A 144,179-nucleotide genomic window follows, 5' to 3' on the forward strand; every position below is an offset into this window, starting at 1 on the left:
TATGCATTTCCTCTACCGTGGGAGCAACGTGTACCTGTCTTTGGTTTCACATTTTTGTTCTGTGTGTCCCTGTGTTTTTCTTTCCGTGCCCTGTGCTGAAGAGAGCCTAATAATACAACAGCAACAACAAAAATAGCATTGTGGCTATTATTGTCCCGGTGCAGGTTTCTCACTGGGAACAGATCCATCTGTCAAATGTCCGTGCGCTGCAGGGCAGGCACCGCTCCTGCCTCCTTGGGCTCCTCTGGTGGGAGGCACAGGTTGGAGAAACACAATGAACTTTGGCTAATTTGGGAAAAGACAGCAGCTATTGGTGTGTTGACAAGCTTGTTTAAGCAGTAGATCTCAGGGAGAGAGGGGGGGAAAGGAAAATGTTTCCATAACGACTGGCACATGAATGCTGTGATGTTCCCGTGAGGTGCCGGTGTGTGCTCACTCCGGAAAAGGTGTGTGCGCTCTGCAGATGTTCTCTTGGAGCGGGAGATGTCCTAATAAGCAGGTACATTGTTCCCCATGTTTAATCATGAACGGCAGTGAATGGCTGCTTCAATTCTCCTGACCCTTTTTTTCTTCCCTCTTGACCTTTTCCTTTCCTAGCTTGTCACAAATGAGGAATGATTATTAACCGAAATAAAAATTTTTAAAAATTAAAAAAAAAAAAAGAAAAAGTGAGAACATTAGGCGTGGGGGAGAAGGGGGACTTGGGAATGTAAAGGAGAGTGGAAGTGTGTTATGTTGTATTTGTTTTCTCTGCTGCCATTTTATTGCTTTTCTGGGAGCGCTGCCAGAAAAATGGCGAGTAGCACTTTAATTAAAGAAGGCTCTGTGTGCACTCCAGCTGTTCCTCATGTGACTGGCCTGTCTATGGGTAAAGCAAAGGATGCTCCCGCCAGCCTGCCCCAATCAATGCTAACCTAGTTCCTGACCACACGCTGCCAAGTGTTGGTGTAAACCTGCGGCCTTTGGGGCTCTGTCTGCACGCCAGACGCTCGGCGCCCCGTCCTGCTCCTGGTATCCTCACGGATCTGAAGGCAGAGTCTGGCAGCGGCATTGCTGGGGGTGCAGGAGTGCGTGGAGGGAGGTGGAGCTACACTAAAACCATTTTCTCTGCCTGCAGCAATATGGCTTACCCATAAACAGGCTGTGCTGCCTGGAAGGAAGGGCAGTTTGGGGTTGGTGGCAGAAGACTGGGCTCCCACTGAAGTTTCTGGGAAAGCAGAAATTGGCTGTGAATGAATATGACTAATTTTTCAGCAGTAACCTAGATCTGAGATGCCCTCAGCTCCGGGAAAACGACTGCATTTCTTTATATAGATGCATATATATTTTATTTCTCTGAATTTGGAGAAAAACAAGTTCAGCTGGAAAAGTCCACCTATGATAATACCCCTAAACTGAAAAACCAAGCAGCACATCTGGAAGGTACTCTATGAATTCATCAGCAATGTTAAAAAAATGCTAACAAAGCAAAGCTGCATAATGGGATGGAAATTTTTGTGATGACCCGATGAGAAAACTGAAATAACATCTTATAGCTTATACATACTAAAGTTTTGTTTCTTGTGAAACCATCCTCTGAACCTAGTTTTTGATGGAAGAAATATGTACTGTGGTGATTTAGGCTATATAATTCCTTAAGACAATAGGTTGGACTGAGGTGTTATTTTTACTACAGGGCCCCTTTGCAGCCCTCTGCCAGTGTGGAGGGCACGAAGATGAATGTGATGTTGTTTGTGCCCACTGTAAGGCCATTCTCCAGTGCCAGACAGGCGTAAAGGGGCCTCTCTGTGAGCGAGAGCTTCATAAAACCCTGTGTAATAAAATCCTGTGCTTTTGTTGCAGCAGCTCAGTGGCATTACTGCCATTGCAAATGTCACTTCTGACGTGTGCTACTTTAGGTGCGACGTGAAATGTCCAAGTGTAACCTGAAGTGTCCCACAACTGAAGCATTTCATTGCTCTTTCACACGCCTCACCTACCAGTAACATGAAGCCACTTCCTCCCACAATGGTGCAGAGCTGAGCCTCCTGTACTGACCTGCATGAGACCTTTTTTTGGGAGCTTTCCAACCCTTTTCCTTTCATAGCCTGAGAATTGCTCCCCTTCTGTATTCGTCTGTCTCCCACACACCGAGGTCTATTCACATGGTTTACGGCAGTGGAGGTGAATTGGTATAATACATCGAGGAGATTCGAGACAAAACTATTGTATTTCTGAAAGTCAGCTTCAGAGCAATGGGGGCAGGCTGGACTTCCTCCCCTTTCCAGCAAAAAGAGGGAAACACTGTCAAAACCTGGTAAAAGAGAGATGTTATCTGGATGTGGCAGAAAGCATTAGATGGAGTATTGGTGTATGGGTGAGAGGTTGGAGATCTACCATGCATGCTTTGTCCAGCCTTAATGTGTTTGCAGAAGGCCTCAGGGAATCTGAACAACTGCTGATGCATGTTGACAATATTTTATAAAAGGGTCATCTCAGTCTGTCCTGGCAGAGAAGCCGTGATGCCAGCTGTGGGTGGTTTCCGAGCAGTAGTTGGATGAAGGCTCTTGTGCAATGCTTTCTTTGTGTGTTTACTGTGAAACCTGAAGGATACTCTTTGCACACCCACCAGGTTGTCATTGTCAGATTTTGGGTCCCTTTGATTACAGCAGTGAGTTTTCCTCAGATATGGGAATGGATGTGTGCCCTGCTCTTAGTGACCCTGAGTCTGGTCATGGTCATCTCCTCTGCTTGTGAGCTGCCTGCACACCCTGCTCTTCTCTGGAAGTCTGAGGAGTGCAGGGCCTTTTTCTTTCACACTCAAATGCTGTTCTTCTTTCAGTGACCCTGGCTGTTTGTTTGCACCCCAGCTCATTTCTCTGAGGTGATTTATCAGTCTTCTGTAGCCCAGTTTCTCTTCGGGTGATGTCTTTATGAGACACTTTCATTTATCTGGTGCTGCCTTTCAGCTAAATACCAGATTGTTTCCTCCATCCATGCAAGTTTCTTTTTACAAGAAAACTCATAAAATATTTTCCTTTGCCTGGACTTTATTTTTTGGCTTCCTAGGCAGTTTACCTTCTCTTCATGTACATTTGAGTGAACCTTGTTTTTCCTGGCTGCTTTGAAATACAGGCTCAGAAGCAGCAACAACTTTGTGATCTAAAAATGGTCTGGGCAGAGTTGTTGCTTATACAGGAGGCCTTTTGCTGTTCTGTCCATCAGGTGCTGGGGAACAATATGACAGAGACTCTCATCTTGTACAATGACACGGGTTCCTTATTAACAGAATTATTCCCAAAATTTGTCTGGGGAAGGCATTTTTTCTGCCTTGTTCTACTTCTAATGCTTCTCACAAGTTTTTTCCATTCTGCAACTCTCCCAATTAGAAGCAGGTTAATGTGTCTTTTGGCAGCATTTATTTATTTATTTTTGGTACAAGTCTGTGTTGATTTGCTGGAGGTGGTGGTTGCTGGCCACTCTGAGGGCACAGCTTTTACCGTCATTCTGTTGTGGTCTAGAAGGCGCCCCTGTTAGAGCTAAGGCAAGCTACCCTGCACAGGAAATAAACTTGGTTTTTGGACTTGTAAATCAATTTTCCACATCTGGATGGCTTTTTCTGGTGGAAACATGGGTGTTGCAGGAAGTTGAATAAATAAGTTTCATTCCAACATAAGGTCAGGATGCAGCCAAGGTACGTACCCAGCTTGGTAGCTCCAGCACTCCCTGTCCTGCTAAAATAACAAGGAGGAAGAGTCCTTGAGACTGAGAGAGGGAGAGAAGAAGGGCATTTGGGATGGGAAAAAAAACCTGTAGGCAGAGGTGACCCAAATTCATATTTTCTTGTCTGACTGATAGCATTGAAAGTGCTTCCAGGCAGGATCATGGCTGAGAGCACGTTGGCATCAGACAAACAGAAGTCACCAGGTGCCTTTGAGCAGGATGACAGGGCTGTTTGGCACAGGGCTGCACAGCAACATTAGCCTGGTCCTGGAAGTGGGATAGATGGGTCATGCTCAGGTCTGGGACCTGCTCAGTGGGAAAAATGCTCTGCTTGCTGCAGTTCTGCACTGCAGTGCTTGCTGCTTTGGTCCTGTGAGGAGCAGGGATCCACAGTGTAGCCCTTACAACCATCCCCAGTGATCCTCCAGACCAATTCCTGCCACTGCGGGTCCCACAGAAACCAAACTGACAATGTCTGATGGTGGGTGCATGGAGCAGGAAGCAGCTGCGTTGGCCATGAAAAACAGAACAAACAGCTACCTCTGGCCTTCCTGGCCCCAAAATGAGAGACAGTCGCTGGCCAATCCTGAGCTTGGACAGCTTGGCAAGATCAAAATCAGATCTAGTGCCTACCCTAAAAAAATCTGTTTAGAGCTTGGTCTCTGCTCAATTCTGTGTGCACTGAAGAATGCCTGATGTTGTGGTACTAATACACTGTGCATCATAAATATGAGCACCAGTGTTTTGGACACAGCCTAAAGCAGTGTCCAAACGAGTTCCTGCCCAGGAATGACAGCCCTGCAAGTGTGGTGACTCATGGAACTCCATGCCCAGCACACCATCAAAGCCCATAAAACATTACTTTAGCTGTAAGACAATAACATCTTTCTCAAGCAGGACAAGGCAGCTGGCTGGATTCCCATGTAGGAGCTTTCTGGATACTTGGGAACTGCTAACAGGATACAGAATCTTTGCCTCTCCATGCTTTGAGTGCAGTGCAGATGGGTATGGCCACAGTTTCTACTGTGACACCACTGCTAGTGGGCTCCAGGAAGCTGCACTGGGACCAGAGCAATGGGCAACAGTAGTGTGCTCAGGATGAAGTGCTTTAGGGAGTGAATGGAACTGATAAAATACAAGATGCCTTAAAGCTTTTTCAAAAATGGAACTAAGTCCAGTAGTCAGGATAGGTGTATGATGTTATTATTATCAGTCATTTTTCATAACTCAGGAGTTGGTGGTGTCAGGTGCAGCTCAGAGTTTGCAGTCTAAATACAGGGTTAGCAGAAGCAGGTGGAGACAGACAGATGAGGCAGCAGAAAGACTCACTGCCATGATGCCAGCCAGCAGAGTAGGCTGTGGTGGCACCTTAGCAGAAGCTTACGAAGCATCCAGATTCTTGGAGGTGTTGTAGCAAAGGGGAACTTGAAGGATCAGCTCAGATGTGTAAAGCATCAGGGTACCTGTCTGAAAGTGTGGCTATGGAAGAGTGTATCTCAGGCTGAGCTCTCAGGAGGTGGTCTCTTGGCCCAAGGATAAAAGGTAGTGGGGAGAATGGGTGGAAAAGAAAAAAAAGTGGACTGTGTTGGGGTTGGTGCTCTGAGGGCACAGAGATGCAAATTGTGGGTCTCTGTGGCAGCATTCAAAGTGGCTATGAAGGGGAAAGGATTGCATTTATGAGTGACAGAAGAGATGATGCTGCAGTAACTGAGAAAATAAGAATTTGGCCAGGTTCTTGGCTGTTCAGAATGGCAGTAAAGGCCATGCCTGAGTAGCAGTATTAGGACTGAACCTGGAAGGTTCAGCTTGGCAGTGCTGATCCTGGGTAAATCTATCGTTGGAAATGCCCCTGGAAGTGTGACCTTGCTGGCTCTGCTGTGGAAAGAAGAGGGAGGCTTGAGTCTGTCTCAGTGACGTGGTCTAAGCTCACAGCTGAAGGACAGTGCATGGCTTTGTTTGAGCAGTCTGGAGTCAGGGTTGAGCCAGGAGCCACCTGCATGTATGGGTTGGCTGAACTTGTGTCTGGGATGGGAGTGGTCTTGGAAGAGATGGGAGGAGGCAACATCGAGAGCAGGGTGCTCTCCTCAGGAGACAAGGGAGGTGAGGAGGATCTTCAGAGAGATTGTGAGAGAGGTATGAGTGGAAACAGGTCAGAAGAGTAGCATGGAAGCCAAAGGAAAATTAATCCTCATGAAGGTGAGATGTCTGAGTGAGGATGTAGGGAATGCAAGGAGACTGGAGGCAGAGAGTTGGATCTGAGATTGTGAAGACAGTTGTCTGCAAACTAGGCTGTCTCTTTGGCCAGAAATGTTGGTTTCTGTATGTCTGCTTTTGATCTCACTATGAACATTAGTAAATATTTCCATTTTTCTGGCAAAGAGGATGTCCCTAGACCATGCAGCTGCTCAGTGAAAGCAGCTTTGTTATCAGGATGGTGGCCAACATTGCAATGACATTATACAGCTGTTTGGGGCCCTGCACTTTTGCCTGCATTCATCACCTGCTTTTGAACTGGTCCCAGTTCTCATTGCTGACCTACGGGAAACCTCTGCCTTGCACCAAGCTGTTTATCAGACTGGAGAGGCTTTGAATAAAACAATTCCCTGTTCCAGGGAGCTCAAATATTTTGACAAAACTTTAGTCTCATCCCAAAATCTCCAAGCAGCTCCAGCCATCGATGACTTTGACATCTGTGCTCTTAGCTGAGCACAAGAAGAAGATGCTGTATTTCTTTAGTTGGTGCCAGGCTATTGTGATGGCTGATGCAATGTTTTGGCAGCTAAACTGTAGCAATGAAGGTTTGTGCTGTAGGACTCAGTTCTATCAGAAGTTTTAAGGCCTTAATATTAAAAAAAGAGCCTCACTGAATTGGCAAACGGCCAAGTCATAGTACATAACCTCTGAGCACTCCAGGAGTATTTTCGTAGCAGCTGGATGAGGAATGAGTTGATAGAGACAGAGCAGGGGGAGTTCAAAGCACAGGCCCTCAGATCATTTTTCAATATGCTGGATTGTCCCTACACTGCCTTGGCAGGAAACCCAAACCCTGCTGCACTGTCTCCTTGGCCACCTCCATGGTGGAGCTGCCGGTCTCCCTGTGCCGGGGCTCGGGTGTGAGGGAGAGGTGTTTACACTTCTCATCCAGTGGGAGAGCTGGGAGTGGAGCACAGGCACTTCAGGCTGTAATGTGATAACAGGTTTGCCCCAACACTCACTCCTACTGCTACTAATAGAGCAAGAGAGTGGAAATTCCTCATGCAAGAGGGATCTCTCAGCTGTGGAAAAACCACCGTCCTGGTCTTCCCCACTTCTTCCAAGTCAGCAGCTGAACTGCTACTCCTAATACAGACTAATGCCAGGCACCTAACATAGAAAACAGAGTGGGTACACTGAGTATATCAGATCCAGGTTTCCCAAAGAGGGCTGCAAAGTCTCACCCCTCCATTACCACTGCCTGGTGTGGCTGTGTGGCCTGAGACAGGAGGGTGACAGGGAGAAAATCCCCGTCCTCAGCAGAGCCACATCTCCCCAGGAGCAAGGAAATGACCTCCCAAATGCAAAGTGCACTGGCCATAGTGCATGACTTTACCGGCCTCCTGCTTCTGTGGCAGTCAACAAAAATTTTTCCATGGTTTTTAGATTTGGGTTTGGTAGGACAGGTGGTGCTGCAGTGGCCTGGCAAAGGGGTTTGGATGACCTGGGTGTGTGATAGCTTCTTCTTCAGTAAACCCACTGGCAGATGAGTTTCCTGAACCAGTAAATTCATGTGAGCACCTGCCCCAGCTGAAGTCACTCCCAGCTTCCAGCAATACACCGTGCACACATTGCCCTGCCACAGAGAGCTGGGATGGAGGAGCCTGGGAACAGGAGTGGCTGTGTGGTACAGCAGTGCTGGAGCTGTGGCAGAAAGCATTTGTCCCCAAGTGCTTCCATGTCCTCTGTGCACCCACACTGCCTCCTGTGCTCAACTTAGATGCAGATGTTCCAGTTATGCTCCAGTTTGTCATCCAAAAGCTTTGAGATTTTCTCACTCCTTTGAGAACAGCAGACATGGGTAACTCTTGAAGGCTGTTCTTTGACTGGCCATTTTGGCCATGTGAAATTACTTGCAAGGGTGTTTCCTTGCTGTAAAAACAACTTAATGAGTTCCCCTTGTCCTACTCTAGGTTTTTGGTCTCATTGACACACTCAAAGGACCACTTTGGTGGGCTGGGAGGGGTTGCTGTGCTGAGGAGAGGAAGGTAGAATTATGGTCTGACACAGAGAGAGAGTGCTCATTTTGGTGAGCCCTACTTTCCTGTGTGCTTGGGGACCTGTGAAGCTCCCCAGACCAGCCCATCTGGGTGTGGGGGCCATGCTGGGAGGGAGAGACACCCCTCTGTGGGACTTGTGGCTGCAGTGCCCCAAGGAGCAGTGCTGAATAAATGTGCATGTCTGCATGTGCATCCACTTTAATCACTCTTTAAATGTGCAGCTGTTCTCCACGGCAAAGTATTGTATGAGAGTAACAGGGTGACCCCAATTCCCCTTTTCCTCCTGCAAAACCTGTTCATATTCTCTCTCGTGTCTGAGAAACTACTGCAGAAGGGGCTTTCCCTCTTTCACTCTCTTTTTCACTTTGTAACAAGAAGAACAGTCTTTCATTGTTAGATTTCAAAATAATCCTCTTCTGTCAGAGTCTGACTCCTACATCCAGCAGTAGGGCTGGACCCTGCACCAGAAAACTGTGCGAAGGAGGTGATGCGTGTCTGGCCACCCATTGCTTTTCCTCTCAGTTTCCCAGGAGTTGCTGTAAAGCCATTCCCTACTGCTGTGGCCAGTAGAGTAATGCAAAGGAGGGTCTGGCTCCAAGGCCATTGAATGGTGTGCAGTCCCTAAACTGCAGAGGATTTTGGACAAAGTGTTAAAGGAAAAGGCTTGGTAGGGATTTTCAGGGAAGAGACTGCTGCCAAGGAGAGCGGCACCAGCCCGAAGCTGGGGCTGTCCCCCAGCCCTTTGTTCCTCGGGGTGGTCGGCTTCCTCCGCCCGGCACGGCACAAAGAGCCTTTGGGAACTGGCCCAAAACTGAGGAGTGGCAAAATGCAGTTAGTTCCCCTGCTTTTGTAAAAGGCATGTCTGGCTGCCAAGGGAAGTTTCCGTATCCTGCTGCCTTGTGTTCGCTGGGGCTCGTCTGGGACCTGCTGTGCCTTCGAGTCCTCAGGCTGCGACCAGAGTCTGGGAGCTTTGCTCCTTCCTTTATACATGGGTGGAGAAGACAACAGTCAAGTGTTTTCAGCTTTTCTGACTGATTTGTGCTCATTATAAAGCTGGCTGCCTGGGCCACTTTTCTGATGTGGGTTGGGTGTCCTGGGGACATTTGCTTTGCTTCTGCTGAGGCTGAGCTTGTTCTGGAGACAGAGGCCCTGGTCAGAAACTTGGGAAGATGCTGAAAAGATGGCTCTGAGCTTGAGGGTGCCCTCCAAGAAAGACCCAGTCTAGTGGAGAGGGGTGAGTGAGCTGCCTTGCTTAGGAAGAAAACGTAGTGTGGGGAGAGCACTAAATCCTAAAGACACTAGAGACAATTGTCTCCCTCAGCGTGTTTTGGCTTGAATAAATTGTGAAGGTTGTCAGTAAATAACCTTTTATCAGGCAGGATGGGTTTTCTGGTCCAGGTCCTTTCCTTGTGGTTAATCTCATAGTGAGGGCCTTTTGCCAACACTAAGGGCACAGTATTGGGACAAACCATAGCACAGGCTTTGTAAAAGGGAACTAAAGAAAAAGACCAGAGATACAGGTGATCAAATAACAGTGTTTGTTGGGAATTACTGTGATGTGGAAACACTTTTCACGGGTTGGTGCAAGTACCTGATATCAAGATGGTGTTTAAGCTGTAAAAGCCATCCATAGTGCTACGATGGGCAGTGGATTATGAGGATGAAAGCAGGCTGTCATTAAAATGAAGTTGCAGTTACAGGAGGTGTTTTAATTTGAGTTTATGTAGCGTAACAATTTGTATATAAAAGGTTCCTACTTTGGGAAAATTTAGGGGTATGGCTTTTGTTAATTTTCTCTTAAGACTGCAGTTTTGGTGTGAGTTCATGTACTGGAGCACTAAGGCTGTCTTCTACAAACACATCTTTCAGGCCACCCAGGTAGGGCTTGGGTCCATTAGACTGGAGCAGCTGCAGGCAGCTATCATACTGGATCAGCCAAAGATAGCATGAGCATACTTAATCTTGCATGTGTGCCTAATATGCAAATAGAAATAAATGAAAATCTGCCATTTGTTTGACAGGAGCATCCCCCAGTCTGGGGAGCACTCCCCTTGACAGCCACGTTTCATGCAGAAGAGAAGCCATAGCATGCAGAGAAACTCTGAAATGTGTTGTGTTTGATATGGAAAGCATGCGAGGCTTTTTTCCTGTTTTCTGGAGGGAATTAATATAATAGAGCTGCCACCTTTCATCAGTCAGATTTGGTGGCAGTTGAGCTCAGGGACAGTAGTAGAGAGGAGGGTGTGTGAAAGGTGTGGAGAGAACTGGAATCTGCATCACAGAGAGGAAGAGATTTTTCTGTGCATCTCCAGGAGAAGTGAAGGGCTGTTCTTTGGTGTTTGCTTCTGTCAGAGACCCTGACAGATTTTGGGCTGGGCTGAGCCCGCTGCGGTGGGCACAGAAAGCATCTGGGTGTGCAGCAGACATTGCTGCCAAAGAAAACCAAATCCTTTTTTTCAGAAAGACTGTCAGGGTTATTTAGAGGTAGGTTTAAAATGCGCTGCTCTTTTCCCTGCAGTGAGGAATACCTCTCTCTGAACTCTTCCCGGAGGATAGGCTGCACTGCCAAGTAGGAGGGAAACATCCCAGCCTGAGCTCACATCTGAGTGTCTGAAACACAGTGGAGCTGACACAGTTCAGCAATCTAAGGGGAACTCTAGTGCAGAATTTGGTATTCTAGGTATTTAATGTCCTATATACAGTTTTACAACCTATATATTCAGAATTTTTTATTGAAGATGTTTATGTACAGTGTCTAGCACACTAACATTGGCTCTTACTCGCTACAGCCATAATTTTGCTAGATACTGTGTGGCCCTACTCCTGCTAGCCCTAGTCTTGACCTTACCAGTATACAAGCACCTCCTGGGCTGGGATGAATATCAGGAGGTCTCACAAGGGGCCATGCAGGCAGAAGACTCTCAGCAACTCACCAGAGATTACACATCCTCAGGACCTGTCCCAGCAGGACATTTGGATGGGTGGTGCAGGGGATTTTGGACTTGGTTGCTGCTCTACTTGTCCCTGTGGAGCTCACAGCACCGGAGCTGCTGCTCTGAGATACATTTCTCTTGAGCAGATTTTTGTATTGGCTCAGTCTTGGCATCTCTGAGGCTCCTGGGATGGAGCTGCCACAGCTTGCTGTAGGCATAAACCTGCTGTCCTCCCAATAGCTGCCCCCAAGGTTTTTGGCTGTGCTTGGCAGTGTGGAAACTACCTGCAGTTCTCAGGACACATCAAGCCTCTTTCTGTCCCTTTGCTACAGTTTCTCTTACCCACAGAGCAGCAGAGCTGAGCCGCCTCAGAAAAGCAAGTGACTGATTTGAATTAACAAGAAAGCGGAGAAAGCAAGTGTCTTGTTTTCTTCCTAAAGTTTCTGGGGAGATGTCTGAAACCTTGGGACATTCCACCAGTGAGTGATCTAATTAACAGGAGTTGAGCTCAGCTCTTGTCAGCGTACGCCTTGAGAAGGAGCTTGAACAATTCTATTAAAACTGCACCACTGCAGATAGAGCTAAAGACAGAGAATTGGGTCTGCCCACTTATATATGTCACAAGTTTCTGTCATCCCTAGGACATACCCTGAGGTCCTTGGCTTTTTTAAGGAAGCATTTACCTATGCCAAATCCCAAGATTTTTTTCCCAGAGGAGCTTGTACAGGGAGAATCAGAATGAAAATTGAGTCCAGACCTGGGGATCTGTTTTCTCTCTCCCAATCACTTTGAGTGATCTGATATGATGGGGAAAGGGTCTCTTTGTCTGCCTTAAACAGGCTAACTGGTTTCACCTGGCACATGGAGCTGAAGAAGGGACAGAGGTGGGAGATAAAGGTTTTGGTGTGAGGGTGGCTGGGTGGGGCTGTCTCACTGCAGGCAGCAAACCCAGGATACTGACCTTTGTCTTCCCCCCCTCTTGCTACTTAATTACTTAATGGCAGTATCTTAGGCACAAGTATTTTGGCATATGGGTTGGTTTTGTGTATGCTATAAGCTGCACATGCCTGGTACAGGAGGGCTCAGTTCCAGACAAATCCTGGGGCCCCCAGGGTGGACGTCCAAGGTTTCCTCCTTAGGTGTGGGGATTGTCACAGTGGCAGGAACCCCTCGCGTCAGACAGAAAGTTCTACCTGTTTTTTCACTGCTGAATCCCTTGTCCCTGCATTTTTGACAGTTCATTTGCCTGGATGGTATAAAAATGAGAAGAGACTCTGTTCCCTCCTCCCAGTGTAAGGCCTTATTCTCAAGCTCCCATTCCCTCCTCCCACTGCAAGGCATCATCCACAAAGAGGTGAGCACCGCAATAATCCAATTTCCCACCTCTAAAACAACCAGTTTTGACTGAGTATTGGCTTGGCATTTATACACTGAACAAGAAAATACCATGGTCTGTAAGCCTCTTGTTTGAGTGAATCACCTTGTGAGCAAGGGGCAGTCGCTGGGTCTCAGACTGCAGCTGGGAATTCTCCTGATAGAAAATCTTATTTTAGTGAAACACCTCAGACATAAGGATCTTTTTATTTGAAGCCTATCACCATCCCATCCTTCCACCCCCTGCAATTTTCAGCTGAGATAAGCCAAGTCTCTGGAGTATATTTTGTTCAGAGTGACCTTCAGTAAACTGGTGCCACGACATCAGTGCCGTGCCCAAAGCAGATCTCTCTGCACCTGCCAATATAACCAGGAGTCTGCTATGTGGAGCAGAAGGTGTTGCTTCTTGGTGGACTTGGCAATTGGTTTGAAACCTCCTGTTCAGTCTGAATTTCAATCTGGCATTGAATGTGTTTTTTGCCTGGTTTCTAAGTGGATAAAATCCTTCAGTTTATTTTGTCTGGTAGGCATTTTTGTACTGTGTACATTTGTGAAGACTGGCTTTCTTATAGATTGGCCTTATCCTGCTATCTCATCACTCTGGTTACTGCAGGCCTAGTCAGTATTTTTGATTCATGGTTGCATAAAAAATATATGTTATTCAGGACAGGACACTAGCAGAACTTGTGACATGATTTAGGAGCATTTGATGATCTCTTAGTTATTTAACCTGAAGAAAGTGTTAAGCCTGTCCTCCCACCACTGTACATGACATAAATGAAAAACTGAGGGGAAAAAGCAGCTAGAGATCCACTCTTCTGCAGATGGCTAACATATATGAAAAGGATTTTGTATTATGTACTTGCTTAATTTAAGTAAAGATAGAATTACTAGTAGGTAGTACCTGGCTGGCATTTACATCTGTCAAGCCTAAATGAGAGTAGGGTGTTTGTGAAGTTGAATGATTTAACATGCCAGTCTTTTCTCAGCTGTCATCTATTTCAGGAATTTCAAATCTTTCTAAATGAAACTTTTCCCCTCCTTATCTGGCTTCAGAGTGGGGGAAAAATTTACTGGAATAAACAAATAAATAATTTTAGTAAAATCATACTGGCAGTGGGGAAAAGGTGAAGGAGAATAGAGTAACTACTTTAACTCAATGAAATATTGACATAGATAAGCGAAAGAGGGAATAAAAGAGAGAGAGAGAATATGTGATTATCCAGCATCCCAAATGTGCAATGTTAACAAAACTTTCGTGAGGAAGGATGGTTAGCAATTGGCTTGGTATGTCAGGATTAAGAGCAATTGCTCAGCCTGCTGGGAAGCCTCATTGCTCAGGTGATGGAGCGAGAATTCCCTATTTATTCAGCAGCCTTCCTGTGAGCCAGGGAATCAGGGCCTAGTGTCAGGCTTGGGCGGGGAGACTGGCAAGTTCTCTCTCCCAAGTCTGAAAGAGAATTTCTCCTAAAAGCTGATTCTGCATGGTGGAAGCCAGGGTGAGTGCTGCCCTTACACACATTATCCTTTATCATGGGTCCCTTAGGAGGGAATGACAACTCCCAGCCCATTTGGAAGAATTTTCTCATGACTGTTCCAGATGCTTCCTTCTCACATTGAGCTCTTACCAGTTTCCACTACTGTCCACTTTTTTTCTCCTTGTCTTTTTTCCTTTTCTGCCTTGTCCTGGATTAGAACTTCTTCCATGTCACAGCTGACTGGTGCTAGCACAGGTTCGTTCTCCAGGGAAGCTGGAGGCACCTGGTAAGATAAATCCTGCTGCTAAAAGCTGTGGACAGTGAGCATTAAGCAGCAATTAGTGTGACCTGAGCTCTTTGCAGTGGCGCAATACCAGGAAACTGGATAGCGTGCAATTCCCACTGGTGGATTTACTGCAGTCGCTTGGTGTGGGCAAGACAAGGATGGGAGCGAGCTGTTGGTGACTAACTGTATTTCCTCAAGGGCCTGGACTTTTCTTGAAGGTCTTTCTCAAGGCTAGAGTCATCTAAGGAACTCCTGATAGCTCCTTGACAGATCACCTGTCTGGCTTCTTATCTGCTGCTGAGCCATGAGTCCCAGGTGGGATTAAGCACCCTACAAGGCAGAGTCACTAAAATTCAAAGACATTGATTCACACTTGTGGATTGCAACGTGCTTTTCAGAGGTACAGGCCTTTGAAGAAGCAGCAACAATGGATTTTGAACTGGTTTCAAGGAATAGGTGAGAGAGGAACCATGCCAGTTTTAATCGGCAGCAGCTACGGTTTTATTGTTGAGTGCCAGACTAGCAGCTGGAGAATGCTGGGGAGCATGTTGAGCTTTGATGTTTCCAAATTGTGATCCTGGGGGATTTCACTGTAACCAAAAATGTTTGAAGTGCTGGCCTCTTGCCACAGTTTAGGATGAGGAATGTTTCTGAAAACCTTCACAGATCTGTATGGAACTGGAGTGCGTTTTTCCCATGCAATCCCAGGCAGGACTGAGACGGATGTACTGTGGAATTACATTACTGTCTTAGGACATCTCTAATTTACAACCCCAGGGCAACAGCAAAATACTAAGGACCAGATTTTCAGTATGTAACTCTAACTCATCATTCTTATGATCTTGGGGCAAAGGAATATCCAGTAGTTCACATTTCTAAAGTGCAATATGATTTCCAATGCCTAGATTTTTATAAAGTGACCTAAGTTCTGTTTGTGTATATACATCTTTGCTTCTGTACATGCAAAAAGTCCTGCAGAAAGCAGTTGTTTGTTTTTTTTTTTTTAAATAAGGCAGTAATGTGTCTCCTGCAAAAGTGGCCATAAAGGTAAAACACAGAATGCAAGCCATTAGATAAGTTGTATTTAACATGTTTCTAATTCTGGCCTGAAAGGAATTGTTGTAATGGCTGAGGGAAAAATAGGGATCCCGTTTTGTTGCTCTTCAGCAATGATTAAAAAGAAATTGCTCACTTATATCCATTAGGAAATTGTGAGTTCTGGAACTCATGAAATATTATCAGAGAAGGAACTTTGTCACTCATTGGTGTTGGTGTGTATTTAATCAGCAAGGTTCAGTGGGACATTGTCCATATACTTTATAAAGAATCCCTGTGAATGGAGAGCTTTTCCCTCTCTCCCTTCACAACCCCTCACCATGCTTTTCCCTTCTCACCTTCATTCCATGTCAGTGCCTGCATTTGGCTTGCAGAGCTCTCACACAGGTCACTGAGAAGCTTTCAGCCAAGAAACGGGTTAAAGGGCCAGTTTTGCAGTAGACAATTAGTCTCTTCTGGCAATACCCTAATTAATCCTGTTATTGGGCTTTGCCACTAATTGCTGTAGGAGAGGTCTGGCCCTAATAAAAGCCACCCCCTTTGGCGTGGTGCCTCCAGTGCAGCCTGGCCCGGGTGATGGAGCAGCAGACGCTCTGGGTGGAATTCTGTGCGCAGGAATTTGCGCCGCTCCGCCGGCCGCTGCCGCAGATGGCAGCCGGCAAGGAGGGATGTGGTGTGGAGCTCCTTCCTGGATGTCTGGGCAATTTGATTCGGGAGCCAGGACCGCGCAGTGTGTGCTCAGTGATGCATCCCAGTCTGCAGGTGCGTGATGTGCCACCGCAGTCTGTGGATAAAAGGCTTTAGATTAAAAGCCTTGATCACCTCCCGTTAATGCTTCACGCCAACGGGGCTTTTAAAAGATTGTCTCGATGATAAAGTGAGTGACCTTCAGATCCAAGGGTTTCAGAAGTGTCAGCTATGCCCTCCCATTAGATTATTATTACCGGTTATAATGTCCTGCTATAAATTGGATAAGACTGGGTGTAGCACTGAGACTGAGTTCATTCGTTCTCCCCGGTCCCCATCTCACTGGGACCGTGTTTTTCTTTGTTCTCACTGAACAGCAGTTCACACCCTCACAGTTTCCTGCACTTCTCCCTGAATTTTGCTCCTCAGCACTTTTTAAGTTGGGTAGAGCGCTCCATCATCCAAGGAGCATGCTTCAGCTTTCATGCTAAAAGCAACTGCCAGCCTCAGGTAAGGGGTGCCGGGTGCTTCTGGCCCATCAGCCAGATGCAGTGTTTTCCCTGATGCGGCAAAAAATGGGAGAGCATTCTCTAGACAAGGGCAGGAGGGAGGGAAGAGGACAAACAAGTGACTGTAACAGTGCTTTTGTATTGCAAATTGCATGCCAAACAGGAACCTCTTGTTTTTCAGGAGCTACGTGTCCTTGAATTGGCTGGTGCTCATCTCTCTTGCTGAGCTCTTGCTGCTGAATCACACAACCTCACCTGGCTGTGCTATGTGTATGGTGCAGCAGGGGGGAACAATGCTGGGTTCAAGAGGGGCTTTGAAACTAATGAAGTTTTTCTGAACTAAGCAGGGCACCAGGCAAGTCTGAAAACCCTGTTTGTTCCTTATGATATGGGAACATTTGGATGAGTGGTTGTTATCTATTACTGTATCCCACAGCCGTAGGGAAGAGAGGACAGGAGATCCAGCAGGCAGGAATTGTGCAGCAAGATTGATTTATTTAATTATTTTACAAACTCTTTTATAGACTTTTTTTTTTCATAGTCTAATAGGACAAAGGGTCAGCCACCCCCTGAGTTGATTGGCTAAAAATCCTAAACATCCATAGTCAAAATATTTTTCTGCTGTACCATAAACATAGTTCTACAAGGTCGCAGGTGTTCATAGTTTACAGAACTTCTGCAAATATCTTCGTGAGAGAGAAATGTATCTCACGGGCTTAGAAAGAAGCAAGAAAAATTCTTGCTAGCAGCAATATTGTATCCACAGTTATCATTAATTTTTCCTTCCCTGGCTGTTCTGTACAGGCTTCTGCTATCCAGTCCTCTGCCAGAGCCTGATTTTGCAGCCCTCCCCTGGGTGGGTACATCTTGATTTGGTGAGTGCTGCAGCAAGCCATGGTGACCACTGGCAACAGCCCGATTCTCAAATGAAGCCCTTCATACTTTTCTGGCTGTGTGTATCAGACTCTGCTTTGCTGTGTGGCTCCAGAGCAACCACAAGCTGTACAGTTTCAGCAGGCTGAGTGTTCTCAGCATCTCTCCAAAAGCTCTGAGCATGGTGCAGTGTTGGGCAGTGTCCATCACTTTTGTCCCCTGGTGTTATATGGAAATCAGTAAGGCTTTCCCCTTATTTTAGTAGCATCCCAAATGGCTGTGGCAAGTATAAAACTCTGTGCTTGGTCCAGCTGGCAGTTTATAGCACAGGATTTGCCTTGGACATGGCATTTCCAGCAGAGGGTTTAACTTGTGGTTCCTATTCCTTGCCAGTTGAACCCATGGGTGTGAGATGCCTACAAAACACCTTCTTTTACCTCTCCAGAAATGTGCTTGTTTAGACCAAGGAAGGTGACTGTGGACAGTAACAGAACTGATACACAGAGGGTGAAAATCCTCACAGAAATGTCTTTTCAGTCCAAGGGAGTGACTCCTCCACTCCTACTCAGTGGTTAACACTGGGTTGGTGAGAGTGCTACAGACCAGGGGAGAGAAACTGCTTGTGAGATGAGGCTGGCAGGGTTTGGTCCAGCTCGCTGTACCCCATCTCTCTGCTGGCCTTTGCAGCTCACCTTTCTGCATTTACTGCTGAGCTTTATGGGTTTGCAGAATGATTTCTGGAGCTCTTTCAGATCAATACACAGTAGAGGTCCCTCTCTGGAGGGCATGTTCTGACATGATATTACCCTGTCATCGGTTCTTTTCTCAGTTTATAGCTTTCCTTAATATTTAAATGGGTTTCTTGCTGCAGTGCTTGTGCCCCGTTTACCCAAATAATCTATAACTCAATGACTTCTAAATCCACTTCACAAGTTGTTATATTCATTATAAATGAGTTGTAGTGCAACCTGCATCTCAAGTAGATATTCTCATCTGGAGGTCTGTGCTGAGATCCAGCAGGAGCAGCGAATATATTAAACCCATAAAACCCCCAAGACATCCCATACCACACAAAATGAGCTCTAACTACAGACTTTATTCCTCCTTATCACTTCTATTCGCCAACCATTCAATGAAAATGTATTACACACACACACACACACACACCAGGCAGCTGTTCCTGCAGCCACAGCACTTCACGCCACTCCTACCAAGGTTTTGCAAGTGTCTGGCACTTTTAGCAGGGCCGTTTGGAGATGGCTGAAACTGCAAGTCCCTACAATTATCTGTATGAGTCTTAAGTGCTTGTGCAGGAGGGACCCAGCCCAGCAGCACTGGTGGGACCAGCATCTCGTGTTAGGCTTCAAGCCCATGCCTGGTCTCCCTGATTTCAGTGGCACCAGGCTCCCTGGCTGCTTTTTCCCAGTTGAAGAGGCAGCTTGGTGTTGACAGGCCAAGGATTCAGACATGCCTCTGTGTCTTTGGGGGCTTTATTATTGTCACAGTCAGCTTTATCTGCCCAAAGGCTTTGTCTGGTAGGGTCTTAGCTACTTTTTAATCTCAAATCCTTGCTGATTGCTGTGCTAAAGCCAGCTTCACTCCCCAAACACTGTTTATCTGAGAATCCTGCATAGACGTTGCTCTCAAGATTTAACTTCCTTTTTAACTCTGGTTTTGTGTTGTTGTGTGGTTTTTGTTTGTTTGTTTTTTTAACACCATGGAATAGTAGATGGAAAAGGGACTTTTAAGAAAGGAAATTTGGAGTTTGGAAGAGACTTTGTACCACATTCTGACATTGAAGGCAGGAGAAATATTAGAACTTGGCAATATTCCTTTGCTTGTAAAATCTGATAGATTTAGATGTGACTGGTGCCTTGGATTGAATAGGAATGTTATTAGTGTATGAAATTCAATGAGCTCTAATGCTATTTAAAAAGTCCTAATGAGAAGGGTGCTTTTGTGTCAAATTCTATTGGTTTTTTATTTCCTGTTCTGCCTTCCGTATTTGAAGAGCACTAAAAATATTTTTAACAGCTAAGGAGGGAAATAGACTTTTGTCTGAAGGACCTGAGGGAGTAGGGGAGTCTGGGGGAAGGCGATGGAATTTATTTGGTTGGTAGCTTTTACTGTATGGATGTGTTCCTGTGAACCATTAAATTGGGGAGTTTGCTTGGCTTACAGCTGGGGCTAATTGGGATCTGAGTTTACTGACTGGCCTCCTTCTCTTTCCAATCAGGAGTCATTGTCTTTCCTGCCTGTTGATTTTGTGTGATTTACAGGGAAGTACCAGCTTAAAGGACAAAGAATTGAGATTATCAGTTTGTATAGTGGTGGGGTTTTTTTAAATCTTTAGGTTAAATGCAGTCTCCTTGTCCATAAGAAATGGTAAGATCTTGTGCATTTTGGTTTTGGTTGGACACAGTTTCTGAAAAAAATAGTATATGGAAACATTTATTTATTTTTAAAAAATCCATGAGGAAAAAACCCCCCTAAAATGGTATTTTTTGGAGCCAAATAAAAGTATTTTGTTTGTTAAACTGAACCTCCTTGTTTTGAACATTATTAGATTGGGTCTGTCTGTGTCCTAAAATCACTGCCCACTGCACAGACTTGCCTCCTTTATTGGTGTTTCTGCTTTGACTGGGTTTTGAGCCTATAGAGGCATCATAGGAGATATATGCTTGGTATGAAGCCCAACCCACAAAAAGGATAAGAGCAATGAACTCACAAACATCCACTTGTAATAGGCATCAAGGACTATAAGCTGATGCAGTTGTGCCAAACAGCCTTGAAGCAAGCTGCTTCTAATGACATTAAAAAAAGATCTTTCATAGTTTAAATAATCTTTGAACTTCAGTTCTGAACAGAACTTTGATATTTTAGCTTTTTCTCCAGCCTGGAGAGGAAAACAAACAGCCAGTGATCAGAATTCACTGTGGAATATTAAATCTGATTTTATTGTTTAGTTTTAATACTATACATACAAGCAAAATTGATCAAGACCTGATGCTTCTGAGTTATATCTCATACAATTTTATGACTTTAAAAAAATATTTTAAAATATTTCTGCTCCAAAAGCTTGACAGGTCCCTGCACAGAAAGCCTTAGGACATAGAACTCCAAATATACTCTTTCATTCATTCTCACTAGCCTCTTAAAACCTAGTACATATTTTATGCCAACAGAGAGAAGAGCCTTTTTCTAACTGCAATAAATCTGATGAAAATTTACTTTTTATGAAGTCTTATGTAATGCACTGTTTATCTCCTGGATAGAATTTCTTTTTGACTTCTGACTTAGTTGGAAGCAGAAACAATTACTCCTGCAGCAGGGAAAGCTGCTCCTTCTGCAAGTGCTCCCACCCATGTTTTTGCCTCTGCTGCTCTGTGTGGATGGGAGATAACACTGATTCTCAAAAGCTTCCACACCAGCCAAAAGCTGGGGTTTAAGGTGGGTTTCGCTGGCTAGGTCTGGTGTGCAGATTTAGCCAAACCACCCAGAAGACTGGAAGTATTCCAGTTTGCACCTTCCCAAAGGCTGCCTGGGCTGGGTCCCAGGGCAAGGAGATGCGCTGCTTCAGCTGCAGCTGGCAACTTCACCTTGAGGCCCTGAAGATGTTTGCTCAGCTAACTCTTTCCTAGAATAAAGCAAAAATGGGTCTGAGTCACGAGGCCTGACTGGTGCAGAACCCAGCCAGGTCACTGGTGAGACTGGTGTGGCCTTACCTGTTATCTCCAGAAGTGAAGGAAGCTCAGCATCTTGCACAATACAGCCATTATAAAATCTCCTGTAACACTGCTCACAGCATCATGCAAAGTGTCAGCCATCAGCAAATAATCATTGCTAATTGTGTCCAACAGTGGTTTCCAATCCATTGCTTATTTTCTCTTTTCAGATGATCTGCTCTGGTTTCCCCAAGCAGAAGTTGTAAAACACCTTGCAAAAGGCAGATATTGCAGTATAATGTCTCTCCCTCTTTGAAAAGGATAAAGTCCCATAAATCCTGCGCAAGAGCCTGGTCTTTGCAATTATCTAGTCCAGGCTACAGACCTAAGAAACAAAAAATAATCAGCTCAGGCTGTGGATGCCTCATCCCCAGAATTAATTCTTCAGGTTTTCGTCATTATCTCTTGGCTCTTTTGCAGATATTTTTTCCAAGTTCATTTAAGAGAAATCCAGAAAAAGAAGCTTTCATTGCAGTATCAAATGTATTTCTGCATACATTACAAAAATACCTCTCCGTATAGTTCAAGGGTCTATCGTTGTTCTATTAACTGTGTGACATCTGCATATTGGCACAAGTTTCATGCCCTGGTTGTTCTCCAGGGACTATACCACTGTTCTATTGCTGGCACAGCCATTATTCCAGGGTAACTGGTGCACAGGGGCAGTGTTATATTAAGTGTAACATATGCTAGAAATCAGAAATGGAAATGCCTCATCATTGCAGTAAGAGCACTAAGCCAAGGCTTAGTTAGCAGCTGGGACTCCATATAAAAATAGTAAACCTGGGTGAGAAGGGCTCATAAGAGAAAAAAAAAGGCAATAAAAGAAGCAGGAACTTCTAATTTTAATTTTCAAAACCCACTGGGGAAAGCATTCTTGCACAGATTTTTCATCAACATAGAAACAATGAACCCCTAAAACAAGAGTGCTGAAATCTTCTATGAAAAATCTCAAGGGTTTTGGCTGAATGCTCTTGTTCTTTTCTGAAGTGGTTGTTCTTTTTTTGGCTAAAAATGGAAAATTTCTGCCTTTCATCAAAACGTCAAGTTCAAGCAGAAAAGGGAAAACTTTGGAGATGAAACTTCTACACCTTTTCAAGTTTTGTTTGTATTTTGTTTTTTGGTTTGTTTTTTTTTTTTTTGCCACAGTTGTTCATAGAGAATATTACTAATACTGTGAGCTTTTCTTTTTTTTTTCTGGGTGAAAAGGGTAAATATATTCCAGAAGAATATCTTATAAATCTGTGTTACATCACAGGAAGACATCTTCATTGGCCCTGAAATAAGTCAGGAAATCTAGAGGTAGGGACCCAACTGCACTGCCCCTAGACTGGATGTGGAGCAGGGCCTGGGGACTCATGCCCCAGAAGGGCTCTGGCATGCTGAGCACAGCAATAGTCTCCTTTGCTCTGTAGGGAGGTATCCAGCTTCATAAGAGTTGGACTTGATGATATTAAAGGTGTTTTTCAGGCTTAATGACTCCACGATTCCCAAATGATTCTATAAGCAGAGTGCTGGGTGCTCTGCTGTTCCACCTATGGTCCCTTTCTGTGGCTGGAATGGATGCTCTGATACTTATGGTCCACGTCAGGAAGAAGCATCTCCGAAAATAGTTGTAGGCTAAACCTGGCCAGGCATGGCTCTTTGTTTTGGAGTAGTCAGTGAGGCAGACTGGATGAACTTCTGACCTTAAATTCTTGAAAGATCAATGATGATCCTTTTGGGACTGTATGGAGAAGGCTGGAAATTGGCAAGGCTGAAGGTATCTAGGAGGGAGCAGCCTGTGGGATGTGGTTTTTGGTAGATACTTTTGTAAAAAATTGTGGGTTTTATTAAACTGTTTGGTCAAGGAACCAGAGTAGGGCAGTGGTTCTTTACTTGGGTTTTAGGTGTTTCTTGAATCTCTATCCTTCTGTGCTTTTCAGATGTGCCCCCTCCTTTTCAACACTTAAATCTTCTCACATATCCTCTGCCAGAGCTTTGATGCTCTAAGGGAAATGCAATACATTTGAGGACCTGGCACTGTAGACAAATGAATAAAAAAAAAGGGAACTAGAGCTCCTATCAGCATCTACATCTTCTACTTTTTGCCAAAATACTTTATTTCTTAAAAGTTTTTAGGGGAAAAGTGTCAGTCACGGTAAAATTCTAATGAGTGGTAGTGTCATTAACAGTTTCCACTTGAAATTTTATCTGTTTCTGCCAGTTTGCTGGTTCTCTGCACATTGATATACAAGGATATGCCATGGCTGGTGAGCAAACTCAGAAACCTGACTCTGGTGCTGGCCCTTTCCACTGGTCTCAGGAGTCCCTGGTATTTTCATGTCAGGATATTCATCTGTCTGTTAATTCTAAAACCTTCAAGTCTGATCAACAGCGCAGCTTTTCTGATAGATTTGGAAGTGATGCTTCACTGCAGCACCAGTTTGTGGCCCCAGACTTTATTGCTATTTTTCTTGTGCAAATTGAATGGGCTGATGATACTGTTTGGTTTCTTTTCTTTCCTTGTGTCTCCAGCATTCACACTCTTTTCACAGCACTACTGCCTCTTCCCAAACATATCTCACAAAAAGAAAAGTCCACAGACTCAGAGCCATGTGGACAGTGTTAATCTGGCCCCTGCCAGCCTGATCAGTGTCACTGTAAGAAACCAGGTGTTCACTGAGGGTGGGTAGGAATATCTTTCCTATGCAAGCTGGAAAAGCTGCCTTGACAAATTGCTGGCCAGAAGTGTGGCTGGGAACACTAATTTACTGATCTAGATGGTACCTGCAGCCCACACACCTCACCTGAAACCTCCTCAGCCAGGTGTCCCAAGTGTCACACAGGGCCTGTAGCCTGAGGAAGGCTGAAAGCACAAGCACACCTGCATGCCTGTAAACCTCCTCCTGGGCTTTGAGAGAGGCACTGGTGCAGCTGATGGTGGGGGGCTTCTGCTGATGGTGGGGCTGTCATGGATGTGCACTGGTCCTGATCTTTTTACTACAGTGCATTGCTGTGGGTATCATATAAAAGTGCTCCTTGAGGGAGCACTTGTAGCAGCAGAGGATAGTAACTTTGGGAATTAGACCAAGGATGCCCTAAAAAATTTCTGTCATCCTGCTGTGTGGTATCAGCACAAAGAGCAGTCAATGATCAGTCTTGCTCCATCCTGAATTTACAGACAACTCTGTTTCCTCAGCCCGGTGCTGGCAGGCCTTTGAAAACGCTGATGGGTGAGGGAGGAAATGAGGTACTCGAAGATGGTGCTATTGTGGTGAAGTCATGACCTGGCTGACCTCTGGCCCCCAGCTCACACAAACAATACTGTGACCAAATAAGACTACAGCCTTCAACAGATGGAGAGTCAATACGACATCACTGAAGGATAATATATTGATTTTGTTTAAACAGCCAAGACAACCCAGAATACACCAGTTATAAAGAACATGTTCTGCCCTCTAAGTTGACCTCTTAGAAAATTTGAACAGAGCTATGTAAAAAGAGAGAGAGAGACAGAGGAGATGCTCATCAAATTAGGAAAAGAAATTGCCTGAAAATGGCATTTGGGAGACCAAGCTAGACAATTTTTAAATAATAGAGTTGGAAACACAATGAAAATAGCCCTATCAAAATAGAATATATGTGACAGAATTTTTATAAAGCTTCACAAAGCTTCTGCAAATATAATATGCAAGCTGGGAATATTGGATTCCAAATAATAAAATGCTCCCAGTCAAGCTCCATCTCATTGCAATGAGCTGTAGTGGCTTTAGGCAGATGTTAAGAGGTTGCAAGAAAGTGCTTAAGCAGTCTTACATAAGAGATAAATGTGATGGATCCACATGTAATAGAAACACTTTTGGGATAAAATGAATCTCCCAAAAATCACAGTAGAGGCAAAGGTGGGAGTTGTGATGGATTCACCTGTGTCCACTGTATGAACTGCAGCATAAGAAAACAATTTATCTCAGACTATACAGTGAGTAGATTATGGGATCAAGGGTGTTTTGCATTTGGAAACCAAATGCAAGGTTAGAACTGAAAAGTTAGAACTGAAAAAAGAAGAGTCTTGGAGAAAATATCCTGTGAGTATTGGATCCAGCTGCTCTCCACAGCTGTACCCATGACTTTTCCATGTGCTGAAGAAGCATTTGCAGGTGCAATCCTACCAAAAGGTGAGATGATGCTGCACAGACCAGGCCTGATTCTCATCCTAGGTATGCAGGTATGAGCTGCATTGCATGGCTGTGCACCCAAAGTGAGGTCTGGATTGCTCCATCAGGCGCAGTTTACCGCAAGGACAGTTTTAGCCAGAGAGAAGCACTAGAGCAGCTCTGTAATGTCCTTCTGGTGTGTGCACACGCAAACAAACCTGTGATGAATTGAGACCTAAACAGGCTGCCTCTCCCTCTGACTGCATAGTTACCCATTCCTAGCCCAACACGTGATGCATCTTACTTTTTCATAGAACACTTCCCAAAAATAAAATGGAAAGTTTAATCCTCCCCCCCAACATGGTTTTTTTTAAACCTTCACAAATGATGTTTCTTTCTGCTGTAATTTAGGATCTGTATAAATATATTCTGCTGCAAAGGGTGATAATTACAACGCCCACACAATTTTATAATACACACATCTAATTGTAGTACAGTTATTTGTGGCAGCCAGACACTGAAAATATACTTTTATTGTATGCCTCTAAGCAATGATAAAGTCTTTTTATTGCTACCTGAACGTATACTTTCAGGGCATTTTTATTTCACCTAACTAATCTGCTTTTAGATTTTTCTCTTTGTGTGGCTTTCAAAATTTCTCTTCTGCAATTAAAAATATAGGTAATTAGTAGGGACGTAAAAATACTCTTTGGGAATGTCTCGTCAGTGTGACAGGGCCTTGTGCAGATGCCCAAGCTGGATCCAAAAAAGCTGAAAGACTTTCCCATTGGTACAGCAGAAGGAAATATAGATATTGTTATTTCTTGTGGGTCAGCCTGGTCAGGGCACGAATTCGACCAAGACAGGGGGGATAGTCAAGGTCTATTTTCATCCTTTTATAGATGTCTTGCCAAAGGAGAAGCCAAGTCCTCCACTCCCTTTCTTTCCTAGGAAGCAACAGCGTTTTCCACAACCAACCCTACTCCCAGAGGTTTTATCTGCACTGTCCAACAAACCAGTGCCATTGTTTGCTCTCACATCCTGATCTCTTGATTGCCAGCACTCCATGAATGTCAAAAAGGCCCTCAGAGGCAATCAGCTATTTCTCTTCGAATGTAAATCCCAGTATTGTTCCGGGAACCGCTTGCTCCAGGGGCTGTTCCCTACAGGCAGTCCCTATAGTTACCTTGTCTCTGAATTCATGTCCTGATCTACCCAGTCTCTCCCTGCCTGTGCCCATGAGGGGCAGCTCATTCCCAAATCGCTTCTCAAAGCCTGGACTTATCAGAACTTGTTCCAGGATTTGGTAGAAAGGGAAGCCTGAGCCTGAAACGCTCACTTCCTCATGTAGTTTTAGCTCCCCAGATTTAGGATGCCTGAAAGGATTATATGCTGTTGCCAGAGGCCTTCACCATCCAAACGGAGTGTGATATCCTTGCTGCTCACCTTTTGCAAGGGGAAAGAGTGCATCCAGTGCAGTCAGAGGCAGCTTTGGGTCAGATCACCAGGCAATCTGGCAATTTTTAAGTCCAGGCAAAAAACTAATCCCCTTGGGCAGAAAACATAATTTAACAAAGTCCTTAGTGAGTCACAGGGAGAGAACTTGCCTCTGCTTGATGGTAGGAGACAGAAGGAAATGGCTGTGACACCTAGAGCGAGACATCTGAGGGATGTGTCCTCCGGAGCAGTGTAAGGGATGCTGTGGGGTGAGTCAGGCTGGGTTTTAGCAGGCACTGTGCAGAGCAGTGCCTCTGTGCTTTTTTGGGACATTTACCCTCTTGAGGTTAAGCTGCGTCAATTTTGACTGCAGAGGGGAAAAATAACTCAGTTCAAAGGCAGAGTTTCAAAGCTGGGCTCATATGTGGGATTATGGCAGAAAGAGTAGGGCTGGGGGCAGAGGCTAGAAGAGGGTATGATGAGAGCTGGCATGGAAATTGTGCGTGGCAGCCTGCTCGGCAGCCGGCGGCAGCAGCACAGGCTCCACATGGTGCCAGGATGTCAGAGCCTGCTCTGAGCCTTATCTGTGGATCCCTGCATCTCAGCTTCATGGGTTAGAGAAGGCCTTTGCCAGTCTTCAGCTCCTTCTGTCCTTGGGGTGTTTCCTTTCACCCTGCAGAAAGAACTCCTTGAAAAGAATGCAAAAGCCCTTAGTTCTTAAAGGTGAAATGATTTGAATGTACCCTTGTACCACCCTGCTCTCTCTGAGTGGACTCATTTAATTAGACCCTGTCACAGTGCAGAAACCCTCTGCCCTGCAGCAGCTGTGGGACCTGCAGGAGCCCTGGAACTTTCCAGTGCAGTGGCATTGTCAGGAACCCACTGTCCTTGTGCCACCATGCTGTTCGCTGAAGGGCACCCTGCACCTCTCCTAAGGATAAAGCAGGGGCAGGACCAGGCTGCCAAGGCTCTAAGGGCACAGCTGCAGCCTCCTGTCACAGCTTGTTGCCAGGAGGCAATTAATCTAATTGTCTAATTTGAGGGACCAGCTGGAGATGCCCGTTGGAACCTGTCTCCATTCTGGACCCTCCGACCCTCTCTAGAGTGGGTTTCACCCTGAATTGTCCATGTCCTCCTGTCCTCATTTCTTCTTTTCCTCATTTCTGCTCCCTCTGGGTGTCCAGAACAGATCCCACTATCAGCCCCTCTGGTCCCTTCACCCCTTCATTCTTCCAGCGCTTCCTAAAACCAGTTTTCGAATCAGCTCTAACTGTGAATCTTTTCTTCGAATCTCTGCTTCCTACCTTATCTATTCCATGACTGTGAGCATTAGGAATTTATGGACATATCACTAAAGCCCATCCCCAAGGACTTTTGTTGCACAGTCACACAGCAAACTCCTAAAACATCATCCTGGCCCAGCATCCCCCACTGTCTCTCCAATACGGTGACAGTAATAACTTTGTAGTCTAATTGTCTTCATTGATTCGTTTGGATCATTTTTGAATAATCTTGCTCAGCACCTTTTTAAAGTCCTAGCTAATATTGATTAGAAAATCTGGAAAACATTAGTTCATTGGAGGTAAACAAATATGATAGAAGTCTTGAAGAGAAATATGTCAGGCATGTCACCAAAAGATAGGTCAAGTATTGATTTTTGTCTGTCTCCATGCCAAGGTGAGCCAGGCCACAATGAATGAACAGTTGGAGGCATGAGGAGACTGCAGAAAGTCACTGCTTTAGGGGCTGTTACACTGGACTCGAGCTAGAAGCAACCTATAGGTCACAGCACCTAGATCAGCAGCAGGGCGTGAAGCCTGGGGTGCTGTGGTTGTTACTCAGTGAGAAAGGTGGCACAACCCTTGGGGAATACAAGCAGGTGTCTCCGAGGGACCTTTCCTACAAAGCTTAGCTGGAATTTTTTTTCTCTTTGAGAAGATGCTGTTCCTCCTCCTTTGGGTCTGACCTGAGAGATGAGCTTGGGGAATGCCAGTTACCCTGGCTAGCAAATTAGGTGGGAAGTACCATTAACCCTCGTGCGGTGCAGGTTCAGAGCTGCTTGGTGCTGGGAGGGTTTAATCTCAGCAGGGATAAATCTGAAGCAAGCTGGAAAACCTTCCCAGGGTAGATACGCAGTACATTCACTCGGAGTTGCATTGCTGTGCTTGTGCTCCAAGACACAGGACCCCAGGTGTCCTGGCTTTCGTGTCTGCTCTGCATTCCTTATAAGTTATTGAGTGATTGGGAATTAAAAATATCCCTGTGAATGTTCTGATTTGACAAGTACGTGCCCAGATAATAACAGAAAGCTTTTATTATGGAAATAGAGATCAAGTTTAAAAAAAAAACCCCAGAACCCTGTTTATTAAAGCTTTGGTTGCACTGTGATGTGTTACACTTGGTGACTCACCCTGGGAGTCATCGGGACATGCATACTAATGCTGCAGTGCAGGAGGCTGGGTCATGAACAGGGAAAGATCATTCCAGTTAGGAAGATGACCGAAAACAGCTCTGCTCATCCACTACCTGCAGCTCTTCCATGAATAATGCGCAGAGCACCTTATCTGTATCCCTAATCTCTTTAAAGGCATGACTCACACATCAGGCCCATGCCAAAGGATGACGACGACAGATCTGAATGCTGAGGCTGAGAAGCCCCCTCTGAGCGATCGCGTCCCTCGGTCCCGGGGCTGAGCCTGGAGGCAGCGATGACGCCCAGCCCCGGTGCTCGGGGCATCCCCGCTGCAGTGGCAGGGCAGCGCTGCGGGTGAGGTCACTGTCTCCTGCTGGTGCCCTGGTCCTGGCTCGTGGTGAATGATGGGGAGCCTTGGAGCCGGGAGGGAGCATTTCAGCTGGCAGCTGAAGCCTGCTTTGAAAATGCAACTGCGTTAAGAGTGTGTAATAGGCAGAGAGATCCCCTTCCTTCTCAAGGCCAAGCTTTGTTAATTGGAAGGAGCCGGTCCAAGCAGCTGGTAGGCACCCAGTAAATGCATTCTGTACCGGTGCCATTTCTGTGTGTACAGCCTGACTGGCTCATGCCTGCCTATTGCAAGGTGTGAGGATTTGTTCCTCATCATCTTCAGGAGTGGGGAATTGCTGGAACTCGCTTTTGACGCCTTTAAAAATAGTTGAAACCTGCCAAATCACTAGGAAGGCCTAGAGCTACTGAGCTCCTGCAAGAAATAAAATGAACACTGGCTCTTGAAATGACAAAGAACCAAAGTTTGTCACTGACAGGGGGTTGCAGGGATCCTTCACTCAGACAGCTGCATGGGGAAGATGGAGTGGAAGAGGTGACAGGAACAAGGGAGACAAGTGGATTCACAGACTGGGACCTGTTATTGAATGGCTGTATAACCACAGGAGTTTATTCAGACATCCTCAGGTGGTGCAGGCTCACTGTGGAATATCTTGGCTTCCTCCCACGCAACTGCTGCTGCTTTTAACACTGAAGCTTGCCTCTCTGAGGGATGTCTGTGTGGATCAGGGCTGGGTGATGCTGATGGAGTGTTGCAATATCTTTTCCATTGAGTGACAAGCAGCATATGAATCATCAACTGGTACTGAAGCGAGGTGGGGAGGGGTGTGTGGGGTGGGCAACCATCTCTTTCAGTCTCATTTCCCCTTTGACAGGTCTCCCCAGGGCTTGTCACATAAGGCTGGTATAGCCAGGGCCTCACTCTTGGTTTTATCCTGGGAACAGTAACAGAGTAATTACCAACATAGGATGAGGAAACAAACATCTTGATGGCTCTTAGGAAAAGATTCAAAGAAGACCCCTAAAAAAAGTATAAAAGAAAGAGCTTCTAAAAGCCAGGTCTTGCAGCATCTAAATAAGAGGAGCCTGGCCTCTGTTGCAATTCAGCATTTGGTGAGAGCAGGCTGTGGGGCCTGAGGCAGGTCAGCCCCTGGGGAGTGCCAAGAGCCTTAGCCAGGAGATGTCTCCCACCTGCTGTCAGAGCCTGCAAGAGAAATACTGAGGGCTTTGGTGCCTAAGTGGTCTTCTGGATCTGCCTCTTGGCAAAACTCCTGCTTATTTTAGAGCACTGGGGAATTCATCTGCACTTTTCATTAGTTTCCATTTTGGGATCCTGCCTTCACCCTGCAATGGGCAGAGGCAGCCAGGTGAAATGGCTGAACTGAATCCATCTGGACAAGGATTTTGTAGGAGTCTCTCATAAACAAGTTGGTTCTCATGTGCTGTTCAGACCTTCCAGCAGTGTTGTCCTAGACCCATCTTCTGACACAGGGGTTCTTACTGGGGTGTTGTGCCACTGGTCTAGAAACTCCCCAGGAGCTGCTGTACCCTCAGCAGCTTCAGCTACCAGGGGTGAGAGCAAAGAGTGTGACTGCCATTGCCTGTGCAGAAATGGTAAATAAACAGCTCTTTCCCACTTCTCTTGAGTGACTGATCCTCTCCCCCGCATTGTCAGCAGGAGGTGGCCAGGGCAGGGTTGGAAGTGCTGCTGCTGCAAGGCTTGTCCCTTGTTTATTCCTCAAATAAACCCTTTCATTTATCAGCTGGCGTTTCAGCCCAGCTGTCTTTCCTTGGAGCTTGGCAGGAACTGAGATAGAAACTTTAGCTTGACAGAGGCGCTCTGCAGTAAGAGAAGTTTGGTGCTGCTGAAGGTGCTGAGGGTTCCCTTTTCAGGCAAAGAAACCCTCACAACACATCAGCCTGCTCTTAACAGTTACCTCCCGATGTTCATCTGCTTAGACTTCTGCCTCCCCAATGGTCAAATGGGAGTAATTTAGTCTTTATTTCCAGCAGCAAATTGACTCCATTAGAGCTCAGCTGACCTATGCTCCAGCTGCTAAAGGGGTGGGAGTGGTGCTGTCAGGCTGCTATGAATTAGACATCATCTGGGGTCCTGGTTTGCCTTTACATCTCTACTTTCCCTCTCTGCATCCCTTCCCAACTCAGCCCTTGGTCTGATGTTTTTTTAACCTTTCCTCAGCCCCTGGTGTTCCTTTCATTCCCACGAGCACTGCCATGCTGGCAGGTTTGTCAGCTTTTTTTGTGTGCCCCTGAGCCCTCTGTCCGTGGGATGCTCTCCTTTCAGGCAGTGTGACATGGGTGCTGCAGACACCTCTTTCACTGGGCCCTGTTTGACTTGTACCCTGCAGCTCCTCTTTCCCACCCTCCATGTTTGGTTCACAGCAAGTGGTGAGCCTGAGGGAGGGGGCAAAACCCCCTCCCCTCTTGGCAAATTCATGCTACCACCAGGGCTTTGTGTCCAGGAGCAGAAACTCTAGCAACCCTATGGTGTTATATTGAACATTTGTTAAATCTTTAAACTCTATCTGTTTCGGCTGAAATCCTTTTGAGGACTGGACATGAACAATTTAATGTTGATGTTTCAGGATAAAACTGGCTCATTTTGAACTTTGGTGCCCATTGTTCCAGCTGGTAAAGTGTGGACACTGGTTTAGTGACATGTACACAGCTTTGCTAGGGATCCTTAAGGGCTGGTAGCCAGCACCATCAGGAGAGTCCAACAGATGTGATTTTCTTATCTCTGGCACCCCAAGGCTCTCCCTCTCCACTTTGCCTCTCCCTGTGCTGGGAGAGAAGCTCTTTGTTTTGCTGATTGTTTCATTAGGAGATTACAATTCTGTTGTTAAACGCTTGTATTTTTCCATTCCCCCCTCCTAATATTCATCCATGTTTACTGTTCAAGTTTTCTCCATCCTTTGTGTCTAAACTGCTGCCCTCTATAGCATATATCGATGCATAAAAGGGTCAGAGCCACAGGAATCTGATCTTTGAGGTGAAATGGTTTAAATCAAATGGCCCTCAAATACCTCCGCTCTGAGTGGGTTCTGAGCAATGTATGGGTTCAGGGGTGAAAAAGAAACCACCCAGGGAGCAAGAAATCACACTAAGTAAAAAACCAAAACAACCAAAAATCCTGCTAGAGCTAAACATTTTTGTGCAGATTTTTTTGGGGAAAAAAGCCCTCCACGTTTCACTCTGTACCTGCAAGGTACAAGTGCCAGCAAACACTAATGTGGCAGAAGGTGACCTGATTTTGATAACAGCTTTTTCTCAACCACTTAATGTTTTCACTAGTTGTGTTGGGGTTTTTTTGGTGGTTGGTTTTGGGTTTTTGGTTGGTTGGTTGGTTGGTTTTTTCTTTTCCCTGTAACTCAGGAGGAAAAAAATGAAGCACAGAAGTTGGAGATCTGGAGTTTATGGCAGATCTGGTACTGATCTGGGACTTAACTGTTTTAGCAGAAGGATTAGGTCTTTGAGATCCTCACTGTATTTATGGCTGAGGCATGGGGCCAAAATAACCTGAAAAATACTAAACAGTGAAAATTGGCAGTTGTCAAGCAAAGGGAGTCATCAAGCCTAAAATGAAATACATAAAAGCACACAGAAATCCAGAACTCTATAGGAAAGGAGACTGAGGAAGAAAAGGGATGTTTAAAGTGACACACTAAGCTGAATGTGCTGCAGGTTCATAACACTGTCCTACTAGAAGATCAGCAAAGTCTGAGATGAGCCCTGTCACATCCACTTCCAATAGTCATATTAGCTCTGACAGTGATCCAGAATTTTGAGGCATAAATTTAAGCAGTTTGCAGTGAGTGCATATTGCCACTAATTTCAATTATCTGTAATTCAGTGGAGTGGAGAGAACCAATGCCAATCCTGTAAATGATTTGCTAAGAAGGGTTACAGGATGAGTTTCTGGCCTGATTGTAGTTTGGTGAAGCACCACTAGTGCAGGACAAGGTGTCACCTGCTGAAAACAGGAATGTTAGACACTGCAAGTCAGTGGCATCGGTGTAAAGTGCCAGGTGTAGCAAGGGTGATAAAGCTCCATATTACACTCAGTGTAGCGTAGTGCCATGCACATGGAGTACCTGGTGAGAATGAGACTTTGAGTGTCTCAGATTGGAAACAACGACTGCAAACAACAGTAGAGCTATGAAACTGTCCCTCTGCCTGGGTGCTATTGTTGTTTAGAAAGGCACACATTCAGAGTAATGGGAAACATCTCCAAATCCCAGAAAGAGTGTTGAAAAAGGGCACTGAGAAAGTGTCAAATCCAACAGCCGTAGCAAGCTGAAGTGGCTGGAGCTCGGCCATGACATGGGCAGAACTGATGGATTTACTGCTGCTGGGAAACACTTGTGCTGATACTTCAGGGTGATCCGTGGGCACGGGAGAGAGGTGCCAGAGAGACTAATTTAATGTTGGCTGAGGGAGGCAGTGTTAGAGGTGTGTTTCTGAGTGTCTCTCTGCCCTCCAGAGCTACTTAGAAACCTGCATGTGCTCAGCCTTTTACTACATAGAGCTGATGAGTCTGTGACGCTGAGGATACCATGGTCAGCAGATGGCACACCTTTCAGTGACTCTTTCACTCTTCTGTGCTGCATCACTTCCCACCAGTGGTACAGACACCACCACTTGAGAAAACACCTCAGAAATAGCACTTTGGGAAAGAGTTTGGACTTCAAGTGATGGCAGATCTCCCGTGTTGCTGATAGGTGTTATTTTTGTAAACCAGCAGCAGCAAGGGACTATTCAGTGCTTATTTTCTGGCAGAGCTTATGTATCACTAGCTCTCCTCATGCTGTAGTCTTCTCAGCTGGATGAAAAGAAATCTTTATATCACATGAAGATATTCAAGTCTTTGAAGGCAGCCTTCAGTTGGGTGTTGCATTCCTCTGTCAAGCATTCTTACTGCAGTGGTGTCCTGGTAATTTGAGATGGGGTGGCTTTTTCCTGAATTCCTTTTAAAGGAAAAACTGAGGGAAAATGTTCCAATAGTTCAGGTATCCCCCTCTGGAAAGATGCATTCAGTCACCATCTCTACTTTGGATGCAGCCTCTGGAGGGAAATGGCAGCCTCTTTATTTCTTCTTTATACTTGACTTTGGCTGTTTAGGGCTTCTGACATGTGAGCAGAGGAGAGGTAATACCCATGGATTTGGAGGCTGTTACGAATTTCAGCAGGCCCTTCTGTTTGAGAAGGATGTGCACAACCCAGGGTGCTTTGTGGTTTTCCCTGGGGAAATCAGCTCTGGGTGGCCCTGAAATCAAACTCCTCCATGAGTCAGAGACCCTTCTCTGTGTCAGAAATTGGTTAAATGCTGACCGGTAGTTTCTGATTTTCTCATCATGGGTTTCATGCCACAAAATAAAGGCCCCCACAGTCTGTTCTGAACTGACCACCCCCTACACCTTTCTGCTGCACCTCCTCAGCTTTCATTAAACTTCTTTAAGGAAATAAAACTTTCAGTGTCTGTATGAATAGGTACCTTTTCATTATTGATTGAGGGTGAAATGCAACCGTTTGCTGCAATTCACACTTCTAGGGATGTGGCATACACAACTTCTCCTGCGCAACCTGTTTCACTGTCTCCCACACCCATAATCAAGAAAATACTTCAGGTATAGGAAGATGCCTGATGAAAAAAGAAATACTGTGAAAGAATATGTCCTTCCTTCCTTCCTTCCTTCCTTCCTTCCTTCCTTCCTTCCTTCCTCCCTTCCTCCCTTCCTCCCTTCCTCCCTTCCTCCCTTCCTCCCTTCCTCCCTCCCTCCTTCCCTCCTTCCCTCCCTCCTTCCCTCCCTCCTTCCCCCATACATTCTCACACCACTTTTGACCCTCTCTGTTTCCTCTGTTCTGTCACATTCATCTCCCTCGACCTGGGGTCCCCTCTTCCCTGCTGCAAGCACCACTCTCATCTTGTATTTGCTACTCCAGAAGGAATGAGTTTATCCCTGAGTTCTCTTTGCTCCTGGCCTTTGGCAGCTCTTCCTCACTTTCAGGATTTACTCTCATGTTTCAAGTGAGAGACCTCTGGTTTTTTAAGTGTGAAGGCACTGGCAAAGTTAGACACATCAATCCTCTGTTTATTTACAGGTCAGGTACAGGACAGGCAATAGCAATCTTGAGATTTCTTGTGCTGCTTTACGCATCCCTGACCTCTGCAGTGACCCAAACTTCTATGAAGGGTAAGAGTTAGTTCAAACTCTGCATCAAATCAGCCCTTAGCCCAAAGAATATCATGTGCAATGGCTCAAATATGCCAAATTTTGTGTTGTGATTAAGTGGAATTGCCCATGATCTATTAAGATCTGAGCAAATTATGGCCACATTAATTAAACATAGGCACTCTGGTTGAGCCTAAGCCACAGATGGCATCCCACAGATGGAATGCCACTCTCGATATTCACAGAGCCACTCAGCCCTTTAACTTCAGCTTGTGCTGATTAGTAGAGCAATTTATTTTAGGTGCAGCTATTGGCCTCTGCTGAGGAGAGTGCTGTTAAATGGATATCACTGACAAGGGCCCAGTATACAGAAAAAAGGTGCAATGGAGAGCAGGGATAATGGAAACTCCAGAAGTTATCATCTGTTCTTCCACCCCAACCTTTCAGAGCAGCAGGAAGGGAATTGGGCACTGAGTTCCAACTGATATTCAGCAGTATTTGGCTGTTTTACTACTTTAGGTGCTGTTTTTTAACTGATTGTAGCAGTGATCTGTTGGAGGATCTTATGATTAGGTCTTCTAATACTCAGTGTGGAGCTCTTTTATAAGATAAACACTCACCATTTGAAGCTGAGTCCCAAAATCACCCTTGTCTCTCCCTCCAGAAGGCTCAAGTTATGGCTCACTAGGTTTTGTGTTGGCTTTCTGGCAGTGCTTGTGGGAAAGGTGCACAGCAGGGTTTATTTAGCAGGAATGGCTATTGGTGATAACCTAGAGTGGGGCCCCATTCTCTTAAGCAGTGTGCATCTTCTGTGCCAAAGAGGGGAAGGATTATACAAAATGAAATTTCTTACATCCGGCCATGTGGAAGCTGGTGCATGGACACGAAATGAGTTTTCCAAGGTCATACAAAAATTCTGTGGCAAAGCTAAGACCTAGCACAAGACAGCCTGAGTTCTAGGCCAGTACAATAATGTCAATTATAGTAATTAATGTCAAAGAAGGAGGAGGGAAGGATAGAGGAAAGATGTTTCTTCAAGGAAGAGGATGGTGGGGAAGTATTTAAGACTTTAGGGCATCCTGACTCTGTGTGTAAAGGTAAGTGTGGGATTCTAAAATCAAAATAGGTTTCTTTTCAAATACACCATCCTGTTTCAAATGTTAATTTTTAGTTAGAGAGGTGGGAGGGAATAAAAAAAAAATTCTTTAAAAGGAGCCTGCCTGTTACATTGGTAATTAACAGTGGTTCTGGAAAGGCTTGTGAGCTTTTACTTTATCTGCTACAGGACCTCTGTTTTTACTCTAAGGGGCCAAGTTTGACTGAAAATACTGTGTTTGTCCTGATAAAGGTTCATCTTCAGAAATTGAAGGTAGTTTGGAGGTTCTGGTGTGGGTTCTGTCAAGCTGGATCAGAGCTGGCTTGTGTCTTTCAGGCCTCTCTTACTAAAGGCAGCACTGACCAACAACCACCACCACGTAATGGCACAGCTCCTGGAAGAGTGGGGGAGCACGTTACTGCAAAGCCCTGGAAAAGCTGGAAGCTCACCTTTTGGAAGAACAAGGAGAAGAGCAACCCAGTGCTTTGGCAGCTGTCATGTGGATGCACTTGTCTCCCTGCAGGCAGCAGTGAGGCAAGAAATAGCCGGGGACAAGTTACCCTCATCCTGTGAGAGAGGCATGAACTGAGTGTTTGGGACAAGGCATGGACTACAAAGAGTGGAGGGCAGAACACTGGAAAGATGATATTTCCCACCTTCTCACCAGTCCCTTCTCTCCACTGACATCTCCAGAGGACCACCTGCACCCAGTAAGAGAAAGTCAAGACCCACCAGTTTAGAGCTGTGACGAAACAAGGGCGATTCACTTTGGCCTCTTGTTCTCTGCAGCTGAAGATTACTTAGGTTCTTTCATGTGGGCTGTGGTTGTCCTGGGAGTGCTTTCTTTGCAGACAGCTGTGGGGAGCACAAGCTTTCTTTAGTGCAGCATCTGCAGTTGTTCCTCGCTTGGCCAGCAATAGAAGGCTGTGGCTGTGTGTCTGTCCGTTGTTGTATGTGCTGGCTCCAAGCCCAGACTTTCGGCCAGGACTGCTCCCACTTTGCTCCTCAGCAGTAAAGTTTGCAATAAACCTCTTGCCCTTTTCATGTTTCAGTGGACTTGACTGAAAAAGAGGTGAAGTTTTCTTGGGCAGGGGCTTCTCGTGCACCTAGAGGGACGTTTCTGCAGATCACTGAGTATCAACAGTACCGGTGTGCAGAGCTGCACTGGGGCCAGAGGCTGCAGACCTGAAGGCTGGGCTGAAGGAAAGACTCTAGTCTCATGGTGGTAGATGTCTTGATAGCAGTGGACAATTTAGTTCTCTCTCAATTTTCTGGCTGTTTGGAGGACTTCTTGGAGTCAGGGCTACGAACTTCTTCAGCTGGTTTGAAGAAAAAAAAGAAGATGGACAAATATGTTTCAGGAAAAAATAATTAAAATATTTTTCTTCCTACAGAAAACTAAGGTGTCAAGTTTTCATTCATACCCTGAATAAAAAATGTTGGCATTTCCAGTAGTAGGGAAATTCTAAGTTATGACCAGTTCTGACTGGAACTATGCTTTTCTTTTACACTTTGGCTTTGTCTTCCTAGTTAATTCTCATTTTCATCCTGAATTTTTTAGGTCAGAATTAGCTGAACTTGACCAGGTGATTTTGCCTGCTTTACTAGGTAACTGCAGCCTTCTGGGGATCCATTAACCTCATGACTTTTGAAAGATCTGTTTTTCTGTCAGTATATAAGATCTATAAGATGTTGGGGTGCTCTGCTGGGCTTAATGTTCTCAGTGAGTCTTTGATCTCAGTCAAACTGAAGCTCTGCCACTGTTAGTTAGCTACCAGAATTTTGCCCCAAGACATACTGAAGCCTTTGGAAGGCTTCTCATGGTTTTATTGTTTATGTAATTAGAACTAAGTTAATTGCTTTCAAACTAGGGAACAACCCTAATTTTTTTTTCTGCTCTCCATCACTACTGAACATACAGTTTTCTATATAGTCATTGGCAGAATTTATTCTAGAATGTAATTACTTTTACAATCAGGAGTATTTTATATAAATTCTCATAATATAGGTTCCAATATAAGGCTTAGCCATCTTTTCCTTTGGAAAGCATTTTTCTATGCTTTCTTCCCCAGCTTGATAATGTTGGGTGATCTCTGCCTTGCCAAAAGTGTGCTGTTGGTTTAGCTGGCTTATTACTGGTAATTACAGACTTCTTTGGGTCGTCTCTACAATCACTGGATAGAGAGTGGTGAAATTGAGGATGCTGAAAATTTTCCTTTAAAAATATTATTGTGTTTGAAAGTTTTCACTATCTGCTTGCCTTGATATGATGAGGAGCAATATAAGGATAATAGGGAAAAATCAGTTTATTCAGAAGGAGATAATGATATGAAAGGGAGAGTTCCAGTGTTTCATCAGAGAGCTCCTGAAAACTGGGGAAAACCAAAGCCGTTTTCATTTTGAAGTAACAGTTTCATAAAAAATTCACCAGTCTGTCCCATCTGTGTTGATAGCAAAGCTTATTGATTATCTCCCTGTATCCATGTTGCCCTTCCTGACCCTATTTAATTTAGATCCTGTGTGGGCACTTATCTTTGTGGTCACTGTGGTTTAATGTTAGTGACTGGAAATTGATACACAAAGCTGGAGTCTTCAGCACTGGCTTGCAGCCTCAGAAGCCATTAGGCCCTGTCACCTTTGGTCACCATCTCTTCTGTTCTATCTCAGGATTGATAAGCTTCCTGTTGATATGATGATATCCAGCAGCATATCATCATGCTGCTGGAAAGAGACTTTCCATCATTTCTTGTCTGGCTGTTTAAATTGTTATGCCCATGGGCACAGAGTGATAGGACAAGTGGGAATGGCTTTAAATGAGAAGAGGTTTAGATTAGATGTTAGGAATAAAGTGTACAAGGCCAAGTTGGATGGGGCTCTGAGCAACTTGATCCAGTGGGTGGCAACTTGATCTAGTGGAGGGTTGGAAATAGGTGCTTTTTAAGGTCATTTCCAACCCAAACCATTCCAGGATTCTGTGTTCCTATGATGTGATGAAACACAGGGGGCCTTCATCACCAGAGCCTCAGAGCTGATGCTTGTGGGGTGTTTTCCTCCTCTTCCAGTGTGCTGCTGCACGGCCACGTTTACTCTGTGGGACTGGAGCAAGTAAACTCAGCTCCACACACAAAAGTCCTCTGCTTGCAGCTCTGGGCCGGGGGAGGATAAAGCCCTGGATTGTGCTATCCGTGCTCAGAAGCACTGAGGCGCAGCTGGGCCAGGCGTCCAGGGGAGCTGTGGATTTGTTTAAGGCAGTGGATTTGGCCAGCGTGTGGCAGGAAGCAATCCTGAGGCGCGGGCTGCCCATGCGGGACAGTGCCGGGAGAACAAGGAGGCTCTTATAAAACAGGCCCTGGCAGGGAAAAGGTAGAGCTGCGAGACTTCAGAGGGGAGGTTGTTTCACTGGGGAAGCTGGCCTGTGGCAATGAGCCCCGGGAGGCTGAATGCACCGTCAGAGGAGAAGGGACGAAGGGAGCTGTGGGTGAAGTGGCTCTGAGGCGGCGAGGTTATTGGCTTGGAAGTGCCCCCTACAATGGAGGTCTCTCGAGGAGTGTGTGCCCATGGGGGCTATAGAGCCCTTAGCGATACCTTGGCTGGATGCTGTTAAATAAGGTTTTAAGAATCAGAAGACAAAGCATTATAGACTGGAGGGGCTGGGACTGCAAGACTGCAGCAAAGGACTCTTTCTTCCCCTGCCTGCAGGCTGCCGAGCGCAGCAGGGCTCTGGTCTGTCATTAGAGCTTACTCAGAGCCACTTCAGCCCAAATCACCAATATGATGGTTGACTGGCAGGGGCTTTGGAGGGGGAAAACAGCAATTACAAACTAAATGGAAAGGAGGAAATAATGGAAAAATGGAAGTTATGGAACAGAACTGACCACAGAGTGGAAAGGGACTTTGTGGAAACTAATAAAGCATCATTACCTTTGCTAGAAGTACACGGAACACTGCAGCGGTAGAATGTGAATCATAAAAAGTTATGCCTGCCCCATGCTAGCCGTAGCCCTTGGATCAGATCATGCTGGCCTTTTCTATCAGCCTTTTCTCTGTTCTTCCACAAATAAAGAGAAGGGAACTCATTGCTGTTCCCATATTCTGTCGGTTCCCCTTCTTCCACTCAATAACATCATAATGCAAATACATCTAATTCAATTTTTCGACGCTTCCTGAAGAAAGGTAGTCTCTATAAACTTTGAATCCCCTGGGCTGTCAGAGAGCTGAGGACAGGGGACAAAGTCAATACATTTTCACTTTTCTCTAGATATTTTATTTCATTTTGCCTTAAGAATATGTATTCAGTGACCCTTCTTGCCTTACCAACAGAGATCTGATTACTGTGTAGCAGTCCAGCATAGTTTTCTATGGGTATTTGCCAAGCCATAAGAACTAGAGATAGAAATAAATATACTTTAAACTACTTCAGCTGTAAGAATGTATAGAAGACCTTATTTACTGTGAAATTAAATAAGGACAGATACCTGTTTACAATCCCTGGCATGAAGCCAGCAAATGTGTTTCATTACTATGGCTAGAAAGAAAAACATCCTCTACAGACATTTTTTTGAACAAAATAAAATAATTCAAAGAAGTGGAGTGACCTGACTTCTTGTATTAGATTAAAAACTGAAATCAGGGAAAATAGGATGACTTCGTTAAAAAAACCTCTTGAATCATGTTCACAAACTTCTCAACAAACACTAACTTGTTCCACGTACCTACATTTTTACTGAATATTTGGGAAGAAAAGCTTTAAATGCCAACAATTATTCCTTTAAAAAAAGGGAAAAGAAAGAAGAAATAAGGAAGCCATTAGCTAACTGCTGTGTGTCAGCTGGTGAGCTTGATCAGCAGTGCGTTTTACAGGGTTGTGCACTGTCATTATGGTAGTTGATTGTCCCTCAGAAATAAAATATTAGCATGCATCTGACTGCAGAAGTTCAATAATAATAGCAGATAGTGGTAATACATTGCAACCAGGGACAGTCAGCAGCAGTAGCAAAGTACTGACTAATTGTCTGAGGCCCATCTTGTCCCTCTTAATTTAGCCAGCTGCCAAGAAGTGCTTTTTTGTTCTATTACAGATATCTGAGTTTGGATGGTGCTCTGACTTCCTCCACTCTGTCCATGTCTTCCTTGGCATAGATAATGGTGACTTTTAATGCCACCCAAGGAAGTCTTGCCCACTATGCAAACTACTTATTCAAAAGCAATTGCTAAGCCGAGGGTCTTGCTTTAGGATGCTGCAAGTGGGATGCCCCTCTGCTGCAGCCCCAAATGTCTGATGCACATCTATACTGTGAACTCAGAGCAGAGATGGTTTTGTGGTTGTGCATTTGTTTTTGTGGGACTTGGATTCCTGTATGGAAAACCCCAGATGAGCAGTGATAGTGCAGGGTGTGCCAGCAAACGATTAGTGTCCTGAAACCATAGAACCATGGAGTGGTTGGCAGGGACCTTAAAGATTTAGTTCCAACCTCACTGCCATGGGGAGGGACACCTTCCATCAGTCCAGGCTGCTCAGGGAAGTGAATTCTGCATTTCAGATCGACATCCTGCTTACGTTTCCTTCTACTTGCCTGTACATTCTTGGTCTCCCTAGCCCCAGTCCCTATAATTTTCTTCTTTGGTCTCTTGCGGGTTGGCAGTGCAGCTGGGCTCAGGGATGCAGGTGAGCTCTGCCACTCTCTCAGCCAGACAAGCATCAGCTGCCTCCTGCTTAAACCCCCTATAACAGGGGGAGCCCTGCTGCAAGAGAGGACTCATTATCACCGGCACAGTGTGTGCTAATGAGTCTAAATAGCTTCTGGAGGAAGCCTCATGCCTTTCCAGCACACGGGGTGGGTGGAGTGCTGTATCTCATGATACCAGCGTCCCGTTTGCTGGATCGGGCTTGCTGAAGTGCACGTTTCAGTGGGAAAGGGAAGACAAATGGATAGATTTCTAATTTCTTGCCTGTTCCTTCCACAAACAACCTTTCCCTCGAGCCTGCAGATTTATCACAGCTGAGAGGGAATTCTGTGGCAGCTTCTTATTAAAATATTGGCAGCCTATTACTGCTCCTTACAAATGATGCAGATGGATCACCGACTGAAACAGTGCTGAAAGGCAGCTCTGTCTGAGGTGAAATGCTCTTTGTCCATCACTGCTACCTGCACTTTTCCTCACTGGAAAGCAGATTTTAAATTTTTTTTTTTATATACTTTGCCTACATCAGCAAATCAAGATCCTGAAAGTTATTCTGGAGGCTCCCTTATCTTTTAACAAATATCTATGGTCTGTGGCTGTCCTGACCTTGAATTGGTTGCCTGTGCATTTCTCACATCAAGATTAGATTATTGCGACTGCCTCCTGACAGCCTGGCCTGATAAGACCCTGTACAATTTCCAGCTGGTGCTGAATGCTGCTGCCAGGCTCCTGTAATAGAGAGATGAGCTCCACATTTCACCTCTGTCCAAAGCACTGTGTTATTTGCCAGTTAAGCAATATATCGACTTGAAGAGCTCCCTGTTAAAGACAAACTGCACTTTTTACCCACACTTACGCCTTTGAGAAGTGAGATGAAAGCACAGGTAGGTGCTGCCTGCCCCGTGTAATAGTGCTAGGAAGGGCACTTGGCACCTGGCCTCACATCCCTGCATTAGCGACAGATTATTTGTGGTTTATCTCTAAACAGGATGGCATGAGTCCAGCCTGTTTTCTTCTATATCTTTTTAATTTCCTCACCTAACAGTAAAGCCTGAATTGGTACCAGTGTTTTCTGTAGGGTCCTGGCTGTCCTGCCCCGCAGAGTGGTCTCTCCTGTGTTTTGCAGAATTGGATGCAGGAGCTGCTGCTGTTGGGGCTGGATGCAGAAGGGGCTCTGTGGCCAAAGGCAGCAGTTCTGAGCCCTGCACTCCGGAGCTCAGCTCACACACAGCCTGCTTGAGCAGACCCTGTGGATCAGGGAGCATCACATGCCATACACCACAAAGTGTTACTACAAACACCGTGAGTTTGCAGGAAACTGCACAGTGCCAGGTGAAAAATGGGTGGTAGAGGGGTTTTACAGGAGCAAGAGGTGCAGGGAATGGTTGAAATGTGTTATTGTGCATAAACTAATAAAAACCAAGGTGAGAGAAGGACTTCTGCACTTCTGAGCATTGAGATGTTCCTTTTTCCCCTGTATTTAAAAATATTTTCATCTTCTATGATTGGTTGGAAAAGGAAACTAGGTTTTGGCATTAAAGCTGTTGATGTTCTTTCTTGATTCTATTTTTTTTTCTTAGAACTATGAAGTTTTACATCCTTGATATCTGGGACACACTGAGAGAAAGAGGAGGAACTGCAAGTTTTCACAAATAATGATCCTCCCTACTTCCCTGGGCTGACCTCTTTGCTTCCTGCTCCAAATAGGCTAAATGAGCCTCTCTCCCCTAAATAGGGATTAAACCCTCTTACAGTTGTCAAGGGGCTGGTGGATTTTCCATCACCAGAAACTTTCAAATCTTTTCTTAAAAGACATGTTGTGAATTAAATAAATATTTGTTTATTTGTTTGTTTTCTGAGTGTGTGTTTTTTTCCCCCAGTGGTCAGATTTACAGGCAAAAGCAGATCCTCCAGGCTGTTAATCTTTGATAACAATAAAATGCCACTGATAGAGACAAGGTGGATGCTTCTCTTCTATCCCTCACCGGATCCTGAGGACACTCAGCCTTCACAACACTGAGCTAGAGGCTACATAAGATTCAGCATTGCTACTCCGTGATTGTACAGATGCAGGTAGAATGAGTTGTCACTGAAAAGGAATTTTGCTGTCCCCTCAAGAGGGGTTTTATATTGTTAACTAACTTTATATTAGCTGGGAACATTTTATCTGCCATTAGTTGCAAAGGCAAAAGTGAAATACCACAGACTTCATGGAGTCACTTCTCCCTCCTCAAGGTCATAATTCTGCAAGGAAAGAACAATTTTGTGTTACTTTTGTTGTTTGAACCTGAACAGTGAAGAGGGGGGTCAGTGAAATACAGATGCATGTCACTGGTGAGAATCTCTTGCGATTGTATCAGTGAGAAACAAGGTAGGGAGAAGTTAGTAAAAATTATGTGGAGGTGCTTTGCCTTAACTTCCTCTGCACATTTTTTGCCAGTTTTTGTAGCTGCCACAATCCAAAGGCTTCTCTTAAATATCAAGAAAGCAAAAAAAAAGGAGAAATGCTTCTAAGCAGATGAGCTCAATCTGTTTCAAGAAATATCGTGTTCACCAAGCATATGCACAGTACTCAAATTAGCTAATTTCTTCTTAGCAATGATAGCTCTAGAATGCCCTTGACCTTCCAAAGAGGAGAAATTTGTACTCCTGCAGCATATAGGATTTTAATATTAAAAGAGGTTAAATAGCAAAAAGTGGAAAGCTCTTTGCTTCCTCTTTGGTAAGAAGTGAGCTAATGCCAGCAATTTCCATGGCAACTGCAAACAGACTGTCCTGTTCACTTCCATGTTATAAATAAAACAAAAATATTCTCTAAATTACATGCTGTGCCTACGTGTATTTGCTATCACCATGTTCAGCAGACACTGGGAAATATTTCTGTACACATTTGTAGGAAAGGATTACAAGATTTATGCAAACTGCATAGCCTTGGTGGGCTGTTTTCCTTTGAGGAAATAATAAAAATAGCCTCAAAACAATGCCACCCTTTTTATTGCTGATACTCTCCAAGTTTCACAAATAATTACAAGTCCCAAACCTATACCTTTCCAGCAGCTAGTGTACACAACAATAAACTTTCAGGAGCACAGTTTTAAACAGGAGCAAAAAATAATTTAAAAGAGGGTAGGTGATGATTGGGACTTTTGCCTTTATATTTCTGGTGGGGTGCACACAACGGAAGGACACTGGCTTTGTGTTCTAATTTTGTACATATTCCAGTAGACCAGACCTACTTTGTGTGCTCTCACTGCACCTTGCATTCTGTTCTGTTCTTTAACACTAAAAAACAGCGATTTGAGTTCACAGGAACTCTTTAGGTATGGGCAAGCCTTCATCCTGCCCTTCTTTATGTCTGGGAAGTGTCTTCCCCATGTGTACAGCTACAGGGCTCTGACAAGGCCTTGGAGCAAGGGATAAAGCACATGAGCTTCTTGTGCAAGAGCAGCTCAAGAACTTTTCTTGAGACTCCTCAGCCCCAGCTGGTATTCAGGGAGAGGGCAGGGCCTGCAGAGCATCCCTGTACTGCTCCGGGAGGGGAGGTCTGTTTTTTGTGGGGTGACCATCCCAAATGCCACTTCCCAGCCGTAAGAGAAGGACTGGGAGATGTGAGACAAGCTCTTTGAGACAGCTGCTGCTGTTAACTCAAGGCTGAGGTGACCTTGGAGGAATAACCAGTGCTGCTAAAAGCAGAAAGGTGCATTAGGCTGAAGCTGTCACTCTCCGTAGGGTTTCTGCTGGCACTGCCCTGTCCATTTGCTGCTTGTTCAGAATTCAGCAGTGGAATTGCTCACTGGCCTCCACTTGCTTCCAGTCTGCTGGCTGAGTGTGGATGAGGAGATCACTTGACATTATGGGTTTTTAACGCACTTTTCAACACTGGCCTTGCCTCTTTTCGCATGTGGTTTCTGGGGCTAAATTACATCATCGAGTATGTGTGCTCACATGTTGAGATACTGCGAGATGTGAATGCTGCAAAGGAGACTAGTTTCCACTAGTGCCATTGAATTATATCTATCTCCTAACTTAAACTAGAAAATTTTGGCCTGTCTTATTGCTTTCAGGGAGAAATATCCAACAACGTATTATTCTTCCCATGCAAACAAATGTTCCTTGGTTTTTCAAACTCTTTATTACAAGATGATGTTAGGTTTGGTTGCTGAGGTTAGTTGCATTTTACTGTGCTTGTATGTGTGTAAAGAAGGACACAAGTAGATAAAGATTTATTTTTGTGTCATGTATTTTCATTCTTATTAAAGCTTCCACAGGTTGAACAGAGGTTGCAATAAACACCTTGGCACAGCAGTGAGGATATAATAGATTCTGTTTATTAGAAATGAAAATTTTTTTTTCAATTAAAATTGCAGGCAAGGTTTTTAATTATGGTACAAATTATATCAAGTGTATTTTGCTTCGTTAAAAATCTGTGTAGGGACAGTGCTACACTTGAATCAGAGCTGGGAATCCAGCCAGGAATGTGACCCCCTTGATCCCTTCACTTGGGGATACTTAAAAGCACAATTGAGGCTGAGGCAGAGGAGGAAATGTCTCCATTTTCTGTTATTCAGTGTTGAATCCTGCCTCATGCCAGGCTTGACTCAGCTGCCTCAGGTTCCACCTTCCCCTTGCTTGCATTGGAGATCCCTGCTATTTACACTAAAGATCCCTGCAATGCTCTTGAAATTATGCTGACAAGTTTAACTGTTTTTGTAGCGTCAGACACACCATATGCTAGTCTGTGAGTTTACACTGATTTTTAACTTTAAAGGAATAGGGAGATGGTGAGGACCTCTGCTAGTGCTGTACCTTCAGTAGGCAAGGAGCTTCCCATGTTGTTACCTGTGCTATATGAAGTGCAGGCTGATGAGGATGCTCATGGTTTGGCCAAACTGGGGTAATTTTGGGGGTCCATTAGGGATTCCAGTCCTGTGACTTGGTGCAGAAGATGCTCTGTGGCACCAGTCTCAGTGATTTGTGTGAGGTGGGCACTCTCCTGATGCTGCAAGCTGCCTGTGAAGGGGCAGAAAAGGGAACAACAATATGATCTGGACAATGCTGCAGGGTGCTGTTGAGCAGAGAGGTGTGCATGGGGGAAAAAATTCAAATATTGTCCATACCCCATTTCACTGCTTCCAAATACATTGTCAGGGCTCTGAGGGAATTAATGAGCCTTGATGGCTCTGTTCAGCCTCACCTGGAACTTACACCTCTATCAGAGGCTCCATTTAAGCTCAAGTTTGTGCCCTCAGTCGCTGCATGAGCTTTGCTGTAGGTGATCCCATCTCCTTGGTGCTGTGCTGTAGGGATCTGCTCTCAGGGCTGGACATCCTGAATGTACCTTGTAGATTGTTTCTAGGCCTGTATTTGGCATCTGTTTCTGGATGGACTTTGGACCCATGTTGTAGCCCTGTTTCCAGCCCTGCCTATGGCTCTAGGGCCATTTATTCCTGATTAGACTCCCTGGTTTTCCCCTGGATGCACCAGCTACCGGGACTTGTCCTGGACTATGGATAGACACCAGGATCCATCTCTGCCCACCATGTCCAGACTCTTTGGGGCTGTGCCTGTTGGTGAGAGAACTGCCAGGGCTGGATCACCCTTGCTCCTGGGTGCTCCTGCCTGAGAGCAGCCATCTCTTGCTGCTTCCTGGCACTGGCTCTGCAGAGCTTTCTGCTCCCATGACCTTCCCAGCTGCCTCCCCATATGCCATAACTACCAGTGCAGCTGTGATGGCTGTATCCAGCTTACTCTGGACCTCAGGAGCAGTGGATGGCAATGTGGTAACCAAGGACTGGCTGGAATGCTGACCAGAGATCTTGCTGTTTTCAAGTACAACTATAAGTCCATAAATAGCTGACAGCCCAGGGCCTCTTGAGCTCTCCTGCACAGAAGTAGGCTGCACACCAGATCTCCCCTTGAGGGGACACATCTCAGGGTTACTCCTTGAGGATGAGAGGTTCCTTGACACAGCACATTCTTGGTAAGTGATTAATAGCATGCTAAACTTTGAAATCTTAGCTGAATGATATAAAGGATTGATTGTGCACACATAGTTCCTTAGACTTAAACCAGTGAGCGCGTCTAGGACTAAGTCTGGATCCAGCTGCACCTGAACTCTCTTTGGAGAAGCTGTTTAGGACACAAGGGGGTCTTTTCTGAACCTCATGACTTACTAGGAGGGTTTCCCTGACAGTTTTGTTTCCTCTATGCAGAATACTCAGGTGTACCTTGCCATCAAATCTTGTTAAATCACTGTCTCATTTGCTATCACACTTCATTAAATTGCTGGTTTGTATCAATGAACATATTGCTGCTCCTTCCCTGTGAGTACAGTGTGGCACTCCATGCATGACACCTGCCCATCACTTCCCAGTGTCCGTGTCCTCACCAAAGTGCTGTTCCTGCCACCCTTGAGTTGTCTCCTGAGGGACATCTACCATAAACCAGGACCTCTGTGTTTTAGTGCCCAGACCATCTCCATCAGAGTTAGAAGGAGTGTGAGTCTCAGATCTCAGCACATGGTTTGTCCCTTCTGTCCTGGCATTGTCACTTCTCATAACAGACCAAGCACCTATGGGTATCTCTTGCCCTGGAGTCTGCCACTGGACAGCAGGATATAGACGCAGTTGTTCCTTCTTTGTTAGGTAATGGTGTTCTGTTAACCCCTCCATGGAGTTCTCTTCTTAGCGTTATGTGGTTGGAATGGGGAGAGTGGTGGGGACATCCAGTCCTTTATCTTCATTTGGGGAGATTTAAGTAATTGACATATCTCAGTGGGTATCAAGGGAAAAGGAAAAAAAAAAGATCCTTCAAGCCTCTCCAGTTGCTAAGAGACGAATGCTTCAACTTTGAAAGCCTCCATCCATGCAGGGGATATTATCCTGGCAAATTGGACTTTCAAATCTGGCAGCAAGGGAAAAAAGATGATGCCCAAAAAATACAGGTCATTTAGGTGATTTGATTTCAGAGACTTCTGTTCTCCTGCTCTAGGAGGGCAGGGGGCTGTTCTGGCTAGTGAACATATGTGACCACATTACGTGTACTTGTGAGCGTTTTGCTCCTGTGCTCACAGCTTGGCCAGGTGACCGCCTTTCTTTCCTTCTTTCCGGCACAGTTAATATTTAACTCATCTTTTGTGTACAAAGCCTGATTATGTAGTCAGGCTGTGTGTAGCCCTTGCTTTGAAGCCCAGAGCAGGTTTGTATGCAGATGGAGTGCATGATTGAGTAGCAGTTTCAAGATGTATACCCACGGGACCTGCAAGCCCCCCTTGCAAGGTCCCTCCCCTGACTGGCACAGAAGGGTGAAGCACAGAGCCGGCTCATCTGTAGCATTTGTGTCTGGAATAGCAGCTCTCTCGCTTCATAACTTCTCTGGCTGTGTAACTCTCTTTAAAAGCACTGCTCTTGATTGCCCATCAAGTGAAGCTCTAGGGAGGATGCTTTAAAGGCTGTGACCTCTTCTCTTTTTGATGTTCAGACTCTGCATCACATGATGGCAGGCAAGTAAATACTAACATTATTGCACTGTTCCTCTCACCAGCCCTGGGATGCTCATGGCATGTTTTGCAGAGGATTGCGGGCAAACCTCTGAGCCACCTGTGCTCTCCCCAGTCTGTAAAATGGGCCGGGAGGTTGACGTGTGCCCAGACTGATGCTGGTCGTGGTGCCCTTGTTGCCATTTCTGTGCTGCAGGATGTCCTGCTTACAACGCTGCTCTGCTGGGCCACAGTCAACCAGATGCAAAGCTTGTGTTTGCAGAGCAGTGTGGAGCAGGATTGGGATCTGGAGCTTCTGCGTCTTGCATCGTCCTGGGGGCAAGGCTTTTGTTGTCCTGGGGCTTTCATGGTCTCTGACAAATGATGTCCTTGCAGAGACAAACACCTAGAGCTGTAGCTTGGACACAAAGTGTTGGCAGTAGCAGCTGGTTATTTGGCAAACAGGGGTTTCAGTCTCAGCCACAGGTCACCAAGAGGTGCACTTGCACATGGTTGATTTGAAAGTATGGAAAGGACCCAGAGTCTCAGAGATGTCAATGTAAATTCTGCCACTTGTGCCACATGAAACGCCTACATCAGATAAGGGTTTGAGTGCAAAGACTTCACCTTGCTGAGTTCTGACTCAAAAAACCATCTTCAGACTTTTTCTTAAAGGCACAGGGAAAGACAAAACCCAATGTATTTGCAATATAAAATATACAGAATACAAATAATCTTAGAATCCTAGGATTGTTAAGGTTGGAAAAGAGCATTAAGATGACCAAGACCAAGTGTCAACCCAGTGCCACAACCATGTTGACCATTAAACCATGTCTTCAAGTGCTATGTCCAGATATTGCCTACATCTCACAAACTCACAGTAGCTTTGGAGAATGACCAGTAGTGGCCATCTAAACGAGATGCTTTTTATTTTATTTGGTAAACAGAACATAAAAGAAAAGCTAGAAAATACATTAAAAGTGAAAAGGAGAAGATGCATGAAAAAAGGGAAGAAAAAGGGGGGTTTTGATCTTTAGTGGGTGTTTGTGAATAAAGTTGAAACAGAGCTAATGTCAGAGACTCTTCCCGAGACAGTTTCCTTTCAAGAACAGGACAAAGGGTCAGCCTTGCCATGGTGGCCTAGAAACTAAAGGAGGAGATGAGTATCATAGGCTGTGTGTTAGTTCATGCTTTTCAGGTCACCTGTCCTCCTGGGACTTGTGTTGGATAAGGTATCCTGCGAAGTGGTGACAGACCCATCCTGTTACTATTTTGCTCGCTGGTTTCCAGCATACCCAGTTTAAGCTTGTCACACTGGTTCCTGCCCTTCCTGTTTACCAGGTGTGATCCAAACTCAGCCGTCTCTGAGCAGAGTCCCTGACCTTCCTGTTTAGGTGAACTAAATCAGTCAATAAGTTTCATTGACTTTTCTGCGCAAAGTCACGCAAGAGGCTGATTTTCATTTCTCTTGGACAGTAGTGCACAGCCACATGTCCAGCCTCATTCTTGATGCTGTTCTTACTGTGCAGAGAGCTCTGCATTTTCACCTGGAGAAGAACCAGCCCACAGCATTCTAGTTTTCCAGGAAATTAAGACTCAAAGCCAAACTTTTGCAGTCTTTTTTCCAGCTTTTTCCCCCCTTTCCTCTGCTGCTTAATTGGAATCTCCTGTCAGTGTGCATTCCTAATAGACTTTTGTGAACAGAGGTCCTGAACCCTACATGGTAACGTAAAACCATTGCTCTGTGCTGTCTGTAACAGATGGGAAATGTAATCTTCTGGGTCCTGTGACAGCGTCTGCTCATTATTATATGAACAATGAGAGAAGAAACATAAAAGGTGCAATGTACATTTATTTCCTGACGCCTTGTTTAAAAGGCAATGGGCCCAATTCTTACTCCCTGCAAGAGCTGCTGGGAACACTTTGGTGTGAGAGACCTCCACCTCAAAAGGAGGATTACTTAATATGACTGAGATTTACTTTTTTTGGTAGTCTAAATTTCTCTCACCTTCTACCTTTTAATATAATTTGTCATTCAGGCAGCTTTGAGTAATGTCGTGCATTTATCAAAGAGTGGGTGGCAAGGCATTTCCTACAATTAAGTGAATCTTGGGACATCTTTTTAGCCTGAAGTTTTTTCTTCTGTCTCAGACCTGAAGATGAGCTGCAGGGCTTTTTCCAGCTGCATCTCTGTGTGTGACTTATTTAATTTTGTTTTTCAAAGACATCTCTTCCTGAAAACCTCCCTCAGTCTCTCACCTCTGAGGCTGTAACAGGAGAAGACCTATAAAGGATAGTTTTACTGAGGAAAATGTCTTCAGAGTCCATCTTTTGACTTAGAATATGGAATCTGCTGGGATGAAAGCAATCTTCTGGTGCAAGTGGATGGTGTATTGCGTCTTTGACACAGTTTGTGTGCAGTTATCACAGAATCATCAAGGCTGAAAGAGACCTTCAAGATCATCTAGTCCAACCATAACAGGTCTGTGATGTTAAATGCACTGGGGATTCAGACCAGACTTACTAAATATCAAGCAAAGAAGCCTTAACTATACCTAGACCAACCAGACAACTAAAACACCGGTGTCACCTTTTCTTTTGCATTCTGCAGGTACTGAAGTAGCTTGAATGACAGCCTCCAGAGACCAGAAAGGACCCAAGTAATGCATTTTCCTGTTGGACAATGCCTTCCCTCTTCTCCTTTACTGTGTCCTTTTCTGCCTCTGACCTGTCTGCTGGCAGCAGGCCAGCTACAAAGTCCCTGGTATCCGATCTTCTGCTATCCTCTTACCTTCCCTGCCGCAGCCTGCAGATCCCTGTGCTATCTGACCCTGTTTGAAGTCTCAGTGTGATGGACTCCATTTCCCTATCAGCCCTGCCAGTGTAGCTGGTTTCAGCATTTCAGCAATCTCCTATGTGGGTTGTTGCATTACCCATAAGGAGTGGAGTTTCATGCTGGAATTATTATGCCCACTTATTTTTAATCCCTCTCCACCATCGGCATCTTTGCCAAAAAGTGGAGTCGAATTTTGCGAGCATTGCTTTGATCTGGCTTGTACCTTAGGTAATATCTGTATCAGCATTTGCATATTGATTCCTGGTGGAAGCGTTCACAAGCCAGATTGCCTTCAAAAAGCAAGAGCTGTTTTCCAATAATAATTTCTTAGTCTACTAATAAACACAAAGAAACAGACACAGGCACACCTGGGTTTTGGACATGCTTGCAGCAATTTCTTCCAATCCTGCCATGTCTCTTTTAAGGGAAAATGAATGACACTGGATTCTGATCAGGAGAAAGCAATTCATCCCAGTTTTATTTGAAGATCTTTCTAAAACAAACATGGCTAATTTGAAAGCCTAAGTGCTTCAGCTATCAAAAGTGTTTAGCTCATCATATTTCTTAAGTCCCTGCTAAATTCCACATAATAAAGGTGCTGTGTAGGTATTACCCTTTCCCTTTGCTATTTCACCCAGGATGAAGCCAAAACCATTGTTCCTTTGCATCCTGTTTCCAGAGGGAGGTAACATCTATTGTGAAAACTGCTCTATTAGGGTGGTGCTGGCTGGAGACAGATGTATATTACAGTGCCACCACAGCTGTGCTGTGACACGTCACATCACATACTGGTAATTAAGGAGTAGCATGTCAGGTCACCTTGGTAGAGTAAATCCACTTAGCAAGTTTTCTCTGAGAGGGTTTGCTACTGCCCTCCCCAGCCCTTCCATGCAGAAATCAGTAGCTCATTTTTAAAGCCTTCCCTTCCCATATTTTCTCATGTTGCTGTGTATTTATTTCTAGTTACTGGTGTAGGAGTGTTGGGGAGGAAGGGAGGAAGAACACCATAAAACCCGGGCTGTTTGTATTTCATAGATCTAATTACTGCATCTTGACATGGACATATATACAGGCACGTGGATGTATATTAGAATTAGGCAAATACAGCACAAATATATCCCTGTATGTCCTCCCAAATGAGCTAAACCAACTGAAATGTCAGTGATTGATTTTCTAGTGGCTGCAATTGCAGCCTTGCTTATTGGTTTGTTTGTGTACAGATGAGAAAGTGAGATTTTATCCCTCCATAATTTCTGCAGAAAGGAGAAATTGTAGCAAATATACAGTAAATAATTATCCATGAGAGTGTTTGTACAACAGATGATACTATGGTCTTTCTGAAATTTACTTGTAACTTGGGGAGTTCATAAGGAAAGAGTGAGAGCACGGATCTACCCATGGGCAGTGACAAAGTTGGGATCATGCAGTGTCCCTCACCTTTGACAGTGTGTTATTTCTACTGCTCTGGTAAAGAAACAACAACTTTTTCTATTCAAGAGTCTGAAATAGTTCCTAAGATTTTTTTAAAGGCCTTGTCTGTTCACAACCTCTTTGGGTGGTGGGTGTAGCAAAAGTCAGTGTCTTCTCCTGTAATGTGATGTGAAACTGAGGAAATCCCTGCTGCAGGATGTTCTGGTTGCTGGGAGTTCATATGAGCTTATGGGGAGGCTGGGCAAGTTAATGGGGAAGAAATGCATGCAGATTTAGTAAACACCAGCGAAGCACCTCAAGCCCCTCTGCTGCTGGATGTCTGAGCCTCAGGCTGCTGGTGATCAGGGAAGTGTTCTTGAAGTGTGCCGATGCCCTGTTTTAGAACTCTCCCCTATATATCTGCTGTAGTCCATTGATGGAGACAGGTTACCACTCTTCCCTGTACAACTTTTCCATTCTTGGATCCTGTGAGGGAAATGTGAGGTCTGTTAGGGAAGCTGGGGTGCGTGAGTTGTTGTGTCCAGCCAGCACACATGGGTCACAATGCAAGGAAATATTTTAAATCTTATGTAACCCCTTCTGGGGACAGGTTTAAGTTCTCTCTTGGATCAAGGCAGACATGAACAGGCTATTTGTGAGCTAGTTACAAAATGCAGCTTGCATTCCTAAACTGATCCATTGCACATTTAGGAAAAATAGAATAAAAGTGATGAAAATCACTGCCTTGGCTGGTAATTTGTGATCAGACAAAAAGTTAGGATCCTGGAATGATGACTAGTTCATCCAGCTGCAGTGCATATGCAGACACACATAAAAAATGTCAATGAATATTTTATTCCTATTAAATTATCAACAAACTCCATGTGTTGCACAGATAACAGGAGGGACCAATGTGCTGAACAGAGGTGCCTTGTCGTCACTATCTAGATTTGATTCTACCCCAATCAAATCAGTAAGAATTTTGCTACTGACTTTGGCAAAACCAGGACTTTCATCCTGAAGTATCAAACTACAGGAATTTAAGCACCTATCTTTACGTGGTCTGGACTGGAAACAGAATGTTTCTTTCAGTGAAATAAAGAGGTAACACATTCCTACTGGCTCATCAGCTTAAATTTCCTCTCACGTATTCTAACAGCAAGGAAAGGAAAAAAAAAAGAACAATGAAGCAAAAGTAGTATGTTGAATTAATAATACAATTTATACACTTAAAGGAATTTAAAAAATATATTTCCATAGAAATTGCTTCAGAAATACATCAGAGGCACAAATTAGACCCTCTGAGGTATGAGTAAATGCAAGGATGTAACACATGGTAATCGAATCATGTCATTTCATGGACACGGAGGTGATCAAAGCATTAATAAAAACTGCAAGGTCACCTTGAATAGAGGATTCAGTTTTGAGTGTCAAATGTTTCTTTCAAAGATTTAGTTTTGCTTGTGAGACTTGCAATGACTTGGGAAAATTTTGTCCCTGCGCGTGAGTCACCATTAGTTCAGCGAAATACAAGGCTGAGGATGTATCTGCACATCCTACTTGGTGGAGCTGACCTGGCCTACACGAGGCTGTGAGCAGCCCCAGTCAAAAGCATAATAAGGCACAGCAAAAGGATGGGTCAGGCTGATCCTGCAGGATTCTCAGCCCAATCCTTTTCCTTCATCAGACACAGACTGTGCCAAATATAGACAGCTAAACCCCCAGGGTTTCCAGGTGGCAGAAAACTGTGGTGGGTTTTTTTCCTCTCAGTCTAAAACAAGCCTTCCTCTTTACTTCACATGAACTAGAAAACCTAAGAAAAGACTATTTTAGACACATCAACACACAGCATTTCCGAAATGAAATCTGCTCCCCAGATGCTGCAGCTTCTCAGAGAAATCGATGATCTTGTCAGTTTTGCTGCGGGTAGCAGCTGCTCTGTGTCTCAGGAATTGTGGCTGGACTGGTGCCAGTGCCAGTCAGGCTTTCACAGTCCCAGCTCTCCATCAGAGACCAATCCACTTGGGCTGCTGGTCTGCTGTCCCAGGACCACCAACTTTGGGGCAACCTGCAGAAGGGATCTAGCCCAGGGCTGGGCCAGCAGCCAGTGAGGTCATTTGGAACTTCTGACTCCGAAGGTCCCAAGTCCCATCCCACGGCCATGACTTGGAGACAAGGCTCTTCTGCCCTGGAGTGATGTGCTGGATGCCATGCCCCAGATCCAGGACCTCAGGAAACCCCCATCCTCAACCCTGCCACCACCCACGTCATGAGTCATTCCCAAACCTGGAACTCCACACTGATTGCAGTTCCCCAAACTCAGGTGTATTTCCTCAGTTCTTGGGCCACGGGATTTCCATTGCATCAGATTCCTTGGTTTCCGCAGGGGATGCTTTTGACGCACTGTGAAGGGTTCCATCAGATATAGATACAGCCTCTTGGCTATGGTGTGGTTCCTAATTTATGTGGGCAGGAGTGAGACAAACCAGGACCTGAAAATGCTTGAGTAGAACTGATTAGGAAATGCCTTGTTTTCATGTTGCAAGAGTTGAGGAAAATAGTAAATACTTGTAATTTCTATAGGCAGAATTTAGTGAAGAACTTTTCCTGGGAAGTTGCAAGGACTTTTTTGGTTCTGAAGCTTTAGGTTTTTTGATGAGAACCCCTTGAAAATATTGAATCAAAATCTGCTCTGGGAAAACTGATTTAGAATCAGAAGACTTTCTGAAGCAATCTAGTTTCCTTGAAGAGATTTTAAGCTTAGTAGAAAATCCAATTTTCTGTTGAGAAGAAAATATTGTCAATTGTTCTGGATTTTGGTGCAGCTCTTCAGTTCCCCTGAGGTGGAATAGTATGAAGTAATCTTAATGGCTATCTGAAAAATGAATTGAGTCTTTCCCAAGGACCAGGAGGTCGTCTGGCCAAGAAATGAAGGAGAGAAGGCTGGAGTAGAATACTGCTGAATCCTGGCTGGAAAGATGGTGTCTCAGTGACTGTTTCTGTAGCTCGTGTTACATTCTGTGTGGTAAAACTCCAGGCTGATGAATTGCAACTTAAATATGCCCCCAGTGGACCATTACTAAGTGTGGAAACATTATTTATATTTTCCAAATAATTTCAAACAAAACAACCCCTGGCTAATGAAAAAGAAAAATTTGTCACCAAATCCCCTCAGTCCTATTAAGTGTTCCTGCTCAAGGAATATCATGATCTGCACAGGAACATGGTCGTTGTAAGAAACAGAATAAAGTGCCTTCATGCTGCTAGTGACCTCAGTTGGAATTCCTGGTTGCTGGAGAAATATTGGTCTGTGCCTACAGGGGAGGCTGTTATGTGCCCAGCCTGCTCTCCTGACACAGGACTAATGGCTGTTTGTAAATACTTCCAGCCTTAGTGGCACAGAGGATGCAGAACCATGTCAGATATTAATTACCTTGTGAATAAATACAGAGGTAGAAACTCTGGTTTTATCACTAGCTAGGTAGTGGATATTTACTCTGCTTTCCTCAGTACTGCTTTTCATCTTGGTTTCACTGCATCAATAAGTGCATTCAATAAGTGATTTTGCAGTCTCCTTGCAGGCTGGACTCTCTTCTAAGATTCAACCACTCATTATAAACAAAGCAATTAAAGTAGATATTATCAATAAAAGAACATTTGTGGCATTCCTTCATTTCCAAAGACTTTCCAGAATTCATCTTTGCCTTCACATGGATTATGTGTGTGGATGAAATGAAACAGGATGCTATACTGCTGTGCATATAGAATGCATATTCACACCTACTTTATACCATAGATTTTTATAGCTGTTAAATTTCCTTTTCATTATATTTGATTTGCTAAGATGAAGGCTTGTTTTATCAAAACTAATTACATGGTATGTATTTAATGTTCTGTCCCTAAGGTTTTCATAGTAATAAAATTGATTGTTACTGATTAAAATGGTTCTATTACATCAGCTTAATGTCACTTGAGGTGAATGCGGTATTAGAAAAAAGGCCATTAAAAATGTTGAATAGGGAGCACAGAGGCAAGGATTAAAGAAAGAGAAAAGATTTTTTGAATGGGCACTCTTTAATAAAAAAATTAGTGATCAAGAATTTTAAAACATTTGACATGGCAGGGAGAGATATTTGAGATGTGTACAAAACCTTAGTGTTGTTATTAGTTTCATGCAATTCATTGGGTTACCACTCTCCAACTCCTAGGTAAATGTTCCATATATAACCTTAAAAACATAGTTTATATTAATTTCTTGTGTAATTACAGGCCTGCCAAATACAGATAAAACTGTCAATAGGGTGAAGCCTATCTTTGCAAGAAAATCACTTCTGGGACTATGCTTGCTAACCCACGACAAGCCAATATTTGGAAAAAAATCTACCTAATGATGAGCATCCCTTATTTCTCTGTCAAAGTAGATTCAGAAGGTCATTAAGGTTTATTGCGGGGAGAGGGAGGTTAAGGGTTAAGGTTAAGAGCAACTCCTGCTGCCATCACCAGACCTTCCCAACAACTCTACCAGAGTTGTTGGGAAGGTCTGGTGATGGCAGCAGGAGTTGCTCTTGGCTCCCTGGGATGGGACCTTGGGCAGCAGGGAAAGCATCGCTTTTGAACTTGGAGTGCAATGACTGAAAAGGAGAAAGAAACAAAGAAATTAAGAAAGGAGTCGAAAGAGGGGAGATATAAGACTGAGAAAGAGAAGAGACCTTAAAGAACAAGTCATTTTTAAGGGGAGAAACTCTTGGGCTCCCTCCACTCCTTTTCAGGTTAGAAAATATGAAGAGTAGAACAATTTCCTTTGCTTCATTGCTGTTATAATGTAGCTCTTTCAGAGCTCTGCATGGCTGCACTTCCAGGGAACCATAGAATCACAGAATCTTAGAACAGTCTGGGACAGGGATCACATAGTTCCAAGCTCCCCCCACCACGGTCAGGGACATCACCCACTAGATCAGGTTGCTCAGGGCACCATTCAACCTGTATTTGAGTCAGTACCCACATGATTTGTCAAAAGATCTAATATTTTTTCTTGAATCCCAACTCCCTGGAGTCATGTGACCATCCAAGAGTCTGAGTTCCTTCTCTCTCTCAAAACCTGGAAATAGAATCTATATTTAGCTACTCAAAAGACAAGTAAGAGGAACTAGAGTTATAAGGACAAGTAAGAGGAACTAGAATTACAAAATTTGCACGATTTTTAAGCTGCTCCTGTAGGTCAGTATCTCACTTCAGAGCAGCTGCCCAGAACTTTCCTTATCCTCTCCTGTGATTTTTAACAAACTGAGAAGTCTCTCATATCGTCAATACCTCCTCTCTCCCTGGTCTCTGACAATTTTATTCATAATTCCATATTCTTTATTTTTTAGACGCAGCTGCTGAATGACAGTTCTTGATGTCAATTGCAGCTCACTGTCTTGCAAGAAGGCCAAAATGTCCCACTTCCATTTAACTTAAACTAAAGACCTTCAGAAGAGCTAAATTCAGTTGTACGGCTAAAATTATAATTACTTTAGTTTGAGGCTTAGAAACACAGCAGAGTAGGAATGTGTTATGCAAACCATGACTGGAAAGTGGCATGATGCAAAACTAAAGGAAAAATCAGTGAGCTCTGTGGGAGGAGGAGGAGGGAAGGAGGGAAGGTACTGAAAACTGGAAGCTTACTGGGTAAATAAATAAATACAAACAATGAAACGATAACAACCAAAGTTGGCAGCATGTCTGATATTTCAGTGACATTTTCCTAGAAAAGTAGATTCATCCACCCATCAACTACCTAGGAAACACTCCAGACAAAAGTAATTCTTGACATAAAAAGGCATTTTTTTGGCTCTGTAGGAAATGATGACCAAAAACTGGGGAGTGAGTCGTAAACCCCAGTATTGTGAGATGAGAACTGCTGTACAAATACATAAAAGAAGGAACAAGCTTCATCTAAGGGAACACGAACCTTTTCATGTAGAACTGTGCTTTTCAAAACTTCTAAGTAGTGTGTGCACTTTTATTTCCTTCCACAGTCAGTTTTAATCCATCCTTCACATTCCATTAAATTGAAAATACTGGTTAATTACCAGAAAGGAGAGCTTTGTATCCATGGAGAGAATGATTCTTGTTATTTTCCAGGAAAGGATGGCTGGGTATTAGGCCCTTGAGGGCAGGAAGATAGAAGAGGAGAGAAGGAAACAGGAGAATCTGGGGCATTGTAGCTTGTAAAGCGTGTGTGCAAGGAGAAATTATTGCACCTTTCCTGTAGCCAAGTCACAGCCTGTCCCAGTAAAGGAGGTATTTTTGTACCAGAGCTTACATGTGACTTTGTTCTGTACTTAGATCAGTCAAGAATATAAAAAAACTATGAAAAGGTGACAGATTATGAATTTTGCCATTCTCTGTGTTAAATCAGCTCTTCTTCTGAGGGGCATTTGGCTGGGTCATAGAGAAACTTCGTTATTCAAAGTAGGCCTTAGAGGACCAGTAGTTGGTAGGAAATCATCATCATGTTTGTGCACAGATTAAGGATAAGATTTTGGGACCTTTATGTGTGTATTTTTCACTGATACACGAATTAGAGTGGCATGTTTTTCATTTAAACATCCTGTTTATTTACTGAAAAATGAATTTTTGAGGAAATTAGATGTTTGTCAGTCAGAGCTGGATTTGGCCTTTTACACTTTCAGATTAAAAATGAATCATAAGAGAACTCTTTTAAAGTTAAAATACTACATTTTTGTGTTAAACCTTAGAATATTGTGGTAAGTTGTAACAAAACAAATTTAAAACAACATTGGAAAGAAATCCTTTGCTTCAGGCTCAAAAAAGTATTTTAAATAGCCAGTTTCACTGAGACATTTAAATTTTCATTTTAGATCAGTCTGAAACCACTGCAATTTGACTGGGAAATGTGAAGTCCATGATTTATGCAATTCCACGCAAAACACACTTTTGGTACTGGGCAGCAGGACCTGATGCTGAACAGCTGTGCAAATCTCAAGGTCTTAATATTTTAAGAGAACCCTGGACTAAGCAAAGTTCCTCACTTTGTCTGATTCATGTTGTCAGGCGATAAAAAGAGTTCAGGGGGGAAATGGACCTTACAGGTATTTTGAGAATATTTACACCATCTTAAGGCTTTCTAATAAAGGTACCTAATTTATGAGCTTAGGCATGTTATATATTCCATGGGGAGAGATAAACTCCTGGTTTAGCTCTTGAATTGTCTCTGAAGTCTCCACTGGCTGTAAAGCAGCCTAAGCACACCACTGAGATTGGGTACCTAGTAGTAGGAATTATGGATGCCTTCCCCAGATTCCTCAAAAGGCCATATTTGTGTGTTTCAGATAATATTTTCAGTGTTTAACAAGCAGTGGCTCATCTAGAATCTGGGAGGAACCAGCATGTTGTTTTCCATCCACATCTGGCAATGCAACCTGTGGGAGGACCACGGTGTCTTGTTGCATATTTCACAGTTTATTGGATTTAAGTATCTTGTAGAATTCAAACCTGGGATACGCGTGTAGTATCCAGCAAAATGATAGTCATTCCTGTGTTTACAGATTTAGGGAAAACAGGCAGGAAGAGGGAGCTGGGAAGTGGGAAGGCTGGCTGCTAGCAATAATTGCCAGCTGTGCATGCACAGGAAAGGGCAAGAACCTTGTGCCTTTATGAAAACCTGCGTTTAGAGCTTTTAAATAAAGGGGAGAGGCAGGAAGGGGAAGGAGTGGCTCCAGCAATTCTTAGCTGCATCTTTATACCAAAGAAAGGGTAATTGTAACCACAGATTGAACTGCAGCAAAACAGAGCTAATTATAGTTGGCTGCCAGTCTGTATCTTGCATTTGTGATATACCCGTTGCAGGAGGTAGTTGGAGATGTAAGAACAGAGTATGTCTCCTTTTCTTTATATGGAATTTCCACTAATGAAGATGCTACAGAAGAGTCTGCTTAAAAGTGAAATGTTAGCTCCTCGGCTGATGTAAATCACTGTAATCCCACTGAAGTCAACACTGGAGATTTAACATCATGCTAATTGAAGTCAATGGAGCCAGGCTGATTACACCAGCTGAGGTAAATTCCCCTGTGCATTCTTTCCAGCTCTGAGGAGTGTTTTGGAGCCTGCTCTCTGGTTTGAGTCACAGAGAGACCCCAGCTGTGCAGTTCAAACCAGGCTCCTTATTTAGAGCTGACCTTTCCTAAATTTCAGTTATGGTGTTGAGACTGGTGATTTCTATCCAGGTTCATCCCTTCACTTAATTTGCAGGGTTTCTTTCATCTTCCTGGCCCTTGTGGTTGCATTCCCTTGTGTTTGCAGATTTTTGCTTTTTGGCCTGTGTTATCTAATTAGGCCTGATATATTTAGCTGTCACAGAGTACAACAATCTGTAGCTAGGCTTCTGTTATTATTGATGGTAATATTGTATGGAAGGATCTCCAGATGGTGTTAAACACAGTCTTGTGAGCTCCTTTTCTGGTGTGTAAGCAAATGCTCAGTTTATGGAAGATCTGCTGTTTGATTTGGTCTCTCTCTTCATTATGCAGTGATCTTTTAGCAAAAGATGTAACAAATTGTGGATGGTCTTTTCTCATTCTCGTAGCTGAGGATAACTCATAGGGCAGAGTATTTTTGGAGGAATCAGAATTGGAGGGTTGAATTTCTGAAGGAGAAACTTTGCTTCAGAATGCTTGTGGTGGCCTTCCTTCCAAGAGGAATGTCTGATATGTCCAGACAACTCAAGCTCTATAGCCCTCTGACTTTTCTACCAATGAGATGCCAATGCCAAAGACCCTTCCCCTCCTGTGTGCTGGGGAAAATGCTGAAGCAAAAGCCAGAATACACATATCTTCTTCAATGGATCTGCTAGAGTGTGTGCAGTTGTACAGATGAATTGGTTTATAACAACAACAAAGCTTCTGGTGCTGCAGAGGTGAAATCTGAGCATCAGAGGGTCTCTTTGCATATGGTATGAATGATGTTGGGGATGACAGGGCTTCTCTGTCACAGCTCTTTGCGCTTCCTGGTTTGTAGGTTGGTCCTGCTTGTTATTCTTGTGAGTTCTGGCAAGATAGGTAAGATAACTAGGAAGAAATACTAGCTTAATGGCAAAGAGACTCATTTAGAGTAAAGAGAGGAACTGAGCTTGTACTCTCAGGCTGTAGAGAACCTCAAACCTAGATGTCCTGTTCTGGAGTGAACATTTTAGTCAGTAGTTTTTTGTTTGTATCCACCTTTGTCTCTCTTCAAAGGGACCAACATGGAGACAGAGACTCCAAGGAACCTTTGGCTAAGATAAGAAGGTTCACAATGTCTTCTGGGCTGGGTGGGAAGGACACCCAAGTCACAGCTACATCAGCCACTTGATGTAGACATTTGAAGTGTTTGTTGAATTTGGCTTTTCATAGAATCACTGAATGGTTTGGGTGGAAAGGGGCCTTAAAGGTCATCTAGTTTCAATCCCCCTTTCCCCTTTCACTAGAATCAAGATTTTTAATCTTTTAGTGTTGTGGACACAGTTGAACTTTCAACATCCTGTGCAGAGGTAAGTGCATTTAGAAGAGTTTTGAGGGTTGCATTAAATGTGCTCACAAACAGATAGAGATGCCCTCAAACACAGTATAGATTTGGGTTTCTGCTGTTTTGTGTAGTAGGTGCGACTGTTGCTGTGGATTTTAACATCATGTGCAGGAAGTGTTCTGCATCACCACTGCCTGTGTTTTGACACTTTCTTTCAGGACATAAATACTCAGGACATCACTGCAACTGATGCACAGAGCCCCTGCTGTGAAGCGCCTTGCGCTGCTAATGAGACCCTGTGTGATCTCTTATCGCTGGAGGGGCTGCCAGATGCCACTAGGAAGAGGCCCGGAGAACTGGTGATGAACATAAGGCTTGTGAGAGGCAGTTTGCTAAGAACAGTAGCTTCACAAGAAACTTTGGGTTTAGCAGTCACTGCCTTCCAGATGGACAATACCTCTGTGACCACATGCAGATGAGATCTTCAAGGTGGAGATGAGGGGAAGGGAGGAGAAAATTCTGCAAGCCGCTGAGACAATGAGAAGCCGGTCATTAAAATCATAAAATGGTTGAAAGAATGGTGAGAGTGTTCCTGCCTAAAAACATGACAAATGTTTTATTCCTTGCTCTTGGGGAGAATTCCTGCTCTGCTGCATCCTGATATTTTTTCTCTCCTCAGGGAATGGCAGTCATCCTGCAATTACATTCTGCTTTTCGTGCTATCAGAGGGACTGATTTTATCTGCTGAAATCCTTGGGAAAGCTCCTATGGCCTCTCATCAGCACAGGATCAGCTCCTGAAAACTGTCTTCTGAAGTCTGGTTGGTGTCTCCCTAACTAGCTAGGAATGGAGTTTTGCTAGGCTGAGCACAAGTTATCTGAAAGCCAAAGGATTTACCTGGGCTGTCATTCCTGATGTTGGGAATGAGAATGTAGATGGATTTTGGATGTTTCATTTTATGTGGGAGAATTGTACCAGCAGCAATGGCTGTCTCTGTTGTCCTGGGAGAACCAGCCATGGGTGAGTAGAAGAGAACTGCATTGCATAAAACCCTCTGTGACTGAGGGAGAAATTATTTTCCCCGGGACACTCGCAGTCAGTTTTGCCTCTGGCAGGGTAAAATGAAGAGCAATAAGCAGAAGGCTGCTCTGTGGACTCCAGGCCCTTAGGAGGCATTAGGTTCTCCTTTTGTCACAGCCCTGTCTGTGAACAAGGAGCACAGTGCAGCTCAGGGATGCCATGTGTCAGTGTGCCAGGCTGTGTCAATCAGCCTGACCAACAGCTCATTGATGCAATAGGTGTTGATAAATAATATGCAGCTGATCACTATTTTTATCTGATGACTACTTTAGTGTACTGAGCTCTGGAATATTCTCTGTTTCACGTTGGATTATGACTTTATGAAACCCACTGCACAATGCTGCAGGCCAACAGCATGTGTCTAGATGGGAATATTTAGCAGATATCTCAGGACCTTTGAGGTGAGCTGGTACCAGATGAGGGAGATCATGGTCCTCTGTCTCTTGGGCTGGCAGAGAAACCCTCCCAAAAAGGGAGTCTGCCGATGTTTATTTGTATACCGTTATCTTGACTGTATAAAGCCGCTTATAGGGACTGTACAGGCCTGAAAGGTGCAGGGAGAAGGACAGTCAGTTCTGAGGTTTAGCCAGCAAAACTAGGAGATAGTGTTGGAAAAACAATTTGCCTCACTGGCACATCTGATGCCTGACAAAACCCTGACTAGCTGATTTAGCATTTTACAATATGGAAGTTTCCACTGTGTTGGCCTATTTGGAGAAGCTCTGGGGAGACGGACAGGATTCAGTCTCTTCTTTTGTAACCATGTATATTGTGGGCACAGAGAAGAGCCTGCAAAGTCTGTTCTGTTCACTATGGGTTTGTCCTCTCACTGTGTTGTGACAGCCTGGCTTGGAGACAGATTTTGGTTTTATTATGAAGAGTCTGAAATTTTCCTTAAGAGGCTGGAATATAGTTCCTCATTTAAGCAATTCAAAGCTTCCAGCTGGAAAAAAATATGTCCAAGGCTGTGCTTTGCTGCAGGCTTTTCTGCTACTGTCCCTGACTTTACGGTCACAAGTGCACATGGGTTTGCAAGTTATGTCTCTGGTCTAACTGGGAGAGCTGTCTGAAGTGGTTGGCCTTGTTCCCTTCAGCAGAAACTAAATAAAATATATCAGTGTCTGCTGCCCTATTGTAAAATTTTCACATCAGCTGCGATCTTACTCTGATTCACTCTGTGCTGAGAACCATGGCTAGTTACAGAACACCTGAGTGAGTGGATGTCAAGTGCCCATTACCCACCAAACCTGCACACTTCTCTCCATTTTTTCTTTAGCTGATTTGAAAATAAAAGAAAGTCTGTCTGATTTCTGGAGCAGCAGTTAGCAAAAATGAATGTTGAAAACATCTCTCTCCAGTACAAAGCAAGCCTTCATGCTCTTATCCCTCCTCGTGTGGCAAGACATGCATTTCCTGGAATTTCTGAGCCACTCAGATGAGCCGAGACAGGCAGTATTTAACCCAACATGGGCCTTGCTTTCAGAACAGATTTATTTTGTTGATGGTGCTCTACTCACTCACATCACCACAAAAACCTTTAGCATTTTGACTGTTTAGGTCTGCTGTATCTTCTTGCTGAGGCTCTGGGAGGGCTTGGGCAGTACAAGGGCTGTCTGTGCCCCCAGCAGCACTGGCCTGTGGCTAATGTGTCCTTTTTGGCAGAGACAAAAGGCGTCAAGGTTCGTATGGGCTCTGCTGGAGGGGCTGCACTCATGCAGGTGAGCACTGTCATCGCCTGGAAACATTCCTAAGGAGAGATGATGAAAACATCTCCTGTGTCCATCTTGACTGGTCCATAGAGCTGCCATGTTTCCCTAGGGATGGAACCACCCCAAAGTTCCTGCTTCTGTTTCCCACGCACACTGGATGCGATGGATTAGAGACAAGCGAAAATCGCTCTGAGTTCCCTCTTGTGCATTCAGTCCCATGCTCCAGCACAACTCAAATCTGTGCCAAGAGGCAATTCAGGTTAGCAAAGGGATATGCCATTTTTCTCTACCTCTGCTTCTTGTCACATTTTGTTAAATGCGGTCATGTAGCATGTAATGAAGACATCTGTTCGTTTTGTAGGAAACTGTGAAAAAGTGCGTGCGTTTGCCTTGTGCCATCTGTTGCCATTCTGATAAACAGTTGAAAGCTCTGGCAAACATAAACAAAAACAGTGTGCTTTGGTGCTATAACTGCACCATTTTCTTTCTTGGTGCTCTGTGTTTGGACCTTCCCTTGTGATGCATTAAATATTTGGGTCTCTGGTCTGCTGTAAGGAGATCGGATGCTCAGCAAACACTGCAGTTCTGCTTCTGTCCATGTCCCTCCCCTGAACTTGAGACAGTGAGGAGAAGCAGGAGTTCCTGAGCTGCTGGAATGATGTGAAATGCTGTCTGTGCCACCTGGACGACTCAACTTTCTCCCCTCCAGATTTTGTGCCTCTGAGTGGAAACTTGGCTGAATCAAGGAAATTATTCAGGAATATACTACTGATCAGGAGGGATTTAGATGTATTATACAGGATTATTATTTTTCCAGAAGTCTGTCTTGTGAGCAAAGGTTCTGTGTTACAGAATGTGTTGAAAATAAGTAGCTTATATTGGATTTCTGTGATGATGAAGAACTATAACTGTATGGAAAGACAAAATAAAAGGGCGCTTTTTGTGAGGCTCATGCTGTCAAAGAAACACAAATAACACAGTGCTGGAGAGGAGGGTATGGTGGCCAGCTAAAAGCAGACAGTGGAGAAAGAACACATGCAAACTTTTGATTGTGGCTTTCAATGCAAGACCATATAGAAGATCTCAAATATTACTATAAAAACATTTTTTTACAAAAAAGACCAGAAGTACTTGCACAGGCGTCTTTAGCATGTGTTACTTTGCATTTACCAGATCCAATCTACAGAAATAGTATCTGTCAAGTGGAAAAAAGATCTCTTTTAACTCCTTCTGCTACGTAGTTACTAAATATAGTGTTTTCTGGTGACAGTGCATTTTTGCTGGCATATATAGACTGTGCCAGTTAACAGCTATATTACCTTTGTAGGTTTCTGCCTGAGCTGCATATAAAGTGAGCTACATTGCAGGTTAAAAAAAAAATGTACTCTTCTAACAATTATTAAAATTCATGTCTTATAAAGTACTTTAAGCAAAGAAGTTGAATGCAGAATGTCTAAGCCTATATTGCAGTCTTGGGACTGCTCTGACATGGAGAACAGTATGAATACACAGTGGTAAAAACATAAAGAAGCTAGGAAAAGATCACAGGAAAAATACCAGGTTTTCTTTTGAGACAAGCCATGGAAATGTGAAATTAAGAGGTGCTCTAATGCATACTGACAGGGAGCAGAGGCAGAGCTCACATTGCAACTACAGCTGGTTATTTTTAGGCTGGTTTCCTTAGGAAGGCAGGCTTATGAGCACGGGGGGATGTTTGTGCGTGTATATGCAGGCACCTGCCCCTGCACTGTCTTGGCTTCTAAATCTGCTGGTCTCTTGTAGCTGAGTTTGACAAAGATGGTTGTTTGCATCCTAATGGTTTCCTGACAGTGGATAGGGAGGGGAAGTCAACTCCATCTCTTGCTAGGCGGGAAGGGGTTCACATGGATAAAGACTGGAATAACACCCCAAATGTAGGAAAACCTTGAGAGGGAAGGTCTAGCACCTTGTTAGGCACAGGAGAATCTGGCTGCAGGGCACCGAGTCATAGGAAAACAGGTTTCAACAGTTCTACTGCTTATGGAACAACTTTCGAGGAGGTGGGACTTCTGGCAAAAGCTTCTTTTTGGCAACTTCAGCAGACTCTCCTCCTCTGTGGACCAGACAGGGAAGAGCATGAAGCGCAGACTCAGCAGGGGGTTACAGCAACTCTGGGGAATAGAGCTGCCAGGGGCTGCAATTTTTATTTCTGAGAAGATGTTGTAACCCTTTAAATTTAACTCCACAGTGTAAGCGTAGTGTAAGTATATGAAAAAATGATGAACTTTCATTCTGATAAACATTTTGACAGTCAAAATGCCATTGAAATAATTTTCTTCAGCATTTTTTCAGTAGAATTTTATCTTCCTCCAAAAGGTTAACTTTTATAAAACAACATGGGTTTTTTTGTTTAAAAAAAAAAAAAAAAAGAGCCTTGTCAGAAAGAGTTTATTGCGTGGAATCTAACCAATTTCAGTATCAAATGATAAATCAATCTGTACAATTACAGCTCTAATGGGGATTAGGTCACAGTAAAGCTTATGAGTACTCAAGACTTAATTAGCTCACTGAAATCAGTGCGACTCTACACTGACTTGGTAAGTCTTGAATCAGACTCTGAAAGCCTGATGAGCAGAAGGACTCAGTGCTGTGGTGCCTAAATTTCACAGATTTCTCCCCAGCTGCAGCTCACTGTCATCACTCTCTCCTGGAGTCTGGGGAGGGTCAGCTGCTGTTCTCTCAAAGTAGTGATCAGATGTGTTACTCACTTCTATTTTCTCTTTCCCCATCACCCTTTTTGTAACAGTCACAGGACCTTGGTCTGAGATATTATTCAAATCTTCTCCTTACCTGGGGGATGGAGAGCCCTCATTTCCCACTTGAACTCCACTAGATTTGGAGATTCTTCTAAGACAGGAGGTACTGGGCTCCTTTTCTTAGAGCTCTTTGTTTTGCATGGGGGAATTGCCACAGACAATTACTCTTGAGATTTGTGGTCAGGGTACTTGTAGGACTGAACATCTTTTAGACTCCTTGACAAACTGGTTTGCAATACCTTTATGTGAAGCAGGAACTCCTGGCTTTGGCTGAATTCCAGCCTTATCCCCTCTCTTCTGTCATGATCCTACTTGAGGGACCAAGCAAGGGTATGTGAGGTTTCTGTGCTTCCAGCTGGGTCCAAGAGACTTTATTCTTTCTTGTTGTTTGACCTTGTCTGTGGACAGATGGCCCTGCTGCATGTCTGCACATTTAGATGAAGGAGATATGAGTTGCAAGCTGTGTTGCTGTATTTTTGTAACTGAGCTTTGATAAGAGATTCTTTGATAAGAGACAGAAGAAATTCAGCCTCTGGGAAAGAAGAATTCAAATCCTGTCTTTCTGCATTCCGGCCAAACACATTTATCACTAGGCTAGAAGTTAAAACTGGAGAGCTTGGACCTTCATACTTTGGTCAGGGCCTGGTGCAGGTCTGTTCTTTTCTTTATTTACCAAATGATTTCTTAATTCTTTCATACAATTAAAAACCCCATAAAAAATTCACAACTTTATTTTTACACTGTTGCCTAACTGTTTTTTATTTGCCCCCTTTTTTTGTGTCCCTGTCCATGTGTGTGGGACTATCTGGTTTTGTTCAGTGACTTTTCAAGCCCTTTTCTGATGTGTTATGTGCTGCTATCAATCTCTGTCTGTCTGGCTGAGAAACACAGCTGGAGGGGCACTGGGCTCTACAGGTGCGAGTAGGGTTGGGAAACATCTGGTTTGTGAATCACAGTAGGGCAAATGAGATGGTGTCAATCTGCTCCACAACATAAAGACATGGACAGTTCCAATAATTCCACAAACTGCTAACTTTCTATCCCTAAAGTTAACTTTATTATCACCACATATATAGGCACTTTGGGTCTTGAGGTGCCCAAGAGTTAAGCTGCAGCACTCTGGGAGTGTTTAGGTTAAACTATTTTTTTAAAATAAAGATGACAACTAGAGGCTTTAAACAAGAACAAGCTTCCCATCATGTTGGCAGTGAGAGAGAACCACTACCTTGAAGTGATGAGTGTTATGCTAGGCAGCAAATGAAAAAAGAATGAGTACAGGGAGTAAGGTGAAGTAATTGGTGTATCACATTTATCAGTGGAGATGGGATTCTTAAGGCCACTGCCTTGTGCTCTTGCCTGTACCCCCCAAAGGGCATTTTACTTCTGGATCAATGTCTAGATGTGCTGGTAACTGCTGTTTGTCTCTGGGATTAAATGAGGTTCTCAGATGAGTTTACCCTATTTATAACTTGCTGTTAATCATACAGCAACTGTACAGGAGTGGTCAGTATTTGAGTGGCCGTGTAAACAGGATAATTTTTCTCCTCAGCTCTTTATTATGTCTTAGGTTGTTGGTGAGGAGATATTTGTCTTCTAGTCTCTGCCTTATGTATGAGAGGACACGTCTGTAGAAATAACCATCTGTCCCCTTATTAAAGACCTTGAGGCACAGATTGCTTACAAAAAGGGGCACTGCAAGTAAGACAACAGCTAAGATAGTGGGATCACTTATGATCTCCCAATCCAGTCAGTATTCAGACAAAGAGTTTACAGGTGATTACAGCTGACTTCGAACTCATGAATTTTGGGCTAACAAATTATCTTCATTTTTTCTTTCTCTCACCTATATTTGTATTTCCTTATTTTGCCCATATAATTAGTGAAGCCTCAGTGTGTTTTGATCCTTGAGTGTGTTTTGATCCTTGAGCGTCTTTTGATCCTTGATGAAGTATGTTTATTTATTGTAGAAATATAATTCTTGTACATTCTGTGGAAATATATTTTACTCCACATAAGAACAAGAAAGTAGGCAGCTTACTTATCTCCTGATTCTGGTTGAGGTGGTCACCCCCCAGGTTCGGAAAACAAAATGCATGTTGGCTGTGTTAATGTCTTTGTTGGAATGGAAGGGGGGCACTTGGGATATAATCTCTGCCATTTGTCAAAGTGAAACCTTTTGAGATGGTGGTAGTAGAAGGCAGGAGTTCAGGACACTTTGAGATCAGCAGCTCAAGGCAGTTCTCTGTCCACCTCACAGCCTGTTTATCGAGTCTGTACTTCATCAATTTGTCCAGGAAGATGTTATGGCAGACAAGTTAAGGCAAAAGCCTTAGTGAAGTCAAAATAAACAACATCCACTGCTCTTCCCTCATCCATCAAGCCTGTCATCTCATTGCAAAAGGCTATCAGGTTGGTCAGGCATGATTTACCCTTAAATCCATGCTGACTACTCCAAATCACCCTCTTGTCCTTCATATACTTGGAAATGGTGTCCAGGAGGACTTGCTCCTGGGATCAGGGAAGGCTGATGGGCCTGCAGTTCTCTGGAACCTCTTCCTTGCTCTCCTAGAAAGCAGGAGCAACATTTGCTTCCACCCAGTCTACAGGAAACTCCCATCTCCCCACGATTATTGAGAGTGTCCTCGTAGTGACACTGGCCCCAACATTCATGGATGCATCCCATTAAGTCCCAAGGACTTTTTTGTCCAGTTTGTTTGAATGTTCCCCAAACTGATCTTCCTCTGCAGCAGGTAAGCCTTGCTCCAGACTTTCCTACTGGCCTCAGGGAATTCCTCAAGACCAAGGCACAAGCGAAGAAGGCATCAATTCTCCCAGGCTGGGATTCCATGTTCCTGCTGCCAGGATCCTGTGTTCCCACCTACGTGAGCTGTGTCTTTGTTGCTGACAGGAAATAGAGTGGAACTTAGTTCTGCACCTTAAAAGAAGGTGTTTAACCTCAGGAAAATAGGTTATGCTCTTTTGATCTTTTTTTTTGGTAAATGTGAACTCTTTTATGTTGTTTTGCTGACACTTTTGAGCACAAGAGACAGAAGACCAAAATGTCTGTTAGCCTAGTTATGTCTTACATCCAGAAGAGCAGCTATTAACACAAAAGAAAAACAGGACCCCCTATGGCTTTTGTCTTTTGCATTCAGTTATTCATCCCTGCAAACAGTATGGGAAAGTTTTACCAGGTAAGTTTGTTTCTGAGGCAACAAATCACAGTAAGCAGATTGATCGTGAGTTAGTGACTAGGGAGAGGGGGGAGAAAAACAACACCCTTCAGCTATAATGTTTTCTAAAGTTAACACGTCGCATAGGAGGTGTAAATGATATGAGGTCTGAGGGCTGCCGAATTTCCAAATGCCTTCCTGCAATATCTTGGTCTGGCAATTAATCAATTTTCTGTGCCTTTCAGAGTTTTCCTCTGAACAATGTTCTTCCTCTGAAGCTCATTAGCCATCAAAACCTGTCATGTCTACACATGTTTTTCTTGCACCTCATTAAGAGATTATTGATTGTTGGCTTCTACCTCTTTCAGAATTTGCTTCAGAAAATTAATTTCAACCACGAGTGCAATTTAACGGAAAGCTTTTGCCAATGCTCGATAATGACTTCCTTTGTTTAAAACCATTTAAAAATTTTCATCATGTTTATTTTGTGCCCTGCAAAATATGAATCATCTTCAGCTGAAGCAAAAAAGGGAGAAAATGTACCTTGATAAAAATGTATGATATTGTCTTAAGATAGATTGAAGCCTGAAGCAGTTTCAGAAATGCAAGAAAACTTCATAATTGCTATTGATCCATTTGTAACAAGTGTATCTTGTGGCCACCAGATTTTTCTTGCTGTATGAGGTTTGTCAATATAGTCATTCCATTGAGGGAGGAACATAGGCCAAGCAATTAACATTTTTTGGGGGGGATTGCTTTGGTAATTAGGACCAATTTTTCACTGGTAGGTTATTAATTATTCAGGTCTCACGGGGTTTTTTAATAGGAAACATTGGCAAGTTCTTTCTGCACTCACGAACAAACTTCTCCTGAGTCGTCAGCCAGTGAAGTCAGTCAGACACTCTTTTGCTCAGGAAGAGGGAATGAGAAAAAAGGCTTTTTACGTATCCATTTCCTGGATGTTACATCTGTTCTGGCTAGTGCAAAAGGATAGGCTCATCTTTAAAGTTGCTGGGGTAGGCAAAGCGATGGCACAGATTTTACAGGGAGGGAAACAGCTGAAGTAGAGAGAGATGAAGGACCAGATTTGCCCAAGGTTTCTAATTGCTCTTGGACGCTAATGAGAGTCTCAGAAGGGCTCTCATAATGGGAGGCATCAAGTCGCTGATGTTCCCATGCTGAAATCAAGAAGAGGTGGGGTATCAAACCTTTCTGTGTACTTTTGACATTGCAGTGAGATGATTACAAAAGCTCATCCTGGAAAATGTAGTACTGAGGGTCTTCTTTCCCAGAGACTCTCTCTTGACTGACAAAGCTGTGTTAAGAGGTGTTCCTTGTTTACCCAGCCTCAGTGCTGTCTGTGTATTCCTGCCTCCTGCTTTTATCACACAGGTTTCACAGACTCCTTCGGTCATGTCTAGATGGTCTATTTTGACAAGAGTGCAAAATGGACAGATGAACAAGTATGACTCAAAATCAAATCAAAAGAGCTCTGCTATACAGCTAGACAGCAGGGGTTCCTGGAAGAGGATCAAGGATCATTGAAGCTGGAAGGGACCTCTGGAAATTGCCGTGTTCAAGACCCTGGCACAGAGCTGTTTCAGCTAGAGGAGTTTTCTCAGTGCTATATCCAGTCAGGTTTAAATACCTTAAAGAATGGAGACTCCACAACTATGCTGTGCAACCAGTTCTCACGTTCAACTCCCCTTGCAATTAATTCTTGGGTTTTGGGGAGTTTCTTGTATTTAATTTTGTGCCTGTTGCCTCTTTACTGGACGCCATTGAGGTTTATCAGTCATCTCTATTCTTCCCTGACCGATATTTATACACATTGACAAGATTCTCCTTTCTCCTGAGTCTTTTTTTTTTGTCTAGGCTAAGCAATCTTGTCTTTTTCAACCTCACCTCAAATGGAGGTAAGTGGTAGCGACATTTGAATCTGGCTTCACTGTCAAGAGTAAGCTTGTGAAAAGTCGCTCTAAGGATATCTGATAACTGAAGCATTGGCTTCTGGTTTCCCAGAGCATTCTGTTCAAGCCTTGCTGGTAGTTTTTGTCCTTTGATGCCTCTAGGTAGAAAGACTAAGAATGGACCCGACTTTTTGGGCCTTTTGATCTTCAGATCCTCCAATGGAGATGTTTTCCCCTCCATGCTGTTGGTTGAGATACACTCCATGCTTTATGTGGTTTCCTCCTCCCAGCCTCCCACAGCTAATGATAATCCTCCACTGCCTTGGCAAGAATGGCTGGGTTGACCCATCTGTCTCACTTAACTAATTAGGGATTGGTTGGTTGTGATTCAGACTTTCAGTTTATTTTAAATTAGGCAGGTTAACCTGCAATCTGTGGTCTCCCATAGTATACTGAAAACCAACATTTTTAATTTCAAGTAAACAATACAAATCCAAATTCAACCTCGAATAAAAAAACAAAACCTGCAGATGTGTTTGCTCTGGTAATTGTTCTGTGTATCATAGGAGAGATATTTAAATGGCTTTCCATTAGGGAGTATGTTACCTATATAAAGACATTTAAAATGAAAAAAAAAAATATATAATGGACAAATGCTTTGTTTCATGGAGTAGACAGGCCAGTTAGCCACCTGATTTTGTATTCTAACCCCTTACAGGATGAACTTCTCCCACTAATTCCTCCACACAAATCTCTTGTCATGTGGCTGGATACTAGGGAGTCACAGCCCATTGCCTAATCCTGGGTACATTTGGCCGAGGATAACAAATTGTCTGTTGTGGTCCCATAGTGGTCTTTAACTTGACAGAGTGCTCTCCAAGCAGCATCAGTAGGCACCAGCTGCTCCCTCCTGTTGGTTCTGTTCTGGCTATCCTGGCTCCTGCTCAGCTCATACCAGTGCATTTAATCAAATTACCACCTGCCACTTCTCCATTTCTGGGCTGCACAAGCCAGCAGGACACAGCCAGGTTCAATCCCAGTCCTGCTGCAGCCAATGGCAAAGCTACTATCAACCTCGGACAGATGAGATATTCCCTCACTATTCCATGAGATGCTATACAGTTATGGAGATCCCTGTTTGTAAGGGCTGGATAGGCAGTACCCTGTACCACATGGAAAGTCAGTTTGGACTCTGTTGGAGGCTGTGAAGGATGACAATGACTGGATTTTTAATGTTAGTGAATTGAGTGAAATACATGGGTAAGGACTGTGGGTGAAATCCCCCTTCCTTGTGCAGGTGTCAGGCTTGAAAGGTGCTCAGGATGCACACTTCTTGCTGCAGCTGGGGAGATTCTGGTGACAAAAACACCTGTATGGACCAAGGCCACTGCTAAAAATCTTGTGCAGAATAAAATAGACCTCATGTCTGTGGGCAGGTTGGATGTAAAGTACCTACTGCTATGACCATGAACAGCCATAGACCAATGTGCTCTGCCTTGAGAGCTCTGTTCCCAAGTCCAGGCACCACTCTCTAAGCTCTTCAGAAGGTGTTGAGTTTTGTCTTAAAAGCAGCTGAACTTATTCTGCTCTGCTGTTCTCACTGACAGGCTGTTTCAGACCCTAATTGCTGTGGTGATTAGGAAACCTCTTTTAATTTCCAACCTAAATGTATTCATGGCCAATTTATATTCATTTGTTCTGGTGCCAGTATTGGTCATTAAGTCAAATAGTTCTTTTGTCTTCTGGTGTTTATCCTCAAGATAGATTTGTAGAGAGAATCTTCTCCCTTTCACCAACTATTTTGCTAGTCTCCTCTTGTAAAAACCGGTTCTTCATCCTGACTGATCTCTCTTCTCCAATTTGAAGTCAGCTGTAGCCAGACAGACAGAAAACCAGAAATCTTTTCTGCATTTAGTGGTTATACCTTAAGTAAGTGCATTTACTTTGTGGATTAATTGGTGAAGCTTTACCATTCTCCTCGTGTATCCTATTATTCATATTTTTGTGTGCAGAAGATAGCTGAATAATCTGGTTCCATCATTAGAAAGATTTGTGAAGGACACCAGCCGTATGTCCTGCTGTAGTTAAACTGCTGTATTTCATTTGTCTTGGACCATGGATAATGCTGAGACTTTGCTCTAGGCTGTATTTTCTCATGTGGTGTTCTTGATCTCTCCCTCCTGTCTTCTCTCCTATTTTTTTTGGCAGGGGGAAGCCCTTAAGAGGGTAGTCCATGGGGTGGTGTGTAAGATCAAGCCCTGCCTTTCTTCCTGAGTTTTATTCCTGTCTGCCAGCACAGTTGTGTTCAGCTGGAGGATCATACTGAGTATTTCCAGCTGCTCAGACATCTCTTTGCTTTTCAGAAGTCTGAATTTCCTCTTTGCTGGCACAGATTTAAATGCCTTTCATTAGGCCTTGGTCTTCATCACACAAAATATCAGCAGTACATTCAGTTTTCATGATGAAGAGCAGTCCTACTGGGAGAACATCAGTGAACTTCTGAGCTAAAACTGGTAAGCTTTGAGGGTTGTTCACTGGTGTTGGCAAGACTCTGGAACAGTTCCCTGCAGGTCTAATTATTTTTACTAGACAAACTCCCATTGCAATGAATGGGAAGTTTGGACTGTACCGTGATTTCAATGGAATTTATGCTGCAAGACTCGTGTTGGAATAACATAACATGCCATGAGAAGGGACTGCACTGGGAGAGGAACATGCTTGCTGGTGTGCCTCGTGTAATGATCTAGCAATAGTTCAAGGTCACATTTCGACTCTATATTGTTTTAATTTGCAGTGTCTTGGCAGTGCGAGCAGTCACATTTGTTAGCGTTTGAAAAGAACAAAGGAAATTAAATACGCAAGAGCATTAGAGTACATTTCAGCATTTGACATAAAACCACAAAATTAAAGCAATCCAGACATGCGCCTGCTTCTCTGCTTGTTTGCATCAACATGCCCCCCAGCTTCAGCTCTGTGACACCTACCACTTCGAAGGGACAGTTCTGTGAGTTTGTGATGATTAAGAGTAATTTAAAAGTGATACAAGAATGAGCTGTGGTGACAGTCTTATGCTTCAAACTTGCTTCTTCTATTTTCTTTTTCTTCTTTTAAAATCCTCCCTAGCATCAGGGTAGGACTGGCTTTATTCACGGAGCCTGACTTACAGGAGGTCCTTGAGTCTGCTGTGTTCAAGGTTAACATGGTAGAGACTAGGAGAGAACTTATTCTTGGTTCTGACAGTGTTTTTTCTTGATTTGCCTTGAGTTCCTCCACACTTTCTTTTTTTCCTGTGCTTTCAGAAGTGGTAGGGGTGTGGAGGAGTGGGTTGTTCCCAAAATATTGCCTGCCATTTGGTAGCCCGTGCAACAGTTGGCATGTTTGTGTCACAAGAACTCCTGCTTCCTTACGTATTTCTGGACTATATGTTTTCCTGGACCTCATCTTTGGAAAGGTCTTTTTTTCTCATCCTGCCAAAATATAGGATGAGTTAGGGTTGTTTGTGTTTTCTGAGAGCTGATACAGAAGGGAATTTCAGTTTCTGTGCTGCTAGTTTTTCTTTGAAACCTCTTAAATTTCTATGTTCCCAAAGAAGTTATTTGTGAATTTGTTCAACTCAAAATGCTTTTCACCTCAAAAACTTAGTGAAGAAGATGTTTAACCAGCTCTCCAATGTATTCTTCTCGGAGCCAGTACAAGAAAACCTCTTAATATCCCTGATCCATATTCTTGGAGCTGGTACACTCCCTCCTTGTAAATAAGTCCTGATGTGTGTTGCAGCAGCACAGTGTTCTCCTGTTGCATGTGCTACACCCAAGCTGTGAGTCAAGGAGAACACTTGATCTTCAGACCTCAAATCTGCTCTGTCTCCTCTGCTGTTAATGAAGGCTGGAGTGTCTTAGAGTTGAGCCTTGAGAAAGAAGCGTAAGTAAAACACTGCAAGTCAGAGCTGACCACAACATCTTTTCCTCCCAATTTAGAGAAATGGGCAGAATAGCACTCCCTTTCTTTCTGCCTGAGTCTGCCCTATCTGTTTGGATTGCAGGATATCTGGGACTTCCATTATTCTTGTACACCGTCTGGCATCATGGGAACACAAAAATTTCCAGATGGCTCAGACATGATGACAATAAAATATTGAATGGTGATAGTAGGGAGATTGTTTGTTAAAGTCAGAGCCTTTAGAATACAATTTGATCCAGGCAGTAGAGATGCAACTGGCCATTATCATTCAGATACAATGTTGGTAGTCCCAGCACTACATGCCCCAGTTCTGATGATTGGTGAAAGATTTATAAACAGAATAACAGAACACAAGACCTTGGAGGTTGTATCAGGGAAGTACGTTGGAGAAGTAAAACGTTACTCTATGCTTTTGTTGCTGTGGGCACCCTCCAGTTATTGTTATGAAGCTGAGATTATTGGCTCAATAATTAATTAATTGATTTACAAATTAAGGGTGAAATACATCAGGGTGCATTTTTTTTATGTGAGAAAATGCTATGTTATAACTTTCAGATTACTCATGTGCTAAGTGCACAAAGTTAAGGTAGTTTCAATTTGGTCTGTCAGTCAATAACTTCAATGAGCAGAGGCTGTGGAGAGGAGAAAGAGAACTAAAGGAAAACTTCCTACTGACTGATCCTCTGCTTATGAGTTGCACTTACAAAAGCCAAAGGAGAATAGTCTGCTCACAGAGAGAGCATCTAACAGTGCTGTTGACAGCCAAGATCGTGAGAAAATAGCAACGGGTTGTTTTAATCAATACAGAAGGAGAGGTAATTGATTTTAGGGATAGCAAGAGGTTACTCAGCCAATAATTAACCACCTTATCAAAGTTTTCTGGTAAAACCATGGATTATGTTGAACTCAGAGTCCTGACTCTTTGAGGAGAGTTCAGATCTGGATTTTCCCCTTCCCCAGTGCTCTTTCGCTGCTGACATGCTGCCACAGTCAGTGCCCTTTGTTCTTTTTCACAGGCAAAGGGATTTGCTTCTGCTACAGCACTGGCACAGAGGATATGGGAAGAGCTGCCATGTCAGTGTATGGTGGGAGAGAGAGCCAGAGCTGCCCAGGAAACGCTTATGCTGAGTCTCTTTTACGCTGAGTTTCTCTACATTAAAAGGGAGCAGGGGAGTTGCAAGGTACTCCAGTCTCCAGTCCTTTAGGAGCATTTAAAGGGCCCTTGTTGTTAATGGTGCCCCTTCTCAAGGCACAAATATTCAGTGGTGCAATTATGACTGAGGCAGTTGGTGAAATGAAGCAGGTGGAAATCCTGTTGCCAGAGTTCGAGGGTTCTGGAGTGCTGTCTTCATTCCCGTGATTAACCTTCTCTGCAAACACTTGACCATTCAGCTCAGAGTGCAAAATAATTTGTGGGATGTCCTTTCTTTATCATTTCTGCCACTGCCATTTCTGACTCATTACTGTGTCTAAACAAAGGACTGTATTTAGAAAGAATATTTTGTTTCTTAAGATAATGAGTCCATTCCATTCCAGTGATGCTCTGAATGAGATTAATCTGTACTCTACTGGGATCACAGTTTGTTTCTGCTACAGTACTGAGCAGAGCCTCAGAAAAGACCAAGACCCTTTCAGACTTTGATAAACCCAGATATGAGAAAGTTCCTTCCCTGTTTACGGCTGGCAGAACATGTTTGATCAGTCTTTTTTCAGCAAAAAGTATTTTTGCCAAACCAAATCTGTACGGGGAAAAACCTACTGAAGAGGCAGAGAGATGTTCCACATTTGTGAGAAAGAAAATGTATTTAATCTTGTTTTACAACAAGTGGGCTCAAATACGACAGGACTAAATGAAACACTCAGTATCTCTTAGTAAGTCTGTGACAGAGCTAGAATCTCAATTTTGCTGCTCTAAGCCCTAATTCTGGAGTTTAAAACACAGAATCATCTTGTTCATTCTTCATACCTTTAAACATAGCTTGATCCTAGTAGTTCCCTGGACTCTGCGTAATGGGTGAGCAGCCACAAAAATGTTAATTGCATGCCTGGCTTTCCTGTTCCTGATGAATATCACTCAAGCCTTGTGCCTCGGTTTCTTTAATTATAAGATAAAGTTAATGATGCCACCTCAGTTTTGCATAATTCCAGAAGTGTTACATGTTGTTACTTTTCTTGCTGAACACTCGGGACCAAGACCTGTGGCTGTTACTTGACACTGTTAAAATTGAAGGATTATTTGCAAGTTAATGCATTACATTTGTGGGGACGAGTCAGTGCCATCTGTGAAGGTCTGTAAGAGCTGTGGTAAGGTCCTGCCCTAGCACAGTTTTTACATGCTTCTTCTCTTGCCTTCAGAGAAGTTCTTCTTTTCATAATGTTTGGCATGTGCTGAAGTATCTACATGAATTGAAAGGTAAGAACAGAGGATGTGATGCCAATCTTTTTTTGTGTGCCTTGCAATACTCTCTTTGAGGGTTGCACAAGAAATTGTGGGCATCAACATGCAGATACAGGGAAGATGTGTTTGGAATTCTAATGCTGTTGTTTATGCACAGACAAGTCAAACTGTTCTCAGGGTATTTCAGTATAAAGCATAAAAGTTTCTAATTAAACTTATAAATCAAGAACACATGCACTGAAAATATTTCCCGCTGCTGGATGCAAAGAGTATTTATGTGATGTGCCAAAGAGCAAAAGGTGCTGTATGAGATGCAAGTAGTTGTTGCAGATTGCATATTGAAATACTGAAGGCATACAAGGCAGTTGGTAAAAAGAATCTTGTCCATATTGATAAGCCCGGTCACAGACATGTATTTATTTTTACTTTAGAGTACACGGGTGTGTGTCTTTGCCTAATGTAAGGAAGAGAACTCTATATATCTGGTATCTCTTGTTAATTATTAGGTGTCCCTCTATTAGGAAAAAAAATTGCCATTGAGCTGAAATTCAAAGTCACCATTCTTAGTCAAAAACCAGAGAAGGAGTAGTCAGACTAACTTGTCTCAATGTGTATGTAATCCCCAGCTGCCTTCCTTGATTCAGATCAAAATATAGGCTGTCAGGTTTTGTTATGCTGTATTAAAACATTTTATTGGAGATTGGACTAGAATCAGTATCATGAGGATGGGACATAAACTTGTTATTTTCTGTTGCTGTTCTGAACTTGAAAAAGAGACAGTTCTGCAAACAGATCTATCTGAATATTCCTGTGTGTTTCCTTATCAGACCAGTCCATGTCCCAGGAGCTAGTGTACAATGGACCCAGAATGATCAGACTGGTATTAAGCATTTGGTCATGCTGTTGTTTTAATTTTTTTGTTGTTGTTGTTTTTTGGGGTCTTTTTTGTTTGTTTTTTTTTTTTTTTTTAATGTGTGTGTGTGGAGGGGGTGGTTGTTCTTATTGTTTGTGGCTTTTTTGGTGGGGTTTTTTTGTGTTTTGGTTTTTTTTCTAAATCAGGAGCGTGACATTTGACCTGCTGGTTGGCGCATCCTGCTGCTAGGAGTAAACCTGACCCTCAATAATTAGTGCTAGAGAGCTTTGTTTGGCCTCCAGCTCTGTGAGGAAAGGTTAAAGTGTTGTGATGCTGTTCAAAATCCATTAACCAAACAGAGTCTTAAGGAGCCTTTGGACTTCCTGACCTTAGCCAATCTCTAACAAACAAATTCTCTAAGCTAATCAATGAAACAGAGTAACTTTGTGGTCTTTACGTCCACCTACTCTTTAGTGGTTCTAATCCAAAGCCCTAACAGGAGTGATTTCCTCGTATTATTAACACAGAGGCTGATAACCCTCTGAGCTGTGTTTTGCCCATCTTGCCAGGAACCCCTTGTCCCAGATATTATTTTTATGACTCCAGGGATATGCAGTTCTGCTAGTAGCACTGCTAGGCCTGGTAAACACATCCACCCTTTTGGAGCCTAAAAGTGCTTGGCTGGCCCAGCAGTAGGTGAGGTGTTCACAATGACAGCTGCAACAACACGAAAGCTCTCTGTCAACAGCACATGCCATCTTCCTGTGAACGCATAAGAAAAAGGCACATGAATTATGAGTAAATACTGACAGGCTTGAAGCCTGAGAGAAGGGATGAGTAAGTCATATCTCTGCCATAGATGCAGACATAATGAAAAATCTCAGGTTTCTTGGGGACACACAGAAGATCCCAGTGGTCTTGGCATTACGAGGAGGCCCATCAAACAGCATTAGCAGACTAATTAAATGTGCAGCTTAAACTTAACATTCTTGGTAGCATTAAGACAGATTAAACATTATTCATTTGGTGTTGTCCTTGCTTCTGAGCATTTTTCACTCCTCTTCCCACCTTGTCATTTTGTTTCAATCAGTAATATTACTGGGTTTAGTTTAGGAAATGCACCTGAGCAGGATTTGAAAATAGGATTTTCTGAGCAAACCTTCGTAACTTACAGCACCTGGGTTCCTATTTTGCATAAGAAAAATACTCCTTCTTTTAATGAAATAGGTTAATTATGCAAAGTGTGAACATAGTGGCTAAGTGGAGAAAATTTGCTAATCTGTAAATGAGGAGGAGGATCTGTTCTATAAATTGCTCTTTCTGTATTTCTCTGTTTCTTCTTCTGCCATATAAATTTGGTGAAATTTATAAATTTTATAAATAAATTTGTGTACCGGCACCAATATGAAACTGTAGGAGTGCCAAGTATTTAGATTAGATATAAGGAAGAAATTCTTCGCTGGGTGGGTGGTGAGACACTGACATGGGTTTCCCAGAGAAGCTGTGGATGCCCGATCCCTGGGAGAACTCAAGACAAGACTGGACAGGACTTGGAGCAACCTGGTCTAGTGAAACGTGTCCCTGTCCATGAGAGGGGAGGGGTGGAACAGGATGATCTTTAATGTCCCTTTCAATTAAAACTATTCAGTGATTCTGTCATAACTATACTGATTTGTGCTTCTGCTTTGTTTTCTGACACATCTTGATCTACAGGCAAATCCAGGTCCTGCAAATGGATGCCCAGCTGCTGATTGCATCTGTGGTGAGAGTTTGGCAGACATGTCTGTTAATTGATTATATGGGATCTGTTCTTTTGGACTTGAATTCTAGCATTCTGTCCCAAGGATTTGGTGGTGTCTTCAGTCTGTCAGGAGGTGAAGGTCTAGACATCATATTAAAACTTGTATGTTCAGTGACAGAAAGAGTTCAGACTTTGACTTCTGGGCATCTGCATGCTGACATGATCTTTAATCACGTTATTATGTACTGCCTTTCCACCTGAGTCCCTAGGTAGATTAGCAACTATAAAATCTCTGAAAGAGAACAAATTATAGAGTGACCTGAAAAAGATGGTTGTGATTATTTCCATTTTGTGAAATGAATGGTCTGATACAGAGTAGGGTACTGGGGCACCTTCAAGCTAAAGTAGTCGGCTACCTTTTAATTCCTTTTATGTGTCCTTGAAATCTACCATTAGTCATTACTGCACCAGGAATCCCGAAACATTGCATTCTCTGACCTCTTGAATATAGCCAGCAAAATCTTCTGGAACATTATGAGTCCCAGGATACATGGGAGGACTTTTTTCATTGAATCCTTTTTTGGTTTTTTTTTGCATGTCTATTGTTGACATTTTTTTCTGAGTGGATGCTTGTATATTTTATTTTCCATATCCAGCTGAGTCTGTTGGATCTGAAAGGTTGCTCTCCTGCTTCTGCAACTTCTTCATTGCTGTAATCCCACTGTAATAATACAGAGGGAGTTGGTCAAGAGAAGTGTTAGACAATTTCTGTGATTGCTGCTTTTGCCTTATTTGCACTGAATGATTTTTTTCTTAGTGGAAATTCTCAGAAATGCTTTGTGCTTCATAGTTGTAGAAGAAGGGACAGATCCAGCTTGAAGAAACACATAGTCTGCTAGGTCTATGCAGGAAAACAGGAGAAACCAGAAGTATCTTTCTGTCCAAATCAACAAAATTCATAAAGATCATCAGAACAAGAGGAGGGTTTTAACCATGCTTCGGCATGGGTTAGGTGCGGGCTCACAGCTGGGGCCACACAAGGAGGATGGAGTGAATTAGAGGGGGTTGTAAGGTCTCCTCCCTCGATTTCCTTACAGCAGCCTCTCTCCAGTCACCCATCCAGGGCACTCGTTCAAGACTTTGCTTTGTAACTTGAGGGACCATGAACGGGGAGCAGATGAATGCTCGCAAAGAGGTGGTGATTGATGCAGCTGTGTGGCTGGACCTGCACGACTCATGTGAAGCTCTTGGATTGTTTCTGCCTTTGAAACCTTGCTCCTGTAATGACAGTGTGAAAAATGAAAACTTTCCCAGTACCCATGCCTTTCAATGCTCACAAATGCTATTCACAAGCCTGAGAGTAGTAAGGTAATACATCTGATTTCAAAGAGATGGACAACTTAATTGGTATATAAATTTAGAGCTAATAATGCATATTTTTTTTTGTAATATATTCTGTATACTTTGTGTGCTAGCTGGGTAATTTGTTTCTGCCTTCTACCTTAGGAAGCAGGGGGATGGTGCTATTTATCTTATTTCTTGTGGGAGACTTTTGTAAAACGTTTGCTGGGCTGCTGACTGAGTGCGTAATAAAACAGTCATTGCAATTTTTACTAATCTGAAGCCATTTTCTTTAAGAAGCACAGAATATAGAACATCACTTGAACAGACAAAGTACATTTAGTTTGGGACTGGTGTATAAATTTTCCAAAGAGAAGAGCTAATCAAAGAGTGATGTTTATGGAATAATAATGTGATTGAAACTGTCTGATTTATTTACTGATATAAGTAATGCTGAAAATGGGATTTTGAGAAGCAAATTCTCTGTGAGTGAAATTCTGCTTCCACACTTCTGAATTATAACTTGTATACCAGGTATTGTAAGGACTCTGAAGGGGCTTAACAGGTGAAAAACAACTGTATGGCCCATTATATGAAGAAAATTGTGATCCTAACAGCAGGGCACAAAGAAGATGTGGGGGTTGATATGAAGTTATGGTTTGCATCCCTCTCCTTCCCACCAAAACAAAGGCACCACTATGAAACTCATCTTCCCCTCCACAAGTGTCAAACGTGTTTCTTTGGTTGTGCCTCCTCATGCATGCACATGTACTTGCATATGTTTATATGTAAATAAAACCAAATTGCTTATCACTAGGAGACTCTCTGCTGTGCCTGCTGAGAGAACAGCTTACCTGCGTGACAAATACAAGTCATGTCATTTGAAGTGCTCCTGGAACATGCTCATTTTCCTTCAACAAGGAGCCAGGTACAAATGATGTTAAAATTGCAATGAAATGTCAACTTCATGATTTGCCACAGGGACAAATTAAATTTTTTTTTGAAGTTAGGAAGTAATAAAGCCTTGCCTCCCCAGCATCCCTTGTTCAGCATATGCTCATGAACTGATGGAGGACAGGTTTGTGTCTGACAGAGCTCTCTGCTTTCCTGCAATGTGTTTTCTATCTTGTGGAACAAACAAAAGGTTTTGTGATATTACCATCACCATTACCATTACCATTGTTATTGCTTTTTACTTCATTTAATGGATTCCCAGTGTCTTCCTCTCTGCAACGCAGCCTGTCTGTGTCAGCACTGTTAACTATTAAGTTGTTTATTATTTATTATGTGTTAAATGCTGACAATGTGACATGCAAAGGATGTAGGCTGAAAGAGAGGCATTTATGCAGATGTGATTTATGCTTTCTGCAAGCTGTCTTTGTAAGAATTCTGAGCTTTCATATTTGCAAATCTCAGGTTGGTGGGTTTTACAGGCTATTCAGCTAATTCAGTCCCATCTTTCAAACATCTGTCGCCTCTGAAAAGTTCTCAGTGTAAAGAGGAAACTGTTATTTATAAGAAGAAGCTGTCAAAGATCAGCTATGTTCAACAATCTAAAGCATCGCTTACGTACATCAGCACTAAACTATGCTCATTTGGATAGCATGAATGACTAATTTTAGCTTAAAATTGGAAGCAATTATAGGTTCAGGAAGAAAAGTAGGGCTGTATGTCATTAGTAATTGATTTCTTTTGTGGAAGAGCTTGAAACGAACATTTAAAAAGAAAAAACATTGTTAAGTGATGTAACCTGTGGCGTGCAATACGCAGATGTTTCACAGACTTGTGTGTGTGTATCTCAGGTGGATGGATATTTCTGTTGTCATTCCCCCTCTTCCCTACAGCTCCCTAAAAAATTCTGCTTCCCCACCCTGTGTCTTTCAGCTTCTGTGAAACCCTCAAGCTGATGATAGCTCACACTGGGAACGTTGTGCAACTGGTGTACAAAGAGGACAGTGGTGCAGGAAGCTGTAAGTTGCTTGGTAAGATGTTGTAGGCAGGTTTCAATACCTCAAGGTCTTAAAAGTAAATAACTGTCCCACCTGTGCATCTTATGGTGAATTACAGCAGGAGAGTCCAACAGAACAGTGATCTGAGCACTAATGAGGGAAACTGAGAAGCTTGAGTACAATGTCTGTAGGGCAAGAACGACTGTGGTAAAGCACTCCTCCTGCTTCTCCCCTTCCCTGCTTCTTGGAACAGCATGTGGTCTTTCAAGGGAGTGGTCCTTGGCAGTCTAGGAAACAGCTACTGGGTCAGGAATCCTGACCTCTCTCAAATTAGTCAGATCGAAGAAATTGCCCTGCACTTATTTCTCACTGAAGCTTGCCTTCTGTGGCAAGGAGTCACCAGAATGCTCAGACCAGCTGCTGGGACCGAGCTGTCATTCTTTCTGCTGCACACCCAGTGCTATAGTCTCCTTCGTAGAGAATTTAAGGGCTGGGAAAAGGAATTAAGAGTATTGCGCAGAGGTCTGATGTTATGCAGGATCCCTTCATTGGTTACTATCTCTAGGAATGCTTTGGGCTGGTAAAATAAAGCATATTTGCCTGAGAGGAGCCAGCAAGTGAGGAGAGGAATGATGAAGTGATTATTGTGTCTGGAAGCTAGAATTTCAAGGACTCTGTTGGATGTCTTCTCTGGGAGAAGTTACATTTACATGGTCTTTTGCAAACAGATGTTATCTGTGAGTCTGGGTTGATGAGTTTAAGCTCAGTGTTGTGCTAATATGATGATGTGGCTTTTGGATTAGTCTAGATCATGTCAAGTTATTTCGGTGTGTGGATGAGGTGAGCGAGTATCTGTCTGCACAAAATCACATCAGCCTGCTGGGTGGGATGCAGTTCCTCAAGCATTGTACAATTTGAGGCCTTTTCAGGTGTGTGAGGGTATCCAAGACAGCCACTAAGGGCCTGGCAGCAACAACACAGGACCTACATCTGACCCAGGCTGCAGCAGCCAAACAGAATTCCTGAGGGCATCTCAGAAGGGCTGAACACCCATGTGAACCACGTGCCTGCTTGGCTGTCCAGAGGGTTGAGGAGCAGACCTGTAACAAATGCCCAACTTCTCATATGTCTGCCTGGGAGAGATGGCCTGCCCTCCAAGGCTAAATAGGATTTGCTGTCCCTTTTTCTAAGAGAAGTCCATCTAGAAAATGACAGGCCTGCATGTGGCCAGGAAACATAAAGCCAGAGGTGTTCTGTGGAGTTCTAGTTTAAAAGACATATATATGCAGAGAAGTTGGCTAAAAAAAGAAGGATTTCTAGTTTTCTGAATACTTTGTTATTTGATTTGGCTTCAAAGTTGGCAGGATTATTAATTTCATGAGCAGCCGAGGGATGAAAAGGCCCTTACTTCAAATCTTGGGGGATATCTGCCAAGTACATCTGCCTTGGGACTAGCACACCTTGCTAACCAAGACAGCAGAATTGTGAGGAGTCCAGGGTTCACTCAAGAGTCTTTTGTGGATTAGATCAACATTTGTCAGGACATTTTTTAACCAAAATTTTTACTCAGCAAGCCATTTTGGATGACCTTTTTTTCAGCCAAAGATTTCCAAGAATCTCTGTTTGCAGAGTCTGAACCACACACAGGAGACATTTGCCATGACTGTTTCTTTCCTTAGGACTCTTTATGGCAAGAAAAATGACACAAAGATTCCATTTATCTCATTTTTGAAATTCATAGGTAAGATTTATGAATGCCTCTGACAGGTTGTAGGCTGGTCTCCAATCACTATACCTCACTTTCCTAAAGACAAAAAAGTTCTGTGCAAAATTCTTATGGAAGAACAAAATACATTTTTGTACTCAGGCACTCAATAACTTTCTCTGACTACTTTAAAACTTATGCTAAAGGCGTAGTTATATTGAAATTAGCTAGTTTGATGTCTCAACTTTCTGGCTACCTCATGGTGTCTGCTGTATTTCTGTAGTGTACAGCTTCTGACTATACCTAATCAGGACAAAATTTGGATCTAGCTTTGAAAAATAATACCTCTCTATATTAAAAAGTATTGCAAAAATATTTAAAGTAAAACAATCTAAAAGATAACCTCACTTACTTCCCCCCCCCCCAACCCCCCAGACCCCACAGCTGAATTGTAGACAATTCTTGTTTTCAGCATTGCTGGATTAAAGAAAAAAACCTCCAATCCCTTCTATTTTGGTTTCCCAAGGGAATGAGACTTTTGATCTTATTCTGCCTGCCTGCCAGTCATTCTCTTAATAACTTTTGAGTCCATTGGCTGGTCTCAGCCACCTTTGACACAGGGTAGCCACCTCTCAGATATTACATTCCTGCACATTTTGTGCAAATCAAGACCTGTGTCAAGGAGAAAGACTTTATAAGAAATTTATTCATCCCATGGGTTAGCAGCCACTCAACCAGTCAGCAAGTTGGTGTGGGCCTAGTTCTAGGCTGGCTGTCACAGCTGGCTGTGACATGAGGGACCTGGAAATGTGAATCCAGGGTGGATGTGGCAACTTCTGAAATTGTGGGAAGGGGAGAGGGTTGGAATCATATGGGTTAGAAAACACAGAACCATAGAATGGTTTGTGTTGGAAGGGACCTAAAACCTCATCTCGTTCCAGTCCCCTGCCATGGGCAGGGACACCTCCCCCTAGTCCAGGTTGTTCAACATCCCAGGGGAGACTGGGATGAAGGGACACCAAGGGAGGTGACTTTGTTGCAGGACTGTGCCTGAAATGGAGATGTTAAAAGCAAATCAATAAGGATATATTGCTCCATATTAATAAGGAGCAAGGCTCAGAGCCGTGCACAGAAGGGAAGGTGAGATGCATTTACAGTTCTGTTTGTGTGTTTTCCATCCCAGCTAACTTGGTGGATGACAATGAATAGTCAGACAACTGATTATTGAGTGTTTGATGATGATCTGTTTAATCTTAGTCCAGAGTGAATATATTTAACGTCTTGATTTTTCTATTGAATATGTTGTGGCATTGGTTGCATACAGTGCTTTCTAACATCTTATTAACTAAACAAAATCACGGAGTGCTTTTAACAATGAGTGGTTTGTTTGGCTGCATTAATATAAATTCAAATTCATTTTACTGTCACTGCATACATATGAGCCATCTCTTTCAGAAAAGCGGATTGATTCTCTTTGTGAAAAAAATTTAACAGAAACTCCCATTTCCCAGCATACTCCTCTACCTGAGAAAATTTCTAAATTTCGGCAGCTTTTGCAGTAAATAAATGCAGCTCTTGAAATATTTCTTAGTGTGTTATGGACCTGACTTGCCAGGTTTTCAAACCCTCTGCAGCAATTCAATGAAATTATTTGATATTTTGCTTATGTTCTTAGTGTTTCAGGAGAGGAATATTTGCAAGGATTCACTGAAAAAGAGCACCAAGCTGGGTGTCATTTTGGTTTGGAAAATGCTATCATTATGCTCTGTTTGTCTGTTTTGTGGTGTGTTGTGTTTTCATCAGGAGGACTCTGTGGGCAGAATAAAATTGAGAGTATGACACAGATCAAGCAGCAACTGCTATTTGACACACTCTGTCCACTGGCCTAGTTTATTAAACCTGGAGTGAAACAACTAAAGCACTAGGGATGAATATGTCTCAATTTTCCATAAAATGAACTCCTGGGTTTTGCTGGTAGTGGCTGTTGGTTTTCATATGAAATTAGTAGTGTCTCATTAAACGAAAGGCAATTATATGTATTAGCAATAATGATAGAATCATACCAAAAAAAAAAAGTCAACCAAAAAATATCCCCTATGGATGTAATTTTAGAAATGCATTATGCAAGGGTTAATTTGTGAGCTGGGTTTTTTTTTTTCTTCCCCACGTTTTGAAAGCTTTGCTGTAATTTTGTATGAAATTTGAGATCAGTGAGTCTATAATATCTAATGAATAATTTACTACGCCAACAGTCTTTCTGTGGAAGAATACTAAATTAATTAAGGCCTGGAGGAATTTCCATGTGTTTAAGCCACATTATGTCTTCAAGGTTTTACTGCTTCAAAGTCACTGAGATGAACTCCTGGCTTTTCAGGTGTTAACAGTCCCAGGAAAACAAGATTGATGCCCTTGCTTTAGCCTAGAAATACTAAAGGGCTCGAGCGTGTGTTTTGTGTGAATCTATTAAAAGGATAGTTCCTTGCACTCACTTGTTCCCTAATTTTTTTTGGATGTTGTATTTATAGGAACTGCCCTGCCATTTCCCACACCCAGAGGTATTTTGCTGGGTTGGATGGCACATTCTGAGCCAGCTCATTCGGGTGGCTCTTTTCTCTGGGTTAAAGGAGGTGAGGACTGTCTTCCAACAAGACAAAAAAAGGTATAGTTGAGCTTACCCCTTCTCTGAAAACTACAGAACTTACTTCTAAGCACACCAGCCTGTGCAGAAAGGGATTTTTTTTGGACCTGTTGGTCAACCTTGAGAGAATTAGTCAGAAATTTTTTATTTTTTTAAGTCTCAAGCCATAAGCATCTCTCACAGCTGATGGTACGGTGAAGGCTGGATACGGTGAGAATGCCAACCTGCCACACACATTGTTTATTTAAACAGGAAAAAATAGCTGCTTTCCAGCTGCTCTTGATGCCCTTGAGTTGAAATGCAAATACAGAAAAAACATGTGCCACTATAACCAGATGACAGCCGTTCCCCTTCCCTGGAAACCAGTCAAGCACAGAAAAGAGGAAATCAGTCCCTCTCTCCCATGGCTAACCATACTCATCATTCTCTCCTTGCTTCCAGCTGCTGACCAACTACCCTAGGCAGAATAATTTGACTTTCTGTGAGAAACCCTTCAGAGGTCCCTCATTTAGGCTTTCATCTGGTACACAATTTACTGAGCCAGTCTAGTACTTACATATGTCCTGGTCTGGGCTCACAAGGTACTATTTTCTTCTTATACCATTTCTGTGCTATCCCCTCTTCAAGGTTAATGAACTGGAGTGCAGAGGGTACCTTGACAAAGGTTTATTAGGACATTTGGGACACAGAGTGGCGCAGAATTTGTACAATCATATCAATGTATTCCCCATTACACACCCCAGCCCTGCCCCTCCTGTTATTCACACTGCTTTGTGCCTATCATGGGGCAAACTCAGCAGTTTTCTGGCTGGGAAAACCTGTGTGTGGAGTCCTGGGCTCCTCCACCTATGTATAGTATAGAATAGTCCACATGAAACCTGGTGCCATGACCAGTTTCTCTGCACTCTATCTCAGCTTGTTGGGAAAGGGAGGTGAGCACTTGAGTTTACCTTGTCTGTTTTACAGCACATCAGTTGTTCAGGTGCAGTCCTCTGTGGTTTCTTCCCAAAGTTTCAAGTAGAACAGAACCATAGAGAGGGAGTGGATGGAAAGGGGGTGCTGTGATGTCTCTATGCTGGTCACCACGGAGATCCAGCATCTGTAGCTGTGTGGTGTGTATGGGATGAAGAGCTGGGTATGGCAGCACTGGCAGGACCTGTGTGGTCAAGGCTTACACAGAGGTCTCATGTCCTGGGTTATTCTTGCTGCTGTAACACATGATGTGTCTGTCCCAAGAGCTGTAGCATGATGGCCCTTGAAGTGGCAGGGAAAGAATCCTAGCAAGGACAGCAGTAGTTCAGCCGCATTCTCTCAGGTAAGCTTAGACCTGAGAGCTCCTTTCAAGACCAGGTGTATTTAATATCCTTCTTGCAGACACATTTTCCTGTAGGATTGGTATTTCTGAGAGGGCTCAGCTCCTGCTCAAGAGGTGTGGCTGAATTAGACACCATTGATGTGAGTGGGCTACAGACTCATATCTTAAACTTGGCTCCTTCCAAACACTGGATGGACTGTTTGGACCTGGAGTGCTGCTGCTGCTGCAGAACCCATGGGCCGTAAAGAGTGTTGTGCCTAAACTCTCTCCTAGCTTAGCAGTGGGGTTTGGGGAATCTGGTCCCTCCTCAGGACAGAGCTATGTCTCTTTCTTAAAGCCACTTGCCAGAACACTTTGCTGGATCAGGACCTCTCTGGCACCATGACCAGTTTGTACATACAGTAAATCAGAAAGGAACTGGGGCAAAGAGTAGGGATACAGAAAGCTGCAGTGTCGGATTAAACGTGGTCAAATTACTGGCTGTGTATGTTCAGGCTACTTGAACAAATTAAAAGTGGGGGCTGGAGGAAGGATAGTCAATGAGGCCTGTATGATTGTAGAAGGTGGGGGGAAGTCAGGCTAGGGGTGCTCAGCAATACCCAAATTGTCCTGTTTGCCAATATCCAGGGATAATTTACACATCAAAAGGAGAGGGCGGAAATGGACATGAAAAGTGACAGCGACTGCCAAGTTAAATAAAAGCCCCTCAGTGAACATGAAGAGCAATAAGAGCCGTTTGGAAAGTTGGCTGGAGAAGAAGAGGTTATGTGAGAGCTTATACCCAACCGCCTTCTTGGCCCCTTGGGAACCAATACAGACATGGAATTCACTTGACCTGCAGGGCTGAGCAAAATATGGCCACACATCAGTAAAGCCTGATGCTTAAGTCATGGGAAACAAAAGCAGGACTGTGCCAGATGCCAGACAAGTGGGATCAGGTAGCATGAACCACAGCCTGACTTCAAAACGCCTGAGTAAATCTGGGCTGCTAAATTTCCACTGGACTGAATCTGAAGAAAATAAAGGAGAAGAAGAATGCTGTTTTTTTCTTCTCTAGCCGGATACTAGCAGAAGAATATAGGTTGAATTTGAATAAGTTAGAAGCAATATTTCTAAGACAGGCTGTTTTTTGAAATATGAGGCTTTGTAGGTTTAGCATTAAAGCAATTTCTCTTCTTGTCATGAAACACTGAAGGACAGACACTGTGTTTAGGTGGGATATGAACACCCAAATGCTTCCTTGCCTCTCTGCCCTTGATTATATTTTTTTTAATCTCCTTTGCTTTGAGGAAATTCAGAAATAATCTTGATTTTTGCCTATCACATCCCAGTCTCACTTTCTACTGCTGAATAGCTGCTTAAGATACCTTGTCAAACAGTGTCATCCTGGCTCGACTTTGCTAAGAGATGGTGCGAATGATCCGGGGTTTCCAGAGCAAGCACAAGGAGAGCAAAACTAATTGTTGCCCCAAGCAAGAATCTTCCGATGAAAAGCTGATCTATTTTACACAAGTCCAAACCTGAAATAACTCCACAGACGTCAGTGCAATCACTCTAGATGTGCAAGAGAGGCGAATCTGCCCTCAAGTCCTCTGTCTTCTTTCCCGGGGGAGGGCAGCCTGGCTCAGGAGTCAGGGAGGGGGGAGAGTGTCTGCAAGGATTGCTGCCTTTTTATATAATCTGCATCAGTTTTGTGATCAAAGGCTAGAAGTGACCAGAATAGGCAGAGTCCTGGGCTTTCCCATTCACATGGCTCAGGCAGGCTTAACCCTGCCCGCTTAACGCCGGGCTTTGATGCGAGGAGTCATGTGCGACTCCACCGCTGTGCCTCTTTGTTCCAGGCAGTGCTGTGCCTTTGGGGGGGAGAAGCAGAGTGGGCTTAAAACCTTGGCTGTTTTGGGTACATTAAGGCTCGAATTAGTCCAGAGTGCAGGGGTCTATGCCTGTACACCCTGGAGCTGTGGCAGGATGAAGCCTCCACCTGCTGAGGCCCTCTCTCTGCTCTCTAGGGAAGAGCCAAATACCACTCAGGGTGGCTCTATCTTTGGCTGCCGTACGGCGGGGATTGGATTACAAGCAGCTTCATGCTGACAAGGCTTTGGAGGAATAATAATATCTTGAATATTATGGAATTTGAGGAATAATAATATTGGAGGGATAATAACATCCTCTAGGGAATGAGGTTGTCCTTTTCTCTTACAATCCTGGCACAGAGAGGCTATAGATTCTTACATGTAGTGGGAATTAGCCATTTCTTCAAGACATATGTGCCAGCTCCAGTTAAAACATTCCCAGCATGTGTTCTGGCACTGCAGATGGGATGGGAATCTCCCTGCAAAATAAAACAACTGGGGCTTCCAGAGCTGCTTGAAATCACTCTGCTTCCTCTGCCTGCAAGGCAATAGCATTTCCCTTGGCACCTGCTCTTCCTTTCTTCTTCCAATGAGTTGAGGGCCAGGTAGGGTTTTACTCTACTATATTATCTTCAAGACCCAGACTCCCATTTGCTGTGCTTGTGCATTGCTCCATCAGTTCAAAGGAGCTATGCCAGTGTAAGCCAGCTGAGCAAGCAGTACACCATATAGATGGTTTGGGATACTGAACTCTGAATTCAGGACAATGACGCTGAAAATAAATAACCTGTTTTTTTGTTGCTAGAATATAGTGCATTTCTGATGTAACTGATTTGCACTGTCTTCACAAACCCTCTTTACTAGCACCAGATTTAACACCTGAGGCAAAAGGAGAAAGGTTATTTTTAACAGCAAAAGGACATTGCAGCAACACGTCTGGAGGATGCAGGGTTCTAAGGCTTTCTCACAGGGCAAGGAAAGTCCCCGGGATGAAAACCCTACTGCGTAGCAGAGAAGTGAGTGTGTTTCAGCATTTGTCCCGGCCGGGGAGCCCTCCTTGACTGGAAGAGGTGACCAGGCTGCCAAGCCCTCGGGCAGTGTGAGAGCAGTGTGCTCTGTGAGGCCAAAGACCTGCCGCTCCTGGGAGGACTGAGCCCTAGGACGGCGTGGCTGCTGCCACAGACTGTCACCGAGCTGCTGCACTTCCCCTGCCAGCTCCAGACGGGGAGATGCCACCAACTCAGGAGGGAGAAAAACTCGGCGAAGCATATACAGCTCCTTCCTGGCTGTCCCTGCAGAACAGCAGAGGGATTTGCTGCATAATCCAGAGGGATCAGCGGGCTCAGAGCGCTCCTGAGCCCAGGACTAGCTCGAGGGAAGCGCAGGACAGGCTGGCAGAGGCACGTCCAAGCTCTCAGCGGCAGCACACAGCGCGCATTGTAGGTCCGGGGCTGCCGGCTGGCATCTCCCTCCATCGGCCGGCAGCGCCTCCGGAACAGCTGCTCGCCCGCCTGCCCTGACACCCAGCAAGGTGCAGCCACGGCAGCTGCTCCTCAGGGGAGCTGCCGAGCAGGGACAGCCGCATCCGAAGGGAATCGCTCCGGGAAGGAGCTCCTTGGGCTGCGAGCGTGCCGGTCCGCACAGGCAAAGCACCATCTGCTGAAAGGGGTGCGGAGAGGGAAGCAAGGACAAGAATGGCTTCTCAGAGTCAGAGATGCAGACAGACCGGCGTTTATTTGTTTTTCCTAATTCAGCTGGATTGTTAAGAAAAAAAAAAAATAGGCTGTAGTATAAAATCACGTCTCTGTAGCTACAGATGTGCACCTCTAATAGAGCAAATCGGGAACAGCGACCAAACTAATTTGAAAATCTTCTGAGCTGCAGAAAAAGAAACAACCTCAAAAGAAAGAAAACAAGCCATACTGCCCAGATCTCTTTGTCACAGGTCTCAGGAGAGGGTAGAGAAATCAAATCAAGCTCAGTGGGCTTTTAGCTGCCTTTGGAAGAAGTTTCTGCCTGGCATGAAAGCTACAGCCATGGCAGGAGCTCGGAGGTGCCTTTCATATGATTGCATTAGCTGTGGCTCCAGGTGTCCAAGGCAGACAGCTGACAATTACACCTTTTGTTTTCTTTTTCATGTTTGACAGCCAGATGCCTTTTTCATCTGCAGTGTGCATGTGTGTGTACTTGTATATTCATATATAACCTCGGATCTATCACTCTGACAGAGTCACAAATGACTTATCTGACCGTTTTAACAAATATAGGGCTGATTTACACACTAGACCATCAAATGGAAGGGTTCCCTTTTGGCACTCGTCATCCCCTGCAGTTTTACAAAACATGTTCTTTCCTGTGACACTAAAATTAAAAGGCTGTTGTGTGGATTTTACTGAATAAAAGCTGATCCCATAGCTGGTTTCCCAAATAATTGAAGAGTTATACGTCAAAATTTTATAGCTGGACTCTGGGGTTTAGAATCTCACAAGAAGGCCTGCTGTGACTGCATGCCTGTTGTGCAGGTTGCTTATCTAGAAGGGAGAGATGGCTCAGGAGATGAGGGATCTCAGTGATGGAAAAGAAAAAGGCTGAGCAAAGTCATAGAGCAGGAGCTCTTTCTGCAGCTCTGGAAGTCAGACAAACCAGGTAATTCCTGCTGACTGCATGTTGTACCACTCTTGGGAGAAATATGAAGAAAATATTCATATTAGTTCAGGTATTGCAAATTACTTTTCCTGCCAAAGAAGAGTTAAAAATAAAAAACCCCAAGCCCCTCTCTTCCCTGTGTGTTTACTACTGGTCACTGCGGGAGATGGAGTATTGGCTTGGAAGGCCTCTTATTGACCTTATTACATTCTTATAAAAAGCAAGTTGTTTTCTGGTTTAGAGCAGAGATTTTCTGCTCAGAGAAAAAAAGCCTTTGCTGGTTATTTCTGGCTCTGGAGCCAACGCCACTGCAGGAACTCTGTCCTCACAGGTAATGGTGCAGCCTGTGGGAGACCATTAAGTGGTGTTCTGAGAGGCAAAGAGGGCACTTCCAGGCTTGAGTTATGACAGAATAGTTTGAAACCATGGTGCTCACCACAGCACTCACAGCCTGCCATCAGAATTGCTCCAGAATAAGGCAGCAAAAACATTTGAGCAAACAGTTGTGAACAAGAAAAACTCAGACTGAAGAAGGGGATTGTGCTAATTAATGTGTGACCTTATGGTTCAAGCCAAGACCAAGACTTGCTCAGACTGCAAAATTGTGGACTGTCATTATGTAAAAGAAGACTTGTTCGAGAAATTCCTTCTCTTTCCAGGGACTATTGGCTGGGGAATGAGAAGCCTGGGGTGAAAAATTTATTTGCCTCTGGGCGTGATATGGGCAGTGAGGGATGGTGTTGCAAAACAGAATTTTTCAATTTTTTTTTTTTTGGCTACAGGAGTATTGATGAATTGCAGGGAAAAAAGAGAGTATAATTAACAATAAAATGCTGTCCCTGATAATGGAGGGTAAGTCCTAGATGCCTTAGACATAACAGGTGGTACAGAGCTCTTCTAGTAACAAAACCTCTGAGGATACTTGGTCTTACAGAAGAGCTGAAGAGAAAGCCAGGGGCTTGTATTTTGTAATGCTCTGAGAGCTGAACTACCCCCAGAGGGAGGTAAGGCTGGCAGTGCTCAGGGTGCCATATATCCCTGCTCACCTTCCTGAGTCTGCCTCTGCAGTCTCTGCCTGTGCAGGATGTGAGCAGGGTGATGTAGGAGAGCGTTGTCTGTAGGACAAATGAAATCTCTGAGGAAGAGCAAAGTAATGCTCCTACCTAACTCTACTGTGATTGCAGTAAGTTCCTCATTTAGTATTTATCACATTTCGAATTCACAGGAAATCACTCTAAGTTGTAGTTTTAATGGAAGTTGACCCTGTAAACCAACTGATCAAATCTTGGGTCAAGACGACATGACATATGCAAATCATATGCAAAGCTCGCGTACAGCTGCATGTACAATGATCACACTCCACCATGAGCAAACCTCCACTGACTTAAATTAAAGTTTTGCCCAAGTCAGCTTGAGCTTTGTACGTAGAGCTGTATGTGGGCTTTGCATATGATTTGCATATGTCATGTAATGTACAATGTGGTATTGTGTACTGGCTGTCTCCCCCTAATTAATACATGATAGAAAAACTCTCAGAGAATAATGATTAAGAAAAAAATTGTGCATAAGGAAATTGCTTGCAAATGACCACACTGGTGAAATTATAACCCAGTAATATTGCAGTCCCATTTATTTTCTGTTAGGTTTAATCACCACTAATAATTCAGTCGAGGGTAATTAATCTTTGCTGATCAAAGTACAGGAAAGGGCTGAAGTACTGTAGCTGCATCGTAATGACATGTAGTGCTGATGGCACACAATTGCCTGTTTGCAGAGAGATGTGAAGATATCCTCATCGGCACACAGTCAATGAATGGGAGTTCATTATCACTCAGTACAGGAGAGAGGCTCAAATAATAAGGGAAAAAGCCTAAAAGTACATACACAGGCAGATGCTTGCAACCAGAGCTCAGCTCATTCCCTGAGCTGGAGGGGTGTGGGCAGGGAAGCTGCGGTAGAGACCAGTGAGGGAAAGGACCTTCAGTACTGATTTTTTTCTTTTAATCACTTTATCAGGATAAGGTTCAACTAATGCTGCATTGAAGGAAAAAGGGAGTTTCAATTCCCAAACACTCCAATTCCCCAGCAGAGAATGACTTTCCCAAGTTCTTTGTATCAGTCATTATCAATATGGAACTTGTTACCTTCATGGGATTAGCTGGTACTTTCTTGGAAAGGACACCTTCTCTGGGTGACTTGATGAGGCCTAAATGGCTTGTGCTTCCTCCCTTGGGGGAGGTGGTTGATGAACAGAGGGAGAGGGACTGGGCAAAAGATCCTGCGATGGAAACTGCACGTAGCTGAGAGCTCAAGGGAGTGGGTAAGTAAGGTTAATCTTTGTTCTTCCTCTACCAGTTTTTGCAGATCAGTTCCAGATCATGATTGTGCTGCTGTCCTGGACTAGACAAAAATCCATCAGGACAATTTCCATCTATATGGCCAGAAAAAAGGGACAGGAGCATGTTGCCTCCTGAATTGCTTCATGAATATATAACATGCTTGAACTTAGAAGGCTTGAAGCCAATGCTGTGCTGAGTTTTGAAGATGACATTTAAAAATCCCAACACCTAATTTATTTAGTCAGGGTTCATTTATTTTAATCTTCCAGCCAAACCCTTGTTTGGGAACTTTGATCTGAAAGCAGTGTTTATTTTCAAAGTCACAAAACCCCCCCTTCCATGCTTGAATATTCTATTTTAAATTCTTTTGATATTCCCTTCTATTGAAACTGCCACCAAACATCAGTGGTGTTAAAAAAACCAACACCTATTACTAAAAAGACAGACAATATTTAGGGCTACAATGGTCCTGAAGTACAGTGAATCAAAACTGGAAATCCATCAGTTCTTTGGCTGCTAAATGATTTCCATGCTGAGCTGGCATTTATCTTCTAGAATAGAGAAGCCTTTCAGAGAACAGCAAATATCTGGCAGGGGGCCACAGGCCTTGGATATAAGACAATTAGCACAACAGGGGAAAAGAAGGGTTTCCGGAATTAGAGATGAATAAGAAATATTTGTAAAATGCACTTTAAGTTATTGGTTTGATCACAGCGAATGTTTGTCACTTACTTCTCATGGCTGCAAATGTGCTGTATTACTTGTCTGGTTCTGCTTTCTTCTGTAATTAGTTTCACCACTGAGTGGTAGGACTGGTACATACCACACTTGTTTTCCTCTACTTCATCTTTAAAAGACTACTTTGTTTGTTTCAAAAATAGGGAAAACAGCAACTTGTTAGTTGTTGTAAAGATAGACTGCTCCCTCCTAGTCCGCTGGCTTTCTCTCCATGCACAGCTTTAATTAGATGTGGGGATTTAAGCCTTTACATTCTGAGGCATGTAACAGTCAGACTAATAATTAAGAGGATATATTTAGATGGTTTAAAAAACCCACTCTACTTCTAAGACTAAATCTCGATGATTAAAAGTGCCAGAGGGTTTCCAGGCTCCTCACAGTATCGTGAGCTGTAAATTTGCTCATCTTATTGACAAAGAAAAATATCCTAATCACAGGACATAAACAGATTCTCAAGTCTTGAATATTAAGAGGCTTTAACCATCTTGTGCTACTCTGTTAGAAAGACGAGGTGCATTTTCATTGATTATGGTCACACCATCTGAGCTTCTGGAATTTCTTTAGGATTTGTCTTATAAAGATGAAGAATTAATGATAATATCATAATCTTGGCTAGTGTTAGGGACTGAAACAAGAATTTACTTGAAAACTAACAGAAGTGAGACATTCTCCATTATGAAACCCGGTTCAAGCCTCAGACGGGATATCATATCTGCTTTTGGACACTATACTCCATGAAAAATATGGATCAACAGAAGCAAGGTAGATCAAAAAACTGAAAACATGACTCTGAAAAAAATTTGAGTGTGCTTAGTCCAGAGAAGAGCAGACTGATGTGTGAGTTAGTGATCTTCAGATGTGCAACAAGCAGTTGCAGAGCAGAAAAGGCAATCTGTTCTCCACATTGAATGGAAAAAGAAGTAATGGGCTTAAAGTTTAGAAAGGGAAATTTCATTAAGGCATTAGGAAAAACTTCCTGATGTAAAGGTAGTTAAGGACTGGGTTAGATTGCCTGGGTTAGCTGTGGAGGCACATCAGAAGTCTCTCATGGCAAGCTAAAGCAATATCTGTTAAAAATTGTTGAAGTTGCTGTCCTCGCTGACGTGAATGGGTCTTCACGTGGCTTTAAGTATTGAAGGACTGAATTAAGGTGTCCTGGGAGTCTTCTCTCCAGGCTGAACAACCCCACCTCTCTTAGCCTTTCGTTACAGAAGAGGTGATCCATCCCTCTGATCATTTTTTGGGCCTCCTCTGGACCAGCTCCAACAGGTCCAAGTCTTTCCCATACTGAGGATGCAGTGCCCCGTGTGGGATCTCATGAGAGCGGGGTAGAGGGGCAGAATCACCTCCCTCAACCTGCCCATGCTGCTTTTGGTGATGCTCAGGATATGGCTGGCTTTCTGGGCTGTGAGTACACACTCTTGACTATGTCCAGCTTTTCATCCACCAGTACTCCAAAGTCACTCTCTGCAGGGCTCTTTTCAATCCCTCTATTCCTCAGCCTGTATTGATACAGGAGTTGCCCTGTCCCAGGTGCAGCACCTTGCACTTGGACTTGTTCAACCTGATGAGAGTCCCATGGAATTCTCAAGCTTGTCCAGGTCCCTCTGGACAAGCATCCTATCCTTCAGGTGTGTCAACAGCACCACTGAGCTTGGTGCCATCTATAAACCTGCTGAGGGTGTGCTGAATCCCACTGTCCATGTCTGTTGAAGATGTTAAGCAGTACTGGTCCCAGTATGGACCCCTGAGGGACACCACTTGTCACTGGTCTGCATGTGGACATTGAACTGTTGGCCATTACTCTCTTTGGCCTTTTTCTGACCAATTCCTTGTCAACCAAACAGTCCATCCATCCAATCCATATCTCTCCAATTTCGAGATATGGGTATTGTGTGGGACCATGTCAAAGGCTTTACAGAAGTCCAGATAAATGACATCTGTAACTCTTCCCTTGTCCACTGATCCATCATAGAAGTCCACTGGGTTGGTGGGACTTGCCCTTGGTGAAGCTGTGCTGGCAGTCCCGAATCACGCCCATGTTCTCCACGTGCCTTAGCACAGCTTCAGGGAGGATCTGTTCTGTGATCTTCCCAGGTACAGATGTGAGGCTGACAGGCCACAGTTCCCAGAGTCTTCCTTTCTGCCCTTTTTAAAGATGTGTGCAATGTTTCCCTTTTCTCTGTCACCAGGGACTTCACCTGACTGCTGTGACTTTTCAAATATCATGGAAAGTGTTGTGGTAACTACATCAGCCAATTCCTTCGGGACTTCGGGATTCATTCCATCAGATCCCATGGGCTTATGTATGTTCATATTCCTCATGTGGCCATGAACCTCACCTTCTCTTTCAGTGGGAGGGACTTTGCTCCCTGAGGCCCTGCCCTGAGGTCCATTCCCTTGAAAGGTGTGGGAAGACAGGTTGCCAGTGTATCTGTTATCTACATATCTGCTTATCTATCATGATGAAAATGTAAATTAAAATGAAAATATTTTTCTCTTTAAAGGTTGCCATGGGTTACTATTGACTACTGAAAACCTTAAGAGTCTTTTTTTTTTTCTGAAAATCAAAGTGCCCCAAAAACTAAAACCAAAACATTTCATTTGGAGTTGAGCCAACCCAAGACAAAAGTTTTACTTTGGCAACTCAGGGAAGAGTGCCTGCTCACACGGGGACTTATGAGAGTTACAGCTTTGTCTCAGACCATGCCATGATCTCTGTTCTTTGGCCTTTTCCTGAGGTCTTGTTGCCTTTCCTCGATGGGAGGTTACAAGGCCGCCAGGAGGGTACAGTGCAGCCTGGTTCATGGACACCTTTGTGGATCTGAGAAGCCCACGCTACAATTCCCATGGGCACAACAGTGGCTCGAGGTGGTCTATTCATGTTTCCAAACTCTGAGATATTTCACTTTGAAATGCTGAACGTTGCTCTTTCCAGTAAAAAAGCACCTCTTTTTATTGTTTTTCAGGAGATTTTTTTTTTTGAGGGTTTCAATTTCTGACAAAAAGCAACATTTTGCATTGAGAAGAATAATTTTTCATATTAGAAAACACAGGAAAACAGAACATTCCACAGAAAACTAAGCTTTCAATGAAAATAAGCAACCAACCACCCCTTTCTTGCCCCTTTGCAGATTCTCAGCCTGACCGCACACAGGGAATTCAAACTCTTTTTATGGTGCCCACCACAGAATGAAGTTCTAGGATGTAGCTAGGAGCTGCAACAGCATTCACCCCTCCATGGAACCACCCTAGGGAGACGTGTTCCCAACTGGAGAGTGAACAGTTGTAATGGGAATGACCTGTGGTTCGTGATCCCAATTACTGTGGGGGAGGCCACGGCAAAGCTCTTTCCTGAGTGACTGCTCCCTTGCAAACCCCTGTAAGACAGGGGACACCTTCCTTGTGGTAATTCTGCTCCTCTGGTCTGTCAGGAGCCCAAGGCCAGGGTTCCTAAAGGAAGTTTGCTCCCAGGGCTTCATTCGTGGCTGCATTTTTTTGCATCAGTTAATTTTAGCCCCAACTCTTTTCCCTCTCTGAGACTTCAGGCTACCCTGTTCCTCTTGTTCAAATGACTCTGAAGTGCTTTGAAGCTCTGGTTTAAAGGGCTTCCTTCTCTGCACTGCTAGTAGTCCAGAATAACTGCACCACAGGACACCCTGGCACCTCCCCATCTTCTTCCATGTCAAGAAAAATAAAATAGCTCAGAGCTGTGCAAGAAATGTCTTCCCCTGTTGAGGCTTTAAGCCCAGCTGGAGATGAAACACCACCCAGTTGCTTGCTCAACCTCTCCCCTTTCCTCTCCCCCACCTCATTGAAATGGAGAGGAGAATGGAAGTAAAACATACATGTTGAGATAAGAAACAGTTTAACAATTGAAAAGAAAGTAAAACACAGTAACAATGGTAAGTGATGATAATAATAAGGGAAAAAACAAGTGACCCACAATACAGCTGCTCACGACCCACGGGACAGTGTCAGATCCCCCTTCCTGAACCCAGACTGGCTCTGCCTGTGTGACTCCCCCCAGTTTATGTACTGGGCACGGTGTTCTGTGGTGTGGAGTATCCCTCTGGTCAGTTCAGGTAGCCTGTCTCAGCTATGCTCCCTCTCAGTTTCTTTTGGGAACCTCCTCGCTGGCAGAGCATGGGAAAGGAAAAAAAAGAGTCCTTGACTCGAGATAAACACGACTTAGCAAAAAACCAAAACATCAGTGTGTTATCAACACCATTCTCACTCTGACTCCAAAACATAGCACTGTAACTGCTACTGACAAGAAATTAACTCTCCCCTAGCTGAAATGAGGACATCCCCCTTTTCCCATCCTAGTATTTCTCTTGACTCTTTCCAAGCCCTTTACAGGTTTCACGTAGGAACTCTGTGCCGGAGCACCAGCCCCTCAATTCACATTGCAATAAAGCCTTGTGACATTAATGCAGCTGCTGGAGCATAACCGGAGCCCTTAAACTGCACTTTCCTTTGAATAGGGACAGATAATTAACAGGGTCTGCTATTTGATTACTCATAAATTTAAAGCTGTATGGAAACCAGCTGTCTATGCCCAGAGTAGTTCCACTAGGAAGAAAAGTGGTGTTAAAATAAAATCCCTGCTGAACTGACACTGTCCCAGAGCCCTGAAGTGATCTGAGTCCCAGCTCTGTTTCTTCCAGAGAACTGGTGTGGGGCATTCTCGGGATCTGTCAAGACTTTCTTCTCTCCTGGCAGTAACATTACCCTATTTGTGTCACTCCTCTGAAAGCTGCTTTAGGCAACAGGCACATCCATGGTTAACTGATGAGCCAAACTTTCACCCATCCAAACAAGTTGCAGGTTAGTGGCAAATGCCAGCTCCAGGCTGAGCCTCATATCCTGAGTTTGGGTGAAAGCAGCCCTGTGTTTTATGGCACACATAGACTATGCCTGGCTCCATGAGAGTGGCTAGAAAAATTAGCACACACCAGGCTGCTCTTTAGCAATGTCATGGGCTTGGGAGGTGAGGCTAGGCAGCCCAGCCTGCTGGGAAATTTCAGTGGGGATCACTCTCGGGCATGACTCAGACTGTTGTTCTGTGTTGTAGTTCTGGGGAAGATCTGTCATGTCAGAACATGCAGGGTGGCAACATCCTTGTAATTCCTTGGGAAAGATAAAAAGAAGCTCAAGTCAAAGGCTTTAAGTGAGCTTCATACTACTGTGCTGTATATTGGTACATCATAAAGTTAAGCAATCCAGTAAAGAATGAATTAAACCAAATAAATTACAAAATAAAGACAGTTGCATGTTAGATGCAAGGAGGAACCTCTTCCCAGCTGTATGCTTTGATCAGCCAGGGAGTCTGTAGATATCACCATGCTGAGTCCAGTTGTGCCTGAGTATCCTCCTCATGTCTCTCCAGTCCCTTGTTCTCCCTCTACTCCAAGCTCTGGTAATAGCATCATACTCTTACACCAGAACTCTGAAAGAAAAAGGAAAAAGAATACAGGAAATCTGTCTCCTTCCTCCCTGTACATTGAAAAGCACTGCATCCATGCTCTGGCTGTCAGCATTTCTAGGAATGGCTCCTTTTCAGAAAAGGGAATCAGGACCCTGCAGTGCCCCTCATCCTGGATGTGACCCTGTGCCTGCTGTTCCTGCACCACACAGGCAGATTTCCAAATCAGAAGTGGGGAGCTGCTTGGGTGAAGAGTTTCTCAGTGACTGGGCAAAGCGACATACAGTCCTGCCGTTCCTGTGACTCTTGTCACTCAAACCTGGCGCCTTTGTCACCAGAAGTGGAATTCTTTGCCTGCTACAGCTGATCTTAACTGCTGCTGAGCTCAAACTTCCATGACTGGAAATCAGCTGCTCTCCATCCTTCTCACAGCATTTTAACTGCATGTGGGATATTAATTACAGGTTGTCTTTTTCAGACCTATACTTCTGCATTACTTGTTGCTTTAGGAGCTGAAAAAATGCCACAAGACACAATAGCTCTACAGTGGCTTTTAGCCTCTCAGGACAAATCCCAGGGCTGACATCATCTGCAATTATGGTGCACAGATCCAAGCACTCTGACATAAGGTGGTAAATTATTCATGATTTGGCAGCCACCATAACTGGAGAGTGTGTTTTAAGTAACCTCAGAACTGCAAGTCTGGTTTGTCACCACAGTCATATTAGGCCAGTGGCCTATCTCTAAAAACAATACTTTGGATGACAGTGATAGAACCTTGGTGTAGATGTTTGTGGGATAAATCATTTCCCCTTGATGTCATGTGAGTTTCTTGGCTAATACCTATAGGCAGAAGGATTAAAATCCTTCCTGGATGGGGTCGTGTGGCTTCTGCCCCAAAGACGTTGCAGTTTAAACCAAAAGAATGGTAAGTCCAGGGTGAGCACACAAGTGCAGCAGATTTGGTGGGCAAGTGCAGGGCAAGAAGGGAGTGAACTAATAACCTTGGACAGGCAAATTTCCCATCTTGTTTGAACAACCTTGTGATCACTTCTGTACTGGCCAAAGATTAGGCACAGAGACCTGGGCTCATTGGACTGAGAGGAAAAACAACAACAGTGATAGAAACAGGTGGAAACTGTAACTAAGACTTGCAAGCTTTTAAGATTTAAAGAGCTCAGGTGAGCAATGAAAATATACATCATTCCAGCTAGGGTTATATTAAGGACGATCCTCTCCCTACGTATTGATCAGTTATATCAGTGTCCCAGGATGGGATGGAAAGTTAAAGCTACTATAAGCAACCAGTGTGACTCTTGTGATTCTGCATCATTACACAGAGAATTCAGGTAAGACTGAGACCACCATGGGGGACAGAAGGGGACAAAATACTCTTTGTCATCAGTGTTTTGCCCCTGTGGAGACTGGGGGCAAGCAGAAGGTGACATCCTGGCTGGTTGTCAGGACAGGAGAATGGCTGGAGAGGAATCTCAGCACTGCTGCTTGCTGTGGCTCCTGTAGGTTTTCCTTTCTTCCAGGACAGAGACACCAACAATTTGGGCCTCGCTTCAGCACATCACTGCTGTGGGCCAGAAACAACAGTTCAATCCTAAAAGGCAATTCCTGATGTCTGATAAAATGCATTTTCCTCTCACTCTTTGTCCTGATACTTATACAACTTTACCATACACCATCATCATCATCACTGTAATAAGAACACACTAATTAATCCAGGAACCCTGGGGAAAAACAACCATGCTCTTGTTTCCTTTGTGAGAGATGTATCTTGTTACTACTCACAGAAAACCCCTTTGCATCAACTACTCCATTGACTTCTGTATTCACTGAAAACTGTTTTCACTCATAATCAGTCACATTACCTAGATGTAAAGTAGAGGCTGGAATAAATTTTTCAGAGAACGTTGAAAACTGCAAATGACCATATACTCACGTATTTTCACAGCCACTGGGGACTATTATGTTCTTTACCTTGACCTCTTGTAAAGCTGGGGCCAGAGAATATGACCAAATAACTTATTTATATGGCTTTAGAGGAAACATGTTCTTTGTAAACTGCATTTTAAGTAGTTATTGCTCAAGGAATGTGTGTATGTTAGATTGCTTTTATGTTGTGCTGAAAATATAGTTTCTTCCCATTCTTATTTAAAATTTCAGTGTCTGCATTTCCTCCAGATCCCTGGAGCTGGCTGTGCTGGTACCTGACAATGCCAGAGACCCCAGCAGCTTTCTACAGTGCTGATGCAAAGGCCTATGCTCAGGCATCTGTTTGGAGTGTACCCAACTTCTTGTCATGAAGGGGATAGAGGGAGGAATTGCATGGACAAGAATTAAATATCCTTTCCTGAGCTGAATATTGACAAAGGGGTATTTTGCCCATTTTGAAATTATTTCTTCCTGCTAGTGGATGAGATGTGTGCTAGTTGCCCAGGAAAAAAAAAATTATTTGACTGTTTGGAGGCAATGTAGAGTCCTGTTCCTAATCCAAAGGGAGATAATGGAGGAGGATGTGTTAGAGTTTCTGCAGGACATCATCCAGTCTGGGAGGAGCATTGCTGAGCTGCAACAACAGCTGGAGTCTGCATGGACACTGCTGTGTTCATCACCAAAAACTCCTCTTTGAACTGGAATGTCCTTTTTACACCTGTGATGTGCCTGGTTAATTGCAATGATAGTGCATGACTGGGGACAATGGGGGAACCCTTGGAGAAAAAGGAGAGTGCTTGGGAAAGGGGACTTGGCAGATTTTCCTTAATGAGTCCTGTGTCTTTTGCTGAAAATCTCTCCCACAGAAAATAAATTGAAAGAAGGTAAAAGTGTCTGATTTTAGAAGCTGGAGGAGTAGAATCTGACAAGGTAAGGTTTAAAGTGCTGTTTGGCACATTAAAATGATTGTTGTAACTGTATTTGGAATGTGGTGCACAGACAGGCTTCCAAGGAAAATGGTGCTATAGTTAATGCTTCTGAGATGCTAAGAAGAGGAGTGTCCATCAAAGGATAGATAGTGGCCTCAGAGAATGAGAGCTATGTAGATTAGAATACATCCGGCAATAACTTGAATGCACAATGTCTTAATGAAGGATAAATAAAGGCTAAACACTAATGCCCCTTCCTATCAAACAAGGTGCACCAGCAACAGCTCAAAATAGAGTCCTTTGCAGGCAGGTCCTTTATATTTCTGCACCTTTGAAGAAAAGGCTGTGCAAAGATTTGTAAGTGCACTGACACTTAGCAGCTGTCCAGGAGAACCAAAACATAGCAGCACTACTCGCTACAGTCTGCCAAATCCAAATCCCTCTGCAAAACAAAATCTCAATAAAACGCTAAATTGTAGGAAGTCAATAATTGGATCCAATTAGGCAGGATAAGTGAGCTGGTGCCAATCTGACATCTCATGCTTGAGTGGGATAGACACAAGTGCAGTGGGATGCTGGTGACAACTTTTCCTCCAGCAATATGTGATGAACGTAATTCTGCTCATAAGTGTGACATCTCCATGGAAGTTGGTGGTCTCTTACCCTGCAATTCAAAAGAAGTAGTTTTGAATTTTTTTTTGGCATCTACTCACACCTGAGTCAGTATGATTGCTCAAAGGTGGAAGACTTGGATATGAAGCAACCAGATTTCTCTCCTCCTGCTGGAGTCATAAATCAGCATTAGCGTGTTCCTGGCCTGGAGCCTGCGTCCAGCCCTCACCTTCTGCATCAGAGAAGCTGGGAATGTCACATCCACAGATCGTGTACCACAGCAATTCTCCAAATCCTTGTCATTCTTTTGACTTTCTCATCCCAGGATGCTGGCAGAGGATGGCCACCGAAAGAGACCTACTCTCTGCAGTTCACAGCCTGTCCTGGAGAGCAGAAACATGCTCAATGCTGAACACTGCAGAAGGGCAACACATTTTCTGAGCCTGCTGGTGAGCTCATGCAAGCAGACCCAGTAGTGCTTGCATGTATATGGGTTATTTTGCCTTAAAAAAAAGAATCCTACAACCAAAAAGCCACGCAGAATTAAAAAAAAAAAAAAAACCAACAGAAGAACAAATTTGATGTTTAAGCCTGTGTAAGTTACTGCTAGATTTACAGCTAATCAGTGCCAGGGTGTGGCAGCCTTGGAGGAAGAGCCAGCGCCTGCAGCAAAAATCTGTTTGGAGGAAGCTGTAGTGATGCCTGTCACTGTTAGAGAACCTGATTTATAGAAGAGAGTCACAAGCTTTGTGGAAGGGAATTGTGAGACAGGGCAGACAGCATGCAGAAGACGTGGGGGATCAAACAATACTCAGCAGCACTTCTTAAGAGGCAGAAGAAACAACATATATCAGCAGTAGGTAATCAGCAAATTGCCCAATTGGTAAGGCCCCCATCACACTTTTCCTTTTTGCCCCTTTTTACCCCAGAAAGCCAGCACACAGATAGCCCAGTTTCCCTTCTGACCAATACTGGAGTGAGCTGTAATGAGAACTGGAGCGGTGGTGGTGGCAGAAACCTGTGCTGCCAAAGTGACGTTCACTCCTGAGCATTGCTTATGGTAAGAGGGATGCCTGCTTCATCTTACATTCTTGAATTTTTAAACCTGACATTCACACCCCGTGTTTTACTACCTGCAGGTTTGGAATACTTAATGTACTTTGAAAAATGCACACCACTGCACAGAAACCTCTGCAACAGGTGTTGTGTGTTAACCATGCATATGTGATAGAAAAATGTGTATCCAACTAAAGCCTCTGTTACACACACACACACGTGCCAGCAACACCTTTAAAGTTTTCAGCATTTGGTTTTGGTGCTTAAAATTCGATGATGCTCGTGCTTCAAAAATTGGAAGGGTAACATGAAGACATGAGGTGCCTCAGGGCAATGAATGTTATTTCTCAGAGGTATTTGTGACACATGATTTAAAATAGGATGCTTAGCTTTTATTACTCCAAATTGTTTCTGTTAGCCATAGATATACAGGAATAGAGTAAATCCATTTCTAGTCTGGTTACTTCTTCTCCTTCACTTCCAAGAAATCCAATTTTGTTTTAAAAAATGTACATGTAATTAAAGGACACGTAATTCAGCAGAAAGTCTTTAAAATGCATAACTGATTATCTACTTCCTGTAATTGCTGGTTTGTATATTGAAACTTAGATTGACTTGGCAGACAATAAAAGATTATTTTTTAATTAGATATACTCATCCCTATCATTTGGGAATAAGGGATATTTTCCACCAGTGTTATTCTTCCTATCCAGGAACATGTGCTAATCTCTTGCTTGCTACCAATGTCATTTTTTTCCTAAATGAGAAATAAACAGAAGCCTGCCTCTCTTGCAGAAACAGCATGGCTAGGCTGTGTTTTCATTTCAGTTTGATAGGATGGTGGTAGCAGGATGGATATATGTGTATAATATAAGAAACAACAAGACTATGTACCCTGACCAGTTGAAAGCTCTGAGATTCCCTTACAATCCCCAAGGATATTTTATATTCATTCTCCATTAGAAATTCTGCTTTTGCATCAGAAGATTGTCAGCACAAAATTATCACCCCCAAACTATTCTATTATGGGGTCCCAAACTAATTTTTTCTTTTCCTTGTGACAAATGGAGCAATTGTTAGCTCTCTTAAAAGACATCTCATGTAACCTCTCGCCCTGCAAGCTCCATCTAAAATGACAACATGTCTAGAGACTTTTTTTTGCTTGATGATGGGCTCTCAATTTATAAATCTTTTCTCATGTGGGGACAACATTCTAAAGCCATCATGAAGGTCCCCCCACCTCTCCCACTCAGCCTGCCCTGCTCCATCCAGAGCATCATGTGGTGACCAGAACAGTCGATTTCATGGCTAAGAAATGGGTGGTTTTGGATTTATTTTTAACTGTCCTTTTCATGGAATTCAGCCACCAGAAAAGGAGGTGGCAGAAGCACTGGCCTCCCTTCCCAAGCCTTCTGAAGAAGCTGCCATGAGCCCACGTGTGCAAGCACAGCCAGTCTTGGGTTCACATTTCTAGATAGAAAAGGATGTTTTTGTGATTTGGGGCACGTAGCAAAGCTGTTTCTCTAACTGAAACTACATCAGATTTTGCTTGCCCCTAATTTTTGACTAAACTTTATTCCACATCTGAAGACTTCTCTGCTTCCTCTTCCAGACTGTGCCTTGTCACAGCACTGCCTGTGCAACTCCTGTTCATGCCATCCCTGATAGCTTTCCCTCCTGACTACTGTAAATCTCCTTCTATTGCATTTTTTTCCCCTGAGGGCCTCTCTCTCCAAACAAAAAGGATGTGATTCTTCTCTCACTCCCACTGGCTTTAACCTGTTGTAGTTTGCCATGTCATTATTCATGGTTTAAACGAGGCTAAGTGAGAGAAGAATGGTGCACAGCGATTTTCATTATGCCAAAGCCATGCTATTCTCTGCACGCAGGCTATAGTATTATATCCCCCTGTCCCTTCACCACTTTCAAAGGCTTCCTTTCCTCCTGATCAAGCTCAATAGAATGCTAAAGACTTTCAGAGCTTGTTTTTGAACTTGCCTGACCCTGCTTTTCTGATCTCATATCCATTCCCACAGATATTTACTCAGATTTTCTAATCTGGCTATCTCCTGTGGCTGCCCAGCTCTGAGCATCTGGGTGTTTGTGGTTATTTATGCTTCCCACTTGTCTGATATGTCAAACCCGTGAGTCATTTTCCATCTCCGGCTCACCTTTGCAGCCTCTCTCACCGTCCCAGCTGGAGAGCAGGCGCCGCTGCCGCCCTCCCCTTCCACCTCCTCAGGGTGAGACCAAGGGCTGCACTGTGATGTCTCCCTCACTGCACAGCTCTGCTTGCATTGACCTGACTCCTTTCTCTTCATGATTTCACAAGACCTGGTGGCTTTTCTCACTTGCACCAAGTGTCCAGAGACCCCTCATCTGGCTGGTGTGTGCATGTACAGCCATTGGGACATAATGCTTTCCCTCGGTGTCTTCCTCCAAAAAGCGGCCATGCTGCCTTGTCAGACACTTCACAACAGACTCCTGGCTCCAGCACCCTCCACCCAGCTGATTTCCACCTCTTCTCTGCCCCAAAGGTGTCTGAGGAGGGTGATGGACTCTTACCTGAAGGCACATGTGGCTGTCTCCTGCTGGGCACACCAGGATCATGGGATTTCTCTGACTGCGGGTCCAGGGTGTGATTTAGCTACTGGTGGCACCACATGGGTTTTCCCAGTCGGGTCAGCACTCAGGCACCTTCCTGTGATTAAACAGTGCTAATAAAGCAAGCTTTGTCAAAGTTGGTGTTTTTCAGGCTGCATTTTAATGCCATTGACTCAGGATATATGTTCCTGTAACAGGATCCTCACGTGTGCAGGCATAGGCTGCTCCTTCCTTTCCTTCAGTAATTGCTCTGCTGCCCTTTATGTGGAGAAGAGAAGGTGAGAGGTGGTGAGCAGCTGAGTAACCTCTAGCTGCTACTGCATCTTCAGGAGGCCTTTCAGGCTGGCAGGCGTAACCTTTGGAGAAGACATATGGTATCATCACTCTTCCTCTCCTCCCAGCGAGCTACAGCTCAGGTGATATGTGATCAGCTGATTCAGAGAAGAACCCCAGGGCAGGGCTGCCTGAAATATCCAGGTGTCAAGTATACTATAATCTCTATATAGCTTCCTTTCTATTAGGGAACATATAATGCGGGTGCCCTGCTGCCCAGAGCAGCAATTTTCATGTGCATACATAACCCTTGAGAGGTTTGTGCATCTTCCCAAGGCTGGAGCAGACTCTGTGCAACTTTTTTCCTCCACAATAGGTCCAGCAATGTCTGTGTGGCAAAAGCATTTGAGATTACCTAGACAAAAAGGAAGAAAATACTTTCATTTCTGTATAAGTGACAACACTGCTAGAAATTGTCTCAGGGATCTTTCACTATCCCAGAAGGTTTGACCACACTGACTTAGAGTGACACCAGAGAAGCTGAGCCTTCTTCTGAGCTTTACTAGCTTTTTAAAGGCTAACTGGTCATCCTCTGATCATACATTCCTCACCCATCACCCTTTTTGCAACAAGTTTGTGAGAGAGCTGGGGAAACATGTGACCAGGGAGTTTGACCATAGGGGAAACTGTGTCAGATCTTCTATACCTCCTTATGCAGAGATAAATCCATGGAAATGTGAGGCAGTCACCCCAATTGTCTTCACTGGGAGTGAGTGTAGCTGGGAAGAAACAAGGCTGTATTCCTGAAATCTCAAGGCACTTCTCTGGAGCTGCCAAGTTTTTCTCAAAAAATCAGTTTATCACAACCCCCATCCAGCATTTCTGGCTCTTCAGACTGAGATTCCTTGGGCTGACTGTTTGATTAGAGGGTTCAGGCCCATTCTGGAGGCTGGAGAGGTCCTGGTTCCCTTCCAGTGGGATACTTTAGCCAGTGTTCTGCTCACAACAGAGCAGGCAGCACTGTTAGATCCTTCATAACCTGTGAAAATGCGTGTTTTGAGCTGCTGTACACTGAGGACATACACTTTCATCTCCTTAAGTATTTTAAGTTAAGCTATTCATTACCTCTGCCCAGGATTTCAGAGACTGTTCAAGCAGAGTAAAAATTTCAGATGCATTTTCTGCATGTGCCCAGATTTGCTCTGGAGCACTTGTGATGTGTTCAGCATTTCCAGGAGCCACGGGCCTTTGGTCTGTACACTGGACAGATGGTCTGTATATGCACAATAAATACCATGTGTTTCTAAGCACAGACCATCTGCAAAACATGGCCAGAGCATGACTGATGCTTCCTGAAAACCTGGGACAGAAATATGGCAACCCTATGGCTGATGCTCTGCAGTGTGACAGAGACCAGGATTTTTCAAAGGGCTTTCTCCTTTCCGGTGCTGCTGATTTCAGCAAATCTTTCAGAGCAGATGCTGAGCAGGGCTTGGACTCCACGAGTGGGTCATTTGGTAGGACAGATGCTGCACATGCTGGATTTGTGAGTTCAGCAAAGAAAGGCAAGGAAATGCTTCAGTGGGAGGCTGTTTGAAAACCATGGTGCAATGTGGAAGGCTGCAGAGTGCAGCTGAGGTCAGGAAGATATTTTAACATTAATTCAGTATGATGAAAGGGCTGTGTGGGTCTTTTAATGGAGTTCTACAAATACAAAAATACTCCTACTTGTATTGATAGTTGTTTTATTTATTCACTTATTAACCACCCTTGAAATTGCACTCTATTGTAAAAGTATCACTATTTTCTTCTCCAATGGATACCTGATTAATGTCTTGCGAGCCATGTATGCCCTGGCAAATGACAGTGATGTGTTTCCCAGCTGATAGCTAAATAATTCTCTAAATAAGTTATTGTCTCACTTAGTAGCTCTGGTAGACTACACTCCTCACTTGATGATCCCTCCCCAAGCAGAACCAAATTTACTTTATTTTGCACTAATTTAGAATGCTATTTACCTAAACATTCAGCAGTGGGAAGTTTCCCAAAAGCTTTTCTGTTGAGTTTCCCCTGTTGGTGCCACTCATATTTTGAACTCTCCCAAATGGAAAGGTCATCCCATTTATTCCAAGTCTTACTTGAGACTTTCCTATAGCCAATATTTATATAGGAGAACACTCTCAGTAGGCCAGTCCTGCTGCCTCTCAAGAGTATTTTGTAGATTTTTCAAATCTGCAGCTCTCCCTTATTAAGGAAGGAAGAGAAGATAGTTTTTGGAGAAGATAGCCTGTTCTCAGAGGAGCAAAACACAAGTTTTGGGAATGAAAATTCCCATCCTTCCACTCTGGCCTTCACTGTCTCTGGAGTTTCTGGTGCCTGGGGATAATTCAACAGCACATCACAAGAAGTTAATTTTAACCTCTTGTCTTGGTTCACCTCACGACTCTCATTTCCTGTTCCCTTTCCTTTTCTCTCCCCTTTCCCTCCCATCTACCGACTCTCTGTTTGGGTGGGCTGGGTCACTGTGGTCTGCAACACCAAGAAAAAGGAGATGCTTTTCAAGGTATTAGGCTTTTTGAGCTTAGCTTCTCTCTCAGATGTAGTCCTTGCCATACTTTTGCAATTGTCAGCCATCTTACTATTCTTTATCACTATTATCTTTGCTGAAAAGTAAATGTGTGTAAAGTAGCCATCCAGTTTTGCAGCTGGAACTGTCAACTTTCAGCTGTTGCCTGTCTGCTCTGCTCCTTTTCACACTGTTTATTTTATTCATAGGGCTGAACAGCCCATTTCTATTTACTTCTGTATCCTTTGCAAGGTCTCACTCTGTTAGAGTTCTGGCATTTTAGTCTCAAGCTTCTTGGCCTCTAAAGTACTGTTCTCTTTGCTGATTGTCTTTTTTTCCATTCTTTGTTGGCCATTCCTTGATTGCTATTACACTTTGTTGAGGTAATTTATCCATTCACTTACATTTACAGTAATTTTTACAGGCTTTATTTTTCCCTGGCTTGGGACATGTGCTGGAGGTAGTTTCTGTACTTTTAGCTGAAAGAAATCACAGGCCTTTCCCACATTCATGCTTTTCAGCTCTTTAGTCCAGCTGAGCTCGCTAATTAGTCCCCTAATTTCTCAAATTTCACCCATTCAAAATGTAGAACCTTAATTACAAACCTATTTTTGTTTACTCCTTCATTTAATTTAAACTGAATCAACTTGTGATCTCTCAGTCAAAGGTTATTTTCTTTGATTGCTTCTTCTGTAATGTGCTTGCTATTTACCAAAATGAAGCCTAAAATAGCATCAGTGGTTCAGAGCTCTTTGGTGAATTAATTTGTTGGCAATTACATCTAACACTGTCTGGGCCATGCTGCCAGTAGTAGCTTCTGTGTCCGTGAAACCATATTTATTTTGCTCAAATCTCATTCCTTAACGACATGGTGCATCATCTGTGATATTGATAAAGAAGTAAATAAAATGCTAAAAAATCTAGAGAGGAGCAGAGAACACAACAGGGAGAGTTTTTATGTCACTCTGTAATTCTTTAATGCTGTATGCATTTCTGGTGCATCCCATCTCCCAAAGGATGTAGAATACATGGAAATGTTCAGAGATGGGCATCAAGAATGTAATATGGAAGAGCTTCTGTCTGAGGAACAACTGACTGAGATAACAGGCTTCAAGCTGGAGATAATTGGAGGTATCTATACTGGCAGCTGGAATGCCATAAAAATGGTAAATAAGCAGGGATGGGTCACTGTACTCCCTTAGATAAGGAAATATAGGGGGGTGTGAGGAAAACCTGGCAGATAGTTAGTCCAAAGGAGGCAGAAAAAAATGTTTCTTCTTATGGTGTGTAGTTCTGTGAAACTTCTTCTTTCCACAGGTTGCTGTGCCTGTTTTATAGGGTTCAAAACAAACAAACAAAAAAGCGAGCCAGGCCTAGGCAGATTAGTGGAAGAAAAAAATCTAATGAAGACTTCTGCCAGTACCTCTGACTCAGAAAGCCTGTGTAGGCAAGGTGTTTATCCTGAGGAAGTATCACCACAGACTTTCTGACTTATGTCCCGACCTGGACATCTGTCTGTGGCCATTTTTCGGGACAAGATGGACTTCTAGTGTGTAGGAATGCCTCTATAACCCCACATACAGGGATGAGCAAAGGAATTCAGCAAACTGGGAATATAATGACTGTAGGCTGATTCCCAGTTCATGACTAGGGATAACATAGGAACATTACAGAGTGGAGAGGCACTTGAACAGGTTACTCAGAGATGTGGATGCCCCATCCCTGAAAATGTTCAAGACCAGTTTGAATGGGGCTCTGAGCAACCTAGTCCAGCAGGGGGTTGGAACTAGATGATCTTTAAGGTCCCTTTCAACCAAACCATTCTATGATTCTATGATTATTAGCAATTTATATTTGATTTTCCTCTCTTTGGATATTGGTACAGGCCTGGGTCATGCTCAGTTCTGTGTGGTTTGTGCTTGTAATTTCTGCTTAATTTCCAGTCACCTTTTCAGTTGGAAATGATCTCAGTGCTTTCTCCATGCTCTGGTAGGCAGCGTGTCACCGAGTGAAATGCCAGGGAAACACAGAATTCTGCTCCAGGTCTTCTAAGGAATAAAGGCAGGTGAGGCCAAACAATTAAGAAAATGTGATTGACTAATAATTATGACCAAGTTAATGGCCCCATGTATTGCATACCTGTGCCACAGTGTTCTCGGCATCAGAAATCCTGTGAGTCCACTGAGACCACTGGACTCCGCTACCAATGTTTATCCTGCTCTGTCTTACCTCTCTGTTTGCAGAAAATGATGCCAAAGCTGAGTTCATATCATGCAAACCTTTAACAGCTGCCTGATGTTCCTTTAATCTTTCACATATGCAGCATTCAGCCTCCTTACAGTAAAAAGCACATGTTTTTTAAATGCTGCAGCCTCCTATAGGAGGTCTAAGTTTTGACTTATGACCTGCAAACCAAAGGTAACCAGCAGTGTGCAGTTGTACGAACTTTGGTGTGGCTCAAACCATGGGATTGTGTTCAAAGGACTGGGATCCTCCACCCTGCTTTTGGTAACTGGTTCTTGCTTACACAAAGACATAGATCTGTCTTGGCACATGTGGGGAGAATAGTCTGTCTTTCCTGGATTTTTTCCTTCTCCAACTTTTGTCTTGTCTGTTAAGGTCATTAGTTCCTCAGGCAAACTCTCTGCACTATTTGTTCAGAGCTCAGAACAAAGAGATCATAGCCAGGCCTCCAGACACCACCGTAGCACTGCTATGAATGATCCTTTTTCAAACTGCACGGATCATACTGGGGAACTCCCACTTGGATGTTTCCAGACTGGTCATATGCACATCATTCTGACGATTGATTTTTTGTGGTTGCTTTGAAAATCAACAGTTTACTATGGGTTCAATATGAACAGAAAAATAAAGAAGCAGTGTTCTTACCATGTCTCTCATGAGATAATCCCCTTTGGATATTTTCCAAGCTTTCTTCTTCCTGAGGAATTTTTTTTTTAGAGTTTTTGTCCCTAAAAATCTTTGATCATTGTACCTACATTAGTCTACTTTTGGAGCATCTCAAATTAAAGCTCATCAAAAGTTGCTAATTTTTTAAAATTCACAGATGCATTTAAAAATTCTTTTGAATACCTTCCTACTCCTTCACCTCCCAGAGTTCCTGTTTTTCATTAACACATTCTTTTTAAAAACCTTTTAATCTTCTTCACCTTCACTGTATGTCAGTCTATGGCTGATTGATTCAGAGTGTCCTCAAAGTTGGGACTGGAATCCTTCCTGTTTTCTTCAGCACTTCCAGCTACCTTCCTGGCTCTGTCTGACCCTTGTTCTGACTCTTTATCATAGGTATCTTCTCCTTTCATTTGTATGTGCAACTTCAGGAAGCACTCCCTCAACTTTTTCCAGGAGAGGGCCACCAGGAGCTTGCTGTCTTCATGTAGCCTCCCAGTCCCTGTCTCATTTAGTGGCTTCTGAGCGTGGTTAATACAGTGACTCACCAAAAATATTTTGCATCTCTCTTTATCGGTTGGAAGAACCCTTTTGCATCAGCATGAATTCATACATAAATATGTATGTGCCATCCTGCTAACTTGGGGTTCTATCTGCCTGCTCATGTGTCTGTCTATCAAGCACTGTTCTTGATGGAAATTGCTTCAAGGTCTCTTCGTTACTTTGAAGTGATTTCTAGACAGCCACTTATCAAAGAATATTAACATTGATGGCAGATCTATTTCCCTATTCCTGCAATTAAAAATTCTATCCATTGAAGTGGTTTTTATGGGCCCATGACTGACGAAAAAAGTGAAAATTGTGCCTGGGAATGCAGTAATACTTCGTGTAGCAGAGGGCAGTAGGACCAAGTACAAGGCACTGAATGAATGTGGTATTCCAAGGAGCACACAGGGAGAGAGGAATTGAGCTCCACTGAATTCAGTTAGCTCTGAACTTCAGCGAGGCAAAGAGTCCTCCCTCCCCTTCTCCCTTGCACGACTCTCACATAAGCAGAGATCCTGACAGCTGGTCCTGACAAAAGGTGCTATGTAAGCTGTGGTAGTCTTAAATACAAGGGGGGTTTTTTCTTCTGTTCCCCTTTTCTTTGATGAGTTATTGCTTTATACATTCTGAAGTTTAGGAACTGTCAGGATTTCTGCACCTGATGCTTTTATTTTGTCAATCAGGAGTCTTATGGAGCACTGTAAGACAGGCTGGTTTCAGCAGACCCATTTTTTTCACAAGGGATATTTACAGTCTCCAGTTTGGAGCATCTAATATAGATGGCTGAATAAGGCATCAAGGTTCTCTGTTCAGTCACAGGACTTAATCTGGCCCGTTTCACATGAAAGCTCATCCAAGTATCACTCTTGAACTATTTTGGAAAATTATGAGATGCACCTCCTAGAAAATTACACAGGGACCAAGTTTGCATGGGGCAATAGTACTGCATTTTTTCCTTTTCTCGTGATTCCCGGAATAGGCAGGCACTAAATCAAGCTCTGCACAGCAGTGCTCACTGCTGCAGCTGGTATCAGCGTGACTGTCACTGTGCTCTCACTACAGCAATCCTTTCATATGATACATGAGATGTTCCTGGCCTGGATTCAGAGGGCAAAGGGGAGAAGGATAACAGTATAGGCCCTGGCTTTTGCTCTTTTTGTTTACTGGAACATCCTTTTAACCATTCAACAGTGTACACTGCTGGGTTAGAGGAAAGTCATTAATGTTGCCCTTGGTAAGAGGATCAAGTAATAGTGCCATATGCTCCCATGCAGTGGCTTGCAATCACTGCCTAGAAGAATTTTAAAACTGGAAAGCCAGATTAGACTAATTTTTGCTTATTTTGCTTTTCTCTAAGAGTACACACCATCACTTCACCAGTGTCACTGAAGTATCTATGCAAAGCAGAGATCTAGAAGAACTAGCAAATTGTTTTTTTCCTTGATCAACTGTTTTTCTGTAGCCTGACTTTGTTTTAAAGGAAAGTCTACTTATCCCCTTATTCATGGAATCAGGGCTCTGTGCCACCACTCCTTGTTCTGGAGAGCTGCTTATCATGACTTCATCTCTGTGACCTGAGATATTCCCTAAAGACCACTGCCAGGCTGGGTCCCCACAGCCATCTGCAGAGGTGCAGAGCTCCCTGGATAGGTATGAAGCCTTGTCAGCTCTGTGAAGCCATCATAAAAAAAAGGAAAAAAAATTAAACAATGGGCAAATTGGTAACATTGAACCTGGTGCATTCTTTGCAAGAGGCTCAGATCTTTGTTGTCTACCACCTTAATCTACCCCTGCTGACATGCAAGCATAAATCAGCACAGAGCCTGGCCCCTGTACTGTGTAAACATTAACTAATTAATCCTCCTTACAGCCTTTGGAGGCTGCAAAGGAGTTATTATTATACTTCTCTTCATAGAGTGTGTAACTGCAGCAGCATGGATAAAAGATTAAAGGACACAGACATAATGATTGCTTGAACTTCGGTGCAGAAGAAATCTTGGACCTCTCTAGAGCACTTTTCACATAATTTTTTAGCAGTCCCAATTGACTAATAAACAGGAGGGGCTGCATAAGCTATTTCCAGACAAGCTTCAGGGCCTTATCCTTATCTGTGTTACGCTTACAAATCCACAGAAATTCTGTTTGCTCCTCGGAGGGGTTTACAGCAATGCTGAAAATCAAATCTGTCCTATCATATTAATATAAAATATGAGGAAAAAATACCCAACAACAAACAAAGAACAATGCAGAATATAGGTTTGTGACAACCAAATCGGTTATGTTTGTTTTCTTCTACATTAATGCTGTCCAGCAATCCCCTGTGTATTCTCAAGGAAATGACTTTGTTATATCAGTGAAGTATATTGAAAATGAAATCAGTGGCAACACCAAATGTGCCCAGACATGACAAGACTTTTAAATAACAACAGAAGAATTCTATCTCCTTTCCTGTTTGTTCCATGTTAACTTAGGGAGATTGGTGCTGACTTTCTGGAATGGGTGCAGCAAGCTGTAAATGATGTATGAAAATTAAATGAAAAGTCTCTGCCCAGGACACTGTGCACAGAAATCACTGCTGAGGCAAGCTAATAGCTCTTTCCTCCTGTATACTCTGACATGAGATGGAGCCAGAGAAGCCAGCAGTACAGAAATTGGAACAACTACCCAAAAATATCCTCAACAGGACATCTGCTGATTCTTCACTCAACCCTCATTTTTGGTGGTAGTGTCCTCTAACAGGGTTGGAAGAGAAGAGACCCAAATGTTTATAACCCTTCCTGTACAAGCCAGGTGGTTTGCTCACAGGTAAGGAACAAGTCAGACCATGATGCCAACTTCTCAGGTCTTGTTATTTCCTGCCTCTCTTTCACAACTTTGTTTACTGTCCTCCTGTGTTGCAACATCAAACACCTGGGGCTGTGCAGTCGAGAGAGACTCACACCAAATGGGCAGAATGAAGCCAGTCCATGTGTGTGGGTACAGCTGGCACCTGGTGGTTATGTCAGCATGGTGACAGAGGGCAGTTCTGTGACCCAGTTACTGAAAGGCTCCCTGGTAGTCACACTGCAGTGCAACACTGCAAACAGTGGTTATTAATACCATTAAAAATTCATGCAAGCCCAGGTTCTGCAAATGCTCTACCATGTGAACAGCCTCTGTGGAGATAAAGAGGGCACTGCAGCAAGAGTGAAAAGCTGATGTCCTGATGCACAGGTTAGAAGTTGCCCTTCAGAGCTTTGGGACTGACCTTCTCCTGTGTCCTCAGGTGATGGACTGACCAGATGTTTCAGCAAACATCCCTCATCTGGCATCCCCTTTGGGACATTTGCTATGTAGCTCTCTGCACCTCACTTGCCCTTTTTGCAAAAGTAACTTGTGCAAGTGTAAACTAAACCCAACAGAAATTAAAAAATAATACAAATTAAGCAAGATGCCATTTGTGTGGTACTCCTTCACAGCTCAGAAGCAGAGGGAGATGGGATTTAATTTAGGCCAGTCCTCTGCTGCATTTCAGATAAAGGATTTTTAATCTAGTTGTAAGTTGATAAAAAAACCCCTCTCTGATCCTGCAGGCAACTTTTTCTGCCAATTTTCTTTGCAGAGAGGAAGAGAGGGGAAGAAATAATTGAAAGAACACTGCCGCATAGAAAATGACACTGATGGAGTAATGCACTTTGGAACTGCGTGCTCTGCCAAATCCTTGTTTTCTACTCTTTTTTCCTTCCTTTTTTCTTCAGAAATTTAAAGTTATTGGTATTCATCAGCATTATTAGGTGGTGGTTTTTTTTTCTGAGCACTAGCCAGGTAGCAGTCTTTTAAATACAAAATGATTCCTCTATTCTGGAGTGCTATTTCAACTTTCAGAGTACAACTTGTTCCCTTCCACCCCAAGCAGAAAATTTTCAGGGTTAATTTATTCACCTAATTGCTGGATGCACATGTGGTATTGCAGTCCACAGTGATTTTATGGACTTAAGGCTATGGTAATGACTTAATAAACATGCATGTGTACATGATTTGAAGGCAATGTATTCTCTTGAATGTAACATTTCAGAAAACACGGCATGAAAAATAAAAGGGTAGCCAGAGGCATATCTCAGTGGAGGCGTGAAATGCTGAGCTTTTAGTATTCTTTCCAAATTAAAGACTCTGTTTAGAAAAGGTATTACCTGTCCGGCTTTCTGACAATTCATGAGTGTTTGAATGATCAAAAAAACCTCACAATTCAACACTTTTTTTTTTTTTTGCTTCCTTTGCCTCAATGCTCTTTTGATCCCTGATCTAGAGTCTTGAAATTAGTGTGCAAGTATCCACAGAAAAGCAAAGTTCAGCTGTGTGGGGAAAGGGAACAAGACAAGTTTGATGGACAGCTTTCAGGGAGGGCATGTTAGAAAATCTCTGTTGTGGTCTGTGAAAGGGTGAGGGAGGTCAGGAGGGAGGGACAAATTTCAGGAGCTGTTGATTGAGGGCCAGGTTAATTACGCCAGGCCAGCTTAAACAAAACCCAACACAAATGCACCTCTGTTAAAGTGTATGAACTTACACTGGTTGAATGTTGAAAAGAGGGAGGGTTGGGCTCTGTAAATGTTGGTCAATTTATTATGCTTGAAAGCTAAAATTATTTTAGATTGCCCCATTGTCAATTATTAAACCTGATGGTCTGGATGCAACTTTCCACTTGGGAATGAACCCAACATGTGCCTGAGGATGCTCACCCTCTGCATGGCTCCTTCTTTTCTCCTCCCCTATTCATGGCCCAAACCAGGGCACCAGCCAGGATGGGGCTTTGACTGACCCCATATGGCAGCTCGTTTGCTCCTCTCCAGTCCAGCAGAGCCATGACATGTGCTGGAGTGCTCAGATTTTTTTTCATGTTGAGGCTGATTTCCATTGGCAAGCAAGCTTCTTCTTGAGTGGTCCCTTAGTAAGTACTGGGCTGTCTGGTGAGATGGGGGAAAGGAGCTGCTTGCAATGAGAGTTGTGTTTGTGTACTCAATAGTATTGGGTGGGAGGACTCCAGTTCTTTAAACTTTGCTTTTCCAAATATACTCTGTTGTTTCATAAATCTAGTGGAATGGTTTATAATAACATCCTGATCATTAAAACATGGGACCAGGTGCCAAGTGGTTGGCCAATAGCAGATGTAAAAATCTTTGAGTCTTGGAAAAGTCTGGATAAGTGTTTTAGACAGTGCCTGGGCCTGATACCTGCAATACTTCAGGATATTTTTTTTCCCTGGAACTGGAAGGTCACAAAGTTTTTGAATGTTTTAGCTCAAATTCAAACAGCGTTTGGCTCACTTTTTAGTATAGCTCTGGTCTGGATGCCAGAGGCTCACCTGTACTTAGCACCTCTGCTTCCTTTAAGCTGTGACCAGAGAATGTCTCACTGCAACACTTGGCCATCACTTGAGATGGGAAAGCCCTCTTTGGAGAGTCACAGTGAATTAAGCTCCTGCTACAATGGCTATTTTTGGCCTTGACCAGATGAGTCCCCTGGGGACACCTGTAAGCATTTCAGCACGCTGAGGGTTTGGATGCCATCTCAGCCTGCTCTGGCTCAGGAGGCTGTTCTGTGTTGTGACAAGTTTGGTGTCTGAAGGTAGATATAAGGAAGGCCCAAGACCTCCAGACAAACTGGTGGTTGATGGGAAGGAGCATCCTGCATCCACTGCACTTCACTTTGCTGTATGTATTTGCCCATCCAGCCCTGCCCCTGCCTGAAAATTGTCTTTCTACTGAAACAGTGATTTGCATTTTTTGGGGAGGTAAATGGCGATGAATTGTTCTGCTGAGTTATGGCATTTTTCCTCCAAAAATGTTACACTTTTTGGAGGAACAGCTTGTGAAGGACATGACTTTGTGTCTTGCCCTGCTGTGACTCTGAGGTACAGTGGAGATTTTCTCTATCTTGCTGCTTTCCTGCTCCCAAGAAGCCAAGTTTAACTCGTCTTTCTATTAAAGAGCTAATGCTGAAAAATGAGCCACAGAAGGGCAACACTTTTGAAGCCTGTGGTGGTTACAGCTGTTGGCTGCCTTGGTGACAGCCACATCACCCTCCCCTGTGCTTGATGCAAAAGCAAGAGAGTTATTATGGATTTCAGTTGGGTTTATTTGATCTGGAAGAAGGTGTGATGAAGTGGTGTCCCACTTTCACATTTGATGTCCTGGATATTTAAAAGCAGGAGTAGTATCTGTGCATCTGTCCATCCCTACAACTGCTGTAGGTCCTTGCTCATGGTGCTTAGGGGCTACTCAACCATAACAGCCTAAAGGACCACGAGTTCCCTCTGCCCTTGGTGTCCAGCACTGTGCCTCCATTCTGACAGCAGTTCTTGTCCTCCCTGCTGCTTCCTACACTCATTATTTTTCATTTTGCCACTGCTAGTTTTCCTAGTGAGGTGCCATTTGTCACGACTGCTTTATTGAAGCAGGGGAAAGATTGGGCTGGGGGGGTGAGGTGTTCACAGCTTCACAATGGGTGAAGTTACTGCCACAGCACCAGATCCCATCAGCAAAGAGCTGAAAGTGACTGCAAGCACATCCTGGAGAGTGTCATTCATTATTCCCATGTACAAACAAGATGAAGCTATTCCTCTTTGCCCTCTTGGGAGGTGCTATTTAAAGGAGTAAAAGGCAGGTCTTTCTTCAAAGAGCATGCAAGCTAACCAAACTAGGCAAGGGTGGGAGAGAATAAATATTACCCTGACTACTGAGATCAAAAGGAAAGCTTGGAGGTGCCAAATGATTTGCCTGAGTTGGTATAAGCAGTCTGTAGAAGAGCAGAGGTGGGAAGTGAACCCAGAGCCTCTCGCCCAGCAAACAGCGCTCTCTGAAATACCATGTGGTCAAGAAAATGGCAATTTTCAAAATCCAGCAGTTTCCTGTGAGCTCTGACACCTTAAAACAAGTTACATAATTTAAACAAAAATAAATAATCTGTTTATTTTTCTGATAGTATTTTTCTTGTATAAAAACTGGTTGGATTTTTTTGCACTGTTTTCATTGTTATTTGTTGTTGTTACTGTATTTAATAACTAATCATTAATTATTTTTGATAGCAAAATACACTGAGATTCCTGAGCTTAAGTGTTCCAGAATTCCTGCTCTCAGAAGCATTTGCAAGTTAATTCCTTCCTCTGGCTTTGAACTAAAAGGTATTGGAATATGTTGGCATTTGTCACAAGACAAGTCTTATTCTGGTGAAGGATGAAGAGCAATGTGCTTTGTACTGTTTTTTAAAGATTGCCCCTTGATTGTCATACCTTGCCTAGTTAAAAACAGGAATGATGTTCACTGCATTGGGAAATACGCTTGCAATACACTTGTGTTGTTTTCAGAAAGACTGAGCTCTTAATTACCTGCAAAAAAATTTTGCCTGATACACTCTGGCACTATGAATATAACCCCTTAATTAACCATTTAATTCCTCTGAATTAAATAAAGATCATTTAGAATATTATCATGAGGACATTTGGGTCATTAACATCAGCTTTATCCTCTGCATCAAAAAAGAGAAAAATATTTTATTCTTTCCTTGAGCTGGGGTGTAAGGTTTTATTTTCCCGGACAAGCAAAGGAGAGCTTGCTTCCTAACTCTTAATTCTGCATTTCTGCTCAAAAAAGAGCACACCCTGGATTCGTTTTTCCCCCTGTTGTCCCAGGATGCCTGGCCCCAAAGGCTGTTCTGTTTAGGAGAAGGAAGTTAAATTACTGCCCCCTGACAGACCTCCCTGTCAGCTCTTCAGGATATCGGTGCTGGTTTGTTTGGTGGGAAAACACCTAAAGTCAACACAGGGAGGCACTGGAAATAGCATTGAGATGGTCAGGGGACATGCAGAGGGTTGGGGGAAAGTGCATGAGGGAGCTGAGCACAGTAAGGAACCATTTAATGGAACCATTTCATGACTGCATAGCCGTGTTTCTCCTTTGGCTACCAGGATTTCCCTGGAGCCCTGGTCCACTAGCCAGTAGTGAACACAGCTGTTGTTGGTAGATGGAGAGATTTTTCTGTTGACTTATATGGGGCTCAGGCGTGAAACCCCTGCCTTGAGGTTGAGGGTAATTACTGCTGCATAGCACAGACATGTGGGGCTGATTAGTTCCAGGCTAGATAGTGAGAGGGTGTTGATGGTTCCCAGGTAGAAATGAAAATAGGACAGATGCTTTGCTCCTGGCAAGTGTGTGTTTAAGTTGAGACTCATTCCAGAGGAAGATGTGGGTATCCAAAGAAGAACAGAGGTAAAATTAGGTCTTACAGCCAAAATTGTAGTGTGAATCCACTGCTGCCTAACCCTGAGAGTGTCTGGGTTCAATATCTGTTTAAATATCTTCAGCAAGACTTCTGTGTGCCCAGGGCTGCCCTGCCTTATTGGGATCCGGGGACTTCACTTGAAAGCACATTGAGCACCACTCAAAAACTCTCCTGAGGTGTGCAGGTGGCTGTTTCAGCTACCTGAAGAGAGGCAAAGGCCATGTTGGTCACATCCAAGGAGAAGTAGCATCCGCAAAGGTTTTTTGAGGACTGCAACTCTGAGCTGAGGTAACCAAGTTCTGCCTCACTCCTGCTTCTGTGCCTGAGGCTGATTTGGGTCTGATCTTCAGCCCAGGAGTGAGGAGCCACTGTCTGTGATGGTGGCAGGTGATTGAAGAGGGACCAGGGACCACAGTTACCAAAGATATTTCTGTCACAAAGAATTGGGAAATTTTTAGTGATAAGAGGGATGCACACTAAGTTCCTTGGCAATGCTAAGTGCTAGGCTGCAGCTCTACCTGTGCATTAATGAAACACTATCGAAGCTGAAACTGAATCTCACTGCAGAAGAGCTGGTTAACTGGGATTTTTTTGGTTTTTTTTTGTTATCGCCCTCTTTTTTTTATTTTTCGTCACAGAGCTGTGCTTTTATGCTTTTCCATTACACAATTTTATGCCACTATTGTGGATGAATAAATCTTCTGAGAATGGCTGTGGCTATCCTTTACAGATGGGGGAGGAAGGCAGCGGGAATGACTTCAGTGCTCCTTTAATTACTGATCTCATTAATTACCCTCCAAACCAAGTGGGTTTTTGCTCAGGGCTGTTTCCACAAGCCAGAATGTCCTTCTGGAACTGGTTTACACCTGAAAGGGTAATTGCTTCCTGACTCTATGCTTAAATATTTCCAAAAACCAACAGCATCTCATCCAGCTTCATCACACACCTCCTCCCTCTACAACACTGGGCTTACCCCAGTTAGAAAAGTTCCTTATTTAGCCCCATCTTAAGACAATAATCCAGGCACAGCCTGTAGCTGGAATTGTTTGTCCTCTGCATGCCTGATATGGTCAGGACAAGAATTTCCATCCTGTGGTTTATATCTTGAAATAAACGGGACTGGCTAAAAACATGTGGGCAGTCTCAAAATGGACAGTGCTGTGCCTGAGCAGCCTCTCAGCAAACTCTCACCCTGCAGCTCCGTCCGCTGGAGTTGCTGAACACTGTGCCTTGGCCCACAGGACACACTGCTATGGTGCCAGAAAAGCAGACAAAAAAGAAAAAAAACCCAACCCAACCTACCAGAAATCCACTTTCCTTTGGAGGTCCCTGAGCAAATGTGGTTCTGGCAAGCAAGGAGGATAAAAATGATCCCCTTTGTGGGTGCACTGCACCAGCTCGGTGCTGCAGTGTTGCTGCTCTACAGGCACTTTATGAGTGATGTGACAGCTTCCCTGACTGAAGTAATTCCAAGTACTGTAACATGAAGTGTCAAGGCAGACAGTAGAAAACATTTCAATCCTTTTCATTAGAACAAAGCACTATTCTCTTGACGGCTTTCAAATGCATATTGTTTAGCTATTATGTGCTAACCTTGACTGTTATATTCCAAGCACAATAGCAGTGGGAGCTTTCTGCTTTTTTGTTAATTTCTGATCATGGTAAGAGGATTTCTCTTTTTTGCAGGGTCAGTAAAATATTCAGTTATAAAGGGAGAAAAAAAGTAAAAAGAAATATTTATGTTGCAGAAGCAGTGAGAAGGAACTCTTGTGTCTCAGTTTTCAGGTGGGTCAGATGGTTCCCAGTATGGATTTTTATCCCAGAGTGGCTTGTCCTTCTCTTGACAGAAATAAAAGACTGCAAGTGCATCCTACCTAGACTGCTCGTGAGATGAGTGTCAGGCTGAAGCTAAAGTGACTGCAATGTCAGCTGCTGAAAGCCTCAGGCAATGTGCAGCAGGTAAACGGTTAATTAAAATTATTCTTCAAGGATATCTTTATGGGAACATGGAGCCTTTCCAAATCTCCGCAGGGAGTTATTGATGGAAATTGCTGCTCCACTTTTTCGCTCAGGGAAACACAGGGTGGGATACCTTAACAGTTTCTGACATTTCACCTGTCTGACCATGAGGTTGCTGAGATTGGAAGATTAAATTGCTCCTGAAAGAATGAGATGTGACACAGGTGAAAGCCAAAGATAAAGATACAGAAATGTGTAAGCAACATATGAAAACCCCTGATAAAGCCTGAGCTCCTTTTTAGGACCGGGTGGGCCACAAATGCTGGAGGACAGAAGTTCTTGTTCTCTCAAGGGGCTTTGTAGCCTCTGCTTGCCCAAAGACATGATTGATTTTTTTTGTCCCGTTCTCCTGAGTTAACCTTTTTCAGTTTCCCAAATCTTATCTATTCCTCATACTTTTTTCTCTCATCTCATTCTTTATTTTTGAACAACCTCATTTTGTTCCTCTTACAAAACTCCTTCTCAAAGTAAAGCATTTCCCATCCATATCCAAATCCTTCTTCCTGAACTCTTCATCTCTTCCCATCCATTCCTACCTTCTCCCTTGCACCAGCTCCCACTCTCATTTTTTCCTACCCCAAACTGGAACTCTAAAATTACACTCTCCGGCTGCCATCCCTTCCCCTCCAGTGGATTCAGCTCTTCCCTTTCCGCTGTTTGATTTTTCCTCCTTCCTCAGTGCCAATGCCTGACAGAGGAGTCCCTGATTATATGTCTTCATTGTAATTAAACTGGGCCAGAGCCCATTCGCTGGCACTAAGAGCAAGTGGCACAGCCTGGCTCATGTCCATACAGCTAAACTCTCTTCCTCCCGTAACAGGATGGCTTTATCCTTTCTGCTTATTGGGAACAGCCCTTGGCAAGTGCTGCTCTCTGAACCCTGCCCAGACACAGTCTCTTAGAGTACTCCCTAGGACAAGCCAAAACTGTGCCAGGGAGCCTGCTAATAATTAAACATTATAGACTGTGCTACAGGCCTTGGTGCTGTTTAATTTACTTGTAAAAATGCAGCTGAGAGAGTGGGAGAGGCAGTGTCCTCGCTTTCAGCTCAGGTATCCACTCACAGTACAGCCAGCATGGTTGGTTTGGCTCCTGTGAGGACAGTGGTCCCTGAAGATTGAGCAAGAGCCTCTGGAAGTATAAACCTCTTCCAACTTGGCTAAACATGGGCAGGTTTTTTAATCTAGTGGGGGTGTGGGAAGCGTATCCTTGGTTAAACTTCTGTCCTCCAGCCACCACCACCAAGTTCCTGCCCCCAGACATAATCTTCCAAGCAAGGATTTCCTTTGGATTTTTTTTAATAGGAGTTAAAAAATAATTTTTTTCTGCTCCCCTCCCTGAGGTGAGGATAGCGCAATTCAGCTAAAGGGAACGCCCACATGAGAAATGTTAACTCCTGTAGTTAAAGCTTAGCAAAATCTGTATTGGCTGAAAGCAGGGTCTTACTGTGTGTAGGTAGCGTAAAGCGTTTTTGTAATGTGTGGTAACACCTTTATCTGCCACAGGTGAGTGTGGGCATGCATACAGGCTGGGAAGGGTGGTGCTGGCATAACCCCTTTGACAAATCCCATTTACCTGAGACCAAACACATGCCAAATCAAAAGGAAGGTCCTAAGCTCTGGAGGTGGGTTTGGGAATAATGTTTTGAACAGGGCTAGTGTGAAACTGTGCCAAGGCAGAGATAGTGTTGGTCCACTGGCTGCAAGCCTGGGATTTTGCTCTGATGCAGGAGTAAAAGCCATGTGGAAATCCTCCATAACCAAGCTCTAATAGTTACCCCTCATGTTTTTATACCTTGAAAGAGTTTGAGATAAATAGCACATTCACATCCAGGTGTGTTATACACCTGATGCCTGTATACATGTGTGTATATTTATAGCCAGCCAAAATCTAACACCATTATATATTGAACTGGTCAAAGTAGAGAGGTAGGTTATTGCTGTTTCCATGGCTTTGAAAGTGTTGTAAGAAGCCAGGAATAAAAACAATAAATAATTACTGTGTTACTGAATTCTGGTGTTATTTCTGAAATAACTGTGTATATTTTCTGAAGGTTTTGCTTGTCTTTTAAGCCTGAAATAACAGGCAAGCAATGTTTGTAAGCCACTTTTTTACCTTTTTGAAATATATATATTTGTAGATTGGATCACTGGTGGGTTCTCTGCACTAACAATGAACAAAAGGCTTGAAAGCAGCTTTTCAGATAGTGAGTGCTTCCTGGAATTTGTCTTGGACTGCAATTTCAGATTTGGCCCTGCAGACAGTAACACGTTCATCATCTCATGCTTCATGTAACCACCTCTTTGTGTACAGCATGAGTGAGGATGACTGAAACACGGGGGTGAACAAAGTGTTCTGTATGCCATTTTGTCCTGGGTTCTCCTTGTTTCTTTTTCCCAAGCTGCCACCCTGGGAGTTTGTCCTTTCCCAGTGCAATGAGGGCTGTGTGGGAGGTTGGAGCTGTGTTCTCAGCCCTGTGTCTGGTTGTGTGGTCTGAGGCAGAACATTTACCTACTGCAATGCCGCCCATGTGCCAGGCTGCAGACCTTGCTCATCCTACCTAGTTCAAGGATGTTGCTTCCTACAGTTCCTTTTTTTTTTTTTAACCCCCAAAAATTCTACAGTCTTTGTTTGATACTGCAACAGATGTTCACATTACATGTGCATTAGCACACCCTAAGGCCCTCCAAGGCAATGAAAAAAACTCTGGTGAGACTGTCTTGTGTTAGAGAATAAGTAATAGTGACTTTGTGCTCTGTGTGGGAACTGACAGGACTCTCTTGCTGAGCAGAATGGCAGCAGAAGACCATTAGAGTACAGATAAAAGAATTGTGTTATCTCCGGGTGTTGTTCAAGTCATTGGTGAATTTCCCTTTGGCTCCAGCGGAGATGGGAGTAGAGCTGAGACACTTTCCTTTTTATGGATGCGTTTTACTTTTCAACTCAGACATAAAGATTTTTGGAGGGGAAAGGCAGTGACTACCAAGACAAAAGATGGCTGTGAAAGCAGCAATTGCGTTGGCAGGTCTGAGTGCTGTGGAACCCACACATAAACGCTTGAACAGGAGGGAAGAGATCTCGAAGTTGGGACCCTCATTGGAGAGAAACAGCCCAGAGCAAAGGAAACTCAGGATGGAGAGCAGAGGTGAGGGATGGGAAAGCCAGGCAGGCCACAGGACTCAGCACAGTGCAGAGAGCACCCAAATCCCAGACTTTTGGTCTTGCCTTGGGGTGTCATTTAGGTGGCTCAGCAGGCTCATGTTATCAAAACACTGCAGCCTCTCTGAAAGAGGGATAAAACAGAAGCTAAAACACAGAGTCTATAATTAAAAACATTCAATCAGGAGTCCTGTTCAAATAGATCTAATGCCTTCTGCTGATTCCTCGCCCTTCACACCTTTCTAAGTTGTCCGTGTGAGCACTGCAAGGCTGCAACTTGCTTCCGAGAGAAGCTGTGTTTTCTACAAATTCAGAGCTGCTCTGGGCTTTGCAACTGTGCAGTTTTTGGCAGAATCCATCCCATTTTCTTTCTCCTCCTGCCCTGTGTGTGGGTGGAAGCCCTGTGGGGAGGGGAGCGAGGTAAACAGAGCTGAGCAGAAGAGGTTCACGGAGGCTTTCCACTGGGGAAATGGAGGCCTCGTGCTGGGAGCCAAGTGTCCTCAGCTGGACCCACTACAGCTCCTTCTCCCCTCTTCTGCACTCAGGGAGGTTTTAAGCCTTTCCAGTACAAGCCAGTGGTAATAGTTTGGAGAGACCTTGGATTTCTATGGATTTTGGCTCAGTCCAGACTTCTTTCCACTTCCCAAGGAAAGTGCACTGATAGCGTTTTGCTGGGACTTAATGAACAATTTTATGACACAGAGCTTTTCCAGCAGTATATGCTGGCCTCACTGCACAGCAATAATTGCACAGCAGACGTGTATGGCTGTGGGCCATCCAACTGATGACAAAAGGTGTGGTGACAGGAGTGGCTCTCTGCATTTCTCCCCTTCTTTCTCTTCTTCCCAGGTAGAAAACACTGCCAATGACAGTGTGGAAGTTCATGTAGCTCTTTTGTGAACTGAACCTTCTTTCTGACTGTGTTCCTATATTTCAGTGAGGTAAATCAGTCCATGAGGGACACTGCAGTTGGCACAAGGCAGTGACGCTGGGGGAAGTGTAGCCTTGGAAAGCTCCCTCATTTTGCTTGCTGTTGAATCAGCTCACCATGTCTTAAGTGTCTGTGTTGTGCAAAACCTCTGTCCAACACTCAAACAGGGCAAGTAAAAAGAAGCTGCAGCATTTTCTGGCTTTATTTCAGCAGTTTAATATTGTACTTAACCTCTCCAGCTTTCTTCTGTGAGCTTTGCTTGTGTGGGTGGTGGGAAACCTGCTTTCTGCTGTGCTCTGCCTTTTGCCTATGCTTTCTACCTCTACTTGAGAAAGCTGCTGTCCCCACAGGAGGATCTGGAAGGCCTGGCATGCTGAGCACTCAATACCTGTCTTTGCTGGTCACCCTGGGGTACTGAAGGCTTCAGCTCCCTCTCAGTGCAAAGGTTTGTTGAGCCAGGGCCTATGAGGTCTCAGAAGTAATTTGTGAACAGCTCTGCTTAAGGGATAGGGATGTTGTGTAGGAAATGCCTTAGTTCTGGTGGAGAATACTTTACCTTGGGTATCCTCAGCCAGCCAGCCTCATCCAATCAAGAGGAATTCCCCTTTGATTTTTTAATTAATCATCTTCCAAATCTGGTGTTTCCTTTTTTAGAGGATGTGAAGAAGGCACAAAGCTAAATTTTCTGAAGATATTTCACTGTGAAGGTTCAGCAGCAGAATGCTACACTTGGATTTGGAATAGATACCTGGATTCTCTGAAGGGAGAGAATGATTTTCCCTCCTTCATTATCGATCCTTGTTCTTGTCAGGAACATGAGATGCACGTCCCAGCACACCAAAAGGATCTTCAAGCATGTACCTGTCATGGAAGCCAGTTCAGGCTGAAGAATGGGAGTGGCGGAAAGGATAGGGATAATTCTGGCAACATATTCCTAAGGATGCTGGAAGGAGGGAACTGAGTACACTGAAGTGACAAAACATTGTCCAGGGCAGCGAGAGACAGCTTCTCCCTGAGGGAGGACAAGCTGGGACACACGGGTGACCCCAGCCTGGGCAGTGATGGGGTGCAGTCCTACAGGGTATGAACATGGTGGGCAGAGCTCGATGGGTCCATCAGCATTTCCAGACCAGGCAAGAGGTACAACAGGTCCACACAAAGGGTACAGACAGTAGGAAATGGATCCAGGTCCAGAGTCAGAGCTGGATACAAGGCTACAACATGGATCCAAAGTCCATCCAAGGTAGAACTGGAGATGTGCAGCAGGGTGGTGCAATGCCTATACCAGCCAATAATTTGCGCTGACATATTTTCTAACCAAGATGTGCTCTGATTTTGATCTCTCCAGGGTACTCCTGAATCTCACTTTGTTTTGGATGCTGTATGATAAGAAAACACTGTGAACTGAGGAGAACAGCATTGTGTCTTCCCTAATATTCACTTATGATTAAAAAAATGGAATTTCATAAAGCTTTTTGAATCTCCGTATCCTTATTTAAAATAATTGATAACCACGCTAGAATTCGTAGGTTATGGATTTTGTTCAGTGCAGTATAGGTAGGTTTTTGGGACAAATGGTTGTACAATCTTTTTCAGATGAATAGTATTATTAGAACAAGTCTGCTATCCAGGCAGACATGGTCTGTTTCAAGTATTATCTAATATTTATAAGATAAAAGTTGATATTTTTGTTACTATATGTATTTTCCTAAAAACTCAGATTTATCCAACAATAACAGACCAGTCTGTGTTGAATTGTCTTAAGGGCTGAAGCATGTACATTTGTTTTATTACAGTATCCTTTTTATGATCAATTTTCTTATTTATTTCGGTCTGGTGTTCAGGGGAGCAACACGCACCATGTGCAATTTATGGATGCTGTTGGACATATCAGGATCAGAGGTAAACATCAACTATTCACAAAGCTCAGCACATTTCCATAGTCACAGGTAGCATTACTCCTTTTGCAAAACACTGAAAAGGCCAGCTTTGCAAGAGAAAGGCATAGTTATTACTGCTTATTGTGTTATCTCTGTTCCACACCACTAATCATGTTTGATTTATCAGTCAAATTTTCCATTATTAATGGAGAATAAAATCCAAGGCTTAATTTCAGAAGAACAAACCCTCTGCTCTTAGCACAGCCATTAGATTGTCCCTCTAATTGTATTGTTCACCTTTCCCCTTTGCCTGGTAAATCACTTCTTCTAGGCCAGCATTTTCCTCATAAATATTTGAAATATTGGGTTTTAAATGGACAAAATTAAGTAAAAAAGGACTTATTGTCAGCTCTCTAGCTTGTGTAAGAGCAAGGAGAATGCCTGCCTCCTGAAGCTGGCACCTGGGAAGGAGGGAGTCCCCTTGGTGAAAAGCAAGTAATGAAGTTGCGCTGCGAAGCAAAAATCATCTGAGAGCAGAAAGTAGGGCAATCTTTTGAATATGAGGTTGTGAGCCTCCAAGGAGAACCTGTGAGTTAATTATTGTTAGGTTTTCAGTCTCTGGGGCCTCTTGACCATGTCTTCCTTGCCTTCCTCCTTGACCTGCCAGGGCCTGCCCACATGGAATTCTTTGTCCTGCAGGTCCCTCAGCTTTTCACCTACAGCTTTTCACCTACAGCTTTTCACCTACAGCTTTTCACCTGCCTACCCTCAGCTTTGCAGGGATGAGCAGGCTTGTGATATGGCTTACACTAAATTAACTTGCTTGCTCCCTGCTCCCTTGGCTCTTCCATTAGAAGGTAGTGGAGACATCCCCTAGAGATGAGGCAGAGAGCTCTGGAAGACATCCTTGGAAACATCAGCCTCAAAAACAGACTAGATTTTTAGAATAAGAGTTTAAGACATTTAAGTGATCAGCTCCTCTCCAGTGTTATGCAGAGTCCCTGACTGCTTAAGAGTTTCAGGTGTGTGAAATCAGGGCATCTAAGTAGTGACTAGTGACTCCAGGTGTCTTAATACTGCAGTGCCTAAAAATGCTGTACAGGGAAGAAGAGATTAGGGATAATATATGGAAATTAGACAGCTTTGACATGTCTTTAGGCACCTGACGTGGGAGCAGCCAACCCTCTAATGACCCAAAATTTTGGCTCCACCAAGTACATAGGGAAGCTGAGCATTGGGCTTTCCTTTTAGAAGAAAAATGATATACATACTGTGACTCAACTGTATTTATATATATAAAATCAAGAGAAATTTTCCATCTGCTTTTAGTTTTGCATACAGAGAAACTTCAAAGGCTTCCTCACTGTTTATTTTTATGAATGAACATGTAAAAACATATATACAACTGCACAAATACACAATCTTGAACAGAGGAGAGGTGTATGCACATACACAGTTCGGTGATGGATCCGAAACTGTGTTTCTGTGCAGCAAACTAGCCCCACGTTTCAGCCTTGACAAAGGGCACAGTCCCTCAGAAAGCACCATTGTGTTAAGAAATTACATTTTTGAGTGATGTGGGAAACTTCCCATGTTGGAATGATGGGATAGTGTTGGTGTGACCCAGCCCCCTGCGGGGCTGGGGCAGCGAGATGCCAATCAATCCCAGCCCCTCCCCTGGATGGAGTTTCCCGAAGAGGCAGACTCAGAGGGTGGGCCAAGGGGCGGCTCAGAAGCCTAAGCTACACCCCCTGGGCAGTGCCCGGGTACAAGCCACCTCCCCCGGTTCGGGAAAATTCCCGGTTACTCCGTTGTTCACTGGTTCTCTGGTATAACTCCCGCCTCTCGGTTTACCCCCCTGTGGCTCTTGTTACATTGTATCCTCCCCCTGGACTGTAACTCATTGGTTGTTTTCCCCTTTCCCCACGGTTTTCAAATTCCCTATAAAACTGAGGGAGAAGCCTCAGTATTGGATCCCATCGCTTCCCATCAATCCCATCCCATCGCATGCCATCCTTCCGAGCTCATTCGAGTTGCGAAACTTCTATCAATAAACCTGTTGGAAGCCAGACCTGAACAGCCTCTCTCTTCCTTTGTCTCCGAGCTAACGTGAGCCGATCCCATTGGTTCCTGCCATGTTTCCTCTGCTGAGAAGCCAGCTAGCTAGCCCAGCAAGCAGCTCCTTTCCTGATGCCCAAGTCGCTTCAGCGACGCGTAGAGGTAACGCAGCTGGACTGTCTCTGACCTGGGGCAAGCCAGAGCTTGTGCCTCAAGCACCAAATGCTACGTTAGGTTGGTGCCCAATGTGGGGCACCAACCTAACACAGCACTTGGTGCTCGAGGCACCAGCTGTGACCTGGGGCACGCCAGAGTTGGTGCCTCGAGCACCAAACGCTGCGTTAGGACAGGTCCCCTCCTGATGAGTGAGGTGAAAAACAGCTCTGGCCCCACCAGGGCTGCAGCCATCGCCCTGCGCACCTCGTTGGGAGTCCTGCTCAAACTGCACGCTGCCTATTTGGATCTGCCAGCAGCAGTTTTCCAATTCCAAGCACCATATATTTCCCTGGCACACATATTTCCGTTGGATGAACCAGTCAGTGCCTTGGTGACTGTATGAAAAAGCTGTGCAAAGCCTGGCTGAACACGGAAACTTCTGCACCTTGTCTGTCTCGTGTGCAGGATGAACCACAGCAAATCCTAAGTCATCTCATTGCACTTGGAGTAGTGACAACTCTCCGACACATGGAAAGGGGCCAGCTACCAGACCAGCTCAGTTTTCCTTGTTTAATCTCTTAAGCACATTTTCAGGCTTAACTGCTTGAGTGGCAGAACCCCCATCAGCAATTTAAAAAAGCAATTATTTTGAATCTCTTTAGAAAATATTTTTATCTGCATGATTCTGTTCAGTAGCTGCATATTAGAAACGGTATGAATCACTCCAAAATATTAATTGATAAGATTCACAACCTTAAAAACATTATTAAGAGTAGGGCGTAAGGCATGCACAGTTTTGTTCTGGCCAGAGGCAACACAGCATTTTAATGAAAGAGTGTTAATTATCACAAAGATGGTAGAAAAATCTTTAGTTGTAAAGTTCCCTATATGATTGGTTGTGCTTTATGCCCTCCACTTTACACAAAAAGACACATGAGGCAAGTCATAACTCTGCAAATCCCTACTGAAGAACTCACTTTTCTAGAAAAGTATTTTTTTCGTACCACTGTGCTTTTCTGAGCCACCATAGCAAAGGCATGAGTGGCAGCTCTGTTCCCTCTGATCTTCCTGCTCCTAACAGTTCTGTTTTTGTAAGAATGATCTATTGTCTGTAGTTACTGAATGACATTTAGGAAAATTTCCATTCGTGTTTTCTTGTGCATGCAGCGAAACTTCCAACATCCTCCACTGGTTATCGCAGAGTCGGAGATAAAAGAGACCCACTGGCTTGCTTAATTTGCTGCGCCTGCCTTTCTCCTGCTCAAGCTTGTCCTATTTTTCAGAAGTGTTTACCTGATTAGGACTTACAATTACTGATGTGTGCACAAGGCTCAGTTCAGATTTCGAATGTTCCCTGAACCTTTCCCTCCAGATCAAAGCTCCCACGTCCTCCCACACCAGATCAGCCTCCTGCTGAAGTCAGTGTGACTTTGGCTGTTAGCTTTGGCCCACGAGCACATTCCCAGAGTGCAGAATTAGGTGAGGGCTCCAGCACTTCGCTGCATCAGGACCTTTGTTGGAAGCAGAATCCAAGCCTTCGTGTTTTCACATTATCAGTCATTTGTGAATTCCTTATAATTTTTTTAATGACTTTTGCAGAGAGCAGTCAGATGCTATTAAAGTTTTACTGAATTAAATTGGAGAAACTAATTTTGCTCTTAGTATTTTATTTCAGCGTGTAACTTGATTTTTAAGGAGCACTTTGTATTGCATGGCCGTTTGCGTTTGCTTTATAAGCATAACATAAAGGTTTCCCTGGAGTCATGGAAAAATTGCCTTCTACGTCCCCTATCTAATTAACACCATGTATGTTGCCTAACTCCTTATAATTCACTCCTGAGGACAGTATATAGAACATGATTGGAAAAATAATTTGAAGCAATGAGAAAAAAAATGCCTTTTGCAATATATATGATATGGCCAAATGCACTTCCAATCAAATTATATTACGAAAAAGAAAGGACAGCACACTGAGATATCTGATGTTGAAAAGAAACACCAAAGGCTTAATTAAAAAGTATGCCTATGTTTTTAAAGGGCACTGTGTTTAAAGCAAAGTAATGAAACCCTTCTTGCTGAATAGCTCAGTGACCTGTCTGTGTCTGGGCTGAGGCTGTTCAGCTCCCTGGTGAGAGCCCTGATCCTCCATCCCATGGGTCACAGAGGAGCTGCTAAGCCCCCAGTGTGTTCTGGTGGGTCACAGGTTTCCAGGAGGCAGAGCAGTCAGCCACTGCACAGCTAATTGCAGGGCTGGGGTCTGTGGTGAGGACACAGTAGATGAGCCTCTGCAGCTGAGTAAATCCAAGTATTGCCTTGCAGCTGAAGGGGGGTAAGACTTTAAACCATTCTAACTGGATTGTAAGCGCCGCCTGACCAGGCTCTGGGGGTTTTTCATTCTTTTTGATTTTTTTCTTTTCTCCCTATGGAGCCTGAAATACTAATATGATTTGGAGAGAGAGCAAGTGTCAGTGGACTCAATTCTTGCTGGTGCATCAGCAGTGGAACCAAATTCCAAATGGAGAAGTTAACCCCTTCCCCTCCACAGATTTATTGCGATTAATCAGACCATGCGTGCATAAGCCAGGGCACTGATGAAGGCAAGAGGGTGGATTTGTATCCTGCATAAATTAAATGTGGAGGCAGAGCTGGGGCACATGCAGAGAACTGAATCCATCCACAGTCATGCAGTAACAGTGCTTGTCACATCAACCAAAGGCAGCTTTTGCTCATGCTGCAAATTTGGCACCTTTCCTCACAGCAGGACTCGGTTCTGACCTGCCACACCTTCATTCCCTTCATGTGAGATGGACACTCTCTCCTCCACCTTTCCTGTGGAGAGTGAGCTCATGTGAGACCCCACAATCCTCTTGCTTTCAGATGTTTCCCACTGCTGGGCTCTCTGCAGGTTTTGTCACCACGGATTGTATCTGGGTGTTTTAAGGTTGTGTTGCATTTCCTTACTAGAGAGAGAGAAGAAAAAGAGATAGATATTCATATTTTCTATGCGTTCAAAAAATATTCCCCTTTAAAGCTTCTCAGAAGATGTGGTGCCATTTCCTGAAGGAAAAGCAGGGGGGCAAGAGGGTTGAGAAGAAAGGCAACTAGGAAAAAGAATGCTTTTGATTTTAACAGAATTAATGTAATGCAAACACAGAATCAAGTGTTTATTTTGTCAGAAAAATGAAAATGTCCACCCTGATTTGGTGCAGGACAGGGGATGTCCATGAACACCAAAATGGATAGAACTATTCCAGGCTGTGAAGAAACACCAGGTCTGTTAGGCTTATAATTTCACCTGGAAAAGTGGAATTCAGAGGTGTCTGATAGATGTCTCATGTGGGGTAAGGAAAGAAGACACAACGTTTGACAAATAGGTTAGAGCTTTAAAAAGCAAGGTGTAAAGTGCACGCTGATGTCACAGTCATAGTGGTCTAAGGGACACAAATCAGACATTTTGGGAGGATGCATTTTGCATCAGAAATCACTAACTTGGCTTTAGCAAAAGACAGCTACAACAAATGTACCTACTTAAGCCAAGGCTATCAAAATTCCCCCTCCCTGTATAAATCCAGACAGCCCCACAATATATACTGCATCTAGGGCCTAAGATGACTTGAAATCAAACTTAAAATAGTCCACTCCCTTTCACAAATTTTGATTTTTTTTCCTTCAGGAGGAAAAAGTCCTGCCTCCCCTTTTGCTTTCTTACTTTCAGACATGAAGGAATCAAGAGCTCCCTCCTCCCTTTCCAGCCTTGGTGTTTTTTGCTGCATGAATTTCAAGGCATCTGAGTCGATTGAGCTGGTCACTCTGCCACTCACTTGTGAGGTGCTGGAGAACTCTGCTCTCATTTCGGAAATGCTGCAGACACTTGACACACCAAAGGAGTCAAGTGAGCAGTATGAGATGTTTATTAATTGGGAAATGCAGATCTCATATGCAGAAATGGAGTGCAGAGAGTAATTGGTTCAGGGCACTGAAACACAGATGCTGCTGCCTTTTGCTAAGGGAAGGGATCAGTTGAAAACCAAATTCCTTCCTGCATTAACCAAATTGGCTATTGCACTGGGTAGATCTGTTATTAAATCAAATCTCTTCCCGCTCTAAACTGCAGCTGTCAGTTCCTGAATCAAATTTATTAACTATTAAACATGTCACCTGCAAAATGGCATCAGTATTCTCTTCCAAACATAGAGTGGTTGTTTACAGATTCCTGAGCTGACGAAGAATGTACACAAAAGACTACAATTTGGGATAACAAAATGCACCAAGCACCTTCTCAGGTGAATTGAGATCTGCTTTCCTGGTCACTGCAAATGGAGCTTTATGCCTGCAAAGCTCTTCCTTTCAACTTCTCTTTTAGGGCCACTGGTATATGATCACATAGTGTGGCACTAATACTGTTTAAATGAGTTTTGCTTATCAGGATGGTAAAAATGGGCTGATAAGCAGAGCTCACTAGAAATCGAAGCTTCACAGGAAAAATCTTCTAAAAATGGGGCCAAGTTAGATTTCAAGGTTTCCCATGGAGCGGAAGTAGAGGATAAAAGAAAGAGGGACTAGCCAGTGTGAAAATCAAGATAACTTCAGATTTTCATCTTTTCAAGATTTTTTTTTTTTTTGAGGCCCATTTATATTCTGTACTTAAGAACATCCCTTGACCCTGGTTTTCTAATCTTCTAGATCAGGTGTGTGTCTTGGCCTCAGGCCTGGATTTCCCTTCCATGGAAACAAGCATCTGGTAAGGATGTCTGTGTGTGTCCAAGCTGCTCTTTGGGACAGCTTAAGAAGTTGGGTGTTTGAAGAGAGAACTGTTCCCATCTCACTCCACAAACAGCCTAAATTCCTTGGGCTGCCCCAGAACTTCAGAGTTTAGGGACTTTCAGGCTCCCCATGTCCTGTAAGCGCAGTGAATCAAAGAGACTTAGAAAGAACCCTGAGCTTCTGTGGGTGAGTTCTGTTTTCCAAAAATAACTTTTTTTTTTAAACTTTTGAAAGGACCTCTCTTTTTATATGGAAAGGTTAAAACCCAAATGCTTGAACTCAGGTTGGTGTGCTGGAGAACCAGTTCCAAACATTTTAACTTGATCTCCTTTCTGGTAAAGATCCATGGACAGCTTCTGAGCTATGCACTCAGCAGGAACCATTGCTGCAGGAACAGTCAGGAGCTGGGCTCAGGCACACAGTCAGGTTGGGGCTCAGCAGAGTGTGGTTTAATTCCTTGAGCTGACATGGCTTTCCTGTGTGATTCTTGGCAGATCACCAAATCTCCCTGGGCCTCACTCCCTGTCTGCAAAATCACACCTCTTGGACCTGCTGCCTTGAGAGAGAGCTGGGGAGAGGCCATTTATTATTGTGTGTTTATAAATTGGGGGCTTTCCTTTCGGACAAGGCCCCCAGACAATCTCTTAACACCAATCCTGAGATAAAGCAGGCAGATTATCTTACATAGCCTGGCAGATGCTGGAGAGGCTCCAGCCATGAAGTGGTTGGGAGGTACAACACAAGCTGCTTGCACAGCGTTGAACACTCACTGTCCTTTTGTTGCTCACCCCTTGTGAGCAACCCATGATTTATTTATTGAGGAGCAGTTTCTGAGTCACCTTCTTCTCCACATTATGAAAACACTGCGAAAGTGAGTCATTTTGAGGAACACAGCCTGCAGCACTCAGTTCTCACCCTGCAGCCTGGAACAGGAGGAGGAGAGCCCAGCGGATAGGCTTGGAAGAGAGAGAGAGTGGGAGATGCAGCTTCCTTCTCTTCAAGCCTTGTCATCTGACCTTGGGAAAGTCACACAGGATTCAAGATTTAAACCATAAACAGAATGGTGGCCTGGCTTTGGCTTACTCAGAAGGGTGTTTTTAACAGAGTGACACTGTTAGAGATGTGAGACTGTCAGCTTCTGTGGTAACAGGGTCCTTTCACAAGCCTTGGATAGGGAGAGTGATGAAAGTGGAGATGCAGTAATTGACTCTGTAAGTGTAAAAGGTGACTGCAGAGACAGCCAGTCAGTTGCTCCCTGCATTTGCAGGGGATTGGAGAAGAATCTTGAAATTATAGCAAGGAAAAACGAGCTTAAATGTTAGAAAAAGCCTCCTTGAAGTGATGTGTGGAATGCTGAAATGGATTGTCTGGGGAGAGGGTGGACTCTCCAGCCCTGGGATTTTAGCCCCGGTTAGATGCACATCTGTTTGGGATGGTTCAGGTGGAGATGCTTCAGGCTGCTTTATTCTGGCTCTGCGCAGAAAGGAGTTGACTGCTTTCCCTGAGCAGGCTGACCTTTAGTGAGATCCTCTACTACTGACTGCCTCAGCATATCATAATGCAAAGAAGACAAATATTTAATTTGCCTAATTATTTGCTTTGTTCATTTCTGTCCTGCTTTTCTTTGATATCTTCCCTTCCACCACTGGCACAGCTAAGAAAGATCAGTTATTTCCCCTGTCTGTGTAAAATTTGCCTCTCCATCCATCAAACCCTCCTTTGATTGTGACGTTGTTCCTTGCTGCCCCCCAGTCCCTCTCCAGCTGTAGGACTGCCTCCACCCTACAGGCATCACTCAGCTGTTTTCAGCTGCACACGTTTGCTAATCAAGATATTTGATAAAGATTGGCCTTTAGAGTGTTCACGCTTTCTGGATACTGCTGCCTGGTGTTTAGAAGAGGCATTAGCAAGGCTGGGGCCCTGAAGTTTTCCTGAAGATTTAATCTCACAAATGGGAGCTTCCTGCTAATGAAGAGCAAAGAACAAAGCACCAAGATGAAAGTCCTCTTCTGTGGCTGGCGTTCTTTCAGTGTTCTCATGATGTGAGCTGGAGCAAGTGTCCGTTCTGTGTCCCCTCTGGCAGAGCTGTCCCTGCTCATTTCCAGCCCGTTTATGCAGCAGAGCATCAGTGCAGGCAGTTCCCCTTCTCCCTTCTCTCACCTCTCCTCTGTGTGGCTGCAGTCAGGGTTTTGTTCTGCTCAGGCACTCTGCTCTCATGCAGCCACCTCCTGCCACACCTGAGGCTCCCTGTCCTGCTCTGTCCGTGGAAGACCCATCCCCTCCCTCTCCTTCAGCCCATGGGGTGGGGGGGCTGCACATCCCATGGGACCTGGTAGACACCAAGGGAGCAGTGTAAGTAGCTCTGGTCTGCTGAGTCCCCTCTGGGGACTTGGGCTTTTCCATTCTTGCATCCAGCTGTGAGGTGGTGTCTCCAGTCAGCCATATCCCTTGTGATGGTCTCCTCTTTGTAGGGAGCACAAGGGCTGTCCTTCCCACTCCTTTCTGCTGGATGGCTTAGCAGGAGGGATGCTGGTACATTAGA

General features: G+C 43.8%; 1 long non-coding RNA gene across 1 annotated transcript; it reads left to right on the plus strand.

Annotated features, from left to right (window-relative positions):
* Positions 1-240: 240 nt before the first annotated feature.
* On the plus strand, positions 241-88,392 carry LOC116446014. Its single transcript, XR_004240986.1, has 5 exons — positions 241-499; positions 63,625-63,986; positions 64,086-64,426; positions 82,998-85,294; positions 86,251-88,392. It is a non-coding gene; the product is annotated as an uncharacterized LOC116446014 (long non-coding RNA).
* The last annotated feature ends 55,787 nt before the right edge of the window (positions 88,393-144,179 follow it).

This window comes from Corvus moneduloides, chromosome 6 (assembly GCF_009650955.1).
Source record: "Corvus moneduloides isolate bCorMon1 chromosome 6, bCorMon1.pri, whole genome shotgun sequence".
NCBI classification, from domain to species: Eukaryota; Metazoa; Chordata; class Aves; order Passeriformes; family Corvidae; genus Corvus; species Corvus moneduloides.